At 40.2% G+C, this 119,428-nt stretch overlaps 1 protein-coding gene and 1 non-coding gene across 4 annotated transcripts; one reads left to right on the forward strand and one right to left on the reverse strand.

Moving 5' to 3' along the window:
• Positions 1 to 762: 762 nt before the first annotated feature.
• Positions 763 to 64,988, forward strand: ZDHHC21 (zinc finger DHHC-type palmitoyltransferase 21). 3 transcript variants are annotated; one of them, XM_029055597.2, is made up of 9 exons: positions 763 to 859; positions 13,984 to 14,102; positions 17,862 to 18,063; positions 19,847 to 19,945; positions 24,928 to 25,039; positions 27,731 to 27,869; positions 43,554 to 43,670; positions 62,719 to 62,762; positions 63,305 to 64,988. In XM_029055597.2, the coding sequence occupies exons 3-9, from the start codon at positions 17,910 to 17,912 to the stop codon at positions 63,435 to 63,437; spliced, it is 798 nt and encodes a 265-aa protein (XP_028911430.1). In that variant the 5' UTR covers positions 763 to 859; positions 13,984 to 14,102; positions 17,862 to 17,909; the 3' UTR covers positions 63,438 to 64,988. The 3 variants fall into 3 exon arrangements, with proteins under 3 accessions (XP_028911430.1, XP_028911431.1, XP_028911436.1); XM_029055598.1 differs by lacking the exons at positions 763 to 859; positions 13,984 to 14,102 and adding an exon at positions 14,807 to 14,863; XM_029055603.1 differs by lacking the exons at positions 763 to 859; positions 13,984 to 14,102; positions 19,847 to 19,945 and having other exon boundaries at positions 17,978 to 18,063.
• Positions 64,989 to 108,428: 43,440 nt separating this feature from the next.
• On the reverse strand, positions 108,429 to 108,566 carry LOC114808341. The gene has a single exon (XR_003756187.1). It is a non-coding gene; the product is annotated as a small nucleolar RNA SNORA7 (small nucleolar RNA).
• Between the last annotated feature and the right edge of the window lie 10,862 nt (positions 108,567 to 119,428).

Consider the following 119,428-nt stretch of genomic DNA (forward strand, 5'->3'; position numbering starts at 1 on the left):
TCCCACGTGGGGCTCAGGGCCTTAATCCCCATTTTACAGATGAGGTCACTGAGGCCCAGAGAAGTGAAGTGACTCGCCCAAAGTCACACAGCTGACAAGTGGCAGAGTCGGGATGAGAACCCACGACCTCTGACTCCCGAGCCCGGGTTCTTTCCACTAAGTCACGCTGCTTCTGGAAGGTGGGACCGCAAGGACCCGGGTTCTAACCCCAGCTCTGCCACTTGTTGCTGTGTGACTTCGGGCAAGTCACTTCATTTCTCTGGACCTCGGTGACCCCTTCTGTAAAAAGGAGGGCTAGGATTAGGGATTAGCCCGGGGGCCGGGGACCCAATTTGCTTGTCCCCATCTCAGCGCTTACTACGGGGACTGACATAGAGTCAGCGCTTAAGAAGTAGCACGGTTACTATTCTCATTACTTAGAACGACGCCCTGGACACATTAGAGGCTCCATAAGTGCTCCCGAATGATCGCTGGATCGACTGGATGTCCAAACCGGCCAACGGCAGCGGGGGTAGGGAGGAAGGAGGGTGGTCTCCTTCTGTGGCTGGGGCCGGGGGGGAGGGGAGAGAAGGAGAGGGGGACCAATTGTCCTTGCTCCTGGTGCGCGTTTCCCTCCCGCCGTGTCGGGACGCTTGGCCCTCGGCGGCTCCCGTCTCGGGCTGCTCCGCTCCGAGGACGCGGCGGCGATCGGTGCAGTGTCTTCCCCCTCCCCTCCCTTGCCCTCCCCGCCCCTGCTAGCTTGGCGGGCGTTTTGCCATCAAGGAAGCGGAAGGGGGAGTCTCGGTCCCCGGCGGGGCGAGGGTGGCAGGAGCAGGAGATCGGGGGCGGAGAAGGGGGCCGAGGATCCGACTTCGGGAAGGTGAGTGCCGGCGAATCTGCCGGGGGGCCGGAGACGGAGACTCAGAGAGGGGACTCACCTTTTCCTTCCCTTCCTAAACCGAGGCGGTCCCTCCTCCACCTTCTTCTCCCTCCCCCTCCCCTTCCCTCCTCCTTCTCCCCCCACCCCCTTCCCTCTTCCCCCCTCCTCCTCCCCGCCCCTCCAATCCCTCCACTTAACCTCAGATGACTCTTCCTCCCTCTTCTGTCTCCCCAGCCTTGCCCTCTCCTTTCTCTCAGCCCCGGGGTCGTGTCTCTCCTTCCAGTCGTGGAAATCTCCTCCCCACCCGTTGCCACCGGCTTTCATTCCCGAAAAATCAGCTCCCTTCTCTGGCTTCGATCTCCTGTGGCCGCGGCGGAGATGAACCTGCCTAAATCGACTGGCCTGTTAGGGGGAGAGGGATTGGTTGACCATCCAGCCGATCATTTTGTCTATGATTTTTTGATTCTGATCTAATTCGAATGCGGAACTGTTTCATCCTCTTTTTAGGGAATAAGGGAACGAGCGGATATGGATTCTCTAGACTGTGAGCTCGTCGTGGGCAGGGAATGTGTTGTGATTACTGTACTCTCCAAAAGCTTAGTACAGTGCTCCGCGCACGGTGAGCGCTCAATGAATGCGACTAAACAAATGGATTCGAGGTCTACGTAGGGCAGAGCCCTTACTCTTGCATCAGTGGGCAGAATCCGTGGTTGGTTGTGCAGGAAGAATTAGGTAAATTGATGATCCGGGTGATAGGGTCTACCGGTTGTCATAAAATAGAGGATAAATTGTTCACAGGCGAGACTAGTTGCCCGTTTATTGACAGCCTTGTAAAAGGTTACTAGATTCATATATCGTGCTTTTCATCTGCACTTTGTGGTAGTTGGCCTCGTGAGATCAGAATTGAAATGAGATACATTGGAGAAGCCTCAATCAACCCTTAAACCTCCCATGAGTCTCTCCAGGGTTGACAATCCTGAAATATGAGGGGAAAAGATGCAGAGGAGAAACTAGGTCACTGCAAGAGGCTTACACATTATGGTTCAAAAGGAGAAATGCCATTTGTAACTAGGTGCTTTGGGAAGCAGCTTGGCCTAGTGGTTAAAGCATGGACCTGGGAAACAGGACCTGGGTTCTAATCCCAGCCTTGCCACTTGTCTACTGGATGACCTTGGGCTTAGCTAAGTCACTTAGCTTCTCTGTGCCTTAGTTACCTTGTCTGTATAATGGGGATTGACTCTCAGCCCCACGTGGGACATGGACTGTGTCCAACCTGACAAACTAGTATCTACCCCAGCGCTTAATGCAGTGCCTGGCACCTAGTAAGCACTTCTAGTAAGCGCTTAACAAACACTATAAAACAAAAAACAAGCAAGGTGTTCAAAATGAACTCTGGCACATTTACTATTAGTCTGCTGATTCTACATTTATATCATGTGGTATCTTTGTTAATTTTAAAACAAAGATGATGAAGGGATGTCAACTAGTCATTGGGACGGTAGAACCAAAAGTACTCATAACTCAATCTAACCTTTCTGCCCATGCACTGAGTTGAACAATAAAAAGCAATTCTAGCTTTTCAGTGGTTTTCTCTAAAGCCTTTATCTTTGTAGATAGGGTGTTGTCTTCTTTTTGGTTATCCTGTCTTCACCCAGCTCCATAATCCAAATTCAAATGATTCATTCTCCTTTCCTAGAATCTTCTAAGGTTTCAGCTTTCAACCCACACATCCAGTCGGAATCCTATAGATTCTACCATCACGACATCACTAAAATCTGCCCTTTGCTCTCCATCTGAACTGCTACCCTGTTGATCGAAGTATTTAAACTATCTCACCAGCCTCTTTGCTGATCTCCAAGCCTACTGTCTCTCCGCACTCTAGTCCCTACTTCATCTGCTACCCAGATAATTTTTCTAAAAATATATTCAGGCCACTTCTCCCCACTCCTCAAGATCTTCCAGTGATTGCCTATTCACTTCCACATCACTCAGAAACTCCTTACTAATGGCTTTAAAGCACTCAGTCACCTTGCCTCACCTCACTGATTTTCTGCTACAGCCTAGCACTCTCACTTGGCTCCTCTAATGCTCGTCCATCTCATCACCAACCCCTTTTCCATGTCCTGCCTCTGACCTGGAAATGCCTACCCCTTTACATCCGACAGACCATCACTCTGCCCACTTTCAAAGCTGTACTAAAAACACATCTGCTCCAAGAGGCCTTCCCTGACTAATCCCTCATTTCCCCTACTCCCTCTCCCTTCTGCATCACCCTTGCACTTGGATTTATACCATTTATTCATCCCACCATGAGCCACATAGTTCTTACATACGTATCTGTAATGGATTTAAATGTTTGTAGCCCTCTAGACTGAAAACTCCTCTCGGGCAGGGAACTTGTTTACTAAAGCCATTGCATTGTACTCTCTGAAGCCCTTAGCCCTTAGTGTTTATTGATTGATTGGTTGAAGGTGGGAGAATTGATGAGATCCTTGATATTTCACTCATCACTGTAGGGTAGATGAGTACATCTCTTGAGCTCTGTTCAGATTATTCCTATGATGTGGTAGATGGAGAGTCAAGAGATACCAGGAGAAAAGACTGCATTTAAGGCGGGAGAGAATACATGACTTTGCCTGAGGCCACACAGAATCAGTGGAGGAATGAAGAACAGAACGCAATTTTCTTGACTTCTAAGGCAGTGATCCATCACTATGTGGCTCCAATCTCTTGTATCTATTGAGTGCTTACAGGTGCAGACCACTAAACCACCACCTTTCTCCCTGTTTCACAAGCCCATAACCTTGTCATTCTCCTCAAATCATCTCTCTCATTCAACCCAAATATTCCGGCCCTTACTAAATCCTGTCGGTTCTACCTTCCCAACAGATCTAGAATCTGCCCCTTCCTTTCCATCCAAACTGCTGCCACACTGTTCCAAGCATTTTAATCCTGCCTTGACTACTGCCTCAACCTTCTTACTGACTCCTGTCTCTCCTCTCTCCATATTTCACTCCGCTGCCTGGATCGTTTTTTAAGCACTGTCATTATTGGTATTATTATTACTGTTATGATTCTATTAAGTGCTTACTATGTGCTGAACCCTGTTCTACACTCTAGGATAGGTACAAGTTAATTAGGTAGGACACAGTCCCTGTCCCACACAGGGCTCACAGTCTAAGCTATGCTCCTCTAACACCAGCCTATTCACTGCATCTTTATCTTGTCTCGTCTCACCACTGATCCCTCACCCACATCCTCCCCCGCCCTAGAACTTCCTTCGCCTATCTAATAGATCACCATTCTTCCCAATTTCAAAGTCTTATTAAAATCGCATCTCCACCAAGGGCCCTTCCCTGGCCAAGCCCTCATCCCCTCTGTTCACCCTCCCTTCTGCGTGGCCTGTGCACTTGGATCTGTACTCCTTAAGCACTTGATACTTGCCACCGCCATGCCCCATAGCACCTGTGTACATATCTTTATATTCTCCCATTTCACCTCTCTGCAATTTATCTGCAATGTTTGCCTCCCCACATTAGACTGTAAGCTCCCTGTGGCAGGGGATCGGATCGTGTCTACTAACTCATGGTGCTCTCTCCCAAGCGTTGAGTATGGTGCTGTGCACACAGTAAGCACTCGATGAATACCGTTGATTGACTGGATGAGTGCTGATTCTAGGTAGCATTAGGCATAGATGGGTATTAAGATAAGCATAGATGGATGGATATTCTCATCAAGAATATCTATCACATTTCTTAGATACTAAAAAATAACTTTAGGATTTCTTAAATCCAGCCACCCAATTGCCTCACCTTCTGATAGGTTTGAAGTGTTTAAAATGTTAGTCCTGTTTGAGCTTGAGAGTTGTTGATAAGGTAGGAAATATATACAGTTCATTACCAGAGTAAATTTCCCAGGGGAAAATCTGAGTCGTTCCATAATTGGTTATTAGTAGAAAAGATAGAAATGTTAGAAGGTATAACCTTAACCATGAGGATGGATGAAGGATCATACATTGAGTCTCCAAGCGTCCTTGGATCCATTATCGGAGACAGAACGTGAGTTGAATAAGCAATTGGTTCAACTCAGTATGGCATTTCATTAAGAGGTATGAAACAATGAGAGTAGTAGAAGTTTTATAGCCTACGTGTCATTGATTTTGTTTGACAGAATTAAATGAACTATTTTACTGTCAGGAAAGTAATGTGTTGAAATCGCTATTGAAAATGGGTTCTGAAAGAAAATGATTAGTCTGTACTATCTATTGAGGACCTACTGCGTACAGAGCACTGTACTGTGTGCCTGGGAGAGTACAGTGGAATTATTAAACTTGATCTCTACCCTCAAGGATCTTCCGGTCCAGCAGGTGAGACAGACACTAAGCTCAATTACAGCTAGAAGGAACTAATAGAGTATAATGCTGTGGGGATGCAGGTAGAGAGGTTGGGGTATGTGAATATCCACAGTTACATGGATGGTATGGAAGTGCTGAAGTAGTAGTAGGAGAGATATACTGGGGGGAGATTAGTAATTAATCTCCTTGAGATGATGTGATTTTTGGAAGGGCTTTGAAGATGGGGAGAGCAGTAGTCTGCAAGACCTGAAAGGTAAGGGAGTGCCAGGCAAGGTGGGGAGGGTTTGAAAGGAGAGATGAGAATCTGGGAGAGTAGAGTAGTTTTACTTGAGAGGAACGAAGTGTGGGAGCTGGGGTGTAATGAGAGAAGAGACTGGACTAGAGAGAGAGCAAGAGCACTCTGCCTTTAGACCAAATGGCAGGACTTTTTGCTTGATGTGGAGAGGATCGGTCAAGCCTTGGAAGATTTTGAAGAGTGGGGAGAGGTGTGCAGAATGTCACTTTATAAAAATGATCCCGGCAACAGAGTGAAGTATGTACAGGAAGATTAGCAAGAAGGCTGATGCAGAAATTGCAAAAATTCTCATTTCCCCTTGCCATTCTTTACCCTTCTCAGAAGTGATGATAAATTGGATGAAAATGGATTTCAATAATCTGAATAATAGGAATACTGTGGTTCATATTGCTAAATTGAACCCAATTTTTTACTTGCCTTACAGCCTGGTTTCTTTTAGAGTTGGCCTAAAACCTGACAGTCCCTGGTTCTGTGACTCTCTGTTCCTCTGCATGGCTAATTTCCAGTGGCAGTGGTATTTGAAATATTTTATGGCTCTTAGTGTAGAAGCAGCAGCCTGGCAACAAATTAGAGACCTTGTTCCCTCTAGAGTTTTAGTGTAAACATAGGCCCATGGAAACAGAAATATTTTTCAGTCCCGAGGTGTACGTGGTCTGAATTCCTGGTGGATTTAACAGAGAAAGCAAAGCAAAAGCCATTGCTATATTGCCCATAACAGGATCGCTCTAGAAATCAAGGGATGGACCTTCATTTGTTCTTTTCAGGGAAGCAAAAATAGCATTCTCAGCACCACTGGATGTAAAACACCTAATTTTTAGAGCATAATATTAAGGGTGCATTGATGCCATGCATTAAATTATATTTATAATAAAACCTGGAAGAAAATATAGGAAAATATTAAAAACATAGAGAAACCCATAGGAGTAAAGGGAGGAATTTCAAGAAGGAGTCTCAACTCTCCCCAGAATAATCACAGAGCAAAAGAAAAGTAGAGCAGATTTGGATTCCCAACTGCCATGGAAAAAGTGGATGGAACTTAGGGGGCCAAGGTGTAGCCTATGTTTACTCTTGCCTGGGCGTAGGAATTTCAAGACTGCATATGTTTAGGGTTTCCTGGAACAGTAGTACACTAGGCAAAATACATTCGATTCATTCCCGCCTTGTGCCCCGCCCAGCTTTCCACACATACACATTTTTTTTCTTCCTTCTGACCCCAAAGAGAGTATACAGTGGAAGAATCAGAATTTTTCTTGTACTCCTAGACCACCTTCCCCTGCCAGAAAACAAAAATGCCCCCTCTCTTTTACCAGATCACTTTTGAATCTTGCTCTCCTGACCCCTCCTTCCTTCCTTCCCTTCAATAGCCCAGTGGCTCTGCTGCTTACTAGCCTCCTTCCTCCATTTCTTGTGGGTGGAAATTACTGGAGGTGGAGTTGTCCTGGAGGTTGGGGTAAATTCATTCTCTGCTTCTCCAGTTTCATTTCCAGAACTGAAAGTGCCCTGCAAAAGTACAGGGTATAATGACTTTTTCTGTAAGATCCCTTTGCCCTATTTATGAAATGTTGTTTCAAATTTGATCTGCCCCTTTCTGTGTACGCCAAATTCACTTTTAAGTTCACTCTACCGTTCTATTACAGTGGAAAAAAAATTAAAAAAAAAATGGAACCTTGTCTTTCAAATGCTGCTTATACAGTCCTGGCTTCCTTGGGCCACCCTCTTAGCTTTCACTTCCCTTTCCCACCATTTCTCTTTCTGTGCTTCTGCTTATTTGCTTTATATCAGCCACTCCCTTTCCTCACTTTACAGACCTAAAAAGACTAACATCCTCCCTGTACCAGAAGTCTGGAACCTCAGGGGCACCCTTTGACTCTTCACGGCAGAATGCAGCGTGGGCCAGTAGAAAGGGCATAGGAATCAGGAGACCTGGGTTCTAGTCCCAGCTCTACCATTTAATAATAAGAATAATTATTTGTTATGCGCTTGCTATGTGTCAGGCGCTGTTCTGAGTCTGGGGTAGATGCACGTTTACCCGGTGTCACAGTCCCTGGCCCACGTGGGGCTCACAGTCTAAGTAGGATGGAGAATATATATAATCAATCAGTTGTATAAAATTGGTATTTTACAGTTGAGGGAACAGGCACAGTGAAATTAAGTGATTTGCCCAAGGCCACACAGCAGGCAGGTGGCAGAACTGGAATTAAAACCTAGGTCATCGACTCCCAAACCCATGCTGTTTCCACTAGGCCACTTGCCTGCTCTGTGACCTTTGACAAGTCACTTCCCTACCTGACTTTACTCACCTATAAAATGGGAATTAAATACCTGCTCTCCTACCTAATTAGTCTGTGAGCCCCAAGTGGAGCAGGGACCGTGACTGATCTGATCATCTTGGATCGACCCCAAATTTTAATAGTGTGCTAGGTACATTATATCCATAATTTATTCATTTATATTAATGTCTGTCTCTCCCTCTAGACTGTGAGCAGGGAATGTATCTACCCACTCTGTTATATTGTACTCTCCCAAGTGCTTAGTACAGTGCTCTGCACACAGTAAGCCCTCAATCAATATGATTGAGAATGAGGGTTTAACAAATGCTATCATTATTATTATTATTATTGTTCAGTGTTAGTCAGTTCTCACATTCAGTGTACTGCCAAATCTGCCAATTCTTCCTGCATGGCATATCTCCTGGAGCCACCCCTTCCTCTCCACCCAAATTGATACCCAAGCTTTGGTCTTCCCAAATAATCGTTTGGCCCACTCCCCTTCTCTCCTCAAAATCCTCCACTGGATTTCTCTGTCTCTTTGCATAGGACAAAAACTCCAGACGCTTAGCTGACTGAGCTTCTTCCAGGCTCTCCGCCATCTGGCCCCACCTTACTTGTGTGGTCTCTTCACCCACTACTCCCCAACTCGTTGTCTTTTCCTCTGTTACCCACAGAGGACTGTGCGGTGACCTGGGTAAATAGGTTCAGGATATGGCCGGTAAGAGGAGCACAAAGTTCAGACCAGTCACTTGTTTAAACAACCGTGATTCATTATAGCGACAAAATAAAGAATAAATGACATCCTCCAACAAGTATGCTCAGGCCCATACTCTATCTTAATCGATTCCCAAATCACTGCGCTCTTCAAATCACTACCCAACTTGGAAGTCAAGTCACGTCACTTCACTTCTCTGTGCCTCAGTTACCTCATCTGTAAAATGGGGATTAATACTGTGAGCCTCATGTGGGACAACTTGATTACCCTGTATCTACCCCAGCACTTAGAACAGTGCTCTGCACATAGTAAGCGCTTAACAAATACCAACATTATTATTATTATTACTACACCAGAACTGATCTGGGATGAGTACGATGCTGCGTTGCTGCCCACGGAGCCCCACCAGGCGTGTCGCCCTGGTGTTCAGAAATCATTCCAGATCAGTCCATGTATCGTCTGATGGGCTGGAACATGACAACCCCGCCCCTTTGAGTGGGGGGTCTTATACCTACTAGTAAACAAGGGCAGCTGCCGATTGGTGGCTGTTCTCCAATCCCATTCCACCATGGCCAGATTGCAGCAGGTGTTGGTTCTGCGCACCCTCTCCCCCCGCCCCCCGCTGTTACATGCATTATTCAAATGTGTGAATCGGTAGGCCCACAGACAAAGGACCATGGGTGTGGCGTGAACAGAGACTCCCCAGTTTATCGAACCTCTTCCGCATTTTCCCTGACTTGCCCTGAAATAATGGTTCAGCCAAAATGGAGTCTCTTGGGTCTTGTGTGACACCCTCCCAAGCCAGCCTTCTAGTTGCACTTCGCTCTTTACCCTTCCCACTCTGTCCCTTATTCACACTTTTCCTGGCTTGGAATTTTCTCTCTCTCCATATCAGACAAACCATAGCCTCTTCCCCGACTGCGGTCCTTCTAAAAATCCCATCTCCTCCAGCAAATTTTCTCTGATTCATTTCCCAGCATTCTGAGCCATATCATCCTTTGAGTCATTTGTGGCATATATGACTGTATTTATACCCTCCTTAGCACTCCCATATAAGTTCCATACCAGCTTTCCTTTTTCCAAATGAATTACTTCTTTAGACACTACTTTCAAAATAACCAATTTCTACCAAACCAACCGCACCTATATTTCCATGTAAAACTCAAACAAAACGAATATAAAACATTCTAACGTTTTAAAGGAAGAACGTTGTAAAAAATTGCATTAAGGCAAAAGGTAAATCAATCAATGGCATTTATTAAATGATTACTGTGTATTAAGGACCTGGGAGTTGGGGACCTGGGAGTGGACTGTATACAGAGTTGATACAACTTCAGTGCTCAGATTAGAGTGAATGAAAATTAGAGTGAATAAAGTTAGCAGTGAGGAGAAACGTCTGTACAGATGGCTCTTTAGTCTATTAGTGTTCATTCACCCACAGTGGCTGAGATGGAAAAGAGTGGCTAGGTGGATGGGCCGGAGTGGGTGAAGAACAGAAGAATGTGGAGGTGAAGGTGGATGGGTTTAAGCGAGAATGGTTGGGAGAGAGCATGGGTATGCTAACAGTGACGAGTTCACAATATGCTCATACTGTATAAACCTGAATTATTTTGGAATTATGGCCTTAGCAATATTCACGTGTTTGGCTATATAGTAACAATAATAATAATAATAATGTTGATATTTGTTAAGCGCTTACTATGTGCCAAGCACTGTTCTAAGCGCTGGGGTAGATACAAGGTAATCAGGTTGTCCCACAGAGGGCTCACAGTCTTCATCCCCATTTTACAGATGAGGTGACTGAGGCACAGAGAAGTGAAGTGACTTGCCCAAGGTCACACAGCTGACAACCGGCAGAGCCGGGATTAGAACCCATGACCTAATAACAAATACCAACATTATTATTATGACCTCTGACTCCCAAGCCCGGGCTCAACATTTTGCCATGTAAAATGTAATTGTATTGGCATTCTTTCTGGAGGAAGGTAGAGAGCTAGTTGGATTACTGTAGAGAAGAGTTCCTTATGGCATTATAGTTTGCTAAACCAGATTTTCCACAACCTGAAGGCAGTGGTATGGCCACAAAGCAACAAGTAAGACTTAAAATTAAGTTTAAAAGTTGGATTTATTTCAAAATGCAGTGTGTATAGCAGGAATTTATGACTGTAAACAAATGATGTTGGAGAGGAAAAACCTTAAGCGGTAACCATTTTACTTGTCAGGGAAGAACTATTTACTGAGCACAATACTGTTTTAAGTCCTTGGAAGAGTACAGTATAACAGAGTTGGTAGACATGTTCTTGATCCACAGCGAGCTTACAGTCTAGAGGGGGAGACACATTAATATAAATAAATTTATGGGTATACACCTAAAGTGCTATGGGGTTGAGGGTGGGGTGAATCCCAAGTGCCCAAAGAGTACAGATCCAAGTGCATAGCCAATACAAGAGGGAGAAAGAGTCGGTCAAAGGAGTGCTTAATCAGGGAAGGCCTCTTGGAGGATGTGTGACCTTAATATGGCTTTGAAAAGGGGGAGAGTGGTGGTCTGGCATATATGGAGGGGGAGAGAGTTCCAGGCCAGAGGGAGGACACGGGCAAGGGGTCGTTGATGAGATAGATGAGGTCGGGGCATAGTTAACAAGCTGGTGCCAAAGGGACGAAGTGTGTGGGCTGGGCTGTAGTTGAAGGTTAGGTAAGAGGGAGCAATGTGACTGAGTGCTTTAAAGCCTGTGGTAAGGAATTTCTGTTTGATGTGGAGGTGGTTGGCCAGCCACTGGAGGTTCTTGAAGAGAGGGGAGATGTGGACTGAACAGTTTTTATAGAAAAATGGTTCTGGTAGCAGAGTGAAGTATGGCCTGGAGTGGGGAGAGACTGAAGGCAGGGAGGTCAACAAAGAGCTGATGCAGGAGTCTAAGTTGGTTAATAAATCCTTGGATTGTTGTGATCCTTGGAGTTTAGTAGTAGTTTGGATGGAGAGGAAAAGGTGGATTTTAGTGATGTGAAGGTAGAACCGACAGGATCTGGTGACCAATTGAGTAGGTGGCTTATGTGAAAGCCGATGACAGGGCCAAGGTTATGGGCCTGTGAAATAGGGAGGATAATGATATTGTGTACTATGATGGGAAAAAAGGGAGGACAGGGTTTTGGTAGGAAATAGCCACTGCTGTGTATGCATTCTTGATATTAGCTAAGTTTTTGTTTTACTCAGTGGATTAACCTTATCCAAAACCTTTGTTTTGCCCTTACTCTTTTAAGAAGGACGTAGATTCATAAGGACAGGGACATTTATTTTTCTTAAAGATTCAAATTTTAAACTAGGATAAAATCTAAAATCTTGCTCCGTTTATAGTGACCTCCTGCTGCTTGTTTCTGTGCTTTCATAATCCAGTGTTTATCACCTCACAATTCATCATCATAGCTGCTTTGATAATGCACACTGTGGATTTATTGCCTTGCTAATTGAAATGCCAAGAAGAGGCTGATTTTTAAAGCTAGAGAGTCTATGTAAACTTAGCAAGCAAATCATTTAGAAAAAACAAGGACCATTTCTTTATTCACGTAGGAGAGAGGCTGCATCCTCTCCCCTCCTCTCCCTTCTCCCCATCACTGGGACACCCATTAGTCCCTCCGTCTCCAGCCAGGAGGGTCAGGAGGAAACGACAGCAAGCCACAACTAGTCCCCTTCCTCTGGACTGCACGAACCTGCCCACATGAGGGAGAGGCCACCCCCATCCCACCCCTCAGTGAGACTCCCACAGTGTCATAGTGGATAGTGGATAGTGCTTTATCCATATAGTGACATAGTGGGAGTCAGTGGGTCATGGGTTCTAATCCTGGATCTGCCTCTTGCCTGCTGTGTACCTTGGGCAATTCACTCAACTTCTCTGTGCCCACCACTCTCCCCATTTTCAAAGCCATATTAAGGTCACACATCCTCCAAGAGGCCTTCCCTGATTAAGCACTCCTTTGACCAACTCTGTCTGTAAAATGGGGATTAAGACTGTGAGCTCCATGTGATACAGGAACAGTGTTAAACCCCATTTACTTGTATCCACCCTAGTGCTTATTACAGTGCCTTAACAAACCCGCTTAACAAATACCACGATTATTATTCCCTCCTCCAGCCGGGAGGGTGAACAAGCATGGCAACATCAGGCCACCTCAACATTCAGAACCTTGGGCAGACTGTGACTATTGTTGCTGTAACCGTGGCCGTGGCTGTGATTTGGACTCTGAGCCATGAAGAACCATTCATTCATTCATTAAATCGTATTTATTGAGTGCTTACTGTGTGCAGAACACTGTACTAAGCTCTTGGGAGTGTACAATATAACAATAAACAGATATATTCCCTGCCCACAGAAACTCTGCTCATCACGAGGTCTATGCTTCTTGTCATATTCCTCCTCGACTACTGCATCGGTTACTTCCTGTTTCTCTCCCCCCACTCCACACTCTGCTTTTTGGATCATTTATCTAAAAAAATCATTCTGCATACATCTCCCCACTCCTCTAAAACCTACAGTGGTTGCCCATTCACCTTCACATCAGACAGAAACTCCTTACCATCGGCTTTAAATAACTCATTCAGCTCGCCTCCTCACAGCTTATCTTGCTGATTTCCTACTACAATCCAGCCCACATGTTTCACTCTTCCAACACCAACCTACTTACTGTGTTTCAATCTCATCTCTCTTGCTGTAGACCCCTTGCTCACATCTTCCATCTTGCCTGGAACTGTCTCCCTTTCATGTCTAACAGACCACCACTCTTCTCCTCTTCAAAACCCTACTAAACTCATATCTCAACCAAGAAGCCTTCCCTAACAGCTCATTTTCCCACCTTATTCACCCTCCCTTCTGTGTTACCCATGCATTTGGGCCTGTACCATTATACACTTTGATACTCATCCGACTTCAAGTTGAACAGGGCTGGACCTAGTATATAACCCTATATGGTCCCTCTAGTCTATAAATTCCCTTTCTTTTTATGGTATTTATTAAGCCCTCACTATGTGCTAGGGACCAAACTCAGGGCTTCCTTGTGGGCAGGGGTCACGTCACCCTTCTGTATTGTATTGTATGCTCCCAAGTGCTTAGCATAGTGCTCTGCCCACAGTAAGCGCTCAGTAATTGCTAATGATTGATTGTATATATCATTGTCTCTTCTTTATGTACCTGGTACCCCTTCCCTTTTACCTCCCTTACTCTCAGATTGTGAGCCCCTTCGGCGACTGGGACCATGTCTAATTTTCACGAGTGTATTTTTTTTTCCCAGCACTTGTACTTGGCACGATGTAAGTATTTAATATGCACAGGTACTACTGCGAGAACTACTACTTTTATCTTGTGAAAGCAGTGAGTCCAGTGAAATTTAGTGCCAATCTTACCATTCCCGCAAATATAGTTTTGGGGTTGTCCTTTCATAGTTTTTAATTTTGCGCAAGTATTTTGTGAATGTAAGACCACTGTTAATCCTTTACATTAATAGATCTTCGTGGAGAAATATTACTGAAGACAAAAACATTTAGTAGTCTGTAAATAAAGAATGAAGCAAGAGAAGTACCTGGAGCAGTAGTGTCAAAAGTGGACTTTGCAGTTGATAAATTTGTAAGTAAGATGCATATCCTTTTTAATGAATTGCTTTTCTACTCTGTTCAGAATAGTCTTTTATTATTTCACTGTTTGGATAGTCTGTTTTTTTTTTTTTTTTTACCTTAAGCAGTAAATTGAAGTGCTTATTTCAGGGGAACTCTGTGGAACAGAACGCACATTTTTATTTTAACTGATGGGCAGAGACACCTATCTATACCAGAAGAATCCACAAAAAAAAAATTATTAACTTGCCTAAATATCTATTTGAGCTTTAAATACGATTAGATTCACGTAAGAGACAATACCACCTAGGACTTTGCATATGAAGCTTTTGTCATGTATTTCCAGAGAATTTTTCATCATAGCTCAAAACTCCTTAAAGACAAAGAGTCATCACAAACAGAGCATGCTGTGTAGATGAAAAATTGTACAGATAAATCCATCCAGGAGATGAGCCCGAAATACAGAATGGATGGGCCTGAACTCACCATTTTGAGTCTCAGGTTATGAAGTATTTCAGGTTTCGAAGCTTTGCTTCCATTTTACAATTGAGGATACAGAGAATAAGGCCACAAAGTAATTGGTAAGGTGATACTTCAGTGGACCATCTCTTCACTTTTTTTTTTTTTTTTGAGATTTCTGCCAAAGGAGATTAAAAGTTCGAAATGATGAAAGCAAGATCTGTGGTGTACTTACAGTAGGATAGAGTTCATACTACCATATCCCACTTCGCTTGTCTCCACCCATTACCAGATCTCTCCTCTTTCTTCCTTCAGGTAAATTTGCTTGAAGCTCCCATTTGAGCATGATACTGCCACTTTCTAGCCTTCTCATAGGCAACTATAAGCCCCTAATGCCAGTCTTCCAACACCCAGCTTGCCAAACCTTCTTTCAAGAAGTTCACAAAATCCATCTCTTTCACCAGGCTTTCATTGACTAAATAGGAAATTTCGCCTGACTTCATTTGCAGAGATTTATATCTTGTATTTAAATGCGAATCATTTTCCCTTTCCCTCACCACTCTGCATCATGAGTACATCATTCATTCTTTCTTTCTCTCATGCATTCATTTGATTTATGTTTTTGTTAAATATTTGCCCACATCTCTGGATGTTTGTTCTTAGAAACATTACTGTCCATTAAAGATTGTATATTTGTAGAGAACAGGGATGTCGGTTTCTAATACAGAGCCCTATGAAAATAGGCATTTTTTTCCTGGTATTTGTTATCTGTGGTATTGTTTGTTATGTGTCAAACACTGTTCCAAGCACTAGGGTAGATATAAGTGAATTAGTTGGGGCATAGTCCCTGTCCTGCATGGGGCTCACAATCTAAGCATGATCAGATATTTAATACATACTTTTAATGCTGCCTTTATCTTCTTTATGACCCAAATCTAGGTGTCATTTTCTGTTGTTTTAGGTTGATTTGGTGAAATTCCAACTAATTTATTTGGGATTTTTTGTTGCAGAATTTTTGCCCAACTTTCCATAAGATATTGGCTTCTGTATTCTCTTTGAAAAGAGAGTATCTTTTCATAGTAGTTTGATCCTTTTTCTTATGGCGTCCACTGTGACAAAATGTTCTATTAAATAAAAAAAGGAAAGGATTTAGACCTTTAAAGAATTGAAGTTGACATTTATATTTACTCTGCAAAATCCTACTGTATAAATTAGGCAGACTGAGCTATATTTTTTTTCTCATTCTATGCTGTAGTAATTTGTATCTTTGCAAAGTGAGTCATTGTGCTGAAGTATACTTATGCTCCCCGATAGCAATCCTCAGAAATGTTGAAATGCCAGTATGTCCACCAGTTAAATCAAAGTTGTGAGCTCACCTGTTAATTTACAGATTAGCATGTTGCAATTTACAACAGCCAATGAAAGTATTTTACAAATGCTACTGTTGCCTTGGTTGTGCAATCCCAAAGAGCAGCATTGTGTTAAATTCTGGATGTGTAATAGTTTCTATTTAGGCCACACCTAGTAGATATTAACCGAGTGGCGAGACCTTGCCTTCTGCTTGTTATGAATTTCCTACTCTGATCGGATTTGGAGCTGTTGGAAGATAGCTCTTTCCTCTCAAACTCTTTCAAATGCTCTAGTGAGGATTGTGCTGTTCTAGCTACGCCTAATCAGGTACATCTTTGGTCTTTTATATGACTGTCCAAAATCGATTGATTTGTCTTTTCAGATATCTTCCTGTCCTTTCTCTGTCTCAATTTTCTTATTTCTGTTTTGTGTAAATCCAGGAAAAATTGGTCATATTATTCATCTAGAGGCCATTCATCTTAATGAGAAGGAACAGTGTTGCTCTTCTGTTAGTAGTACAAGAGACTCAAAGTGGATTCTGTACCGATAAATACTCTTGATCATTTTGTTACCTGAAGATTGTGTTTACCTGAAAATGAATATAACATTGGCAATTAGCTTGCTTGTCCTTATCTCTGTTTTGCTGTTTGAATCTTGTTGTTGTATATTTGAGTTTTGAGTGGAACATAGCATTTGAAGAAAAGAGTTATGCCATGAGTGATTCAGTAAGCCATGAATGATTCAACTGGCATTTACTTAATATGAAATTATTTGGAAGGAAACATAAAAATTAAACTAATATGATTTTAAAAGCATTTTTTGGTGATTTTTAGACATGAATGTAATTTTAAATCATACTTTATATTAAAAGACTTTTCCAAGTATTCCTAATATTTACCAATATTGACGAGGTCAGCATACTTTTAAACTTTCCTGATTGAATGCTAATGGAATAACTCTGAGCTTCAACTCTTGATTTTGGGATGAAAAGCATTGCCTCCATTTTTAGTAATTTTATCAAATTTTAACACAGATAACCTGAAAAGAGTTTAAAATATGAAAATTTGGTTTGTCATTTTGAATCACATGTAAATGTTTGGATTTATCAATAGCTCTGTGTTACAGAGGTAATTATTTGGAGAGAAAATTGTTGCAGAAGGGTGATATTTTAGTGTTCTGTCATCCTAATAATCCTATTTTTGGAATCTTTGTGGCATAAAGAAAAAGGGAAACATAACGTTGAGACATTTCAAAGTACTATTGGTAATCTGTGGAAGAGGTGTTTGTACTCAATTAATACAATTGAGTGCAAATCATTCTTTGGAATGTTTGGGATGGCAGGTATTTAAGGTGCTTGGAGTGTAACAATTACCTATTTTCTCCATAAAGCAATCTGAATGAAACTCTTCGACCAACTCATTAGTTCATATACAAAAAATGTCATGTTAGAAGTGATTTCCAAGTGCACATACATTTTTGTGACACCCGTTTTTAAGGGTTTGTTTTAAGGGTATTTGTTAAGTGCTTACTATGTGCCAGGCACTGTACTAACCACTGGAATACATACCACTAGAAGCACTTTTCTATCTCTAGATTAATTAGTGCTTTGTTGGCATACTACTAAGATGGTATTAGAAATACTTCGGGAAATATTTATAATTGGCAAGATTATAAATATACTCACATACACTTACACACACACACATATAAAAATATATAAAGGGTACTGAGGCTGGCCAGACTTAATTGGCTCTTTCTGTCTCCCATCTATGTTCCCAGTGTACTTGATGATTCATGACTCTTTTTTACCTGAAAACAAGTTTGCTGATGGAACTCTTCTCGTAATGAAATTTTTCAAATAGATGAAACAGTTGATGAATGTTATTTTGTAATTGCTTTTTTGGCATTTATCAAAGGCCATTATTCAGTCAAATTGATTTTTTTCCTCCTTTTCTTCCCTTAGGTTCATCATTTCTCACTGTGTTGGAAAACGAACATAAGATTATGCACAATGGGTCTACGAATTCACTTTGTTGTTGACCCACATGGTTGGTGCTGCATGGGTTTGATTGTCTTTGTCTGGTTATTCAACTCTATCCTAATTCCTCAAATTGTCCTTTATCCTCACTATGAAGAAGGACATATCTCTGCTTCAGCAATACTGTGTAAGTTTCTCATTTAACTCAAACTGCCTCACTCCGTTGTGTGACTCTTTCTGAATAACAGGACTCGCTGTGGTAGCCCTTCTCATGATATCTGTCAGGTACCTGCTTTCTTCAGCATCATTATCATTACCTTTTTTTTTTTAATGTCCTTTGTAGAATATAACAATAAACAGGCACGTTCCCTTCCCGCAACGAGCTTACAGTCATTAATATTGAACTGGATCATGTAACAATTAGCTTTCACTTTGAGAGTCATGTAACATATGGACAGGGAATGTGTCTGTTTATTGTTATACTGTACTCTCCCAAGCGCTTAGTACAGTGCTCTGCTCACGGTAAAGTTCTCAATAAATACAATTGAATGAATGAATGAACTGTTCAAAAGGGATCTTTTTTTTGATTGATGGATGGGGTCTTGAATTGTAGTTGTGATGAACAGGTCTGTTTATATTGTCACATGTAATGTTATTCTTCTGGCTTTATGTCAAAATGGTTTCCTGGTTGAGTGTTTAAACTCTCAAGTCTCAGACTCTCAATTGAGTTAATTGTAAACTCATATAGAACTTCTTGGGGAAGTAGAATCTTGTTTTGCGTGGGTGGAGAATGATTTTTTTTCAGGACCCAGGGTACTGTAAGGGGTTTAGCATGAGGAAAGTTGCTAAATAGAATTAAAATAAAACCATGCTGCAAATGGATACAATAGACCCAGGTGACACATTTTATCATTAGAGAAAAAGTTAATGAAAACATTCCTATCCTTTTTTCCAAAACATGTGGTAATCTAATAGGCACTAATGCACAGTGATTACAGTGAAGATGTTCCTGTGCATCTGTTTGTCAGTTACATCTAATCAGTTTCTCTAGTCAGTTATTCAGTTATTTGCTTTCATTTCAGGTTGTCTGAAAATATGTCACCTTAAATTACAAATTCAGATCCCTGGAGTTTTTCCTAAGCTTTCATCTTTCAGAAGAATATTTTCTAATAAATGGTTATTTGTCTATTCTTATTCCTAATGACCAAAAAAAATCCAAAATTCCATTCCTACCTATTTTTCTCCATATATTTTAATTCAAATGCGTAAACATTCTGAAAGTGTTCATATTTACCAACAAGTGACCCTGGGGAGGGGGCTATTCAGGACCTAGGTTTCAAAATTTTGAGGCCGAAGTCAGCAAAATGGGACTGACGAATCCCAGCTGAACATGCATGTACCAGTACTGGCCGGTGACTCATTTGAGCTGCAATTGGTTGCATTGCTAGGAGCAGTGGATCAGAATATGCTGTCACTATTTTCAGAATAGGTAGGGGGAAGCAGGGCTGGTGGGAAAAGGGTTCTAATCAGGTTCATCCCTCCTGCCTTGTTGCTGTTGACTGAAGGCTGGTTCCCCAGAACACAAACCTTTTTTTGGCTATAGCCTTCCTAGGGAGGTGAGTGATCTATAGGCTAAGACCCACGATACCATGTATTAGACAAGGATTCCTCATTGCTATCAATAGATTCTGAACTTTACTCATCATCAAACCTGAAGGCCAGGAGGCATATTTTGTAGAGTGAAGCGTATCTTTTATGCTTTTTGGCTAAGGTTTCTCGGACCATGTGAAACTCGAGAGTATGGTTATCCCTTTGCTTCACCTGGGTGTGTTTTAATCACCAAATAAAACATACATTTATTAATCCTTCCTCTCCTGTCTTAACGATGCTAATTAGAGATTTCACAATTTAAATGTGGTTAGCTGTGAAGATTTTAAAGGGTAATCGTCTGTGTGGTGTTTTTTTTTTAGTATTTTATGGCATTGCTGTGTTTTGTCTGGTCGCCTTGGTGAGAGCTTCAATATCTGATCCAGGAAGGCTCCCTGAAAACCCAAAGATTCCCCATGGAGGTATATTTCCAGAAATATATTTATTTTCTTTTAATTAATAGCCAGGGATGAAAGTTAAAAAATCCTTTTTCTGGAATGGCAAGAGAGGAGCCTTCTGGGGGAGGTAACTATTGCCATGTGTGTAAGCTCCCCATTTCCCTTCCCTTGAGCTGTTGCTACTCTTACAGCTGCTGGGAAGTCCTGGGTTCTGTTCTCTCTCCCATTCCCCATAGCAACCACTGCTGGAGTGAGTTTAGGAATTTAGCTCTAGATGGTGATACAGAAGGTTGGGGGTGGGGGCGGAAGTGGGCGGGGAAGCTGAAGAGGAGAAGGTGGGTTTGTACCGCAAAGCGAAAGGAAGGTGTTTACTGGCCTCATGCCATAGGAGCTGCAGTTCCTACTCTCCCACTTTTTCCCTCTCCTCACCACCTCTCTCCCTTCTTCCCTTGTTATATCCAGCCTAGAATAGGTGAGGCCTTGCTCCACTCTGCCCGCCCCCACCCCCGAGTGTGCACTAACTACAGCAGCATCTCCTCCAGCTGGGCAGGAATCACCCTAAGTGAGGAGCAGGGGGAGGAGAGAAAACTGAAGAGCTGGATCTGGGCTGAATGAATTTCCCCTACCCCCCCACTTCACAGTGGCCCCCGTGCTAATACCTGAGATACTGTATAATGTATATGGGTATAATGTGTAATGGGTGATATTTTCCTAATTTATGTTGGTTTCTGGATTCCAATCCAATAATTCTGATATTTTGATTTTGCCTAAAAATGGAAAAAAAAGTCAGGATTGAGATGTCATGTCAAATTTAGTAGGAAACAAAGACTTAGCTATTTCAGGCTTTAGAGAGGAAAAACTTTCTTTATGTTTCTGAAAGATTTTAATATTAGTTCTAGAGAATTGTTGAAAAGTGAAGGAAGCTTCTTATATTTCAAGTGGTGGTGTAAATGATATTTTTAAGTTATTTTAATTCCAAATTTCAAATTCCAAAAATGACAAATGAATGCATTGCTTATTTTTATCCATATCCCCAAATACTTATTCTTCCAGTTCAAGTGACCTCATTTTTGCTCAATGGCACAGCCATGAGAGTGTCAGAACCCAATTTTAAAAACCTCCATGAGAAGTGACAGAAGGAAAATGAAGAATACAATGATAATAATAATAATAATAATGATGGTATTTGTTAAGCACTTACTATGTGCCAAGCACTGTGCTAAGCGCTGGGGTAGATACAAGGTAATCAGGTTGTCCCACATGGGGCTCACAGTACTAATCCCCATTACGTTCCTCTCCACACCAGAAATCCCATCAATAGCAGCACCACAGCAAGCTATCCAACTGCTTGGCAATAGGAAGGGGCACTCTGGCCATGTCTCCCCCTCTCTCCCCCTCTCTCTCCCTCCTTCCCCCTCTGTCCCCCCCTCCCTCCACCCTTCTTTGTCCGAGGAGACATTCATCTGCCTCTCCATGACTCTATCTCATCTGTCTCAGTTTCTCTTTCTCTTTTCTGCCTTCCTCTCCCACTTATCAGTAAGTAGTATCTTTTGAGTGCCTACCAGGTGCAGATCACTGTTCTAAGCACTTGGGAGAGTAACATAGAATAATAGACATAATCCCTGCCCTCAAGGAGTTTACAATTCATGGAATACTCTCCCTGCCTCTGGGGCAGCTGCTAACCCGGAACCCGCAAGAAAAAGTGAGGTGGTTCTGTTCACCAACTTCATTTTCTTTTATGTTATTTAATAATAATGTGTTAACCTGCTGATAATTTTCCACATAATTTATTAGTAATGTGCAGCTTTTTAAAGGGATGGCCTACATTAACTTGTATAACCACAAATGTGGTCCACCCAGGAATGAGTTTAGTATGTCTGCCATATGCTATTGCTACATATACTATGTGTCTACCAACTCTGTTGTGTGGTACACCCCCAAATGCTCAGTACATTGGTCTGCACATAGTAAGCATTCAGTAAATTCCATCCATGGAAATATTATGTACGTATGCTACTGTTTTGCCATTAGGCTTTATATTCCACCCTAACTCCTCTAGAAACCAACCTTTTTACCACTTTTCTTTTTTTTTTTTGTGCCTCCAAAATATCCTGGAGATGTCACTTGCCAGATTAGAGTTGTGTGACAGGGGGATGAGTTCTCAATTTCTCAGGATACCAGAATGTCTTAGGGACATCAAACAGGTAGCAGGGGCAGGTGGACTCTTCAAAACTCCCTATGATAATTATTTAGCTTCTTGCAGTTTATCGGGCTAGTTACTGAGCATTTTCCTGTGAGTTTTCACCTTCCCCTCATGTCATTGCATCTATCAGCTGTGTACACATAGTAAAAACAATTCTTAATTAAGCCTTTTCACAACAATTGCCCATCATGATGATTATTTTTATGTAAATATAGGTATGCTTCTCTTCTGACAGCTTCTAAACCTATCAAATACCCAAAAAGTCTATGAAATGGAAAAAAAAAGTGGGCGGTAGGAAGTCTGAACAGAGGGCTAATATTAGGTTTTGGATAGCATTCAAGGCTTTGTTCTATTCTGAGTTTATTTCTCCAACTTTAATGTTCTACAAGATTTTAAATGAAATGAACGGTTCATAAAGTGTGATTCTCCAAAATTCAGGCAAAAGTAGCAGCTCCATTCAGAAAAGTGGTAGCAGCAGTAGTAGTTAGTAGTAGAAGTGAGAATAAAAATAATGATATTAGTAATTGTGGTACTTAAGTGCTTACTGTGTGCCAAACACTGTACTAAGTCATGGGATAAATATAAGATAATCAAGTCCCTGCCCCACATGGAGCTCACAGTCTAAGCAGGAGAGAGGACAGGTTTTTAATCCCCATTTTACAGAAGGGGAAACGGGCGATGTTAAGAGATTCACCCAAGGTCACACAGCAGACAAGTGGTGGCTCTGGGATTAGAATCCAACTCCCAGACCTGCCCTATTTGACTAGGCCACTCTGTTTCTCTAGTAGTAGTGGAAATAGTAGTAGTATTTATTAAACTCTCCTAAGCTCTGGGAAAGAATACACAGGTAATTAGATACCTGACCCTTCAAGGGATCACAAACTAAGAATATAAGTGGGGACAGATGAACCACTAAAACAACAGTAAACAAAACAGACAAGGACAAATACACAAAATAAAAACAAAAATCAGCAGGGTGCTGTGGCTAGAGGAGCAGAATTTCAGGCTCCTCGTGGCTCAGAGTCCACAGACGCAACCACAGCCACAGTGAGTCCAGCAAGTCTTCTAGAGGTTTTGTAGAGGCCTCATGCTGCAGCTGCTTTTCTCTTTCACCCCAGGGGCTTTAGCCCCATTATATCTATGCTGCAGACCAATAGGAGTGCAAACTTGTTCTGAATATAGAATAGAGATATTTTTGTCTGTTTTGTATTTCCTAAGCACTTAGTACAGCACACAGTGCTCAACAAACATTATCTGCTACTGGAGGGAAGGAATCATTTTTAGTTGCAGAATGGAGAATCAGCCTTGGGAATGTGTTTTGTACTGATCTCCAAAAATCAGGCAGAGTTTCTTCATGATGCCTCTGTGATCATTCATTAATTCATTCAATCGTATTTAATGAGCACTTACTGTTTGCAGAGCACCATACTAACCACTTGGGAAGTACAATTCAACTGCAAATAGAGACAATCCCTGCCCACAACAGGCTCACAGTCTAGAAGGGGCTCACCGTCTAGAAGGACTTTATATATATATATATATATATATATATGCATATATGCATATATATATATGACTTTAGGCCATATATTAAGGAAATAAAGGTTTTATATTGCTTTAAAAGAGTTTTGATATTTTAAAAAGTTGCACCTGGGAAAAAAATGTAGCCTCCTAAGGCTTCACATCTTTAGGTGCACTTTTTGAATGGGATGAATTTTGAAGTTCAGTGTTTGAGGCATTTTAGCTCATCCCATTAAGTTGCAAAATGTGGCATTTTTGTGACACCAGTTTTCTGCTGACAGATTGAAAATCCATTTCCATCTGGTATTACTACCGGTTTAACTGTCTCTCACATGGAGGTTTTGTACTACTGCAGTGTCACATGATGACGCTTTTTTAGCTACATAGGAAACTCCTAACAGGAGGCTTGAATTGCAAGTCTTGTCCAGAAGCAAATTTCAACAGTAACTTCTATAAGGTAAAGAGTTTCTCAGTTGTTGTAATACAGTGAGTAAAAGGAGTGTAGCTTTTGGATTTAACACCTTTGGCAGGTCAAATTCATATGAACTATATATATATCCCCTTTAATTTTAGGGAATCACATTACTGTACCAATATGTTATGAACTGTTAATTTGATTGCATTGCATTTATAGTAAACATTGATGTCACATCACTGAAAAATGTGTCTCATTTTACTTTGCTTCTCTGGGCAGTTATTGTTTTTCTCTTCATTCTGAAAAGAGGGATTGCAAGTGTTGAGATGAATGTTCAATTGTTTTCATTGCCGGATACTTGAATGACACATACCTTGAATTTGCTAGTGTACATGGCACTGGTCACCAGTAGATATCGAAGGCCATCACTCCCACTAATTCATAATTATAATATCCTTTTGAGGGGGGTCACTTTCATTAACTCTGCAGAGGAGTAAAGTGAGACGTTGAGAGGTGAAGCGGCATGTATGAACATATGACAGATCAGTAGGACAGCCTGAACTAAGAGAGTGGTAGTCCTTATTCCTGGCTATCTGCTCCTACCTTTGGATGGGAGTTGCATTTTGTATTTTTGACTCAATCCTATTTGCAGAAGGTAGCACTAAATGTAGTAGTGGGGATATGGATTATCAAAAAAAACTGCCAACCCACTAAGTTGAGGGTCATATTCATTTATAACTGGAAGGAAAAGTAATCTTTGAAAGATAACAGGTATTTTTTTGTTCTATGAAATCTTGAGAATAAATGGCATTTTATTTCAGTGAGAATTGACATTTAAATTAAATTCATTTTAATTTCTCTTGATAGAAAGGGAGCTCTGGGAATTGTGTAACAAGTGTAATTTGATGAGACCAAAGCGTTCCCATCACTGCAGTCGCTGTGGCCACTGTGTTAGGAGAATGGACCACCATTGCCCATGGTAAGAAAAGAACCTTTTTAATCTTAAAATAAATTCTTAATACTTGGGAGATTTATTTATTGACTTTTCGTGAAAGATCCTGGGTGACTGTTCAGGATCTGTTTAGTGCACTACATTTTTATTAGATCATTTTTCTTCTCCAGGTCCTTTAATAGATTTAGTGTCAAGATAATAATTAATATTAGAGGCTTATAGGCCAAAACCCCCAAAAAGTACCGAGTCCTATTTTTGTCCTTATCAGTGAATGGTAGCCTTTGACCTTTTGCTTACCTAAGAATTATTATTCTGGTTATCTCATAATAACATTCTCAAAACTATACCATTGCTTGATAAAAATGAAAGCTTTTTCACTTTTTGACTATTGGAGTATGAAACTAGATTGTGTAAGTATAGGCTTTTTTGGGAGGGCTAGTGTAGCTTTTGCAGTGTGGTGTCACTTTTGAGCAATAGGGGGCTCTCTTGTAACATTTGGAAGTATTTTGAGTAGGGAAATGTCTAGTTCAGAAATACAATTTTCCATAATTTGAAGCAAAGAGTGTATATCTAGTTTTATATGATTTCTGTGTTGTACTTGATTCAAAGCTTTGCAGTGTTGGTGAAAAGCTAGAAAGCCAGTGTCTGTTTTTGAAATATTTTTTCTAAAACACATATGCATGGAACATACTTATTTGTATGTTTGTATTTACATATATTTATGTGTATATTTATAATACATATTCAAAAATGGAATATTAGGAAGTTAGAAGACTAAAAAATTAATTTGGAACCGGTCTTTATGCAGACTAAAACATGGTATTTAAAATTTCTCAGTATTGCTAATTAAAACTATTTCTTTTGCCAGTTTATTTTTTCAATTAACTTCATCAATTATTTTGAGGGTATTCCTTTGACTAGCTGATGTAATTTTTAATAGAGAAGGTGCCCTTAAACAATAAACAATATAAAAAATATGAAAACTTCAAAAGAACAAATTTGGTGCAATATAAAAGGGAGAATCAAAATGGTTTGCCTCTCTATAGTCCAGTTAATATTTCTGATTTCTTTTCTCATAGTAAAATGGATTTGATGAAACAAAGCTCCCATACTTTGGAGGCTTAAATTTAATAATGTTTCAGATATCGTCAATGTTATTTTTTTAGTGCTTACTGTATGCCATGTACAATCCAAATTACCCACTCCTAAAATGCATTATTTTTCCTATCTGAGTGTAGAAGTGAATATACCTATGCCACGTTCTTCTCTGTCAAATTCTTCCAAATTCTTTAATGGGGACAAAATTCAAACCTCTTGAAAATGAGAGACCCATTCAGAAACTTCCAGGGTAACAGAAAAGAATGAAGGATATTATATATATGAAATGTATTCTAGAAACCATCTTATGGGCTCACGGCTCAGGTGCAGTTTTGCTTTCATTTCCTATTTCAGATATTTAATTCAAAGTGCAAAAGACACTTGTTTTCAAAGGGAGTTGTGCAGGTTACAAGTTGTAAGGGCTTTCTGATTGAGGGTACAAGTTAGATTTGCTGTTATACTGTATTTCCTTCAGGAGGTGACAGTATAATGCTACTCTGCTACTCTGAGATATTTTAACCCCCTGAAATGCTTGAATATATGTGATTTATATAGTTTTAGACTCCTGTTATTTGATTAAAATTTAAAACAAATTGAGCTAGTAGCATTACAACTTTAACTTTGTGGATATGTTTTTATTAGATTTGAGGGAAAAAAAACATTTTGAATTGAAAAATATTGCATAGTATTTTTCCTACATGCAAATGACTACAATTTAAACTTAATTCTTATTCAGTAGACATCTTTTTCCAGTATACATTACCCTCTTTTTGAAATGTTATTTTTATTTTGGAGTTCAATGTGGGTTTTTTTTGTTTTGTTTTGAATAACTTTAGATAGATTGAAGCAGGAAAAAATGAGTCTAAGCTAACCACTTATATTAGTATGGTGTAAGTTCTTTGAGTTAATTTCATTGAAACTATTATAATGAGAGCCAATTACTGGTGTACACCATATATAATTGGATTTGAGATTGGTAGAGGAAAGATATTTAATACTACAAAAGCTCTGAAAGATGTAATCTGTATAGAATATATGAATTTGGACAAAATCCCTTTTCAGTTTTTTAAATACAATATTCACTCTCCTAAATATTTTGTCAAAGAGAAAAAGTGATAGTATATTTATGAAGTTGGTGTAAAGGTGAAATCTGTTTATGAAGTTTCATTTTAAAACTGGTTAGAAAGGAATGTTGGCAACAAATGTCTCTTCAGGAAAATGTGATGCTTTTCTAGAAGAAATAATTGAAACCATCCTTTCAAGGAAGAGAAAATTTGTCCAGATTGACAGTATGTTGGCCAGGGTTCAGTTTGATGTAAACAAAGTTGCCAAGGTAGAAAAATCCTAAATAACAGATTTAGAAATACGAAAAGCTCTTTTCTAGAGAGAAGTAGCCTCTCATGCTGGAGTTAAGAAACTGTATGCTATTATATTGATTGCTTTTGTCTTGCGTTACTTTTTTTAAAAGTATGGCCTTAACCACCACATCTTTTTATATACTTCAGTAAGTGAAGTTGTATTGACTTTTCCTGCTGTTCCCTTATCTTAAAATTTCAGAAATTGTCCTAGTAAGGATTTTTTTGTTGTTGTTGTCTGTTTCATTTTTTTTTTTCTCTGCAGGATTAACAACTGTGTTGGGGAAGATAATCATTGGCTGTTTCTGCAGTTGTGTTTCTACACAGAGCTACTTACGAGCTATTCACTGATGATTTCTTTCTGCCACTATTATTACTTACTACCACTAAAAAGGCGTAATTGGGTAAGAAACTCTTTATATTTGCTGACAGTGGGGAAACCATAGCTATCACATCAACTGTGGATAGGAGCCCGCTACTAGTTGTTGGAGGCAAATACACTTAGTGGAGCTTTGTGCCTGGAGAGGCAGAAGGTGGGAGAAGCAACCTATGCCTCTTTGTCTTTTGAAATGCATGATCTTTTTCAGATACATAAAACCGGCCTCATTTTGTTCCTATTGCATAGTTGCATGGTCCAGTGGGGTCTTTGGTGATTTATTGCCACCAGCAGAGTTTTTATTCCATCCAAGGGATTTAATTAAGGGTAGACATTGACACCCTAAAAAGCATTAAAGAGCCAAATTGAGGCCCACTCAACTGAATATCCATTCTATCCTCAGTATTTGGAGCATTCTTGTCCTGAAGTTGTTGAAATTTTTCAACCTATGGGTCACCTTCAAATCTAATATGGACTTAATTTGTCATGGTTAATAGGTAGGCAGACAACTCCAAAAAGGTTCTTAGAATTTAAAAGTAGCTGAGAGAAATGAGAAGAGGTATATAAAAACAAGTGAATAACTAATACAGTTTAGTGAGAATATATAGAAGAAAGAAGCCACGTGTGTGGTTGGTATTTGATGAAGAAAATCTAGAAAATAAAATTGCCATCTTGGAAAATAACAAAAATCAAAAAAGGTAAAGTGGGATATAGAGGTTATGATGTAGTGCTCCTGTTCACAGGTCTCTGAATTAGTGTCAGCTGATTTCCTTTTCAAGTGAAAGGTGAATTATTTGCTATTCAAAGGAACAAAAATTCTCACTAAGGTGGAACATGTAGATTAGAGTTGCATGTTAAAATAATGATTACTGGTGAATAAAGGAAGGTTACAACCACCAGGAAGAATAAGTAACCAGGAAAGGATGCTAAGAGGTGAGAATGGAAAAAAATGTGTATAGAAGGTACTAGAGAAGCATACCAATTCCCATCAGTAATAGTAGTAATCAGTTTAGGCATTCTGCACCATTTAATGTTTTTTGAACACCCATTGTATTGTACATTGTGAAAGTAAGAAAGCACAATCTCCATTTATAGGATTTTATAATCTAATGTGTGTGTTCAGGAAAAACATGAATTCTAATGAATACAAGTCCTAGCAACTTCAGAATATATATTATTATACTACACACACACACACACACACACACACACATATATATATATGTGTGTATATATATATATATATGTATATATATAAAACCAAGAATATATATTAGATTTATAAAAGACTAAAGAAAGACTTATGTCTTTTATACTTGAAGAAGGTGCTATTGGTGGTGAAATCCACCTATAGGTCCATATATGGCTGAAAAAGCCAATGTGAGATTTACTGTCTCACAGTGCATACAAAGACTGTTCTTTGCTGTGTACCTCAGTTTTTGCAGGACCTGACATTGTTTTCACTTTCACCACCCTGTCCTTCCTTAAAAAAAACTTTTTGCTCAGAAAGCACTGCTACTTTCTTGAGGGCAGTGAACCATGCCAGTCTATGACAGTTGGTTCCTAGTCTTTGGCTAAGGTACAACATTGTCTGAGCCTTTATTTTAATATATTCTTAGAATGGTATCTTTCCTTTCCTTGTTTTTTGTCCCCTATTTTCAGCTCACCATACAGTAGCTGTTTGGGTATCCTACCATCATACATTCTCTTCAGGTGTTCCACCCAATGAAGATGTGTTGAGATGAATGTAATCAATAATAGAATAGTGACTCTGTTCGAGGACTTTAATGTTTTTGATTTTATCTTGCCATCTGATGTTGAATATAGTCTGTTCATTTTTGTCGTTGGAATTGGTGAATGAATTGAATGTGGCTCCACTTGGGGAGTACAAGTCTCACAGCCCTAGATAAGATTTGTCAGCACTACAGCTCTGTAGACCTCTAATTTGGTCTGGGTTTTTTTGTGTAGAGCTTCCCAGGTGCAGGCTGGTAAATAAACTTTGACTTCTTCAGAGGAATTGCCAATCCATAGTGCTCTGGTGGTTCTGGGAAGTCTGTATGTCTTCTTGTCTGTGGGGCTTCCAAAGGCATAATATCGACATTTAGTACCTTCTCTATGAGTGATTGAAGGACTTTGGTGCTGCTCTGAACCCACTGAGTCAAAAGGTTCCTAGTGGATTGGAACCATATTCTGACAACACCAGCTTCCGGATCCCTTGTCACATCTTTAAACATGTCTGCAGAGAATAGGTTGAAGAGGACTGGATCCAGTGTATAGCTCTATATTATCCCTTGGGTCTGTAAGCTCCTTGTGGACAGGGATCATGTCTACCTCCTGTATTGTAGTGTATGTACTCTTCCAAGCACTTAGTACAGTGCTCTGCACAAGTAAGTGCTCAAAATCTACCACTGATTGAGTGATTGATTCCACTGGTGATGCTGAAAGGCTCCGACAGGGCTCCCCAATTCTATAATGGCAAGCCACTAGGAACTTGATAAATATTTGAGGGCAGCCAAACCTTTTCAGTAGTTGACAAGGACTACCAAATGCCAAATGCATTTTGTGAAGGCTGTTAGAGACACTGTGTAGAGGGCTTGATGTGGTTCTCCACATTTCTCCTATACCTGATATGAGGCAGAGATCGTGCATACTGTCTCTGCTGTGATGTGAAGCTGCACTGCAATTCTGGTTCACAATGTTCTTCCAAAAGTCTGTTCAGAAAGACTACAGCTCAAAGTTTGTCAGAATTCAGAGCAGTGAGATACCACAGTAGTTTCCAGTCAGCTCTCACCCCTTTCTTTGCAAAGAGAGTGATGATGCTGGACTCCCTGAAATCCAGTGGCATTTCCTTGGTGTCCCTTATGTTGAAGAGGAGGCTGCAAAGGTGACTGAACAGTAGATTTCCTCCTTGCTTGTAGATCTCAGTTGGTCTTCCATCATATCCAGGAACTTTGACTGTCTTCCTGGTCTCACTGCGGTGGAGACTTCATCAAATGTTGGAGTGAGAACCATTGCCTAGACATGTTTTGAGGCAAGCTCTTCTTTGTAGAATATCATCCTCAGTGGTGATAGCAATGTTACAGAGCTCACTGAAGTGTTCTTATCATCGCCTACAAATTCCTTCTTTTTCTGTTTTTGTGGTGCAGGCATATCTACTTATAAGTGGGGCAATGGTGGGATGTATGCAGGGGTCCATATATACTCTTTAGGGATGAGTAGAAGTACTTGAAGGGTGGGTAGTTCCATATATATTTTTCAAGAATGCCTAGAAAGCCTTTTTTACGTTTCAGCCTGAAGTCTTGATAATCCACCAAGCTTTATTTTTAAATGGCATTAGTTAAGCACTTACTAAGTCCCAGGCACTGTACCAAGTGCTGGGGTAGATACAAGCTAATCGGGTTGGACACAGTCCATATCTCAAGTAGGGCTCACAGTCTTAATTCTCATTTTACAGATCAGGTAATTGAGACACAGAGAAATTAAGTGAGCGTGGTCATGTGGTGGAGTCAGGATTAGAACCCAGAATTCTCCGACTCATAGGCCCATGCTCTTTCCAATAGGCCACGCTGCTTGTCACTTATACGTGCTTCTCACTTATATCTCTTCACGTGATTTGTATTCCATATTGTAAGTTTTGATGCATCCCTTTTGTCAAGCACTAAGCCCTCAGTAAATGCCATTGATTATCAGACAGTCAACCAATCAGTAGTATTGTATTAAGTGTTGTACTATTGTACTACGTGCTTGGGGGAGAGTACAGTGCAACAGAGTTTGTGATACCTGCCCACAGGGGTAGTCTGGAGGGGAGTGTGACATCAAAATAGATTAGGAATAGGAAAAATAGTACAGTATAAGGATATTTATGTAAGTACTGTGAGGCTGGGGTGAGTATCCAAGTGCTTAAGGGGTACACAACCAAGTTCATAGGAGACATACAGGGGAGGGCGGATAGGAAAGATAATGGGCTTAGTCTGGGAAGCCTCTTTGATCATGTGATTTTAGGAGGGTAATGGAGGTGGGGAGAGGAGTGGACTGACAGATATAAAGGGGGAGAGATTTTGAGTTCCAAGGGAGAACTGGGAAAAGGGGTGAGTGACAGGATAGACAAGATCAAAGAATAGAGAATAGGTTGGTGTTAGAGGAGCGGAGTGTGCGGGTTGAGTAAGTATTGGGGTTTTTTGTTTGTTTTTTATGACATTTGTTAAGCACTCACTTTTGCCAGTCACTGTACTAAACTCTGGGGTAGATATAAGATAATCAGATTGGACACAGTCCATGTCCCACATGAGACTCACAGTATTAACTCCCATTTTAAAGATGAGGTAACTGAGGCACAGAGAAGTTGTGATTTGCCCTAGGTCACACAGCAGATCAGTGGCAGATCTGGGATTAGAACCCATGTCCTTTGACTCTCAGGCCCTTGCTCTTTTCACTAGACTATGCTTATTCTTGCTCCTTGCATGCTGTGTGACTTTGGGCAAGGCACTTAACTTCTCTATGCCTCAGTTTTTTCATCCATAAAAAGGGTATAAGCTATCTCACATTAGGTTAGGTAGGAGGGAGTGACCTGATTGTGTGCCTTGAAACCTTTGGTGAGAAGTTTCTGTTTAATGTGCAGGTGGATGGGCAACCATTGGAGGATTTTGAGGAGTGGGGAGATATGAAGAAAAGAATTTTTCAGAAAAATGATCTGGATAGCAGAGCAAAGCATGGACTGGAGAGGGGAGAGATAGGAAGCAGTGAGGTCAGTAAGGAAGCTGATGCAGTAGTCAAGGTGGGAAATGATGAGTGTTTGGGTTAGCGTTGTAACAGTTTGGATAGAGAGGAAAAGGTGGGTTCTAGAGATGGTGTGAAGATAGAACCCACAGGATTTCTTGACAGATTGAATGTGTGGATTGAATTAGAGAGAGGAATTGAGGATAATGCCAAGATTATGGGTGCTTGTGAGACAGGGAGGATGGGGTGCTGTCTGCAGTGAGAGGAAAGGTTTAGATGGGAGAATAGGAAAAGTTCTGTTTAGACATTTTAAGTTTGAGGTGTTGGCAGGACATCCCAGCAGAGGTGCCCTGAAATCAGAAGAGTGGTCAGGACTAGAGAGGTAGATTTGGGAATCATCCACATAGAGATGGTAGTTGAAGCTATGGGAGTGAATGAGTTCTCCTAGGGAGTGGGTGTAGGTGAAGAATAGAAGGGGACCCAGTACTGAGCCTTAAAGGATCGCCACAGTTACGGTGTTGAAGGTAGAAGAGGAGCTTGTAAAAGATACTGAGAAGGAGAGGTCAGAGAGCTGGGAGAAAAACCACGAGAAGACAGTCCCTCTCCTGAAGCCTAGGTTAGAGAATGTTTCCAGGAGAAGGGGGTGGTACCCAGTCTCGAAGGCAGCAGAAAGGTTGAGAAAAGATTAGGATGGAATAGTGGCTGTTGGATTTATCAAGAAGGAGATCATTGGTGATCTTAAAGAGGGTCATTTCTGTGGATAGGGTGGAAGCCAGATTGCAAAAAGGGTCAAGGAGAGAGTTAGGGGAGAGGAAATGGAGGCTATGAGTGTAGACAGCTCATTCAAGGAGCTTGGTTAGGAATGGTAGGAGGGAAATAGGGTGATAACTGGAGGATGCTGTGGGGTCATGGCAGGATTTTTTTTTATGATAGATGGTACATGAGCATGCTTGAAAACAGAGAGGAAGTAGCCATTGGAAAGTGAATGTTTGAAGATGGCAGTCAGGGAGGGAAGAAGGAAGGGGGCAATTGCTTTGAGGTGAGAAGGGTTGGGGTCAGAAGCACAAGTGGAGGGGTTAGAATTTAAGATAAGGTGGGATAGCTCCTCTTGAAATACTGTTGGGAAGGATGGGTGAAGAACGAAGGGACTGTAGAGGAGCAGAGGAGATTTTAGGGACACCACACCTAAAGGTTTCAATTTTATTGACAAAGAACTAGGCCAAGTCATTAGGGACAAGAGAGGAGGGGTACAGGGGGATAAGGCATTTGAGGAGAGAGTTAAACATCTGAAACAGCTGGAGCGGGCAATTGGCACAAGAGTCAATAAGGATGGAGAGGTAATGTTGCTTGGTGGAGGAGAGGGCAGAGTTAAAGTAGGTGGGGATGAATTGAGGTGGATGAGGTTGACTTCATCATCGTCAATGGTATTTATTGAGCGCTTACCCTTGATAGAGCACAGTACAATAGAGTAAGTAGACACTATCCCTACCCACAAAGACCTTATAGAATAGAGGGGAAGAGATGGTCATTAAAATAAATTGCAGACAGGGAAGAGGAAGAATGTAAGGCAATGTAAGCTCATTGAGGGCAAGGAATATGTCTACCAACTCTATTGTTTCGTACTCTCCTAAGCACTTAGTCCAGTGCTCTGTACATAGGAAGCACTTAATAAATACCATTGTTAATATGTACATAAGTTCTGTGCATAAGTTCTGTGGGGCTGAGGGTGGGGTGAATTTCAAGAGCCTAAGGGCTACAGACCCAAGTGTATAGGTTAGCAGAAGAGCAAAGGTGACTCAAAACATTTAAACAGGGAAGTGGGGCTTAGTTAGGAAACATCTCTTGGAGGCCTTTTGGATACCATCTAGTGTGCAGTGCAGTGGTAGAAAAATAAGATTTTTGAGTTTCCAAATATGATAGTGAATTGTATTCTATGGTTTCCATTTGTTGACTTAAGCTTAAATCATGAGATCAAAAAGTGGTGAAATCAAAACACATTTCATTAGCTGATGGCTACAAGAAGAGGAAGGGTTTCAAAAGCAAAATACAGTGTTGTAGCAAAAGTAATTATTGATCCCATTTACTGCTAATACAGAGTAAGGAGAGAAGATAGCCAAGCAAATTAGTAGAGGCCCAACACTTAAAATAAGTTGCAGTTTAACACAGCCCCTGTCCCAATCCCCAGGTGGTCAGAAAATTTTATTAGGATATAATATAGAAGTGTTTTAAGAAAAATAAATAAATGAAGTAGGATATATTGTTATATTATACACTATCACATGCTCTGTCTCTGTCCAGCTATACCACATCATGAGGTGTTTTTTCAATGGATCATGTGACTAGCCACAGTGATACAAATTTGGAGATTCTGGACAGTTCTGCATTACTGATTTCCTTATAGAAACTCAGATGCTTCAACATTATCATAGACCTAAAATCCAATGCCCACACTGTCTTGCGCTCTGCCAAAAGTCATACGGATCTGATTTATTCAGTTACTTATTCCTTTGTTTATCCATGCATTGGTAGTGTACCACGTAGGTAGCCGAACTCAGTTATAATTTGAAGTTCTGTGTTGCTGATGAAAATCTTTAGGTATATAGGGTTTTCCTGTTTTTGACTGGTACACGTTTTTTTGGTTTTGAACTGTTGGGAGATCACTATTGCAGAAAGGCCATTCTGCTGGATAGCAATCAGGGAAAGGGCTGTTCTCCTTAAGTACTGACTTGGTGAAACTCTGGATACCAGGAGGCAAGCTAGAAAACAGAGACAGTCCCTGTATGGATTAACAATATTACAATATTACTCTTTTTGTCCCCTTGGCACATGTAAAGTGCTTAACAAACACCACTGTTATTACCTACAGCCCAGCATTAAAAAACACCCTCTAAACTAGAATGCAAATAAGAGAATACATTATGATTCACTTAATCAAGACATATGTTAAAATCAAGATAATAAAAAAGTTGCAGGGTCCCCAATCTCACCTACTAAGTGTACCTCATTTTCGACTCTCCCAACTCTGACCCTTTTCTCAAATCTTGCTTCATTTAGGAAACTTCCTCCCTGTCAAATCTACCACACCATGTCCCTTCCCACCTTCAAAGCCTTCTTACCAACTAATCAATCACTCAGTGGTATCTACTATGAGCAGGGCACTGTGCTAATCACTTGAGATGGTGCACCAGAAGTAAGTCACAGACCCTGCTCTGAGAAGGTTTATAATTTAATGGGAGAGGCAGGCCGACATGCATTATTTACAAACAGACAAAGCAGAAAGAAGAACAAGAGTGTATAAAAGAGTGTAAAGAGTGTATAAATATTAACATAACAATATTAGTCTGTTAAAGATCTATCTTTGTCATGGTCCTAGAGCTTTGGTAATGTATCAATAATAGTCAGTGTTGTCATCTTCGAAAATGAAAGACAACATGCGCTTCATTCTTTGCATGACTCTCTCTGTGTGTATGTGTGTGTGTATGCCATGTATATATGTGGTAGCAATCAATAATGGTACTTATTGAGTGCTTACTGTGTGCAGACGACTGTACTAAGTGCTTGGGAGATTACAGTACAACAGAATTATTAGACACGTTCCTTTCTCATAATAATCCATATGTATGTATGTCCAGATATATGCATGCATGTACACATGCACAATTTTCCATCTGATAGGTGACCACATTATAACAGAACCCCAGTGTATATTTGAGATCCACTGAAATTACGAAGATTAATTTACAGGGATATGAAATAATTTGCCATCATTTGCATTTCTTGCCATGCCAAGAATATTATTGAAGTGGAATTTAATTTCTCTCCACAAAACCCCAGTTCAATTTAATTTCTTCCTCAGAGGGCCAGTTGAGGTTGGGAGTAATGGCCATATCCCAAACCCCCATGAAGAGTGAGGATTGTTTTGGACAATAAATCTTTTGCCAAGTTAATGAGTAGCAGTGACAAATATTAAAGGGGATCAATCCAGTGTTTGAGTAACAAATTCTGCTGTTTAAGCACTATTTCTCTGAATAGATGTTCTAAAATTTTGCATGTGAATGACCCTAGTTTCATAACTTGCTTAGTTTGTGTTTCCTTGAACTCTAACTCTGTTTATATTACAGATATTTTGGGTTTATCTCAGACTTGTGGTTTACCAAAGTACAAATTATTACATTTTTCTCAAACAGACCTACACATGACAAATTTACTTTTTCAGGTTTAAAATCCTTGAGAATATCAAATATTTTATTAGCGGTTTCATCATTATCAATATTTAGTGAACGCCCACTGTGTATAGAGCACTATGCAATCTATGTGTGTATATATGTACATATTTTTTTAATCTGTCCTTCGTTTTCAAAGATGACATTTACTCAAAGGACTGTACAAGTCACTTGTTGACAGGCAAGTGAAGTAAAAAAGACCTTGCCCTTTTGGAACTTAGAATATAATGCAGGAAACAAGCAGAGAGAAATTACAAACATACATTAGGAGTAAGTAAATGTAGATAAAAAACTAGACCAAAAGTAAGCACATTGCTAAACAAATAAAATAAACAGATATACACTGAATGACTGATGAGGTTAAATGTCAAGGAGTGGTTGGAATCAGTGGAAAAAATGCCTTCTAAAGGAGGTAGCATTTTAGTGACTTCCAGCACATCAACCTCAGCATGTCTAGGATTGAACTTCTCATCTTCTCTCGTAGCCCTAAACCTATCCCTCAGTTTCTCATCTCTGTCGATAACATTACCATCCCCCCCAGTCCAAGAAGCCTGCAACCTTGGTGTCATCCTCAACTGTCGTTCATCATTCTCATTCAGTCAACGGCTAAATCCTGCTGTTTCATTCTCCACAGCATTTCCCAGAACCCCTATATTCCTCTAGCTTTCTTCATGTCACAATTAGACTACTGTATCAGTCTCTGTACTGGTCTTCCAGATCCCATCCTCTTCCCCCATCCATTCAGCTTCCACACTGCTGCCTAAAATGTCTGTTGATGCAGGCCTCTCTAACCCTCAAAAACCTCCAGTGGCTACCTATTTCCTTCTGCTTCAATCACAGTGTCCTTACCATTGGATTCAAGGGTGTCCACCAGTTCTCCCTGTCCTGCATATCAACTTCCTTCAACCACAGTGCCCCAGTTCACACTCTTTACTCATCTGCCAAAGCTGTTGTACTCTCCCAAATGCTTAGTACAGGGCTCTGCATACAGTAAGTGCTCAATAAGTACAGGGCTCTGCAAACAGTAAGTGCTCAATAGATGTGATTGAATGATTGATTCTTTACACCTTGTTAACTATGTATCACCCAACTCCGATCTCTTGCTCATCCTGCTTTCCCTTCCTGGGGCTATTTTCCCCTTCAAATCTGCGAGACCATATCCTTCCCCATCTTCAAAGTCCTTCTAGCCTTCTAAAATCCTACTTCCTCCACCAAGAGGTCTTTCTCGATTAATTCCCAACACTTCAAATCACATCAACCCAACAGCCTCCTTTGGCATTCAAGTCGTCACATCCATCCTCAGAACTTACATGTCTTTGTGTAATCATTTGTATATTCAGTTGTTTATTCAGCCATTTCATCCTGACAAACTCATGCTACTACCTGTTGTACTCTTGTTCTTCTTTCTGCTTTGTCTGTTTGTAAATAATGCATGTCGGCCTGCCTCTCCCATTAAATTATAAACCTTCTCAGGGCAGGGTCTGTGACTTACTTCTGGTGCACCGTCTCAAGCGATTAGCACAGTGCTCTGCTCATAGTAGATACCACTGAGTGATTGATTAGTTGATAAGAAGGCTTTGAAGGTGGGAAGGGACATGGTGTGGTAGATTTGACAGGGAGGAAGTTTCCTAAATGAAGCAAGATTTGAGAAAAGGGTCAGAGTTGGGAGAGTCGACAACGAGGTACACTTAGTAGGTGAGATTAGGGACCTTGCAACTTTTTTATTATCTTGATTTTAACATATGTCTTAAGTGAATCATAATGTATTCTCTTATTTGCATTCTAGTTTAGAGGGTGTTTTTTAATGCTGGGCTGTAGATAATAACAGTGGTGTTTGTTAAGCACTTTACATGTGCCAAGTACTGTACCAAGTACCAGCGGTAGATATAAAATAGTCAAGTTGAACACAGTCCTTGGGCTCCATCCAGTCTAAATGGGCAGGAGAACAGGTATTGAATCCCCATTTTACAGATGAGTAAACTGAGGTCCAGAGAAGTTAAGTGACTTGCCCAAGGTCACCCAGCAAGCAAGTGGCAAAGGAGGGATTAGAACCCAGGTCCTTTGACTCCCAAGCCCATGATATTTCCACTAGGCCACACTGCATCTCAATTATGTTTTCTTTAGCCAAGAAAACAAATTTTAAGCCAAAGGTTTAGAAACCAATTTCAGTCCCCTTAAAATATTCTTGATTTGTGTTTCCAAAATATTACATCTACTTCATTTTACGCAGCTCTTTCTTGAATACCATTATTCAGTTCTTACAAAATAGATTTTGGCAACCTCTGGCCTATATTGACTCCAAATTGCAATTCCTAATTATACATTTACTCAAATCTTATAGAGCTATTATTTTTATTAGGGAGGAAATTTCATGCTTCACATTAAAAATACTCAGGTTAGAATGTCTATTACAGAAAATCAATTCTATTGTATTTTACTCTTCAAGCACTTAGTACAGTGTTCTGTGCACAGTAAGTACTCAATATCATTAATTGATTGATGTATTTTAATCATTTTATGCTAAAGCTTACATTTTCTGAATAGCTTTTTTTAATGGGGAAGAAATTTAAGGCAACTACTAATTGGTCGTTTCCAAGTGGTTTATTTTTGTATCTAGGGCAGCTAGCTACAAGACTGAATTTAGATTTTATTATTTTTTTGAGTAAAGGACATGCTGCTGAGATTCAGGAAAGGAAAAATAACCATTACTTGGGAATCCAGCCAACTCTTTTGCTTGGTAGATATTGACATTATTGTCCCGATTGGCTGATTGTCTAATAGTGTTGCTAGGGATTTTCAGTCATAAATAACTGACACAAAATCATTCACCCAGTCTTTTGGATCACAAAGAACAAAAACAGCAAGATGGGTTGGTTATAATTAGTCTTGAATTTAGGCAACCCTGAAAAATTAATTTAATCTACCAAAACATAGATTTGTCATGAAATACCCTACAGCATTTCATTAACTTTTATTATGCCTACCTTTTACATTTAGTAACATTTATGGAGAAAGTTAAGTCTTTCAATCAGTAGCTTTTGGTTTTTGTTTTTTTTTCTGATCTAAAAGCTTTATATTTGCCATGAACACGAAAACTGGATGAAATTACTAAAATAGGGGTTGGCCATCTGGAATTTTAGCGTTAGGCTGGCACATTAAGAACACTTTGAAATTTTGGCTACTTGCCATTAGAGTTATTTTTATTTTTTAGCATGCATAGTGGATAGAACAGGAGATCAGGATGAAGTTTCCCTTATTTCTGACATGGGTGATTTGTACATTTGGTTAGTGAAATATGTATTTTGATTAATTATAATCAGAAGGCTTCATTTTGGATTGACAGCAATATTTTATTGCTTGTTTCAGCCCTAAAAATCACTTTGAGATATATTTTTGAAATATATGCCTCAATTGAATATAACTTAGTGCTTTGAAATTATCAACAACTTTAAGAATCAATTTTAAATACCTATGTGGATTTGTTGAATTTCATCCATTTTGGACAACCAAAATTTCTATTTTTGCTTTACTGTCACAAAAGCTGCAATATGTGCTTTGTAAAGCCCGTATGAAAGTTGCTTAAATTTAACTAAACATTTTATTTCATTAAAATAACACAACACATGTCAACTTTAAAACTAAAATTAATCTTTCTCTTTTGTTTTACTGGTCATGCATATTTTTTAATTATGTTTATTTCTGAAAATCATTTTGTTTGAGTAAATCAGTGCAACATATGGGCGGGATTACCTTGTGGTTGCCCAAAGAAAGTTTATATATTGCAGTAAAACTCAGAAGAGGAAGGACTGCTTGACCTGAACCTGTTGCCTTGTAAAAGGCTAGTCACTTTTCTTCCCATTGAGCCTAGATAGAATTAGTTTGATCACCCAGTATTATTTGATTTTACTAAAATCTGGGCTTGAGGCCTTTCTTTTTTGGATTGTTGACATTGACAAGGAAGAGGATGGGGGTTGGTTTTGGTGGCATTTTTTTCAGTTCTTTAGTGGAGGGGTAAAGCAGTCCCCTAATTTGGATGGTGTATTTATCTTAGAACCATTACAGGGAGGTGGAGGCAGGAGATACAAAGTACTGGAATTTTCTTACTTAGGAACGTCTCAGCTTAAACTTGAAGGACTCTTGGAAACAAGCAACCCTGAGCAAGCCTACCATAAATTTCCGGCCAGCAACTGGGCTAAACAAAATGGCCTAGTCACTGAAGCTGGACCTGAGACAGTTCACTTTTCCCTGAATGTCTACTTACCGTCTACCATTCTAAAGAGCACTGGGGAGATACCCGACAGCGCAGCGAATTTCGCTGCGCTGTCAGGAGAAGCACACTGCGCACGACGTGCTTCCTTTTAAGGTAAGTAAGTCTCCCTCCCCCCCGTCCTACTCTGACCCCTCCACCCCCTTTGCCCCCCTCACCCTCCCCTCCCCACTCTCTAATTGCTGTCCATGCAGATTTCCTGACTCCCACTTCCTGTCCCCCAAACTTGCCCCTTCTATCCCCCATTCCCACAGTCCTCCCACACCACCCATCGCCCACCACCAGTCTGGCCTAACACTTGTAACCAACGCTGGGTTTTAAAAAAAATAACAACAAAAAACAACTTTTTTTAACTAGCAGCCACTGAGTTTTGGTTTTTTTAAAAAAATATTTAAAAAAGTAAAAAAAAAAAAAAAGCCACGCTGGTTTCTAGTGTTTGACTGGCCCCGGGGGTGGGGTATATCAAGGGGACTGTAGGGATAGTGTGTGGGGGTGTGTGTGTGCAAATTTGGGGTGCAGGGAAATGAGGTGAGAAAACCAGGTTTTGCAGCAATTTAAAGAGCGGAGCGGGGAGGGTAGTGCAAGGGCAGGGGCGGGGACGGGGAGGGCTTACATAGCCAGTCAGAGGTGAATCACTTGTCACTTCTTCAAGAAGCAAATTTTGCCGGCTTTTGTAGCACCTGCTGATTTTGCTCTAACCTGCTAAGTAAACATCATAAGCCCAATACAGCGGGAAAAGAGTTACCACTGCTATGTTAGTTCTCCTGGTGTTAGCAGCACTACTCTTCCTAGACTGCAAATCTCATTTGATGTGGTTGGGAGTCCCAGGAGGTATTTGAGAAGGTACTATGGCTCAGACTTGGGGTTCGGCACAATTGAACTAAAGACTGGGAAGCCCATTATACTTGTAAAACTAAGAAAAAATGTGCTTTTAAAGAAATGCTACATCACTGCACAGTTAACAAGACTGAATGCCCACAGGATGCATAGCACTACAGGTGCTGATGATAATCGCTAAAAAATAGATGTGATTTCTGTTCTCAAACGGACAAGTCAGATTAGCATTCAGTCAGCACAAATAGGCATGCAGGAACACCAACAATCAAAGAGTGAGCAGAGGGCAAGCAGTGGCTCATACTATTTTGGGGGGTTGGACAGTGGTTAGGGCTATTTACAGAAAACTCCTCAGAAGGGATATGACCTTGAATGCAGTTTAAAAGAGGGAGAGGATGAAAATATGGTTTTTGAGAAGGAAGAGAATTCATTCTATGGTAAAAGGACATGATAGGCCAAGACTTGGCAATGAAAGAGGGAGGGAAGTGTAAGGCCCTGAAAAAAGACAGAATAGGGACTAGAGTTTGAAAGGAAGTAAAAGTAGGTAGATAGGATAGGCTAGCTGGTGACTGATATTTTGGCAAAATCTTTACATGGAATAGGCCTGGTCCTGATCCTGCCGTAAGCTGGTGGTACAAGAGTTGAATCCAGCAAGGCCAGACAAGCCCTGGGCCTGCCTCACCTTCCTGATTTGTGTCTATTTTGGGATAGGGCATGGGCTTGAATGTGCTGGGTCAGCAGGGCCACTACCATGCTTCTTGCTGCTGTGTTGGCTGTTTAGTAGAGTCTTAACAGCTGGGGTATTCTTTCCCAGTCCAGTGGGTAGATACCAACGTCCCTATACCTACTTCTTCTAGGTATCCGCCCATTTGAAAAGATTCTCCCTCCTCCCAGTGCAGATGTTGTAAAGCTGCTGTGGTGGCTACTGGAAGAACAGAGGCTCCCATTGCTGAATTTTGTGTGTCTGACTTGAGAGAGTTGTTTTCTCTTCAGCCCACTCAATGGGAGTAGCCTTGTAATCCCCCCACAAATATCACAGGTCTATTTCCACAACCAAATAGTTGAACAAATGATTCAGGGGCCAGGCAAGTGCTCCTGGGAAATTTCCAGTATAGTGTGTATATAAAAGAGTGTGTGTGTGTTCATGTGTATACATATATACAGATATATATATATCTGTATCTGTATATTTATACACATGCACTCATTTTACTCCTTCACTGAGGAATGTATGGTCACTAAATGTTCAGGTAACTTTGCATATGGTTTAAATATAATGCGTATCACTTGGTTTGTGAAGCCAAGATGCAGATGTTTTAAAGCGGAGAGACTGTTTAATAGATTGTTTCCTTATGTGAATAGAAGATTGCAAGGCATCTGGTACTCTTTGTGGAGAATAGACCCCCAAAATAAATGAACATGGCTAACTCCCAACCTTTAGTTTTGGATTGAGTCCTTGGCAAAGTAGCGTAGGAAAATCCTCAATTTTGTCTGCCTGCATGTTTAAATTGGGAACATTTGTGTTCAAATCAGTCTTTACTTGTATACTGACCAAGTGGAGCCTAGTGTATAAAATGAAAATATTGTATGAGAAAATATGCCATGATCCAGTGATTTAACATTTGATAACTCAGATTTCATTTTTTTAACCCTCCCCCCGCCCTCTCCACAGGATCTCTTTCTGGTGAGACATGAACTGGCCATAATGAGAATAGCTGCCTTTATGGGCTTAACTATGCTAGGTGGAATTAGTGGACTCTTTTACACTCAGCTGATTGGCATCATCACTGTAAGTATTTTACTATTTATGATTCAAATATTTTTCCATGCGAAATAACTTGCTTGTGTACATGAATGAGTGCAAGGACCATTTTATATAATGGGCTTATATTTTAAAGCCTGTCAAGCACCTTTATTAATGAATTTGTAAAACTACTTAAATCATATGTGAGCTAGAATACAAAGAATACAAAGGAAATTAGTTACCAGGAAAAGTGGCCTACTGATGTAAATGTATTTTGCAATAATTTATGATTTCCTGAAACAATTAGATATTTTTATTGGTCAGCCAAGTTAGCTGCACTTTTTCTTTACAACTTGATTTCAACCAAACCCCACAGAAGTTAAATAAGAGTGGATGATTATATTTGACAGTGGTAGTGGTAGCCGCAACATTCTGATTATTTCCAATAAGAAACCTTCATTTCCTTTGTGATTCTTCCTCTTTACTAAATGTGTGAGTTTTCACTTTGAAATAAATTTAATTCTAGAATGATAGAATCTCAAGGATATAATCTTTTGATGAAATGGAATATTTCCCAAGTTGTCAAGGCAATGAAATGATGAGTTGAAGCTATTACCTTTATTAGAAGAGACCAATCCTTTTTATAGTGCTTCCTGTTATGTCTGGAAAAAGTCTCCTGGAATAAGTGAAAGAAGAGAGATACTCTGTCATTTGTGGTGATTTTGTATGGAGAAATTCTGAAGTATCATATTTATTTTCATCAATTTGTATACTGGGAAAGGTTAGCTGTAGCAATTAACGCAAGTATTTTGGGATTTTTTGCCTTATTTTTCTTCTCCTTTGAAGACTAATCTAGAAATACCCATTGATGCTTATCTGTCAACCAAGGGCAACCTAAATAATCTTTTTTTCACTTCTTAGCAGTGACAACAGCACCCATCTTCTATAGGTATGGTGCAAGCTGTATGGAGACTCTTAAAGATGAACCCAATGCATGTGATAATCAATAGAACATGCTATTGATACAGTAATTTTCCTTTTTAATAAGCCAAAAGATTTCTAATGGAAATATTGTGTGGAGATGGAAATCAGATCATAATCATGAAGGTCATAAAAACACTTTGTATTCTTCCAGTATTGCCATTTTTCTGCCTTCTTCTCAGATGAATAATTGTAATTTGTAAATCCTTTTTATCTTTTAATTTTGACACTTTGCTCTGCATCCTTTCCAATCAGTCAGTCGGTCAATCATATTTATTGAGCGCTTACTGTTTGCAGAGCCCTGTACTGAGTGCTTGGGAGAGTACAGTATAACAGAGTTGGTAGACATGTTCCCTACCCACAGTGAACTTACAGTCTAGAGGAGCTCCAAGTCTGTCTACACTTCAGTTTTTCTCCCTCATCCTTCCTAAAATGAAAAGCCTGAAACAGATTAATCAATCAATCAATGCATGATCAATTCTGAATATAGTTTTTTGTTCTTTCCCCGTTTATAAAATTCTCCTTTTAGCACTTTCTCCACTCTTCTACCACTCTTTAGCACTAGTACTATTGAATTTTAATGCATGTAGTATTTATAGCACTCTTTCATTTGAGGAACTCCAAAGTTTAAGCACTTCCTTTCTCTTCCTTGAAATATTTTGAATGACTTGAATAGCCCATTTTCCATTTAGTATTAGAAAATGTTATCTATTTAGCATAGATGATGGTAGATCTATTTAGCATAGATAATGTTATTTTTGCACAATAGCCTGTGAAAGTTAATTCTTTGAAAATTCGGTAGTGCATTTACATTCTTTTGGAAAAATATCTGAATCAAAATATTTTTAATATTTACATTTTTTATTTTAATGGTGCAAATGTGTCTTACTTCATTTTCACTGATATCAAAATGTGTTTGGACTAGAGCTCATTTTATCAAAATAATTTGGGTGTGCTCTGTGTGGATGTGGATTTTTGACTTTGGGACTGTATTCTCTTGAATGCTTCATGATTGACTGAGAGAATTTCTTTTGGGTACAGACTATGGGTGTGAACTACCTAAACTACTTCTCATTAGATTATGGCTATTCCAGGTGCCCCTATCTGAATTTACTTCACTCAGTTGAAGGGATTAATATATGGCACAGTTATGGGTCTCCTCTTCTGATTGGCTCCTGCCAACATGAGCCGTGATTTTTTTATTGGTTCCTGCTGACAGAATCAATCAGTGGTATTTATTGAGCACTGTGTGTAGATCACTGTACAAAGTTCTTGGGAGTGTAAAATACAGCAGAGTTGGTAGATATTTTCCAAGCCCACAGCTTGATTAATACTTTATTAGAGACAGAGAGAATGTTTCTGAAAAATCAAAATCAGTTTTCTTCCTCATCCCCAGTTCCATTGCTCCTGCTGTGGGAGAGGTTTGGACCTGGGAACTTCCTGCTGACAGGATCTGGAACTTGGTTAAAACTTTTATTAGAGACAGAGAGACAGAGAGACAGGGAGATGTTTCTGGAAAACCAAAATCAGTTTCCTTCCCTGTCCCTGGACCCATTGCCCCTGCTATGGGAGGGGTCTGGATCTGGGGCTGCTACACCTCAGCAGATGGTGGGGGTATGCTGGAGATTTATTAGAATTCCTCCATTCCCAGGTAATAGTGAGATGGTAGTGGGACACAGAGACTGAGACACAGAGAGAATGTTTCTGATAATCAAAATCAGAATCCTTCCTCATCTACAGACCCTACTCTCCAGATCGGGAGACCTAGTAATGCAAACGATTAGACAGTTAGGCCAGAGACATTTAAGAGCACCATTGGATGAAGCAACTTGGCTTAGTGGAAAGAGCACGGCTTGGGAGTCAGAGGTCGTGGGTTCTAATCCCGGCTCCTCCGCTTGTCATCTGTGTGGCTTTGGGCAAGTCACTTAACTTCTCTGTGCCTCAGTTGCCTCATCTGTAAAATGGGGATTAAGACTGTAAACCCCTTGTGGCACAACCGGATTACTTTGTATGTACTCCAGCACTTAGAACAGTGCTTGGCATGTAGTAAGTGCTTAACAAATACCATTATTATTATTATTATTATTATTATTATTTGATATATCATCTTGAAGGATTTCACCTGAATAGCGTGCTGTAGCCAAAAATGTGTGACCTTGTTGTTGAACCTCTCCCTTTCCTTTTTGGAAATGTGAAGGGGACATGGCATAAAAGGCTGGGCAACGAAACTAGCCACAAGTGCAGTAAGTGCAGTCTGTCAGTCAGGTAATTCCCACCTCATAATTGCTGGGTCAGTCTTGGGGTCACACTAGTTGTATGTGGCTCTTAAAAGGCACACCTTGTCTGTTCCATTATGTCGCCAGAAACTTTGGAGTGGTACTACTGGCCCTCGGGAGATACAGACCATAAAAGAAGTATTGCTGTTTTAAAATTAACAATGTAACACATCCTCGCTTCATGTGTTATGCTGCATTTAAAAAGAGGCATGATGCTGGCTTACTCACTGAGAGGGGTGCGTGTGCCACAGAATATATATTGCAGAATGGCAGTGTTGTGGACCAATAATGACCCTGAAGAAAAGTAAGATTGTATACCGGCCTAGATTTAATAAGTCAGTAATGTTTATTGAGCACTTACTCTATGCAGAACACTGTTCTAAGCACTTCACTCAACCAGCTCTCTCATTTCTCTTCCACTACAACCCAGCATAAACACTTCACATCTCTAATTCTACACCTCAGTCTTGTCTCTATCACTATTCACCCCTCGCGTTTGCTCTTCATCCTTCCTGGACCTCTCTCTCCCTTCATATCCAACAGACCACCACCCCCCATCTTCAAAGCTGTACTAAATCATATCTCCCCTAGGAATCCTTCCTCACCCTATTCTCTCTCCCATGAGTCACCTATGCCCATGGGTTTATACCCCCTAAGTACTTTGATACTCACCCTATCCAAACTCTTATATACTTATCTTTATACTCTGTTGCTGCCCCTGTCGCTAATTTCTTTTAATGTCTGTCTCACCACTAGATTGTAAAATCCTTGAGGGCAGAGATTGTGTCTACCCACTCTATTGTAGTCTCCCAAGAGATGAGTACAATGCTCTGCACATGATAAATGCTCAGTAATTGCAAAGATTTGGATCACTGACTGGGAGAGTACAGTAAAGTTAGTAACCATTATCTTTACCATCAAGGAGTTTATATTCTAGCAAGGCATACATGTAATCAAAGCACTGAACCTAATGTTGGGCCAAACTTAGTGCATCTGCTGACCCCAGCTCTGTGGGCTGCACATTGCTCCAAAGACTGCTGGCCCCGACAAGGAAGCAAGGCCACAGCGAGGGTTGTTGCTCCTTCTGCTGTTGCTCTCCAGGATTCCAGTATACCATAGTTCTAAGGGCAGCACCACTGTATGTCCCCAGTACTGTGCCAGACACCCAGGTGACTGACAGTAGTTGCAGGAGGAAACTCCTCCAACCCCAAGTGCCTGGCTTCTTAGCAGAAGTCGAGGCTGGGCACTGTGTTGCATCTCCTGAACCATATCCTGCTCCTGTCTGAAGGGGAACTCATCTGAGTTAACTGATATATATCTGTGTGTGAGAAGAGGATGGCTCTTTCTGTCTCTCCTCTACATCTGCGCCTCACTTGAAGCAGCGTGGCTCAGTGGAAAGAGCATGGGCTTTGGAGTCAGGGCTCATGAGTTCGAATCCCAGCTCTGCCACTTGTCGGCTGTGTGACTGTGGGCAAGTCACTTAACTTCTCTGGGCCTCAGTTCCCTCATCTGTAAAATGGGGATTAAGACTGTGAGCCCCACGTGGGACAACCTGATTCCCCTATGTCTGCCCCAGCGCTTAGAACAGTGCTCGGCACATAGTAAGCGCTTAACAAATACCAACATTATTATTATTATTATTTACATGTGTCTCGCTCTCTCTCTTTCTCACTCTGCTTTTTCTGCCCTTTTTGCCCCCATGAAAACACTACCCACTGCAAAAAGTAAGAGATAGTGCTCTTCCCCAATTTCATTTCTTTTTTTTAAAAAATATTTGTTAAGCACTTACTATGTGCCGGGCTGTGTACTAAGCACTTGGATAGATACAAGCTAATCAGCTTGAACGCATCAGACTATGATGTCTCATATGGGGCTCACAGTCTTAATCCCCATTTTACAGAAGAGGAAACTGAGGTACAGAGAACTTCAGTGATTTGCCCAAGATCACATGGCAGGCAGATAAATGGCTTAGCTAGGATTAGAACTCATTGTGGGTGGGGAATGTGTCTGTTTATTGTTATATTGTACTCTTCCAATCGTTTAGTACGGGTGCTTTACACAGTAAGTGCTCAGTAAGTGTGATTGAATGGATTAATGAATGAATGAATGAAGGACTCAGGTCCTCTGACTCCCAAACCTGTGCTCTTTCCACTAGACCACGCTGCTTCTATATAGCCTAGTTGATATTAACGTATTAAGTTGCTAATCATTTTATATACAAAATGGATTATTGGTGATATGTCAGTCTTTTCAATACCACCCCCACTCTTGGCTACTGATGCTGAAAGTCTATTCTTGCACACAAGTGGTTTGGCCATAGGCCTATTAAGGGCTTCCGAGATCGTGTAATTAAGGAGTAGGACCATCATCATCCCTACCTCTTCATCAAAAAACATTTATTGACTACGCATTCTAGTAAAATGCCGTGTTGACTGTTACACCAAAGCCAGTTACACGTTTTCCTGTCTCTCGTGACTCTTTCAACCTAAGTGGATAATGTTGTTATGGACAGATGTCTCGAAAAGATGTAGTTCTCAGAGGGTGAAAATTCCTCATTTATAAGTGTACATGATCAACCTAATTTTTTTTAATGCTATTTGTTAAGCTCAGACTGTGTACTGGGCACTATACTGAGCGCTGGTGTAGATACAAGATAATCAGTGAGCTGTGATAAAGCTCCCAGTATTAATCCCCATTTTACAGATGAGGGAACTGAGGCACAGAGAAGTTAAGTGACTTGCCCATGGTCACACAGCAGACAAGTGGCAGAGCTGGGATTAGAACCAGGTCCTCTGACTCCCAAGCCAGTACTCCTTCCAATAGACCACACTGCTAAACTCGTGCAGACTATACCTGTACAAGGAGACCTCATTGATTAGAATTGTGTAAAAACAAAGATACAGTGCCAACCACACATGTACTCCTTCTTTACTATCATAATTTAGTTACCCACCCCTAGGTCAATTATTATGATATTGTATGAATAGGAGACAGTGTTTATGAAATAATTATAAAAACCAACATCTCCAAGAGAGAGGCTGAAGTAAAAACACAGGTTGTCAAATAAACTGAAATGTGCTGTACTGCTATTTATTTGCCTAGTCCCAACCATAACTTTTTCCTCATAATACTGCATTGTCATGAAACTATGCTGCTTTCTCTGTATTTTTACTTCTGGGTTGGGAGTTTGAAGCCATGCTTTCAACAAAAAATGTGTACAGGGCCCACGAACACAAATAATCTGAAAACCCACTAACTGTATGGGGCCACTCTTAGCTTTTTTTTTTTTTTTTGATTGCCATAAATTTTGTTCCCAAACAAAATGGGTTGTCCTAGAATCAATGTTTATGGAAATGGCCGTGAACATAACTGTTCAGAGCAATGCAGCCTGCCTCCCACCTCCTCTGCTGCTATCTTTTACCCTGACCTCCACTGTCTATGTAGCTCCAAGCCACTGAGACTTCAAAGGCTGCCATGGGGCCTTTTTGTCAGCATAGTTGCCTATTGCATCAGAGTTCAAAGCCTATCGACCTTTACTTTTCCTGACCTTTTCAACCAGGCTGCTGATTCTAGAGGAAGAGGGGCTAGAGACAGAGGTACAAAGTGAGAGTGGCGGCGAGTGAGAATATGTGGGTGTGAGAAAATGTGTGTGGGTATGTGAGAGCATTTTGCTTTGTAAAATTATTTTTCCATTCTGAAGAATTAAATTTGATGGGGGAGGAGGAAGGGAGGATTGTCTGATATTCAGCTGGTTTAAGAGCACTTCAATACTTTAAGACTTTCCTCTTCCCCAACTATTCTACTTTTAACCTACAGAGTTTGTCACATTATCTCTATTCTCATGAGAACCTGGACCTTTCAAGTCAATTAGAGATGCAAGACTAAAAAATTCACTGGATAGGTAAAGCATGAATTATATGTGTCAGGATTGAACTGGCAAGCAGTCACAACCCATAAAAATGTCTTACACATGTTGAAATCATAGTACCATTGATCCACTCCTCACAGCCTCATTCCACATAGTTCTTTCTATTCAAAGGCGACATTTCTATTAAAATTCTAATTTATTTTAATTTAACCTTTAAATGAATTATTTCTTTTGTCATTCTCCACTTGGCTTCTTGGGTTTAAAAGAAAATAGCATCTCTTGTCAGTGTAAAAAGGCAGCACACAAAGCAAATTTTTTTCAAATTCATTTTGAGTCTATTAATTTTTAAATTATAAACATAGTAGTGTTCTTGGAATTTATGAATATAAAGAACAGCACCTGTCACCATTTCAGTTAATTGATTTTGTCCAGTAAGTACCTTGCACTTCAGGATTATCGTTTTGTTTTTAAGGAACATCAGTAAAAGAACAGTCAATATCTTTTGATGTTCAAGAACATCTAGATTATATTTTTAATTAGTCCGGTGTTTTTGTTTATGAGACAGTTCCAATCGAGGTAAATTCATATATGATTTAAACTTTACAAAACATGTTCTATCAACTTCAGTTTGAAGGACTCCTTAAGCCTTCCATTTAAGTTTCTTTAAGAAACTTGGTTCTGTATTCAGGTAATTGCTTTAAATCTAACCTTAAATTTACTTGAATGATTTGGAGAAAAGGGCTGTGTTCATGATAGAAATTGGAATTACAGTAATATAAAATTTGAAACCATATCAAATTAAATTCACAAATATGAAATTTTTTTTACTATTGGCATTCCTTTTTTAAATGAGGAATTGGAGCATTTTCAATGGAGAATAGAAAAGTTTTAAAGTGTTCCCATATTTTTGATTTATGATTAAATCTAAGTGCTTCTTTGAAATAAATCTCAGAGCTGATTAATACTAATTTATTTTAAAATTGGATCACTATTACTGCTTTTTCATTGGGTAAAATAATTGATCTTAAAATATTATTTTACACTAGAGTTTGAAAATATTTTCTTTTCCTCACAAGAAAAATCCACTTTTTTCATAGCCCAGAAAGTTGTATTTCAGGGTTTTGCCAGAATGTTTGCTCTGAAATAACATGAATAGTAGTTTAACCATCCATTAAAATGCAAGATGTAAAGTTTACGTTATCTATGAGTAAATCCCATCTTTAAAGTTCTCTCTTCTTCAGTGGTGTGCTAGAGTTGTTAGAGTAAGCATCTTTTTACCAATTTTGGTGGGCTTTTGTTATTGGTTATCACTTGGAAAGAAATAGCTACTCTGTGCATGAAAGGGAAAAATCCAATCTTCTCAGGGATAGTGGAAGGTAACAAGATAATCACTTTTGAAGTGATCCTCTGATGTCATTGTATGAGGCTGGCAAAAGAGGATTATCTGTGACCCAGATAAAATAATTAGAAATTACTTGGACCTTACAAATAATAGATCTACTAATCTCATTTCTAAAGTAAAAAAGGTCTGCCTCAACATAAGACTACCAGATGTTTCAATTGCATAGACTAATCTGAAACCTAATTTTCAAGGATTACTTTATTTTATGTTTAAAACGTGGAATTTTTTTTATAAACCTAGATTTAAAGTTAACATTTGACTATTTTAATATTCTTTTAATTTGTATTGTTTTACGTGTCATATATTTTATTCTATAAGTTCTTAAATATGCAGTGTTTTTGTTTACAGCAATTTTTTTTTACATTTGGTGTTTTCTTGCATTTTTTGACACTGCAATTAATTTCTATATTATTTGATGTTACTGATTATTTGCCTGTTATTGATCTCACCATAAATGGAGTGGACAGGAATGTTAGAAATGTGATTAATGCTACTAGGGTTTCTTATTAATTAGTTCTTTAAAATGCATACAGTGATCAGGTGAATACTGTTGAACATCAGTACTGGAAAATGCAGTGTCAGTTTAGTTTCTTCAATTATGATTTGTGGGTGAGAGTTAAAAAAGAACAGTTTAACAGCTGGTGTGACACAACCGTTTGATACTCTGACAGTTATCTATTGTGCACAGCAATGCTGCTCTAACACTGTAACTTCTAGAAAGCCACTTTTTATGTGCATGATGGAGTGTGTGAAAATCATGTAGTTCATTTCTGGATTTTTTTTAGCCATTAAATAGTACCTTTGCCTAAAATAATCCAGGCTTTGTCAAAGCTTTGTACAGTCAAAAAGAAAGGTAGAATTGATAATTTTTATTTGATCTCCTTTGGATATTTTGTTTTAGAAAGTTGGATTATTAAGGAAAGTTTGGTTTTCCTTTAAACAAAATTAAATGAGGGGAATATTATTTTCTTTAAATGATGTGTGATATGCTTTGTCTCTTTATTCTTAGGGTGATTTGTATTTTTAATTGAAATACATATTGAGACACTGATTTCAATTTAAAATGCACAGCAAATATATTTTTCAAACAAATGTATTCATGCAGAGATAATGAGTGTTTTTAGTTGGAAGGTCTATTTTATCAAAATATTTTAATCAAATGTTCAACCAGATAATAGATTAAATTATCTTTTCATTAGTCAAACAAATGAATGGCTTTATCTCCCTTTTCTTATACACCACAGAATGGTAATCAACAGAATTAATAAATCCTCGTAAGTAAATTTAGCCATAGAATCTGGGTGGCAAATTAGCAGCATTAGATTCAATCTCAGTACAAATTATAAATGGGTATGTTGAACCCCAAACCACATTGCAAATATAATATCTTTGCTAATTATGTTCAACACAATACACATCACCTTCAATAAAGGGGCTTTTATGCAGTTCTTTAAAACCTTTTAATTTTTTTTCATCAATAGTGAATGGGGATGTTTTACTTTCTGAATACTATTTGTCTTCCCAGTGAAAATAAACTTCAGTTTATACCACAGTACCCTCAAGAGAAATTTAACCATTCAGTAAACTTTAGATGAAGGATTAAGACCATTTAAATGTGTGAAAGATATTTTTTGCACGTGTCTTGATTCACTTTTTTCTTTTTTTATCAGTAGTAGTTTTTGAAAACCACACCAAACCTGATCTCTGAGACTACTTTTGTTCAAATAAATCGAGTGCTCTATTGCTACTTGAAATATGAAAAGAATACCTGTTGAAAAGTTTTAGATTTTAGTTTAAAATTTTGTTATTAAAACCTGTTTTCTTTGTAAAACAACTACCATCCAAAATGCTTTAAAATTTGGAACGGGTTTGGGTAAAATTAATTCTAACTAAAGATGACACCTTTATAAAAGCAGCTGGGTAGAAAGAAGCTTTGGTTGGGGTGAAATATAGAGTGGTAGCTAACTAGAAGTTTAAATAGGAATCAACATATTAGAGAAATTGAGAAAGTAATACTTAATCCAGAAATTTTCTAACCAATTTTTATGAAAATGTCTTTTCCAAGAGCTTGTTTTTTACTGTTGATCACTTGATGGGTGAATTGGATAGCACATAGGAAAGCAACACATTTGGGAGTTTTCTCTTTTCCTTTCAGCTTGACACTAGATGTTCTATCTTATAATAGACCTCAAATCATTAGATACATTTAATCTAGCTTTAAAATATCCTGAGATTGAAGATAGGGATTCTGAATCATCTTCCTTTCCCCAGTCTTTGTTGATATATTTCTCAAATGATTCATTTTGTAGAACAGAGTAGAAAGTATATCTGTCAAAAGTTTGTTTTAACTGGTAATAAGGGCACATTAGAATCTGTTTCTAATATATAGATTCTATATATTCTATATCTATATTCTATATAGATATATATGGATATAGTATATAGAATAATATAGCATTCCGTATCATAAATAAATCTTTAATAAAGGCCCAGATTCTTAAGGAAGTGAAATTAATGAAACCAAATTCTGATGAGCATATATACCCCAAAAGTTTTAAGTAACTATATATGCTTAATATTCCATCTGCTGAATCAAAATTTGGGACTAAGAAAATAGAAAAAAAATGTAACAGGCCTCAAAATTAGCAGGCCTGAATTGCATAAGAACTCAGTGTCATCATCCTTATCTCTGGGACAAAAAATAGGTAGTGTGCATATTATAATATAGTGAAGCATTTTTGAATAACATGGAATTTTGATAATTAATTCCCCCACAGGTTTCACCTGCTTTTTCCATATGTATAGCATGATAGGTTGGATAGAAGAAAGAAATGTGTTCTATCACAGAATACTGGAGTACAGTTCTAAAACCTTCTTTTATTCTGTAGTAAAAGCTTTTCCTGTAGGTTTAGAGGTTAACTTTTCTTTACTGTTTCTTCTGTTTTTTTGATTCATTGAAGAGCTACAAATACTCCATCTATAATCAATGCCAGTACTGTTTGAGTGCTTACTGTGTGCAGAGCACTGTACACAGTAGATTTGGTAGACATGATCCCTGCCTGCAAGTAGCTTACATTGTTACACACAGTTCTAATGCATGGATTATGTTATTGATCAAGCCTGCATTAAGAAATACTTTGATTTTAATCAATCGATCTATCAATTGTATTCATTGAGGGCTTACTGTGTGCAGGGCACTGTACCAAGCACTTGGGAGAGTACAGCCTAACAGAGTTGGGAGACTCCTACCCTGCCCACAGCAAGCTTACTTACGCTTTGAGTAACGTTCCCTGTGTGTACACAACCATTTTTTTCAACACCTCTGAATGTGCAGAACTGTTTCTTCGCATCACATTCTATCTAGATAGAAATTTGTCAGAAAAATGTTCTCTAATTCCCTAATAACTCTGATCTATTCAAAATGCATATTGAAAACATATGTTATATGAGAACTGTGTCTGTAATATAAGAACTGTGCCTGTGCTGGTACTGTAGATTTGCTCTTCAGAGTAAAAATAACTTCACTGAAAATTCTTCCCATATATCTCATGGAAAAAAATACTTTTTCTTTCCCTTAAGCAACTAAATAGCACTCAATTGCTCAATCAATCAATTAATCAATCTATCCAATTACTGAATTAACGGACACGATCCCAGCCCATAAGGAGTTTACAGTCTAGTACCCAATCTGATTATCTCGATATATCCCAGTGTTTAGCACAGTGCTTGGCAGTAGCTGAGTGCTCAATGAAAGCCATCATCATTATTATCATTGTTCAATTTCCAGATGTAGTATAGGATCTTTTAATAGTTTAATTGAAAATAAGTATTCTTAAGAAAATCTAGTCCTCTTAAAAGGCGTAATTTACCAGGATTGTTTTGACAGATTCACAAAGCCTTCCAGGAAATAACTGCATCTCTCTTCTAACCCCTCCTGTGTGTTCAAAGACAATGTTGACTGTGAAATTCACCCAACGTGCCTGTGTGACTGAAAAGGCCAATGCAGGATCCACAGTCATGACCAAATTGTACACACAGTGTCCCTTGTTGTGTTGTCATGCTTAATGTTTTCAGGGTGTGGCATTTGTTTTCTTTTTTGCCACCTTAGCTCTTATTTCTTACAAAGCTTTTACTCGAGCAGAGTGCCTCCTTTCTTGGTAGCAATATGTCAAGCAGGTCTACATCAGCAATTGACTCCCCATTTTCAGCTGGGGTGCAAGATTGCTTGAGGCTTTGTTTTACCACTCTATTGAGTTTGACCCTTAAAAGACATTGATCAATCATGTCAAGATTGATCAATCTTCAAAGATCTTCAAACCTAAAAAAACCAACCCAGCAACAACACCTTAGTTTTCTTGAAGAAAAGTTGTTTCAGGTAAAGTACACTAGAAATAAAGTGGTCCAACTGCTGCCTTAGCTGGCAGTTCTTGATCCATAGTAATTAAAAATCAAGAGCCAGTAATTCCAAGATCTTCCTCCCTAAGCCTTATCCCACAGGTGCTAGCATGACAAAAGTGACCCATTTGCACTTAACCCTGTTGCCCTTGCCCTCTTCCCCCCTCTCAGTTCTTTGAGTAAAGGTACTAATGAGGCAGAAGTTAGGAAAAAGAAATGATTTAAACTCATTGTCCTGGAAACATGCTTCCAAGCTTCTGGAAATGATTCTGATTGTCTTTTAGTTGCATTTCATAAATTCTTCTAATTGCAAAACCAATTTTCCCTGTGCTTAGCTTTATAGGTTTGTATTAAGTTGGCACTTGGGGACGATTGCTAAGTCTTTCAGATCATTAGATGACCTTTTAATGCATGGCATCAGGGTAACCTACAGTGAGTAGGTTGGCATTAGAGGACCGAAGTGTGGACTGTATCTTAGTAGGAAAGCAGCAATGTAAGGTAGGAAGGGACAGTGTGCTTTAAAACCCATAGTAAGGAGTTTCTGTTTGATGTGCAGATGAATAGGCAACCACTGGAGCTTCTTGAGGAGTGGGGAAACACGGACTGAAAGTTTTTGTAGAAAAATGATCTGAGCAGCAGAGTGAAGTATGGCCTGGAGTGGGGAGAGACAGTAAGACAGGGAGATCAGCAAGGAGGCTGATGCAGTAATCAAGGCTGGCTAGGATAAGTGCTTGGATTAACCCGATAACAGTTTGAATGGAGAGGATTTTTCCAGTGATGAGAAAATCAAAGGGAGGACAGGGTTTGGGTGGGAAGATAGGAGTTCTGTTTTGGACTCTCTGAGTTTGAGGTATTGGCAGGACATCCAAGTAGAGATGTCTTGGAGGTGGGAGGAAATGTGAAACTGTAGAGAAGGAGAGAGATCAGGGTTGGAGATGTAGATTTGGGAATTATTCCCAAATGGTAGCTAAAGTCATAAGAGAATGAGTTCTCCAAGAGAGGGGGTGTAGTTGGAGAATAGAAGGCATCCACAAACAGAACCTGAGGATCTCGGGCTTGGGAGTCAGAGGTCATGGGTTCGAATCCCGGCTCTGCCACTTGTCAGCTGTGTGACTGTGGGCAAGTCACTTAACTTCTCTGTGCCTCAGTTACCTCATCTGGAAAATGAGGATCAACTGTGAGCCTCACTTGGGACAAACTGATTACCCTGAATCTACCCCAGCACTTAGAACAGTGCTCTGCACATAGTAAGCGCTTAACAAATACCAACATTATTATTATCTCTCACAGTTAGGGGATATGAGGCAGAGGAGGAGCCCACAAGAGAGACTGAGAATGAGTGGCCAGAGAGGAGGAAAAAAATAAGAGGACAGTGTTAGTGAAGCCAAGGTTGGATAATATTTCCAGTAGACAGAGGTGGTTGACAGTGTCAAAGGCAGCTGAAAAGGGCAGATCTGGAAACTACTGTAGAGGAAAAAGGGACAGGATTTGTAGATAGACTAAGAGATAAATGACAGAATCAGAGATGAAGCTGAGGTTCTGAACTTCTGGGTTAGGTAAGGGAGTGGTGTTGTCGAGTTTGATGGCAAAGTTAGTAGGAAGGATAGGTTTAGGATGGAGGGTAAGGAATTCAGTTGTATAAATACAGATTTCCATTGCCAACTATGGGGTTTAGGTTCCTGAAAGTATAATTCTTGAAAGTATAATTGCTTGGCATACCTAAGGCTTATAGAGTTAATGGGATTAACTACTTCTCCCTAGTTTCCATCACATTGGTGACATTCAGAACGGTTTGTGGAAAACAAACAAAAAAAAAACCCCATTCAGGCCAGTTTCACAGTAGCTGAGCACTGAGGACTAATACTGCACTTCAGTAGTTCATTAATATTACTCAGGGAACTTAATTGTAAAGATTAAAATTCACTGTCATTAAATTTGGTGATAAAGATTTCAAGGCAGCCAAAAGTCTAGGAGGATTTTGACAGAGTAAAGCTCACTAGCCGAAAGAATGCCAATGGAGACCTTGGTGAGTGCTGTTTCGGCCAAGTGAAAGGGGTCAAACTAGTCAAGAAGGGAGTTGATGAAGGGGAAGTGAGGATAGCACGTGTCTACAATTGGCTCAAGGAGTTTGGACAGAAACAGGAGCAGAGAGTTGGTTTTATAGCTGAGAGAGCCAGGGCTAAAGATATGACTGCTTGAGTATGGGAAAGATGAATTTGTTTGTGTTATTGTCTGGGATAATGGATGAGAGGAATAGAATGGAAGTCTTAGCTGGAGGTAGAGAGTTGGGCCAGAGGAGAAGAGGTGTGGATTAATCTGACAGGCTGGAAGATTGCTCTCTGAGAGCTGTAGATCAGAGAGAACATTATTAGGATTAGCATCTGGAGATAATGACCTCCATGGTTTGTGTGGTGTTTATATGTGATCGTCCCTTGATTTTTGAAGATTTTACTGATGGTAAGATCCTATCCATGTGTGCCTGAGAGGCTGAAAAGACCAATGTGTAACCCTGTGACATTGTTGTGACCTATGTGATGTGATCAGTGTAGAATGGAGTTGGAGATAGGTCGAGTCATCATCACCACTGCCATTGACAATTTTTATTGAGTGTCTACAATGTAGAGAACATTACTGGATCCTCAGAGACATAAAAAGAGGCACTGTGGCCTAGTGTAAAGCATGATTCTGGGAGTCAGGCCCAGATTCTGGTTCCAACTCTGCTTCTAGCCTCCTTTATGATCCTGCCAAATCAGTTAATCTCTCTGTGCCTTAGTTTCTTAATCTGTAAAATGAGAATAAGATATCTGTCTTCTCTCCCTACTTCCTAGGTTGGGAACCCCATATGGGACAGGGGCAGTATCCAATCCAATTATGTCATGTCTATCTCAGTGTGTAGCACAGTGCTTTGGCAGCTAGTGCCAGAACCATAATTATTGTACAGGCATTATCTTCAAGAGCCTTAACCTGTAATGGGATAGGCAAACAGACAATAAATTGAGTTTTAAAAGTTAAGACAGTGAAAGAATAAATAATTAACACAAGTGGATCATTAAATCAATAACAAATAAACATGATATCCATGAGAGTGTGAGAGGATTGCATGACAGAAAGGGGGGGATGTTAATTGGAAAATGTCTTTTGGAAGAAGTAACCTTTTAGAAAATCTTTCAGGGAAGGGAGAGATTTAATTTGGTGAAACTGAGGTGGAAGAGCAAGGATATAGGTGTGAGCAATGTGTTGGAGGCTGGAGAATCAAGAGTGAGGGACACTTAGGAGATCTTGGGAAGAGCAGAGAGTGCAAGATAGGGTGTAGAGACAGAAGAGAGCAGGTAAATAAGAGGGAGCCAGCTAATGGGGAGTAATTAAGTCTGTGGTCAGAATGTCAAGTTGAAATGCTGGGGATTCCTGTTGATCATCTGAGTGGATCACAGGCTCTTCAAAGATCAAAATGGAAGCTGGGGTGGAGAAGAAAAATATGAAGAATGTATAAAAGTGATTCAAAAATGGAATCAAGAGGGCAGTAGATGACAGTGACTTGGACTTATTGCAAGTAAAATAGTAGTCATACTGTTTACAATAGAAAGTATAACACAAATACAAGATATTTGTACCTGCCCTACCTGCAAAGGAGCTTAAAAATTTAGCAGAGGAAACAGATTTTACAAATCCTGGAATCAGAATAAATAAGTATGCACACACATAAGCAACTGAGGATGGGGATAAATAAATAAGTGTTAAAAGTAGTTGTTGAATTAATAAGACTTGGGGTTTTGGGAATCAATTTAAGTGGATTCTAGAAAAAATAGTGAGCCCTTAGTTAGGTCTAGCAGATTTGGGTGAGGATCGGGGAAGGAGGGTGGGGGATCTCTGTGAGTTAGAGGTCAGTCAATCATTCAATCATTGGTATTTATTGAACGCTTACTGAGTGCAGAGCACTGTCCTAAGTGCTTGGGAGAGTACAGTACACCAGAGTTGGTAGACACTTTCCCTGCCCACAAGGAACTTACAGTCTAGAGGTCAGAAGTGGGAGTGAGGGAAAGTTAGCAAGTGATCTTAACAGGAGTGAGGAGAGCTGAACAGCATTTTTGCTTGATGTAGAGGGAACCTGGAAAATGATTGCAAACCACTGAAAGAGCTGAGGTGTGAAATTCTGTACTGTAATTCTACTTCAGATCATGAAATTCAAAAAGAGATCTCCTTTTCATAGGTGATATGTTAATATGTGATATGCTAGTATATGGGGATCATTTTTGCTATAACTTCCTAGGTTAGTGAGAAAAATTGATGTATCTTCTGCTTTTAGAAAATCCATTTCTCAGTTCAGTCAATAACATTCATTTGCCCATAATGTAAAAAGCTTCTGATTAGACATTCATTCATTCATTCAGTAGTATTTATTGAGCACTTACTATGTGCAGAGCACCGTACTAAGCGCTTGGAATGTACAATTCGGCAACAGATAGAGACAGTCCCTGCCCAGTAACGGGCTCACAGTCTAAACGGGGGAGACAGACAGCAAAGCAAAACAGAACAAAACAAGATATCAATATAAATAGAATCATAGATCTATACACATTATTAACAAAATAAATGGAATAATAAATAATATATACAAGTATGCACGGTGCTGAGGGGAGGGGAAGGGGGAAGAGCAGAGGGCGGGAGAAGGGGGAATGGGGAGGGGAGAAGGAGCAGAGGGAAAGGGAGGGCTCAGTCTGGGAAGGCCTCCTGGAGGAGGTGAGCTCTCAGTAGGGCTTTGAAGAGGGGAAGAGAGTTAGTTTGGCGGATGTGAGGAGGAAGGGCATTCCAGGACAGCAGTAGGACATGGGCATTCACATGATGATTGTTAAAAAATTGTGGTAATGCTTAATTTGTGATACTAATATTATTTGTCTATTTTGAATAAAACATTAATCCCCCTCTAGACTATAAGGTCCTTGTGGGCAGGGAGCGTATCTAGCAACTCTGTTGTATTGTACTCTCCCAAGCACTTAGTACAGGGCTCCACATAAAGGAATTGTTGATGACAGAGAAATCCTTTCTGTTCTTGAGGGAGTAGGTGTTAGAAGGAACACTGCCGTGATTTATCCAGAGATTACAACTTGCCACTGTTTATTAAAGGAAAAAATGTAAATATATTTGCATGAAAAGTAAATTATAATATAATAATGTTGGTATTTGTAAAGCGCTTACTATGTGCACAGCACTGTTCTAAGCGCTGGGGTAGACACAGGGAAATCAGGTTGTCCCACGTGGGGCTCACAGTCTTAATCCCCATTTTACAGATGAGGTAATTGAGACACAGAGAAGTTAAGTGACTTGCCCACAGTCACACAGCTGACAAGTGGCAGAGCTGGGATTTCATTAATATTTCATTAAATAATGAATTAAATATTTCATTAAATAACATAAAATTGCCTATTCAATGAATTATTTTTAAAAAACTTAATAGTACCTCGCGGTTTATGTGAATAACCTGCTATTTATATTTAGAAATAGGGGATGGATGTATATTGTGAAATTGATTTTTAATATCCTCCTTTATGTGAATTAGTAACACAATAAATGACTCAAAGCATTATGAAGGTAAGGAATTTGTACAAAAATTCTGGGAGGTACTTGAAACCCAACTCACCACTCCAAATATGAGCGGTAAATTTTGATTTTTGAGTTTAAAAAAATGTTTTCAGAAGTTTGTAAATCAAAGGGATCTTTATGTTATCATTATTTTCTGAATATTAATTAAATTCACTTAATACCCATGTAGTTGCCTAAATTAGTTTTATGACAATCTCAGTAAGTGTTGTAATAGAATTATTTGCATTTTAAATGCACATAAATGATACTTATTGCAGTATTAAATGTGTAACTCAAAGCAGTGACAATAGCCTTATTGAATTATATTGCAATCATGATCTGTTATGATCTCCCATAGTTTAAAATAATTTCATGTAGCTTAAAAAAAGGAAAAGGTTATGCACTTTAATAAGCATTATCTTGTTTTAAAAGATGCCCCAAATGTAATTTTAGTATTAATGATAAGCTGTTTTAGTCTATTTGACTTTCAGAATGAAAGAAAAAATATTTAATACTACTTGGAGAGAATAAAAAAAACAACCTGTGCCATTTGTACAAGGAATTGAATTATATATATTTTTTTTATTTTAATAGGATACAACATCTATTGAAAAGATGTCAAATTGTTGTGAAGAAATGTAAGTATCAAATTTATGCACAGTGTGCTTGAAAGATTTAAATCAGTAGCAGAATGTGAATGAGTGCATGTAGAGGAAAAGTGAAGGCACAGTTAGGTTTTTTTTGCTGTCCTGCCTAAAAACCAAGCAAGAGAAGCAGATCCCCCAGCCTTATGTTAATAGGCGAGGTGTTTTTAATAGAGGTAGTATTTCAGTTTTGGATTCATTTTGTCTTTTGATGAACCTAAGCAAGCAAAATTATTTTTGCCTTAAAGTCCATCAAGAGACACTTGCTACTCAGTTGTTGACATATATTCTGTTAATCTGGAGAAACTCCTCTGCTTCAGAAGTGGCCCTAGGTTGATTGACCACACCGATACGATATCTGCTATCCAGAGTTAAGTCTCAGCTGCATGCCATAATGAAAGGAAAGCTGTATTTGTGATTCTGGGACACAATTCATCAGAGTCCAGTAATGGATCCCCAGCCAACCTGTATTGTTTCAGCTGACTGAAGTGCACCATGGGAGTGCTGTCTTTCACTAATAATGCTGTCTTCTGTAGATCCAGGCCGCGAAAGCCATGGCAGCAGACCTTCTCAGAAGTTTTTGGCACTCGTTGGAAGATCCTGTGGTTCATTCCTTTCAGGCAAAGGCAACCACTGCGGGTTCCCTACCACTTTGCCAATCACGTCTAAACAGATGGATGGTGGGCACAGATGGGTCCTCCATGCTGGAAGTGTGTTACAGGTTTTATGATAATAGAACTATGACAGTCTTCAAGTCAATTAAAATCCACCTACCAATCTTAGGCATCATAATGTGCCCCAGGCTTTATTTTAATAGTGATCTTGATCCTGTTGTGGGACTAATTCAAGATCTATATTTAAGTTTTAAAGTGTGTTTACTTTCAAATTAGCTATCCACTGGGATTTCTGAAAGTCTTTTGTTGTTGAGTTCAAAAGGCAGTGACTGGGATGAAATAATTGGATATAATTTTCTTTAGTGCAGACAGAGTATGTTGATGATTTTATTTTGAGTGAAATGTGACGTTTACTTAAAATCTTCAGTTTCAAGCACAATAGTCACCAAATCTGAATTTAATTGTTTTTAGATTTTTTTATGTAGAAATGCTATTATATGAGCATCTTTGCTGCTAATCTAATGATAAAATCTTTAATGCCTTTTATTTATACTTCAAGAGATTAGCATTACAGCATATCACTGAAAAAAGGCATAATGTTTTATTAGAAAACAGATTTCTTTCTAGTGGCTTTTCTCCATTAAGCACCTCTCTTTTACAATCAATCCTTAGCCAAATTTACGGCTTCATAAAAATATTCTTACTTCTAAAGTTATCACTGCTCTGTTGATAAAAGCTGTTAGAGCAAAGACAGAAAGGGAAAAATGTAACTAAAAAGCATGTTTCCATATTTTCCCTTGAAATTTTCCTTATAATTTGTAATCATTCCATATATACCTTTTATGGTTCAATATATTAAGATGAAACATTTTTAAAATGCTAGTTTGGGCCATTAATATGTAATGTAAACTGTAGAGAAGAATTCTGTACTCTCTAAGGAAGTAAACTTTTTATTTTGTGTTTGCTCATTCTAATAGAATTAGAGGCTCGTTTTGGATATTTATATTTAATGGATATTAGGTGCAAAAATACTTTGAAAGTATTATTCATGTATAACTTCTGTATATCTGCAGTTAATCTATAAAATTCAGTTTTAATTGGTTAATTAAATAATCGCTTTGGGGTGTGAAGATCATTTGGTAGTTCATGGGGTCCCCTATTAATAGCAGTGCTTAAAGTGAGATGACAGCTTTAGGATCCTTAGAGCTTATTGATCACCAAATAGCATTAACCTGTCTGCTTTTATTAGCTAAAATATATTTGTAGTGATGGCCTCTAGGAAGTCAAAGTACATTTGTGAGAAAAGAATGTCTAAAAAGTAGTTCTGTTTTAAACAATCATTTAACATTTAATTGGAAAGGATCACAATATTTCACTTAAGAAGAGGTTTGATGGGATCATGTGTTCCTGACCTGCTCATCTTGAAGTGTGTTAGTATTTTGCCTTCAGTCTTAGAGTTCTGTCCTCTTGGAGAAAATACTTGAGAAATCAAGAAACACAGAAGTTTGCTGCAGTCTAAATACCTGAATGTAGTCAGTGTTTTTAGATATTGTGAGTTTTTAAAATATACTGAAACAGTAAAGTTGCTATTGAAATATTGAAACTATTTCTTCATGGTCTCTGAGTTTAATACTTTTTTCTTACGTATACTTTAGAAAGCACGGGGGACTATTTAGTGAGTTTTTATAAGGTGCATATCTAGAGTAATTTAAAATACGAAAGAACAATCACTGTTTTCCCAGCCTGATGCCAAGATATCTCTAATTAGGGCCTGATCAGGCACAGAATCAGTATACCACAGCTATGGCGATTAACTAGACATCTGTACATGCCGAGCATCGAAAAATTTCAGCCTGATTCCCAGGCAGGGGAGGGGCCGTGTATCCTACTGATAAGGATTGGCCAAAGGAGAAATATTTCAAGGGGTCAAGTCCCTGAGAATATATCTCGGGATCCAACTGGAAATTGGACCTTTAGGGAAAACAGTTCCTTCCATTCTGAGATTCCACAAGGAGAAAACAGAAAATAACACGATGGTTATATTTCTCCTAAATAGTGCTGGAACCTCCCATATTGAAAAGTAGGTCCAGTATGGGCCTCCGGCCCAGAAATGGAAACAGAAGATGCCACTTCCTACACTCGAGCCTGTGCACAGTGGTCTGCTGTCTTGGACCTGCCATTTCTGTGGGAAAAAGACAAAGCAACACTGTGGTTTAGGACTGAGGACTCAGTCTTGGTGAGTTTGGCATTCTTTCTTGACAAGTAGCAATCCTGGATCCTTGTGTTCCAGATTACGTTTAACCTTCTCCCTCCTCTAGTGGATGGAGTTAGGGAAACACAGACGCCCATTCAACACGTACCTTTAACTTTCCCTCTCTCTTGAGTAGCTCCAAGTTCCCTTGGTCATTCTTACAGCCTGTGCTTGGCTCACTCTCTTACTTGCTAAGGTACAGAGAAGCGAGCTAGACTTTTATTAATGTGGCTGGGGTACTGTATGTGCATATATGTATATTTACATATGTAAACTATAGGTAAGAATGCTTTAATTTTTGGTGTTTCCCAGTGAGCTGATTATCTGCGTGTCTTTTTTTGGTGATTTTGGTGGTGGGCTAATAGAGAATCTGATATGTACAATCTCCAAGGAAAACAAAGTCTGATGTTCCATATGCGCCCTCTTTTGGCTAATTGACGTAGCGATGTAGTCTCTAAAGAGATTAACTCTCTTGTCTTAGACAGGTAGCCAAAGAATTGAGCTTCGCATATATGAACCTCTAAGTGATGTGAATTTAAAAGAAGTACATGCAAAATTTTCAACCGTGAACATGTATTTGTGTGTGCAGTGTCAATTCCCAGTTCATTAGCCTGACCTGTTTACTTGTTGCACCACATGCAAATATATATCATCTTGTAAAATTTTTATTACTATTAAATTTATATCTGTTGAGGGAAAACAAATGGACACAATCACAATTTTTCTTTGGACTGAATATTGGGAATTTTTTAATTCCCTAAGATTAGAAAAACTTTTTAAAAAAATAATTAAATTTAATGAATAATCCATTCCCTTATTTTATGAGAAGTCTGTTTTTCTTTAAAAATAAATGTTATCACTATACTTGACCCTACTGTTGTTTTGCACATTTACAGGACTATGTATTTTCATATATAGTTAAAAAACACTGGAGTTATTTAATAGAGGTTTAGTAGTTAAGAGGTAGAGGTCAATTTTCTATTTTCGGCTAATTGTTTTGCATTTTATTGAGTCTTTGAATCCATTTCTAATTCCCTCTACTCTGGTCTTCAATAATTTATGGCAGGCTTTCTGTACATGAAGATAGCGAAACCATTGAGTCCTAGAAAAGAGTTATAGCTCTATTGGCAGTGGAACAGATGTTATGTGAGTGACTACTATATGTTGGGTCAAAGGCGTCTTTGGAAACGTTCAATTTTTCTCACAGTAAAATGTGTGTTAAAAGAGAAGTGGGTTTATATCATAAACATTATTGGGCTTTCGGGAAGAAAATTCTCTCCTTTGCAGTAAAGTAGAGATTGCAAGTCACACTTCCTAAATTTCATTATATTAGATTTTGCAAACTAAACATGAAATGAAAAAAAGAAATGAAAAGATACAGAGTTTACCTACCTTGGAACCACAACTCCTCATTTGGACAGGGCACTCCACTGAAGAATTCTGAAAAAGAACTTTGTAGTCGTTGCTTATTTTTAAAAAATAAGAATGATCTGGTATACTGTTTTAGAAAGAATGTTTTTCTGCTTAAGACATAAGTAGGAATAAAATATTTGTTGCATTTGGCCAATAGATTTAAGAAATTTAGGACTGCAATATAAAATCTACTTACCTGCAGAAAAGAGTTTACCATAAATAGTAACAGAGTAATAAGTATAGTGTGATAGATCAAGAAGCAGGAAATGGGATTTAGGAGAAGTGGATTCTGTTCCTGCCTATACCAAAGGCTCTTTGTGTGGACTTGGCCATTTCATCTCCATCTGGAAAGAAGTTGTAATATTTTCTATCTGACTCCCAGAGAAGTCAGGATTAGAATTCTAGAGAATATAAAACAGTTTGGATCCCCCAGATGGATAGATGGTAAATATCCAGTGCAGTTTGTCCATTAATAGCTTGCCTTTCTTTCTGACAATTAAATCTGACACTTATATGAACTTGGGTCTACCCCAGTGCTTAGAACAGTGCTTGACACATAGTGAGCATTTAACAAATACCAAAAAAAGTGCCTTGAGTGGCATGTTAATTATTACTTTTAACCAGCTTTTCCGAGATGCCTAATAAAATTCCTTTGAAAAAAGGATTTTTGTAGCAGAACCTCTCAGCCCATTCCTTGCTATGTTGAGTTATCCACAGTCTAACTACCCAAATCAATCAAACAGTAGTATTTATTGCGGGCTTACTATGTGCAGAGCACCGTATTAAGTGCTTAGGAGAATACAATACCATAGAGTTGGTAGACACATTCCCTGTCCATAAGGAGTTTACACCCCAACACTCTGAATTTGTTGGGCATTAGTTGTTGATCTTTTTGCAGTGCTCAGGCATTTTTCATTGTCCTTAATCCTGACTTATAAGGAAAAAAGCAAGCGAACAATTGGTGCAGAAGGAGAAAAGTCATTTTCTTGGGTTAGGAAGTGTAGTTGTTGGATTTTCTGGCACATGAAGAGAGCGAAGTGCCTGTGGGGAGGCAATTTGATGTTGAGCCAAACGTGAGAACCTTTAAGAAAATTGAGGCTACCCAGTATGACTGAAGTTGCAGAGGCTTCCCTAACTCCATTCATTCCCCAAACCTTTGGTTTTTCCAACTAGTTGCCCTTGCCATGGGAGCTTTCAAGAATCTCACCCCACCATTTAGTGAAGGAAAGCTAATTAACTTTGGGTGCTAATAATGAACATTTACCGAATGACTATGTTGTGGTGTCTTTGGGGGTTTCTTAGCTCTTTGCTGTGCCAAACCTATTTGCTGTCTAAATCAGCAAGGACTTTACCCAAAGAAAATGGGTGGTTGTGGTCATCCTGGGGTTCTCAACATTCAGTGCTCTCTTGGGGAATATTTCCCAGCTAGAACACCACAAGATTACCCAACTAAATCACCACCACCATCTCATGATTTAAATTTTTACAACTTTAGCCAGCACAGGAGTTATGTTCTGTTATCTAGCCCTGTGCATTGGTTTAAGAAGACAACAGTTCTCAGAGGAAGTTTTCTGAATCCTCACTCCTCCCTCAGTCTGGATATGGATATGGATGATTAGAACACAGGATACCTGAGTTTTCATTTTATATATAAAAGAGATTTTGAATTAAAGAGACATTTAAGTACTAAACAAAATCATAAGCAGCTTGTTTAACAAGCTTACATGAGATTACAAGATTGCACTAGAATAGTACAAGTCACAGTCAGAAAAGCATAAAATACAATCTGTTCACAAAACACAAATAGGCATACATTTGATCCCTTAATTGAACTGTATATCCTCTGAGTTTGATTTATTCATTGGGAATTAAGATCAAGTCTTATAATTAGAAATTTTCAAATCAGCCCAGAAGTGTATCACACAGTCGTTCCTGAGAAAAGAACACAATTGACTTGTTCAAAATAGTGCAGATGAAAACGTTTATTAATTTATTTTACTCAGAATCCCAATCAGTCTAACTTTTCTGATTCCAATGAAATGATCAATATAACTTTGAAAAGTATCAGCCTTTTCATCAGCATTTGAACACTAATGAAAAGTGACATTTACAGTTTTCCTTCTTTTCAGAACCTGTAGTGCAGCCAACTCTTAATTAACAATGCAGTGATAAAAAGAGTAAATAAAATAAAATTCACTCCTTTTGAGCATTAATTGCACTCCTACTTGAATAAACCTGAACTAAAGCTTCTAACAAGTAGCAGAATGGTTTCACCTTCTCTTCTATTCCATCCCCTCTCTGGTGGAGACAATAGTGAATGGACACGATACAGTGCAGCCATACTCCAGGTTTTGAGCACCTCACAATATGTGAGTCCCAGGATAGGAGCTAACCCTTTTGATGTTGTACACAGAATACATAAATTCCGTTCCCAAGTGGGCAGGTACGTCACTTCCCTCCCTCCCCTCACTCCGGTTCTCTTTCCACTCTTCCTGTTCCCACAGGCTTTTCTGCCCCTATCTTACACTCCAGACTCAGCTGCCCTTTCCCTCTCCCCCCAACACCCTGGAGGCTGGGGAGACAGGAAAGGAGGCAGTCAAGTTTGGAATGAAGTGCGGAGGGGCCAGCAGGAAAGCTTCTAGGAACAAACAAGTGAAGAAGAAGCAATGTAATGGCAGGGGGATTTAAAGTGTAGTTTTACTTGCCTGTAGGGTTCAGGCCTCATGTCAGGGCAGATTCTGGACCAGAACCTAAAAACATGTCCCATAATGCAGCCACCTTTTCAAGGAACAGAATCCAGCAGAATCTTGGGTATGCCTGTATAAGAGGGTTGCCAAGAGGTATCAGTCATGGATGATCTACAAAATGGATCTTTAGGTCCAGATAATAGAGAGTAGATTATACGATGGTTTCTGTAGCACCAGAAAGCAACATGGTCTAGTGAGTGGAAGGAGCACAGACTGGGACTCAGGGCAGCTGGGTTCTAATCCTGGCTCTGCCACTTGCCTGCTGCGGTACCTTGGGCAAGTCACTTAATTTCTTTGTAGCTGAGTTTCCTTATCTTTAAAATATGGATTCAGTACCTATTCTCCCTTAGACTGTGAGCCCCAAGTGGTATATGTCCAATCCGATGATCATATATCTACCCCAGTGCTCAGTGCATTTGGCACATAGTGAGCCTGTAATTATTATCATCATCCATTAGAGCTAGCATGAAATCCATTCCACCCTGACCAGAAAACTTTAAACAGCATCTTGCAACTGAGAATTTGTAAGCTAAAAAAGCTGCATTTTACTGTCCAGTAATATATTCAAAAAAGATCATCTGACATGCTTTCGTTTTCTCAGATGAATCAAATCATTATTCTGACAGCAACTTGAGTATCAGAGTTGTTTGAGGCAGGTGAATGTTCACTCTTGAGCCAAGGTGTTTAACTTATTTATTTTGCTTTTTCTCTTTTGGATTAGATGTCCAAAATTAGGAATTGTTTTTAAATTTGAAACCATTTACTATAGTGATGTATTTGCTGGCCTGTTGGAGGAGGGATAAGGACATTTCCCTAAATGCACATATTTTACATGGAATTGAAAGGATTAAGTGGCCCAGGGTTCGAGAGGCAAATAACTTTATTATGCATTATACCTGGAATCAAATTAGGCTGGGTCCTTACTAGGAAGCATTTCACTTGGTCCTGACTCCTGGTTATTTCAAAAGAATTACTCATGAAGGAGCCATGTCACATCTCAGCACTGTTCTCAGTCAGTTATTCAGTCAATCGTATTTAATGAGTGCTTACTGTGTGCAGAGCACTGTACTAAGTGCTTGGATGACTACAATATAACAATGTTCTGGTAGAGAATGAGTCATTGGTCTGGAAATGAAGGGTGATTTTCATTTTTCTTCCTCTGGTGCTTAATACCTCAGGATTTCTATTTCCTTTAGCATGTTGCAGTTCAACTGTAAAATTTTTATAAGGTGGTTGTGAGAGTGGCTTGATATTCATAGAAGGCATTTATAATATATCTGTAGCACATTGTGAGTAAAGGTGCACATTGGCAAGTGTTATGTTCTGGGGATTTCATTTTTCCTCAGAAAAAGTGGAGCTTTTCTTTTGGTGGAGTGTGTGTGTCTGTGGGTGGGGAGAGAGAGAGAGAGAGATAGTAACTACCACTGGAATGTACCTTCATATTTTAAGCACTGTTTACCTACCAATATTTTTGCATGCTGGCTTAACCTCATCAGATGCCTGAATTCGGCATTTCTTGACCTGAACCATTAATGCAGATCCTTAGTACTAGCAACTACCACTGAACATCTGGTGGATCTGACCTCTGCACCAAAGGGTTATTTATTTATTTATTTTTGGGGGGTATGCAGTAAGGTTTATTAGTCACATATTCATGAACTTTGTAAAACTGGATTTTATGTCAGACAGATATGCATCTATTAATGGATATCGATTTTTACAAATGATTAGAATAGTAGTTTTAAGTGTATCTTTGGGGCAATTGCCTTTCTTATGAGGTAGTTGAGTAAATCGGGATAGTTGAAGCACTTTTCTTAAGATTCTTAATGATCTGCTTTTATAGTTAATGAAAATACTATATAACCTAATAGAGTGAGTGGTAGAATCCCCAAATGTCTATCATTCATAATTGAGGGGCAGTTTTGTTGCAAAATAAGAAGCCTAGACTTCTGCAAAATCAGTTAATAGTATTTATTGAGTACCTGTTGTAAGCCGAGCACTGAACTAAGCACTTTGAAGAATACAGCAGCATGAGTAGGCATGATTCTTGCCCTAAAAGAGCTTACAGTCTATGAGGGGAGAGACAGGCACTCCAATTACAGCTAGGAATAAGATGGAAAAGGGGATGTGTACATAAATGCTGAATAGCATTAAGGAATGTTCTCATAAATTAGTTTAGCAAATAAGTACAAAAATGTCATCTTTTTTTTTTCCACCAGCCTACCATTTCCCCAGGGGTTACACAGTATTCTTTCTTCTTTATTTGCCCAGTATAATTATCAATCACCCTAGATGGTAACAAAGCCACTCTGGTGTTCTGTTCACCCCCTTCTTCCTTCAAAACTCAGTGTACACTTAATTGGTCTGTAGAAGTGCAGCAGAAATACTAAACCTATAGAGAAGGCTATGACGTATTCAGTGATTAATGCAAGGAATACATACAGTACACTTCCAACAAGAAGTGAGTATGTGGGTGCCTGAACATGTGTGGGTACGTATACAAAGCAGACAAAGAAATTTTAAGATTTTGTTTCACAATGTTTCACAATGGCAATCAGTTAAAATTCAACCCTTTGAGTGTTTGTGCCATATTGGGTTTTTCAAAATTTCTCAAGGCTAGGAAACAATATAATTTTAATTCTAGAAATCAAAAAGATTTAAAATCAGGGCTAATCCACTATGCTTAAAAGATATTTGAAAACAAAATTAGAACTAGCATTTGTACTGCATTTCCCAAATCACATTGATTATACTGATTTTATATCCAGCAGCTTGTGTCAATATTGTTTGAATTGCCCTGGTGTAGTTAGTTGAGTTAAAGTTGGACAAGGTGACGTGGAATGCCACTGAAAGTTTGACCTTAACTTTAAGAAAGTAGTTGATTTCTCTTGATATTTTAAACCCATAACATGGCAAAAATGAAACCAAATCGCCAAACTCAGAGTTTGGCTTTATAGGGTGAAAAGCCGGAGTTCAAAATCAAATTAAGGACAGAAGACAGAACATGGCTTGTCATTCTATTTGGGCATTCAGAATGCATTTTGAAGTTGTACTTTCTTCAGTGTTGCATGCCAGTGCACCTGGCTAGAGATTCTTTATGGGAAAACTCCATGTTTGCTTTGAGCCTCATTCAAACTTTTTTTAAATTTAATATTAGTTAAGCGCTTACTATGTGTGCTACACTGTACTAAGCACTGGAGTAGATACAAGCTAATGGCGTTGGACACAGTCCCTGTCCCGCATAGGGCTCACAGTCTTAATCCCCATTTTACAGATGAGGTAACTGAGGCAAAGGGAAGTGAGGTGACTTGCCCAGGTTCATACAGCAGACAAGTGGCGGGGTCTGGATTAGAACCCAGGTCCTTCTGACTTCCAGGCCCATGTCTATCCTCTAGGCCACGCCTGCTTCAGTAGTCCTTATCATGCTTGTATACCCAGTTCTCATATAATGCAGGCGTTGAATTCTTGCATTAAGGACAATTTGTATAATACTCCACATTTGATGCTGCAAGCACGGGTACAACCGTTTCTTCTGACACTGCATTGGGCTGTATCCAGGCAGTCACATGTTGTCAGAAGAATGTTCTGTGATTCTGCTGTTGTATTTTAGCCAAAATGCATAGTGAAAATGTGTGTTATGTCTGAATTGAGTGTATGTATTTGAGATCACTCATACTCTGTGTGTTTACGGGGTTTTTTCCCTTTATTATGGTATTAGTAGTGATGTTCTCTGTAAATTTTTAACCTTAAGTGCCACTTAATCGCTATCACAATTTTGTAATCCATGTAATCCAAACCCTGTGTACTGTTTTGCTGCTTTGTTGTCTGATACTGTATCTTGGCAGTCCCCTTGGACATTTTAATGTGATCTAGTGCTGATGATTAACAAGGAAAGTATAGAATCAGTGAGTGAGAAGTAATGATAAGGATGAAAAAGGAAGAAAACAGGTGGAAGTTTAGACAGGGGAAGGTATGGGGTACACTTATTTAAATAAAAATTCTGCACTGGTTCTTTAAATGAAAAAGCAAAATATGTATCTACTTTATGAACAATGCTTTTTGTATTTATTTTGATTTTATTTCACTTGTGTAATATTTCTATTTTTTCTTTACAGATTGTTTTTAATTTAAATGGTGAAATTTTTACTTCTACTGGAATGTATTATGTACTGTATTTTTAGAAATCTTATTTTTAAATAAATATTTTTAAAAACAAAATTTGAAATTGTTCCTTCCCTCCTAGGCCATTATTTATTTAGTCATTTCTGCAATATAAATTGCTGTGTTTCCTGGGAATGTTTTTTAACTGTTTTTATAATGATTGTGCTTTCTCTTTATCCATTATCACTGACCACTAATTTTCAGCTCTTTATTATTACATAATCACATCTTTTAAAATGTCCTGTAAAGTATAATGCTTCAACTTAATGTAAGGAGAGAGAGAAAAACTGGAGGTTTTATTCACAATTTTGATAACAGTGAATTGCGTGATTGACTCAGTAACTGACTGGACGCTAACTAAGGGCCTGTTGCTTCATTAAATTTTGCTTTTGTTTACAGCTAATAATTTTTAGCCTTGTAGAAAAAGAAGATAGGGAAATGTTATTTTGCATATGAAGAGTGAGAATTAAACATTTGAAGAAAAAAATGCCCATTTTTAACAAAAAGTTTCATTGGTTTCTAAAATTTCATTACAAAGAATTTATATGGGGATATGACGACCAAAATTGTAACTTAATTTTTTCATTTAATTTAATTGAAATTACCATCAAAGTTGAACAGTGATTTTCACAACTACAAAATCGATGTCTTGCATATGTTTATCCCCATTCCAAAGAAATCTCTAGATTTTAGCATTCTAGCTATGCTGTAAAGTTGACTCATCCAGAGATGGCTTTAGTCTAACTGCTATTTAGGGTATCTTTTTATCAGGATTCATAGTGACATTGACAGTAATTATGACTTCTTGACTAGAGGCTAGATGTGAAAATAGTCCTGGCAAAGGAATGAGAGAGGGAGGGAGGAGGAGAAGCGGGTGGGGGGGGGGGAGGAGAGAGAGAGAATGTGAAAGCAAGACAATAAAGTAAAAAAAAATGCAAGAGGGAAAATTAAAAATGAAAATAGTTGGGTAATGACATTTTCCAAAGAGAAACTTACTGGTTGAATTGCTTATGGCTTAAGATTTGCTCTAAAATACAAAAGATCACACCATCCCCCAAATGTTCTTATGAAACATAATGTGTAAAATAAACATGAAATTCCTTTCTGTGTTTTTTTGCTCCTTAGGAAAGAATTGGTTAGAACATCTTTTGTTTTCTTGTCTCGAGTTTTATCACATATGTTTTCCAGACATCACAAAATAATTTCAGTTCAATAGAATTTCTTTTGGTTTTGTTGGCATTTAGGACAACTATCTTCTCCCCACCCATTTTTTGATAAATCAGAACAAGGGTCTCTCTTTTTTAAAAAGCTTCCATATTTTTGAAAGTTTAAAAAAGCTTCTTTAAAAATTTATTTAGCTGTTTAGGCTTTATATGGGAAAAAAGGAACTGAAAACACAAGATAGTGGTAGGAGTCTGCAAATTCATTTGAGAAACTGCCAAATACTGCAGATGAACAAATGCATACAAACGCTGCTGTAGGCTGACCAATTACCCATATGAGCAGCAATTATATTAGCGTGCAAGGGCAATTGGAGGGAAAATTGGACCCTGTGGACATCCAGCTGAGTAAACAGGACTGAGGAAGGATAGAGGATGTGTGTTAGTTTGAATAAAATACATCTAAGCTAATTAAAAAAAACAGAGCAGAATTTGTATCAGTCCCAGCACATTCTTTGTGTGCCTTCTAGTTTCACAATATTTTTCTCATTAGGCTCCTCTCCCAAGCAAAAAACCTCCTTGCTTAAAGCTGAGACACAAACTGGTAATGCACTTTGAATGAAAAAAAAAATGTTTCAGAAATTCTGCTTGTGTCCAGTGACCAAATGCATCAGACAGGTGCTGCTGAAAATGACACAACAGTTTTGACGTCCAATACCTATTTAACATAATGTGCAATGTGCAATAAGACCCCAGTGAGAACCCATTGCTCTCATTAGCGGAACAAGCTCCATTTTGGAACCAAGTAAGATTGCTTCCTTAATGAAATTTGATAAAAGATTTAATGTTATTGTTTCATGTAGTAGCACCTGTCTTTCCTGGGTCTTGATTGATACTATGCTTGGGTAATCTTTGATGGATTAGTGATGACCATTTGGAAAGATGAGGTCTGGAGAAAAGAAAAGTATTTGGGCAGTGTTAACTGGATAGGTGGGAGTTCAGAAAGGTTTTGAAGATGAGGAGACCAGTCAAGGTCCTCTGATGAACTTTGGGTGAGGCAGATAGTTTTTAGGGAACCTTTTACTGTCCTCCTAAACAATTAGGATGAATAGTGCATTCCTAGATAAGGTTGTCCAGACACCCATGATGCTAATGAACACTATTGAATGATGCAACTGAGCAGCCAGTGTCAGATGGTTCCCTTCTCTGATCTGACCTGGAGCACAAAACAATCGACACCCTCTCCTACTTCTACACCCCTCCCAACAGAACTAGTTTGTCTCATTGGTCCTTAAGATTTCTATACCACCTTAAGAACATAAATCATAAAAAAAACCACCTCAGGAACAGAAACTCAGATCCTCCTTGGGACAAAGCCACTCCAAGTGAGAGGTGCCATCAGCACTGTATTTATTTATTACTGTATTTATTATGTATTTACAGCATCAATCAACTGTATTTATTCAGCACTTACTGTGTGCAGAGCACTGTACTAAGCACTTGGGAGAGTACAATATAACATTATAACAGAGTTGGGAAATATGGGTCAACTCAAGTAAATAGACCTTCCTTGAAAGTAATGGGAGGGGTATGAATGGATATTAGCAGTTGTGGATCAAGTACAGATGCACAATGCAGTATTTGTGTAGCTTCTCTCTACACCTGCTTTTGTTAGAATGAGTGGGAGGCAGGAGGAATTGGGGGTTTCAGGACTCAGAACGTGGACCTGGCTCAGACATAAGAAACAGATAGTCTGTGTTGGATTCTGAACTCTAGCATATCTCCAGTAACAATTCCGAACCACAGAATCACAGCCAGATTAATGAAGAGGATCTCAGGGCTGGAGCCATAGGTCTCAGACTAAGGCAAGGAGCTCCCTAAATATCCCACTGTGATTGCCCCCTCCCCATCCTCTGTTTTGGGACAGGTCTCCCCAGAGGGGTTGTGAGGGTCATGTTAACATGTCCAAAACTAGCTTTGACCCTCCTCAAGGCCCTATTTGCCCTCCCCTCTGCATTGCCTAGGCACTCAATTCTGTACCTCTTAAGCACTCAATCTTCACCCCATCCTCAGCCCCACAGATTTTGTGTATATAGCTTTACCCTCTATTTCTCCAACCTGTAAGTTATTTTAATATCTATCTCTCCCTGTAGACTGTAAACTCTTTGTGGGAAGGAAATATGTCTACCAAGTCTGTTATATGTAGGGAAGCAGCATGGCTCAGTGGAAAGAGCCCGGGCTTGGGAGTCAGAGGTCATGGGTTCGAATCCCAGATCTGCCCCTTGTCAGCTGGGTGACTGTGGGCAAGTCACTTAACTTCTCTGTGCCTCAGTTCCTTCATCTGTAAAATGGGGATTAAGACTGTGAGCCTCACGTGGGACAACCTGATTACCCTGTAACTACCCCAGTGCTTAGAACAGTGCTCTGCACATAGTAAGCACTTAACAAATACCAACATTATTACTATTATTATTATTATTACTTTCCCAAGCAGTACAAGTGCTCTGCACACAGTAAGCATTAACTGAAGGTGGGGAAAGCTGATCTTGGACAGCCCATCCACCTTCCCCAGACTGACCATGCAACTCCAGAACAGGAAGAGCCAATCCTAGACCCCATACCCAGTAAAGTGACGCTCTGCCCCCCGCCCCCACCTGTGAATCAAGGGACTCCCTGCTGCCCCTGAGGCCTAGAGAAGTAGGAGAAGAGGGAGGGTTCTCTGCCCCTCAAATAAATCTGTGAAACCTTTGAAAAAGATCCTTTTGAGGGTGGAAAGGTGGAGGATATGAGTAAAAAATAATACTAAAGATGGAAGCAGTCTATGTGGCAAAGATGGAGTCCATGTAGGTCAGCCATGTTGATGAGGTTTGTGGTATGGGGACCATCTTGAATTAACCAAACTGTGGTGATTTTTTACAATTCAGGAGGCACATGTCTACTCCTGGCTTACCCTGCCTTGAGACAGCTGCTTACTATGCTTACTGTCTTAATCCAACCCTAGCCTAAAATTGCAAATAATAATAATAATGATGGTATTTGTTAAGCACTTACCATGTACCAAGCACTGTTCTAAGCGCTGAAACCCTGTTCTAAGTTCCATGACAGGGACTGAAGGTTCTGGTCCAATGCAATTTGGATCCTGAGGGAAGAAGTTGAGGTTGGGAAAGGGGGCTTAAGAGTGATATGTCCATTGGGTCAGGGATGCATTCTCTTTGGGTGTTGGATCCAGGAACAGCGTGGCCTAATGAAAAAAGCACATGCCTGGGAGTCAGAGGACCTGGGTCTAATCCCTGCTCTGCCACTTGCCTGCTGTGTGACCATGGGCAAGTCACTTAACTTCTCTGTGCCTCAGTTTCCGCTTCTGTAATATGGGGATTAAATACCCCTTCTCTGTTCTACTTGGATTTTGAGCTCCATGTGGGACAGGGTCTTTGTCCAACCTGATTACCTTGAATCTACCCTAATTCTTAGTACAGGGCTTGGCACATAGAAAGCACTAACAAAGCCCATCATTTTTAGTCTAACCGTGATATGACAGGAGATTGAGCCAGAGTGGTGATAGTGTGGATAGGGAGCAAGGGGTGGATCCAGGAAATATGGAAGTAGAACTGTCAGATTTAGCAGTTTATTGAATATGAAGGCTGTTAGCTTCTTCGGGGTAGGGTCCAAGTCTTCTATTCAGTTGTACTCTCCCAAGCACTTAGTATAATAATTTACAAATAGGTGCACTCAATAAATATGATTGATTGAATACATTAAAAAGAAACAGAAACTGGTGGGGAAAAAAGAGTATATAGCTTGGATCTTAAGACCCTGCCACACACATTTGCATGACTGGTAAATTCCCTACCTAAACTTTGGTTTCCTGTAGTGTTGTCATAGACACAGTCTCTGCCCTGGATGGCCCATGGAGCAACACAAACAGGGAGAGAGAAACAGTACTGTTGTGAATGAATACCTCTAAACACATGTGAGGAAAAACACATGAACTATAAGCAACCACTTGCAACTGTTCAAAGAACTAAGTAATTGTGGGGTGGGGGAGGCCTCAGATTTTATTGTTCATGACCAGGTGTCTATTACCATGCAGGGACATGGGAGGCAGCCCACTACAATACTCAGTGGACACCGGGTGGTGATGATTTTGATGATGATAAGAGATGGCGGAAGGAGTGACTGGGGCATAAAGGACAATGATAAAAAGAGATTTGAAGGAGGTATGAGACTTGGTTTGGCAGAGTGAGAGAAGTCATTCCAGGAAGAGGGAAATAGTGTGAGAAAGGGCAAATGAGGTGAAAGACAGGAAGTGTGTTTTCTGGACTGAAGCAGATATGTAAATCAAAGATTAGCTGGAGAAGAAAGCCATTAAGGCTAATTGGTTGGCCTTAGAGTTCAAGCTCAATTTCAATTTGATGAGAGAAGCAATTGGGATCCATTGCAAGGTTTATCAAAATGATTGAGAAAGATAATACTTGCAATTATGTGTAGGCTAGATTGGAAAAGAAGGAGATTGTCAAACTGATCCAGGTGCAAACCAGGTTTCATTAGAGCAGGGGAATTGAGAGACATGTTATGGAGAAAGAATTAGCAGGACTTGGTGATCCCCTGGAGGAACAGCATAGCCTAGTGGAAGGAGCATGGCCAGCATCATTATTCTAAAAAAACTGTTCTGTCCACATCGCCCCACCCCTCAAGGACCTCCAGCAGCTGCCCACCCACCTCCGTATCAAACAGAAACTCCTTACTGTCGCTTTAGAGAACTCAATCACCTTGCCCCCTCTTATCTTACCTTGTTGATTTCCTACTACAACCCAGACCCAATGCTCTGCTCCTCTAATGCCAACTTGCTCACAGTACCTCGATCTCGTCCATCTCACCTCCTACTCCCTTACCCATGTTCCCCCTCTGGCCTGGAATACCCTCCCCCTTTGTAACCAGTCTTCCCACCTTCAAAGCCTTATTGAAGTCACATCTCCTCCAAGAGGCCTTCTCCGACTAAGCCCTCATTTCCCCTACTCCCTCTCCCTTCTGCATTGCCTGTGCATTTGATAGTCATCCCTTCTTTATCCCCACAGTACTTATGTACATATTCATTATTTATTTTAATACCTGTCTCCCCATCTTGACGATAAGCTCCTGGTGGGCAGGAATGTGTCTATCAACTCTGTTGTGTTTGGAGTGCTTAGTGCTTAGTACAGTCCTCTAAGCACAGTAAGAACTCAATGTAATTGATTGGGAAGCAAAATGGTCTGGTGAAAAGAGCCCCAGGGCTGAGAGTCAGAGGACCTGGCTTCTAATTCTTGCTCTGCCACTTGTCTGCTGCATGACCTTGGACAAGTCACTTCACTTCTCTGTGCCTCAGTTCCCTCATCTGCAAAATGGGGATTCAAATACTGTTAATAATAACAATTGTGGCATTTGTGCCACTATTTGTGCACTATTTGTGCCGCTTACTATGTACCAAGCACTCTTCTACATATTGAGGTAGATACAAGGTAATTAGGTTGGACACAGTCCCTGTCCCACATGGAGCTCACGGTTCTCCCTCCTACTTAGACTGTGAGCCCCATGTGGGATCTGATTATCATATATCTACCCCAGAGCTTAGTACAGTGCTTGGCATATAGTAAGTGCTTAACAAATTCCAGAGTTATTATCATTATTATTATCATTATTAACTGAGTAAAGCATGGTGTAAGTAGATTGATTTTACATAAGTGCTTCAACAGGGTGGAAATACATACATTCTGAGGTAGCTGTTAGCATGACAAAACTTGAGAACATGGTAATTAATCAATGAATGCTTCCTGGAGGAGGTGGACTTTCAGAAGGCTTTGAAGATGGGGAAAGATGAGGCCTGGAGGGTTTGGTGGGGAAGGGAGTACCAGGCTGGGAGAAGTGTTTGAACAGGAGGCTGGAGACAGGAGAGGTGAGAGCAAAAGATGGTTAGAAGGTGTATAACATGAAATACGGGACTAAAAAGAGACCTAAGTGCTACAAAAGGGTGGAAATTCGTAAATTCTGAGGTGGCTGTTAGTATGACACAACATGAGAAGATGGTAATTAATCAAGAATGCTTCCTGGAGGAGGTGGACTTTCAGGAGGCTTTGAAGATGGGGAAAGATGAAGCTTGGAAAGTTTGGTTGGGGAGGGACTACCAGGCTGGGAGAAGTGTTTGAACAGGGGGCTGGAGGCAGGAGAACAAGGGATGGTTAGAAGGTGTATAACATGAAATACAGGACTAAAAAGAGGTTCTATTGTGTTGGATTTGGGAACTAGTGCCATGACTTAAAGGGATGGCCACTGAATTCTCTGGCCAAATAATTGGCATATTTAATGCAGTGCGTGCCTCTAAGATACAGTCATCAGCATATAGTAACTATTTCAAGGTTGTCCCTAGTACTTTGGGTGATGCTTAAAGCCTGTTGAAGGTTGAAAAGTTTCCTGAAGGACCTGAAGTGTATCCTACCACCTGCATCCTTGTCCCTTGTTGTAACCTACTGCTTGGCTGGGTAGAACAAATTGAACAGGATTAGGCCCGCTATACCTCACTACTCAACTCCCCTGGCGAAAGGTACTGTCTCAGACAGGAAACCTTCCAGCTGTAACATGACCAGCCTTGCCATCGTGACCCAATCTCAGAATCTTAATGAACTTCTCATAGACAAATTACTAAGCAATTTCCAGAATCCTGATCTACTGACTGGATCAAACATAAATGATAGCCCAAAGTGAGTAAATAAATAAATAATATACAAATATATACAAGATTGTTAAGGTGATTGATGGAAATGCATGACGAATAATGCTAATGGTATTTGTTAAGCATGGTCTATGTGCCAGTTGCTGTACTGAGCACTGGGGATTGGTATCAGGTAGTCAGGTCAGCCACCATCCCTGTCCATCAGCAGGCTCACAGTCTACATAGGAGGAAGAACAGGTTAAAGAGGAGGAAACTAGGGTACCAAGAAGTTATGTGACCTGTCTAAGGTCACACACACAGCAGGTAAGTGTCAGAGTCAGGATTAAAACCCAAGTCTTTGCTCTTTCCATTACACCATGATGCTTCTCTGATTAGGGTGAGGTGGGGATTTATCAGAAAGTGCTTCCTGGATGAGGTGGTTTTAAAGGAGGGTTTTGAAGAAGGCATGTGAGCTGCAAGGGAGGGATAGTTAATTTTACTTGGGAGAAGTGAAGAACTGGGTACAAAGTTTTTCTCTGAAGACTGATGAGAGCTAATAAATGTCTCCATATATTGGACTTCCAACACTTTATTCCTAACAAAAGAGGAGAAGATGCACTTTTGGCAAAGATATTTTTCAGTCCTAAAAATGAGAAGCAGATCCTTGGTCTTGCCTGCTCTGTGACCTTGAGCAAGTTTCCTCATCTGTAGAATAGGGATTAAATACCACCATGTCAGATCTGATTATGCTGTATCTATCCCAGCTTTTAGTACTGCGCTTGGTAACTAGTAAGCACTGAGTGAATGCCATGATTATTGACATTATCATCATTATTATTATTATTATTAAAGGAACAAATTGGCGCTGATGAGTGGTGTATTCTCTGATTTTTCATGACAGGCACAGAACCCCTTTCCTTCCTATTTAAGAGTCACAGGCAGGTTTTAAAAGAAAGAATATTCCCAGACAGCTGACCACTAGTTGACCCCATGTCTGAATTTTAAAAAATAGATAGTCTCAGATTGAGTCAAACACACAACTCCTGAAACTGAGCTTTCACACAACTCCTGAAACTGAGCTTTCCTTTTCTCCCCTCTTCTCTTCCTCCTCCCCCTCCTCAGAGTTCCTTCCCAGTGCTGCTGGCCATTTTCTGACAACAATAGGAAAGGTACTATCTTTTTATATCTTATTTCCTATTTTTACATATACATGTATTCTTTGACTTTGGGTAAGGACAAAGTGTGTGTTTCTTTTTCAGAAACACCTGACTCAATGATAAAGACTAAAAGAGCTTGCTTACTTATTGGGTGGCCTTTGGAAAAATTCTTAACCACCAGGTCTGGCTTTCTCCATTTGTAAAATAGAATGAATGGTACTGCATTCAAAACATTTCAAGAATAATTTGTTTGTATTGCTCCTCATTTCAAATGGGAGGTTAGAGATATGGAAATATTTAATACACTTGTTTCACTATTGCAGATGGTGGGAGACTATGTGTCTCTTGTCTTATGCTGTCAAGTCGTCTCCAACCCATAGCAATTCCATGGACACATCTCTCCCAGAAGGCCCCATCTCCAACTGCAATCTTTCTGGTAGTGGTTACATAAAATTTTCTTGGTAAAAATCCAGAAGTAGTTTACCATTGCCTTCTTCCGTGTAGTAAACTTGAGTCTCCACCCTCGACTCTCTTCCATGCTACTGCTGCCCAGCACAGGTGAGTTTTGACTAACGTTCCCAGAAGCAACGTGGCTCAGTGGAAAGAGCCCGGGCTTGGGAGTCACAGGTCAGGGGTTCGAATCCCGGCTCCGCCACTTGTCAGCTGTGTGACTGTGGGCAAGTCACTTCACTTCTCAGTGCCTCAATGACCTCCTCTGTAAAAGGGGGGGTGAAGACTGTGAGCCTCACGTGGGACAACCTGATGATCTGCACATAGTAAGCGCTTAACAAATACCAACTTTATTATTATTATTATTACCCATAACAAACTTACAATTTAGAGGATGACTCTAAATGACTTTGGCATTTATTAATTAGTTCTGCTACCAGACAGGCCACAAGAAGCAGGGTGGCCAAGTGAATGGAGCCCATGTCCAGTAGTCAGAAGGACCTGGGTTCTCATCCCGGCTCCTCCACTTGTCTGCTGTGAGTCCTTGGGGAGGTTGCTTCACTTCTCTGTGTCTCAGTTGCCTCATTTGTAAAATGTGTATTAAAACTATGAGCCCTATGTTAGAACATGAACTGTGGCCAACTTGATTGGCTTGTATCTATCCCTGTGCTTATTACAGTGCCTGGCACATAGTAAATTCTTAACGAATGTCATAAAAAAAATCTATGGTGTTCGTTAAATGTTTACTACGTGCTAAGTGTCGGGGTAGATCTAAGATGAATCTATTGGACACAGTTCAGGGTTCATACTCTTAAGAAAAGCAGCATGCCCTAGTGGCAAGAGCATGAGCGTGGGAGTTGGAGGATTTGGGTTCTAATCCCAGCTCTGCCACCTGTCTACTCTGTGACCTTGGGCCAGTCACTGAACCTCTCTGTGCCTCAGCTTTCTCATCTGTAAAATGGATTATTCCTACTTCCTCCTACTTAGACTATAAACCCTGTGTGGAACAGGGACTGTGTTCAACCTGATGAGCTTGTATCTACTCCAGTGCTTAGAACAGTGCTCGGCACATAGTAAGCACTTGTCTTGTCTTTTGCTGTCGAGTCATCTCTGACCCATAGTGATGCCATGAACACATCTCTTCCAGAATGAACCACCCCAATCTGCAATCATTCTGGTAGTGTATCCATAGAGTTTTCTTGGTAAAAATACGGAAGTGGTTTACCATTCCCTCCTTCCTTGCAGTAAACCTGAGTCTCCACCCTCGACTCTCTCCCATGCTGCTGCTGCCCAGCACAGAGAAGATTTAACTTGTAGGAGATTGTGTTGCACTCGCTAGCCATGGCCCAAGCTAAGCATGGAATGGGTATTCTTCTGCTTGACTCTCCTTTCCATAGTCAAGACTGGCAGAGCATTCATTCATTCGTATTTATTGAGCTCTTACTGTGTGCAGAGCACTGTACTAAGCGCTCGGGAAAGTACACAATAAAGAGAGACAATCCCTGCCCAAAATGAGCTCTCCAGGTGTGACCTTGAGAAGGGAGTGAGCGCTTAACAAGCACCAAAATCATTGTGACCCAAATGGAGAGATCCCTGAAACCAAATGAACAGAACCAAAAACCCAGCCAAAGTTACAATGATCATGTGGTCTGCACTGGGCAGAATGATCATCCTTTTGGGAGTTCCATCCTGTCAGCAACCAGGCCTTGGGTCCCACTTTGGCCTGGTGTGGTGGGGCAAAACCCTTAGCTGAGGTGGCAGTGGCAGTGCCAGCCGTAAAGAATCTGCTGTTGCTGCAGTTGGCAAAAAAAAGGAATCTCCTGTCACCCCAAGCATCATCACTACATGGGATCTATCTCGGCCAGAAGGGCCAGTCTGAGTAAGTCCAACCACTTGCAGCCGTTCTCCATCTGCTGCCAACGTGACCTACCGCTGCTGTCACCACCATTGCTTGTCATTGCCTAGCTTAGGTGGCGGTGGTGTATAGCGGGAGGTGGCAAAGGATGGAAAGCAGCAGTCACAAGAAAGAGTAGCAGTAAAAAAGAGAAGCCGGAGGAGAAGGTAGCCCTTCCCTCCAACCCCATCTCTCCTCCGTTCCATATTTTCTTTCTCTCCCTCTTCCCCCCACTTCCCATTTCCCTTTCTTCTCCCTTGTCCTTGTCCTTGTCCTTGTGATTTCTCCATCATCTCCCACAAGAAAGGCACAAGACAGCCTGCAGTGGAAGGCCCAAAGAGCTGCTGGATTCCAAGCGAGCTTCCTCTTACCCTTGTTTATTTTGCTCTGAAACTCAGGGGAAATAGACTGTGTGCAAAGTATCGTTTTGTGGATCAAAGTTAGTTCATTTTCTGTGGAGCAATTAAGACACTGTCATAGATTTATTGCAGTTCTTTTCTTAGTAACCTTTGAAGAATTTCACTTGGAATGCCTGTGCTAATTCTCATAACCTCTAAAACAACATATCCCACTCTTCCATCTGCATACATCATTCTCTAATTTGGTAAAGATGCAGGACTGAGCCTTGTCCATCGTTTCCAATGGGAGATGCCATCATCATCAAATGACAGTATAGTATACAAAAAATAGCAAAGGAGAGGCTAAGTGACCGTTAAATCCAAAGTTAAACTAGAAGTTAATGTCAGATCCACATTTCCTTTCCACTTCTAAATTCCAATTTCCTTAGAACTGCATTTTACTACTCGAATGTTTATGGCTCTAAGCTCTTGGCTCCTGGCCCCATCACTTAGGTAATGCTTGGAAAGTACGCTGAAGGAAATGTGCCATAGAAGTGTTAAGTAGAATTATGTGTTTCTGGTTTTACAGCCTATGCACAGAGTCATATTAAGAGATAAAATCTTCAGTCTGGACTGCATATAATTTTCTCTGGTAAATTTTATAGAATTCATCTGTATTGCACTGGAAATGGGGTGGGAAATAAAATTTTTGAGTAATATTTATGTTGAGTGTCAAAAAGTAAAACAATATTAATGGAATGGAAGATTTCACTCAGTTGGGCATTATAATAAAAGCAGTGTGCTAAAAATTACAGATCTGCTGCTGTGTACGATGGATTAGTTTTAATAAACAAATGAATTTGGGGGGTGGGGCAGATATGGAAGAGAACAGGTGAGATTTGCTGTCAATGTGTGACTTGCAAAGGTGATTTTGGAGAACTTGCAAGTATATTCATGAAAATATTCCAGAGCAACATGATTTAAGATGCTGGTGTTGGCCTCCTCACTTATCACCCAATGTGTTGCCTCTCTGGCCTTTTGAAGACAGTCTGCAACTTTCCCAGATTTCACTACAACACAGTTCCTCTTCACTCTTTTCTCAGGGGGAGGAGAGGGGTGTTCCTAGGCTGTGGTTTTTAATAAACAGTAAAAGGTTTATCTAGAAATGAACCAACTGGAAAGCACTAGAAACTGACATCTCTGAGGCTCCTTTCCTCCTAACCAATCCCTTCCACACCCCAATCAGGCATACCATCAATCTAATAACTGAACTCAGTGCTGAGGTTACTCCAGCCCTTAGCATTTCTAAGGGCACTGGGACTGTACTTAAGTTAGCCAAGAAGAACTCTGCTGTTCTTCATATTTGTTACCACCATTTTTATTGTTCTGAATATTATTCCATGTTCTCTCATGGGTTTTTCATAAAATGTCAATGTCATCTTATCATAGTGCATTTTACTGAGCTAGAGGCATTTGTCAGTGGATGACTTTGTGTTTTAAAATTCATCATCCATCATTCAATCAATAGGACTTATTTAACATCTACTCTGTGAAAAGGACAGAGTCACTAAGTGTTTGGCAGAGAACAGTAGAGTTAGAAGACACAATCTCTGCCCTCTTGGAATTTACCATCTTAGACACAAAACAATTAAAAAATGAAAGGAAAGGAAAAGTGGATATGTCAATGAGTAAGTGCTTAAAGAGCAAGGGATGTAAGTCGACATGCACTGAAGTTTTATGGGAAGGAAGGATCAGAGGTGGGCCCAGTGCACAGCAGGGAACAGAGGGAAGAAGAGGAGAGGGGTAGGCTGTGGGCTGCAGTTAGAGATCTGGGTCTGAGTAGAGGAGAGTGGCAAGGGAAGAGAAAGAGAAGCAGTGTGGCTCAGTGGAAAGAGCACGGGCTTAGGAGTCAGGGGTCATGGGTTCTAATCCTGGCTCTGCCACCTGTGAGCTATGTGGCTTTGGGCAAGTCACTTAACTTCTCAGTGCTTCAGTTACCTCATCTGTAAAATGGGGATTAAGACTGTGAGCCTCATGTGGGACAACCTGATTATTCTATATCTACCCCAGCACTTAGAACAGTGCTCTGCACATAGTAAGCACTTAACAAATACCAACATTATTATTAAGGGAATAGTGTAGACCCAGGAGTGATAGGGCTAGAAGTGGGAGCCCCTGCTCTTGAAGGAACCCAGAAAACTCAGCCACAAGTGGCTGTTGCTGTCCAAGGTGGGTGGCAGGTGCTGTTGATTCTCCAGAGATGGGGCAGACCCCACCTACAGTGCCACTTGTTCACCAAGGCAGGCAGAAACAGCGCTGCTGGCAGACTCCATGGCCCAAGATGGTTCTGGCTCTGCTGCCCAAGGCGACGACAGGGCTAGAGTTAGTGGGACTGAGTATGTCTGCAAACTGCTGTTTCACCACGCAATGAAACAGTGTAATTTGATGATGTCACATGACCACCACACCATACTCTACAGGCATCATAATGTGTTCCGTCAGGTGTCACGTGAGGTTTGACACTTTGAACTCTCACCTCAGGGCACATGACTAGATGAAGAGACATGGGCTGCTGGTTTAAGCAGAATAAAAGCAGATCAACTGTTCTTGTGTGTGCTGAGGATACAGGCTCATTAAGCATGAAACTTAAGGTAATTGTAAAATAATCATTCTAGAGTGTTCAAAAGTGTCAAACATTGACTTGATGTTTACAAAGCATAAGGACTTTATTGGGTAGCCAAAGACTTTTTATGACTGGTTTCATCATGTTTTTGTACTTACAGCAAAAGAACATCTGGGAAACAGACTTGCATGAAGATAGCAAAGCGATTCCACTGTGACCAACTGTAGACTCTTTATACAATAGCATTAATGTCTGGTAATATTTTTACCACCTTCCTGCCTGCCAATGCAACTTCACTGTTTTAACCAATGGATGACCACATGCCCCAAATATGAAATATTATTACAGAAAAGATTTCCTGAGAAAGTTGATCTATCATAAAGGCTCTGCGCATGGCTCTCCATCTCAATATAACATGAAGGAGGTAATGTGTAATGCTGTCTGTGCCTATAATGTGGTTAAAGGTAACACTGAAGAGGGCTTGGAAGAAATTCTGGCCCAGCGTTATATTTGCAGAAGTGATTCTGATGAAGATGAATTTGAAATGTTTAAAGGAAGAGGTCGAACAATGTACTTAATTCTTGAAATGGTGAAGAATATTTCTTCTTCACACCTAATCACATAGAAAAGCCAGAAGACAATGAAAAAGGCCGATTTCCGAAATGTATTTACAAAAACTTCCAGAGTGTCATATAATTACAACAAATTTGGCCCAATCACTTCAACTTCTACATTGACTATTGAAACTGCAACTAGTCGATGTCAGTGACTCAGGAGTATTGGCAGATTCTCAAAAGAAAGATTGACTCCTCTCTGTCATTCAACCCACATATGCAGTCTATCACTAAATCCTGTCAGTTCAACCCACGTAACCACTAAAATCCACCCTTTCCTCACCATCCAAACTGCTACCTTAATCCAAGGACCTATCCCACCTTGATTATTTTGATGCTAATGATGCCTATTTGTTTTGTTTTGTTGTCTGTCTCCCCCATCTAGGCTGTGAGCCCATTGTTGGCTAGGGATTGTCTCTATCTGTTGCTGAACTGTACTTTCCAAGTGCTTAGTACACTGCTCTGTACACAGTAATTGCTCAATAAATACGAATGAATGAATGAATGAGTGATTACTGTATCAGCTTCCTTGCTAACCTCCTGCCTCCTGTCTCTCCCCACTCCAGTCCGTATTTCACTCTGCTGCCTGGGTCATTTTTCTACAAAAATGTTCAGACCTTATATCCCCACACCTCAAGAGCCTCCAGTAGTTGCCCAACCACCTCCATATAAAACAAAAACTCCTTTCCATAGGCTTTAAAGCACTCAATCACCTTTCCCCGTCTTACCTCCCCTCACTACTCTTCTACTACAACCCAACCAAGCATGCGCATGCTTGGTTCCTCTAATGTCAACTACTCACTGCCCGTCCATCTCATCTATCTCACCTCCGGCCTCTCACCCATGTCCTGTCTCTGGCCTGGAACACCCTCCCTTTCCATATCGGACAGGCAATTACTCTTCCCACCTTGAAAGCCTTATTGAAGGCACATCTCCTCCAAGAGGCCTTTCTTTAGCCCTCATTTCCTCTTTTTCCACTCCCTCATGCCCCCTTAATTCATCATCTGTTCCCCCAGCCCCACAGCACTTATGTAAATATCTGTAATTCATTTATTTATATTAATATATGTGTCACTTTCTAGACTGGAAGCTCGTTGTGGAAAGGAAATGTGTCAGTTACATTGTTATGGTGTACTCGCCCAAGCACTTAGTACAGTGCTCTGCACAGAGTATGTGTTTAATAAATGTAATTGATTGATTGATTAGAAAAAAAAGGGTTGTTTTAGTTTGCTTTACCCACCTAAGATTGTGGTCCAGGCCACAAATATCACATTCAACTGGCAACTCTAGACTGTGAGCTCTTTGTGGGCAGGGACTACGTCTAACAACTCTACTGTATTGTTCTCTCCCTTGCACGTAGTATAGTGCTGGGCACACAGTAAGTGCTCAGTAAATACCTTTGATTGATTGATTGATTGATTAATTGATTGGTTTTGATAGTAGTGTGATGTGACTGTGTTATATCCAAGCATACTGCCATCAAGTAATTGTTACTTCCTGTGTTTTGATGAGAGATATCTTGATCACAAAGCCAACAACAGACTGTCACTGCTTTCAAAGCAGTTTGCTGATCCAGCTTAAAATATATCCAGGCCCAACTGCCTCCAAGCTAGATTCATCAGGCAGCCATGACTCATTCAGTGCCACTTTGGATGTCATGTCTGGCCAATTCTCTGACAGTGATTGCTCTTTGCTGCTCAAGGCAGTTGTCATCATGTGACAGTGTCCGAGCATTCCAAGAAGCAAGAATCATACTATTCTTCATTGATTTCTTACCACAGAGATAGACAACTAGTTGGCCTCAGCTGGCCAGCAAGTCTGTGCTGAAGTGAGTGATTTTTAATATTTTCTCCCCCTTTCCCTAGATGGAGAGAGCAGAATTGTCCCTGTAAGAAGGCTACAGCCACTACCATCAATTCTGGTCAACACTGAATGATCATCACCCTTTCACTGCCTGCAGTTAGGTTTGTGATTAAGTGGGCTCCACCCTACCCACAACATCACTTGCCCATCACCAAAGGGCCTTTGAAAAGAAGACTTTAGAACCAATAACCAGCGCAAAGGAATCGACTGTAGTGATGAGGATTTGCACATCACTACCCGCGATCGCTCATCCCTGACTGTCATGTTCCAGTTAGGATGTGGAACACAACAAGCCAATAGGCAGGGCCGGCTTCAGATGTTAAGTGAGATAAGCAGCCTTCTGACCCTCCCAAAATAGTTGCCATTTGGAACACTTAAGATGGTGCCAGACCTCTTTATCAAGATGGTTGTGGTATATGCATAGAGTCACTGCTTTCCCCTCCTCCCCTTGCTACATGGGTGGCAGCCATCTTTAGTTTTTACTTTTTCACAGATCCCCCACTGCCCCACCTTCAAAAATAATAGAGTTTTTTTTAAAAGGCTTGACTACTTTGTTAAATCATTTATAAGCATAAGGGAGCTTCCCCCTCCCTCCACCCCATTTTCCTCCTATATCTTTGGTCCCTGGGGAGCCACTTGATTCAGGGGGGCTCGGAGCTTCCCTTCATACAGGGCTGGGCCAATGGATGTCTCTGGGTGGAGCCCCCACCAATATAAAGGCAGCCAAGCTACAGTTGAGAAAAGGGAGTGACAGATAAGCCATTCAGAGCTGGGGACCCAGGGCTGTCAGAGGAAGGTTGCTGACAGTGAGGGTGACTCAAGCAGGTCAGATTGGGGACACTGAGACCAGGATGAGAGTAGGGCCATGTGCACAGTCGGAGGCCGATTCTGCTCACTCAGGAAGGTAGCTGGGTGGACTGGGTTTGACCGTTTCCTCCCAAGTTTGGCAGACTGTGAAATCCCACCTTCTGCACACATGGGGCAACCGAATGTGGGGTAGAGGGAAAAAGGAGAGGATGGCATTTACAAGCTGCAGAGGCAGCTGTGCAGAGAAGAGGAGTGAGTGAGGGTAGAGGGAGGGCAGATCGAGGAGTAACAAGGCCTGAGGCACAACTGCTGCCCCTGAAGGGACCTGATGGCCTTTGCTGTAAGTGTGACTTGCTCCTTGGCCTGAGGTGGGACAGTTGGAAAGCTCTTTTGCCCGGGATGGAACTAAGGAAGCATTAGTAGGGCTGAATTAAGAAAGAGTTAGTGGGGGCGACTAAAGTCTGGATATCACCATCATGCCACATGGGAAAAAAAGCATGATTTGAGGATGACATATGGCACTCCCTGTGACATCATCATTCCACATCATGCATGTGTTGTGATGTGATACATCCTGTGTCACTTGGAACTCCTATCTCAGGGCATACGAGTGGCAGAAGCCAGCCCTGCCGGTAGATGGGCAGGGGTGTGGCACATTGTGAAATGAATGCACCATTTAAGCCAATAATAATAATGTTGGTATTTGTTAAGCGTTTACTATGTGCCGAGCACTGTTCTAAGTGCTGGGGTAGACATAGGGGAATCAGGTTGTCCCACGTGGGGCTCACAGTCTTAATCCCCATTTTACAGATGAGGGAACTGAGGCACAGAGAAGTTAAGTGACTTGCCCACAGTCACACAGCCGACAAGTGGCAGAGCCGGGATTCGAACTCATGAGCCCTGACTCCAAAGCCCGTGCTCTTTCCACTGAGCCACGCTGCTTCTCCAAAGTGACCACAGCATAATGTGATGAAGCAGCAGCTGCTGTAATGTTTGTTGCCCATGTTTTCCAACTATTTTCAGGATTCCTGTTGAGTCTGTCCATCTCACAAAATGCCCTAGTGGTTCTCTGGTTGAAAAAGTTCACCACTGATGGCATCATCCCAGCAGGTATTCCCCTACTTCCAGTCCTTGCATCACCATGCCGCTCTGGACATGTCTACTGTGTGACGTTGGGCAAGTCAATTCACTTATCTGGGCCTCAGTTACCTCATCTGTAAAATGGGGATTAAGGTGGTGAACCCTATGTGGGACAGGGACTGTGTCCAACCTGATTAACTTGTATCTCCTCCAGCACTTAGAGCAGCGATTGGCACATAATAATAATGATAATAATAATGATGTTGGTATCTGTTAAGTGCTTACTATGTGCCAAGCACTGTTCTAAGTGCTGGGGTAGATAATCAGGTTGTCTGATGTAGGGCTCACAGTCTTTATCCCCATTTTACAGATGAGGTAGCTGAGGCACAGAGAAGTTAAGTGACTTGCCCAACGTCACACAGCTGACAGGCGGCAGAGCAGGGATTCGAACCCATGACCTCTGACTCCCAAACCCAGGCTCTTGCCACTAAGCCACACTACTTCTAGTAAGCACTGAACAAATACCATCAGTATTATTAAATACCACTTCTACCACAGGTGGGACTTAGGGGGAGTACTGAATGAAGTACTCATTTCTTAATTGAAGAGAGGGTGTATACAGGCAATCAATCAGTGATATTTAGTGAGTGCTTTCTCTAGTTCAAATCTAGATTTAATTTAAACCATAGACGGTAGATTGTAGCTAAAGCTGAAAATATCATTGTTGCAATGCTGGGAAATAGCATTTTCATGGCTGGAAGAAATTTTCATCAGCATGAAAGCTTGGCACAGTCCAGAAATTTAAAGAAATCAAGCCTTGTTAAATTTCCCATTACTTAGCCAGAAATAGGAAGCAACACTTAATCTGGATTCGAGTAAAAGCAGTGATTGTTGTGAAATGAAGAGTTATTATTCAGGATTCCAGTATTCTGGTTTTAACTCTCAGGTTAACTTAGTCATTGTCTGACTGGTCTTGGAAAAATTGCTTATCTGTCCTGTACCTTAGCTGACTTGATGGTGAAATGAGGGTGACACTTATTTCCGAGAAAAATGCTTTAGTTGGCATAGAGGATTAAGGTGGCATATTAGGTACAAGTTCACATGCCTTACATTAGAAGTATATCATGGTTAAGGGCTCCTTTGTATATCTTTGAAACAACAGCATTTGCTGGTTCTCCCAGGGTACTTCAGTCTTACATAACCTTAGGCTAGTCGAAGAAAAGGAAAAGTGACCCTAAGCATGTGTCAGTAAATATATCCTGATTAAGTTTATGACTGTTCTGTCAGATTTGAGATGTATGGCTCTAAACACAAAGCTGCATTTTGAATCAAAGGCACATATTTTTCTGAACCCCTTGAAAAGAGGGGCTGGTGAGATGGCTGTAGTTTGTAATGTGTGAACATTGGCATCTACTGTTCTCTGGATGACCATGCATATCAGCCTATCTTACATTCTCTTCCAGTTCCACCGAATTCCTTTCAGGACTGGCAGCCATTCATTCATTCAATAGTATTTATTGAGCGCTTACTATGTGCAGAACACTGTACTAAGCGCTTGGGATGAACAAGTCGGCAACAGATAGAGACAGTCCCTGCCGTTTGACGGGCTTACAGCCCTTTTACTAATTGCACGGTCAAATTATCAGGTGCCTTTATCATGCCTCTACACACAAAGGACAGTCCTACGCTAAGTCTAGAAAATATCTAACCTTGAATGAACCATTTTGTATCCATACAAATGATCCATTTTGTATCAAGCAAATTTCTGTGGGGTTATCATTTTTCGGAGACAATTTGCTAACCATTCTTCAAACTATTTTCAGGAAGTAAACACTGAATAAACAGGGAGTGGACTCAAAAAGCAACTCCAGAAGTTGAAAGTGCAGCAACTCCAGAAAGTTGAAAGTACCTTTGTTTTAGGCATTTTTATAAGATTGCAGTTTTGTTTCTATAGCTGATAAATGACTATAAACTTGAAAGAGAAAGAAAGAAGGGGAAAATAGGAGCTTGCAAAGGAAAAGCTTTTATCTAAAGCAGGTACATTGTGCTTCTCCAAGGACCAAAACAATGGGGGCCTTATGTGCTTCCCTCCGCTGGCATCCCTAATACTGAAGCAAGAGTAAAAGGAGTCAGGGAGATATCTTTGTGCCCAGGAAAAGAAAGGACAATTCATAAGAGTGACAAACAGGAGGTTTTGCTCACAAGCCTGCCTCAAGGCCTGGATGATAGGTATTCATGTTTCACTTAGGGAAAGGCAACCTGTTGGAAATGGTGCCCAGAGGGAGGCTAAAGTTCAAATTGATGTGCAGCAACCAACGCCAGTAAGGAACTGAGTCTCTCACTGAAAGCATAAACAAGCTGGTCTCCATCAGGCACCTGCCCAGGAGCAGTTAGGCTAAGGGTAAAGGAATGCAGGTGGTGAGAGACTGTTCTCTGCTGAACAATGCACTACCCTGCTCTGCCTCTGTGAGCTTGGAAACAAACAAACAGAAAGGCTTTTCAATGCTGTTCTTGCTTTGCCTGGCAAAGGGAGGACACTTTCCTCCCTTAGTCAGCTATGGGATGAAGATGCAAGTGGAAGCCTCTTTGTGTGTGCCTTAGTTTCATGGAATGCTATTCATTTTTCTCCACGTCCTATCCTTCCTCCCCAGGCTGGGTCCCAGGCTCTGGCCCCGTGAACTGCCACTTCTGGGGCGGAAGAGAACCCAAACACAGAGCCCACTTTCGGTTTCTCACCTCCAGCCCGATTATGGCTTTCTCTAGATTCAGATTTAGAGAAAAAAGGTTACTACTGAAGACTTTTATTTTGAACCTTAAAGCTTATTCTTCAATTTTTTGGAGCTCTGATGAATGGAAGATTCCAATATAATAAATGTAACACAATAGCTATAGTAGGAATCAGAGCTTTTTTTGCAACTACTTCTGAGAAAAATAAAGGTGAACTCAATAAGTTGACAAGGATCAGCACATGAGCACACTTATCAAATAGTAATTGAGAGAAATTTGCTGAGTACAGGTGTGAAAACGCTATGTCTCCTTTTATCATACTGGCCATCCAATCCAACTGCTTGTTGGCTAAGGAAGATTCTTTGACTGACTACATTTTCCTTCAGTAAATCAACAGGTTGAGATTTGGGAAAGGTAGCTTCCTAAGGTACATTCAGTTTAACTTAAAATTGTTCCTATGGCTTTACTTATGCCTTAAAAAAATTCAGATTCCCCAAAAGGGGCTCTTTGTGACTAGTTTGAGAAACTCTATATTGAGAGCTCTGCTCTAACCTGACATAGACTTCTTGGAACCACTGGATATAGGGAAATATCTTGGAATACTGAAGAAGGAACATAATCACTCTTGGGAAATGGGTTTTATTATCTTCCTTTTTCATACATGCACACAGATACACACACACACACACACACACACACACAAATATACATGCTTGTTTGTGAGTATGGGTACATGTACAAAGATTCTAAATTAGCTGGTCCCCCAACTGTCACATCAACATTTCCACAGCACCTAAACACTTTACTATTCACACCCGCTCCCTGGTATCACCTATGCATATATGCTATATGCTCTATTACTTCCTCCTATCAGCAATTCATTTTAGTGCCCATCTCCCCTGCTAGATTATAAGCTCTTTTGAGAGCGTAGATGATGTCTACTAATTCTTTTGTGCTCTCCCAAGTGTTAAGTACAATGCTCTGCACACAGTAGGTACTTAATAAATACTATCGATTGACTAATTGATTACACTCCAAAAGTTCCTTTTGATTCTATAATTCTATAATGTTACGATTCTCCATTTTTCTAAGGCAATAGGTGTGTGTGTGTGTGTTATGGATAAATTGTTAGCTGACTGATAAGACAGAGGAGATCTCCTGTTCAAACACTTATTGTCTTTAAAGACTTCTTTTCTAAGAGAAATGTCCATTCTAATCTGATGATTGCTGTAACATGTTACTGAGAAAACAATTGGCAAAAGAACAATGCTGGAAAACAAAATAATTTTGTGCTTTCTGTATTATCTGTTAAAAGAGATGAGATTAGTGCTTTGAAGTACAGCACTTAATAACCTAATGCTCAAAGCCGTTTTGTGGGAACAAAACACACTGAGCCCCTCTGTTTATCTACAAGACTTTCAGAATTACCCAGAGGTAACTGGTGTTGGGAAGAAATGAGCAGAGGTAGAAAAACCCAGTCAGATATCCATCCCTCAGCCATACACGCATGTGTGTACAGGGAGTTAAACATGCATATAAACTGTGTTTTCCTGTAACTTGGTTGCAGCACTGATTCGTGATAACTTAAGGAAAACCCACCCTATAGGTAGTGCACCTTGACTAACTGCACATACCTATGCACAACTCTTCTGTCATTATGGTGTGTTCTATCCAGAGAGGTATGCTTTGTTAAAAGAACATTCCCTAAATCCCTACGTGTCCTATCCAATGTACATAATAAAAAATGTTGCAATATGGAAGAGCTGAGTGTACATTGGCTCACTGCACACATACGCACACGTACAAGTTCACTAAAATGAAACCTCTCTGCATTTTTCTTTAAATGGCCATGCGACTCCAACAGACATTGAGCTAGATAGGCAGGGAATGGAAGGGCTTCCTTCCAATGTGGTTTTGCACATTTGATTGGACCCAGGATGATGGGAGGACTGAAGCCGATGCCACAGAGTCTGGACCATGAGCCCATGTGAGACCTGTTTATCTTGTATCTACCCCAGAACTTTAGTACAGTGCTTAGCACATAGTAAGTACTTAACAACTACCACACTTTTTAGAAGCAGTGTGGTCTAGTGGATAGAGCTGGGCCTGGGAGTTAGAAGGACCTGAGTTCTAATCCAGTCTCCACCACTTGGCTGTTGTGTGACTTTGGGCAAGTCACTTCATTTCTTTATGCCTCAGTTAACTCATCTGCAAAATGAGGATTAAGACTGTAAACCCCATGTAGGACATAATAATAATGTTGGTATTTGTTAAGCACTTACTATGTGCCGAGCACTGTTCTAAGCACTGGGGTAGACACAGGGGAATCAGGTTGTCCCACGTGAGGCTCACATTCTTAATCCCCATTTTACAGATGAGGTAACTGAGGCACCGAGAAGTTAAGTGACTTGCCCAAAGTCACACAGCTGACAAATGGCCGAGCCGGGATTTGAACCCATGACCTCTGACTCCAAAGCCCGTGCTCTTTCCACTGAGCCACGCTGCTTCTCATAGTCCATAGGACATGGACTATGTCCAACCTGATTAGCTACCCAAATGCTTAGTACAGTGCCTGGTACATAGTAAGCACTTAAAAATATCATAAAAAGGTTATTATTATTAGAGCTGTCTCAAGATTGGAGCTCAGAGAACTGGGGCTATCCAAGGATTGGGGCAGTCCCTTCCTCTCCAATGCCAGCTCCACCATCTCTTACTCCCTAAGGCATATCTCCTACCCTGACATGTATCAGTCATTTCCCCTACATATTTCCTCCCCACCTCTGCATGTGTCCTGCTTCCAACCCCATAGAAGTGAGGGTGGGCAGAAAGTTATCTGCACAATAGAGAAAGAGGGAGGGAGAGAACGTTAGTGAATGTAATAAGTTAATGTGAGGTCAAGCATATGTTTCCATGGCCTTTGTAACTAGAGAATTTTTCATTCCAGAGTCTCTAATTACTCCTATTATTACTGGAATGCTCTAAGAAAACAATGAGAAAGTGATCTTTTCTTATATAGTCACACTTGTTTCCAACAAGTTTGCTCCAGTAGTAAAACATTGTTAGCATTATTCTCCACAAATATCGTGTTCTTTTGAGTCATATTTTTCACAGAACTTGGCCTAGTAAACAGAGCATGGGAGTGGGCATCAGCAGATTTGGGTTCTAGTCCAAGCGCTGTCACCAGTATCCCATGTGACCATGGTCAAATCACTTGACTTTTCTGGGTCTCAATTTCCTCCTCTGTAACATGGTGATAAGATACTTGGCCTCCCTCCCACTTAGGTTGGGAGTACTACTGTGGGACAGGAACTGTGTCCAATCTGATTATTTTGTGTGTACTCCAGTGCTTGTCATAAGTGCTTAATAAATACCATACTCATTATTACTACAGTTAATTTTCCCCACCTTTGCCTCATAATTTATCTTCTTAAAAATGTTTTGCAGAGCTTTATGGTTTCATATGTTATCCTACCTATTAGTTTGTAAGTTCCTGGGGGGCAGAACCCCAAGACACAGCGTGGCCTAGGGGATGGAGCACGGGTTTGGGAGTCAGAAGGACCCGGGTTCCAATCCAGACTCCACCACTTGTCTGCTGTGTGACCTTGGACAAGTCACTTCAGTTCTCTGTAGCTGAGTTACTTCATCTGTAAAGTGGAGATTAAGACTAAACCCTATATAGGACAGGGACTGTGTCCAACCTGATTATCTTGTATCTACAACATTGCTTAGTTCAGTGCCTGGCACAGAATGAACACTTAACAAATACCATAAAAAAACCTCATATTCCTAGCACAGTGCTAAACCCTCCATTGGTGTGCCATAAATACTTGTTTTTGATTGATTTTTGTTTCCACAAAATCAATAACACCTAGTGGATTTTGGTCTCCAAATATCTCATTGCCTTGCATATCTGCCTCTACTGCTTAGCTGCTCCACCTCTATTTTTGAGGTGGAAATAAAATATTATTTTTGTACCACATAAGTATAAGCAGTTATCGTGTCTTGGGGATTGGTGTCAGATGGGGAGGGTGAAGAGCAGTAGAAGGGTAATAATGAGGGACAAAGCAGGTGGGAGTAGTTAATTAATTAAAACCCCTGAGCACTAGGATTGAAAGAGCTGAAACACAGGGGAGGATAACAATTCAGCAAATGCCTGCCTATTGTATGTAGCACTTCGGAGAGTGCCATAAAAGTAAATGAAGCAATGTCAGGTATCCTCTGTACCTGCCTCTTCCTTCTCCCTTTCTTTTTTTTCCTGCTATGTTTCTCCTGCTCCCTTTATTGCTAGACTTCATTCTTATATGACCAGTTTAATAGCCCCACTCATGTTTTATACCCTAAAGTGAGGCAATTACTAAGGGTGGGAGATGGGAAATACTCTTTTTCTGTTTTGATTTTTCTCATGCAGGTTTTCCAATGCTTGTCAGGTCTGGCCTGATCAACTGTATACTTGTTTATCAGTTGTAGACTGCTTATTGGGCTACTTTAGGGAGAGAAGGGTCTTGGTAATCATTATGTTAAGAGTGAAAGGCCATGATGTTGATGTACATACTGAATATTTTCTTTGGTTTTTCCATTTTCTTTTTCATTTGAGCTGCTACAAATAGCAAGAGATTCTCAGAATATGTGAAACTTCAGAATGGAATGCTTGTAAGTGGGATGCCAACCTGCACTTGAGTTCCCAGAATTAAGACTGATTTTCAGCAGGTGCTGAATCAAACCAGAGCAAACTGACATCATGTGGTCCTGCTAATCTCATACGGTCTTCCGTTGCAGCTTTTGATTATTGTTGAGTTTTGTTTTCTTTTAATTGAATTACTGCTGTAGCCCCACTCTAAAGTTGGGTCTAACCGTGAAACCTTTCCTCTTCAGTTTTAATCCTTTCTAATCATTTGGACCCACAAGGATAAAAAGAGCCACAAAAACCATCCAAAATCATGATGGATGTGCTCTCAACTGCTTTGAAGAAAAGATTTGCTCTAAAGTGGCTAAATAATTAGACTAATGATATTTTAAAACATCTGCAAATGTGTACTGCTGTGTTGTATCCAAACTTAGTCTCTTATGCCTTGGTGAGTGAGGGCAAAGAAACCTGGGTGTCATTTAGTAAATGACCTCTTTCAGCTCATTAAGCGTTATCCTGGTGCCCTAGAAGAGTGTGCATCTCATGGGGGTGAGTGGTTTATTCCCTGTTAGAACAACCATGCAATTAGCAGATGCTCACCGCCTCAGGGTATAAAAGAAAGCAGGCAGCATGCCGAAAAGAAACCAGGCAACAAGCCAATAAGAATTTAATATGCTCTGCTTCTACACCACATGTTTCGCCTCCCCACCACCACCCTCCTGTTTGCTTCTTCCTTTCAACCCATCCTTTTTTGTACCTTCACTTGTCCCTTACCACTTTATTTACTTCTCACTGGCCTCCTACTGTCTGCCTCCTTCTTCTCTTCCCTCCCCCTGATGTTTCTACAGCAAACTATAATATATTATTTTGATTTTTCACCTTTTCCCTAAGAATCTTGGCCTAGTGGAAAGTGCCCAGAACTGGGTGGCATTAGACCTGGGTTCCTATCCAGGCTCTGCCAGTTGCCTGCTGTATGACTTTTGGGAAAATCACTTAGCTTCTCTTTGCCTCAGTTTCCTCCTCTGTAAAAATGGTGATGAAATACCTGTTCTCCCTCCACTTAAACTGTGACTAGTCTTTCTCTGTATACCAAAATCTTCAGTCTCCTTGCCTCCACAATCTTTCCTAATGACTAGAAATCCATCTGCTCCTAACCATGTCCAGTCAATCAATCAGTTGTATTTGTTGAACACTAATGGAATGCAGAACACTTTACTAAATACTTGGGAGGGCACAGTACAACAGAGATGGTAGGCACATTCCCTGCCTACAAGGAGTTCAAAGTTTAGAGGGGGAACAGGCATTATAAATAAATTACAGATATGTACAAAAGTTCTGTGGGGCCAATGGTGGTGTGAATGAAGAGAAGCAGCATGGTTTAGTGGAAAGAGCGTGGGCCTGGGAGTCAGAGGACCTGAGTTCTAATGCTGGCTTTGCCAAATGCTTGCTGTGTGGCCTTGGGCAAATCACTTAACTTCTCTGTGCCTCAGTTCTCCTGTTCTCCCTACTACTTAGACTGTAAGCCCCATGTGGGTCAGGGACTGCGTCCAACATAATTCACTTGTATCTACCCCAGTGCTTCGAACACTGTTTGACATATATTAAGCACTTAATAAATACCATAAAAAAAGTGCCAGGGTGATGCAGAAGAGAGTGGGAGATGAGAAAATGAGGCTTATTTGGGGAAGGCGTGTTGGGGGCAATATGCTTTTAATAAGGCTTTAAAGGTGGGGACAGTGATTGCCTGTAGATATGAAGAGGGAGGGAGTTCCAGAACTGAGGCAGGATGTGGGCAAGGGGTCAGTGGAGAGATAGATGAGATCGAGGTACAGTGAGTAAGGTAGCATTATAGGAGCAAAGTGTGTGGACTGGGTTGTTATAGGAAATCTGAGAGGTAAGGTAGTAGGGGGTAAGGTGATTGCATGCTTTAAAGCCAAATGCTTTTGTCATCGGGTCTTCTCTGTATGCTCACAAAGGAGGAAAATGTCAACATATCATTCAATTAAATAAGCTTTCCACTAGAAAATAGTAATGTGATCCCATTATTTTGAAAGTAAAGTTCCACTTTTTAACCTTTTTTATGGTATCTTTTTTCTGAAACTTTTGTTGAAGCATCAAACAATACCATCACTTGGATTGCAAGCTTCAGGAAAGCTTTTCCTCTGGAAGATTGGTTCAGCAGAGTATTTATCACTAATACATACAAATTAGTAGAGGTTTGAAACTGTTAAGTCTGCTTAGTGGTTGATAATCCTGCTTTAGTAGTTACTAGTAGTACAGAGTATACACAACATATAGAAACTGGTAAAATGCTAGATGGTATAAAATTTCAATAATAATTGAAATATCATTTGTCCTGAAAAGGAGTTTATCTGTTGAATGTTAAGTTCCTAATATTATTCTGAATGTACACTAATAATCATCTCAAAATATATAGTCAGACTAAAGCAGTTTGTCTCTATAACTTATGTGTAGCTCTAAATCCTCTGAATAGTAGAATGTTGTAATAGCCTAATGTGATTTATATTTTTGCAGGATAATAATTTTTTTTCCTTTTATCTAAAACTAAATATTCACAAAGCTGGAAAGATATGTGGTGGCACAGGAGAACAACTCGTTTTAAATTAAGAACCATATTGTTAAGGTTCATGCTGAAGCTATTGGAAATGATGGGCTGTAATAATAGTTATGACATTTATTAAGCACTTCCTGTGTACTAAACACTGGGGTAGATACAAGGATATTAGATCAGATGTAGTCCCTCTCCAACTCAGGACTCACAATCTATCTTATCCCCATTTTACAATTGAGAAAACAGAGGCCCAGAGAAGGTAAGTGATTTGTCCAAGGTCACCCAGAAAGCTAATGGCAGAACTGGGACTAGAACTTAGGTCTCCTGACTCTCAGTTCCATCCTCTTTCCACTTAGACCATCCTGCCTCTTATGGATTATTGTGCTAAGTACTTCCTTTGTTGCAGGGAGTGTCTTTTGCTGTTTAGAATGAAGAAGGGTTTGAAGCTTTTAGTGGTTGGAAGAACCTTGGACTCAAATTGAGGGAATGGAAGGGAGAAAAGATTCACTCAGCAATTTAGTAAAGAGAGAGGGTCACAATATCAAAGACATTCTAAAAGGGGTAGGACAAAAGTAAGAAAAGGGATTCATTAAAAGCCTGTAGTTCCCGAATCAATGAAAAGCTGGCTTTCTCTTAGGCATAGTCAAACTATCTCCTGGGTGTATTTTGTCTGAACAACAAATATATATATTTTTTCTATTTCAGAGAAACGTTTTCTTGAGTTACCATGTTTTCTGGCATTTCATGGAAATGGCATTTCCATTGGTAATGAAGCAGAGTTACTTCTCTTTTTCTCCAAATTCTGTCTATGATGGTTGAGTTGGAGAAATTAGAGGAGGAGGTGGAGGAGGAATAATGATGGAATGCAGAACAGAGGCTGGGTCAGAGAAAAGGCTCATTTGTTTTGCATTCTGGGTGCTTAAAAGCCTCTACAGAATTGGTCTGTTGTCTTCAGAGTACTTAAAACGAACTTCAACAAAGCAGTATTGAGTCTTCTTTCTCTCCCAGCATCTCTTTTGGGGAAGAGAAGGGGGAGGATGAGGAGAGGAGAAGGAAATGAATCCATTCTGAAATTTTGCACTGAACAATGAATGGGGGTGCAGTGCTTTTGGAATTCCCTGGATCAGACTCACATATAGACCTCAATGGAATATCAAATCTCGAGGGGATTTCAGATTTGGGGTCTCTTAAAAATTGCCAACAGATTGTTCTTGTGATAGGTGAGAAAGTAATGCTTCCCCAGCTTCCTTCCTTTATCTCCTGTCAAAAATTTGAGGATCTATTTTGTTCTGTTTTTGTTGCCTGACATCTTCTCATGAGCTGTCATTTATTGTCAATAAAAATTGAAAACAAAGAATTTTTGCTGAGGAAGATTTAGTGCTAATTCAAGGCATCCCACACTTGATCTGATTTTGGTAGGGGGGCTATTAATAATAATGTTGGTATTTGTTAAGCGCTTACTATGTGCTGAGCACTGTTCGAAGCGCTGGGGTAGAGAAGCAGCGTGGCTCAGTGGAAAGAGCCTGGGCTTCGGAGTCAGAGATCATGGGTTCGACTCCCGGCTCTGCCCCTTGTCAGCTGTGTGACTGTGGGCAAGTCACTTAACTTCTCTGTGCCTCAGTTACCTCATCTGTAAAATGGGGATTAACTGTGAGCCTCACGTGGGGCAACCTCATTACCCTGTATCTACCCAGCACTTAGAACAGTGCTCTGCACATAGTAAGTGCTTAATAAATACCAACATTATTATTATTATAATTATTGTATAGGGTATTCAGGTTGTCCCACGGGAGGCTCAAAATCTTAATCCCCATTTTACAGATGAGGTAACTGAGGCACCGAGAAGTTAAATGACGAGCCCAAAGTCACACAGCTGACAGGTGGCGGGGCCAGGATTAGAACCCATGACCTCTGACTCCTAAGCCCGTGCTTTTTCTCGGTTAAGCCTGGTTATCAATGGATTCAGCAGGGCAAAGCAAGGTTCCCTACATTTCTCCCACCAATGCGCCTTAGCACTTAAGACTCTCTTTGTTCTCAAAAGGACCTGGGTACAGTAGCTTCAGTATTAATTTCTTGTTGAGATGACCAACGAAGGATCTTATTGTAACATTTCAGTTGCATGCTGTGCTGTAGAGACTGCTGATTCAGTACACAAACAGAATCTGTTATTTCTAATTTAAAACTGGGCTTTGTAACTCTCCCCTTGTTAAGTTTGGATATCTAGCAGAAGATCTATTTGAGAATGAAAAGGGAAGGGGGAAAGAAAAGGGGAATGCTCATTTAAGGAAAAAAAAATCCCATACTGACACTTGGTAATCTAACACCAGTTTTGGTATTTCTTGAGTGTCTACTGTGTGTAGAGCACTACTAAGTGCTTGGAAAGGTACAACAGTAGAATAGGTAGACACGATTCCCACATTAAACATTAAAATAAATTACAGATAGGGGAAGCAGCGGAGTGTATATACATACAAGGATTTGTACATAAGTGCTGTGGAACTGTGGGTAGAGTTAGTATTAAAATGCTTAGCGGGGACAGATTTGAATGCACAAGTGACACAGGAGGGAGGGGAATCATTTTCACACAGGAGACTGACAACCAGTTCTTGGTCTATTCTTTCCAGATTGGTTGAAATTCATGTGTCTAGTCTGTGCAGAGTAGGATATTTGTGGTGTGGAATTGGATCATCGTTGGATCATCCTTAGTAGACCAGGCAGTTGTCAGCTGCTGCCCAGGAGTTTGTTCATTAGTAAGAAGCAGACTGTGGCTTAGTGGAAATAATAATTATGGTACTTGTTAAGCACTTACTATGTGTCAAGCACTGTTCTAAGCGCTAGGGTAGATACAAGGTAATCAGTTTTCCCACATGAGGCTCACACTCTTGATCCCCATTTTACAGATGAGGTAACTGAGGCCTAGAGAAGTCAAGTGACTTGCCCAAGGTTACACAGTAGACAAGTGGCAGAGCCAAGATTAGAACCCAGTTCCCTCTGGCTTCCAGGCCCATGCTGTATATACTAGGCCACATTGAAGTCAGAGGACCTAAATTTTAATCCCAGTTCCACCACTGGCCTGCTGTGTGAGCTTGGCAAGTCACTTAACTTCTCTGGACCTCAGTCTCTTCATCTGCAAAATAGGATTAATTCCTGTTCCCTCCTACCTAGACTGTGAGCCCCATATGGGATAGGGACTGTGTCCAACCTGATTATCTTGAATTTACCCCAGTGCTTAGAAAAGTGTTTACTATGTGCCAAGCATTGAACAAATACCATAATTATTATTATAGTAATACCGAATCAATTCCCAGAGTAAATAATTTCCATTTTCATCCCTGCCAAAACAAAACTCTTTTAATGCAAGACCAGAGAGTTGACTTAAGAAAGACAACTATATGTTAGTTTCCCCATTTGTAAAATGTGACTGGTGACACTTTTCCTCCACCAGTGTTATAATGGATTTTGTGAATTAATGTCTGTATATCTTAGTCTCTTTTGTGAAATGACATTATATAACCACAAAATCTTACTCCAGCAAAACCTCAATTATGACAGCTCCCATTATATGTTTCCTTGCACTGAATATTCAGAAAGCTCCGTAGAAAAAATGTAAAATAATTTAGATATATTACTCTTGAGAAAACTTAGCCATGTATTTTATTATGAAATTATCCCTATGCCAACTTTTCTCCAAATTCCCTGGTTCCTAAAGGGTTTAAATACATCTTTGGAAGCTATCTTTCAGCAAATCATGTCTATGGTAGGTCATGCACAACAAATAAAACTATGAAGTCCAGCAAAAAAATAAAAAGCTCTTAAAGGAAGATGCTGATTTGATTACAGCTCCAGGCTTGTGACTCAGCTGGTTGGAAATTTAAAGTTTAGGAAGAAAGGGAGAGGGAGAAGGGAAGCGTTTTTATTTCATGAAAACTGCTCCATTCTTTTGCACTACAAAAGGTCAATATTTCAGTCTGGTGAATCTTTCTCAGTGTTCTCTCTTCAGCTTTTGAAACTGGATCAGTTTCAAAGGCATATAAACTTGAGTTAAATTTCTAAATTGTATTGTTTATGACTAGAAACACTGTTGTTACAAGGTTATAAAACCTTTCTTTCCCAGATTCTCATGTTCACCAATTCCCCCCAAACCTTTCTAGGCATGAAATATATCCTAGTTAAGCTCAACTCTGAGATGAAGTTTTTTTCAGAAAATTGCAGAAATCAGCATTAGCAGTGTTTGAGGCCTGCAGGAAATGGTGCAGGAGTATTAATCACAACAGGTTTTGTGGATCACTAGCAATTTCAACCTCCCATTATAGATTCACCTCTAGATTTTGCTAGATTGTAAGATGCTTGTGGGCAAGGGATTGTTTTTCCTTCCAGCACAGAGCTCTGCACACATCAGGCATTTAATAAATACTATTGACTCATCGATTGATTCCTAAGGAAAATGAATTATATACAATGTTATGTATTTTTAAACTCAGTGTTAAATTTCAGAGAAATTGTGTTCCCTAGAAAACTGAAAGAAAGCCATTTGCAATCAAAAGAAATTTTAAGGTAGAGCATTATCAGTGCAGGGGAAGCAGCATAGCCCCGTGGAAAGATCCTAGGCCTGGAAGTCAGAGGCCCTGGGTTTTAATTCTAGCTCTGCCACATGCCTGCTGTGTGACCTAGGGCAAGTCACGAAAGTCTCTGGGCCTCAGTTCCCTCATCTGCAAAATGGGAATTCGATACCTGTTCTCCCTGCTACTAAAACTGTGAGCCCCATGTGGAACCTGAATATCTTGTCTCTACCCCAGCCCTTAGTACAGTGTTTGGCACATAGTAAGTGCTTAATATCTTTGAGATCAATGCTGAGCTGATTTTTTGAGAAGCAGCATGGCTCAGTAGAAAGAGCCTGGGCTTGGGAGTCAGAGGTCATGGGTTCGAATCCTGGCTCTGCCACTTGTCAGCTGTGTGACTGTGGGCAAGTCACTTAACTTCTCGGTGCCTCAGTTACCTCATCTGTAAAATGGGGATTAACAGTGAGCCTCACGTGGGACAACCTGATTACCCTGTGTCTACCCCAGCGCTTAGAACAGTGCTCTGCACATAGTAAGCGCTTAACAAATACCATTATTGTTATTATTATTATTATTATCATTTGTGGTTCCAAGTGAATCTGGTGAAATTGTGATATCACTCCAGCCTCTTGTGGCCTCTCAGACCAACCTATCCCCTATGCCTACTTCTCGCCTCTCTTACATCTGACTTAGGGCTCCTGCCCTTCCTCCTGCCTGGAACTCCCTCCCCCTTCACATCCACAGACCACTAAGTCCTTCTGAAATCACATCTCATCCAGGAGGCCTTCTCTGATTAATCTCTCATCTCCCTGTCTTATATTCCCCACTACTGCCACTTCAACACTTCTACATCACCTAAACACTTGAGTACTCCCCCTCACATTTTGTATATAGCTTTATTCATTGAATTGTATTTATTGAGCACTTACTGTGTGCAGAGCACTGTACTAAGTGCTTGGGAAGTACAATTTATACTATAATACCTCCTCCTATCTGTAATTTATTTCAGTGTCTATCTCCCCCACTTTAAGTTCCTTGAAGGCAGGGATCCTACCTACTAATTCAATTGCACTCTTCCAAGCATTTAAAACAGTCTTGTTTTGTCTTATGCTGTTGAGTCATTTCCGACCCATAATGACACCACGGACACATTTCTCCCAAAACACCCTGCTCTCCATCTGCAATTGTTCTGGTAGTGTATCCACAGAGTTTTCTTGGTAAAAATACAGAAGTGCTTTACCATTGCCCCCTTCCACGGAGTAAACTCGAGTCTCCGCCCTCGACTCTCTCCCATGCCACTGCTGCCCAGCATGGGTGAGTTTTGACTTGTAGTGGATTGCCTTCCACTCGCTAGCCACTGCCCAAGCTAGGAATGGAATGGGTAGGCCTCTGCTTGACTCTCCCTCCCGAAGCCGAGACTGGTAGAGTACTGGAAACTCTTCAGGTGCGACCCTAAGAGGGAAGAACAGACAGTAGGAGCTCAATAAATAATATTGGCCGATTGATCACTTAGCATGACAGAACTACAGAAGTCTCTGCACTGATGGAAAGCTCCCATTTACTGACAGCAATATTAAAAATGGCTTTTTCACCATGGTTCTAAAATATTGTTAATATAGTATTTGGCACCTTGTTACTCTGAAAGGGAGTAGATCAATCGATCATATTTATTGAGTGCTTGTTTTGTGCACAGCATTATACCAAGCACTTGGGAGAATACAGTGGAACAGAGTTGGTAGACATGTTCCCTGCCCACAGTGAGCTTACAGTCTAGAGAAGGTTGCAGCTGTTTGATCTTCTCGGTCACTGAACATTCAGATCCAAATGGATCCCAATGTCTGGGAACTGTTTCATCTACACTGCTTAGAAATGATCTTTTAAGTTGATAAGGAGGAGAAAGCCTCCTGATTTGTAAATGTCCAAAGTCCCATGATATTGCTAAGGCCCATGCCTTTTGGGTGAGGAAATTTCAGATGTCTCCCGGACCTTTATGTCAGCATTTCCAAAGAAGAAGTTGAAGTGTTGCATGATCAGTAATGATCATATGTTATTTTTGCTGGCCCAGTTACAAGATTTTATGATAAACTTAGGTAGAATTCATTTGTTCTGCATATGAAGTTCAGTTAGCATTTCTTTGACCTTTGATGGATTTCTAGTGTGAGTAAGTAGTACTGCTATATGAAGAGGCCATTATACTAAGGACTCATGGGAAGAGACAGTGAAAGCAAGCAAATGCTCCCGAGTCTTCTGTGACTCCCCCTGTTGAATGAAGATCAATCAGTCAGTCAATCAATTGTATTTATTGAGCATTTACTGCGGGCAGAGCAGTTTACTAAGTACTTGGGAGAGTAAAATACAAGAGAGTTGGGAGATATGTTCCCTGCCAACACAAGTTTACAATCTAGAGGAACTTAGGCAAACTAGACAAGGCAGGACACTGAAGTCCAACCTCCAATCAATCAACCTTTCTCCTCAGTGACTTTTCCTGACCAGTTTCCCTTCTAACCAAGTACAACTAGAAGCTATGGAGTAGGATTAACTAATACAGTAAAGAACCCACTGTCCCTTCCTAGCCTCATCCCATCACCTCATGAAAATGGCATTGGTGGTATCAGAGAATCATCTGAAAAATAGGGGTACTTTGGTAGATTTAAGGAATGATTTCTATAGGTAGGATTTATAGTATTTACCCTTTCTATAGGTACCAATCAATTGTATTTATTGAGCTTTTACTGTACTAAGTGTCTGGGAGACTAGAATAGATTTAGTAGACATGATCCCAACCTTCAAAGGAGTTTACAATCTAGGGGATCTGTACTGAAAACATCCATGGATGCTTCTGCAAAATCTCCAACACCTGAAAGTCACTTTCCAAAGACCAATAGGAGCTTTTGGTGTCATTCTTGGGGACAACTAGTGGCGATAATGAAAGTACAGTACTACTGTTATTACTATCCACTTTGAACAACTGAAAAAACCAAGCATATAGCAATTAAAATCACACAATTCATATAATCACATTATTATGCTTAAAAATCACATGATGAACTGAGGTAGAATTTGTTTCAAAACCAAGTATCATGAGTCCCCATCAGGTGCTTTAGCCACCATGAGACCATGTATCTTCCTTCCTTATACCTACTTGGAGCCCAGGAACTCTAAGTGTATCTTTATTTTCCAAGGTACTTTCACATCAATGATCTTATTTCAAATTTTTAGAAAATATTTAGTAGACTGTAAAGTCTTTTTGGGCAGGGAACTCTTTTATATTGCACTCTACCAAATGCCTAGCACAGTGCTTTACACATATTAAATGCTTGATAAATAACATTGATTATATACTCACAACATCCCACTGAGGTGATGAGGTCTCCTTTCAGGAATGGCCTCCCTTGCCCCTTCAGTGGCCTAAGCCAACGTTTGGCAGGAGCTACATGCCTTTGAATAATAAACGCAGATCACCTTTTAAATTTGGTGTTTTACCAAATTTAGCAAGATTGAGTTCTAATCCAAAATGTGATCTAAATGACCCATGAGGCATTCTGGAAAAGGAAATCAGCCATTAAAAATGAAAGAAAGATCATGGAAGAGTATTGTATTTATTGAGCACTTACTGTTTGCAGAGCACTGTACTAAGCACTTAGGAGCATACAATATAATAGACACATTCCCTGCCCCCAGTGAACTGGCCCACTAGTCATTTGAAAGCATCCCTTCCTTCCCCAGTAGCTCGCACACCTGTTGGGGGAGTGAATATTTTGTGCCACCTGGTTAATTTTGTTGACCTACAACAACTCCTGCTCCAACCCTTGCTCATGTATACTTCCTCTCAGTTGACTCTTCTGCACTCAAAAAAGGCATTAAAGAGAAGATTTGAAAGTAAAAGGGGTGAGGGAGAAAGTCTTGTCCTATACCTGCATCCCAGATGTGCACATTACTTGAATGACTTGGGTCTTCACAAAAGTTAGAGTGACATCAGCTCTTGATTTCCATTAGCCTTGTCGTGATTGTGCTGCAGCTGCCAAACACTGTTCCAAAGACTGTTGGCAATTAAGCTTGGGTCCAGATTTCTTTCCCAGCGAGTCCTTCTGCATTTTAACATCCTATTCTCTCCACTCTTCTCAATAATAATCTGAAATCACTTTCGAAATTTGGTGTTTTTCTAAATTTAATAGAGTTTTGCACCAAAATATGATCTAAGAGATCCATAGGATGTGTTGGGAAAAGAAGTCGGCCATGAAAGGAGGACCACCAGGCTGTTCAAGGTATCTAATCATCACCATCATCAAACAATCAAGGAATCATATTTATTGAACACTTACTCTGGGCAGAGTACTATACTAAATGTTTGGGAGCGTGCAATATAACAAGACACATTGACAACAGCATTTACTACTTTATGCAGTGGACTGTACCAGTTGCTTTGGGAACATACACTAAAAGTAGTAAACATGATCCCAGCCCGCAAGGAGGTTACAGTTTTAGTCCTTGCCTTGTCTTTCCCATCAATGTAGACAACATCACTATCTTCCCTGTCTTACAAACCCATAACCCTGGCATTATCCTCAACTCATTTCTCTCATTCAACCCACATATTTGATTCTCAATCAAATCATGTTGGTTCTACCTTCACAATATGTTTGGAATCATATCCTTGCACTCCATCCAGATTGCTATTCTCTGATCCAAGCACTTAGTATATCCCACCCTGAATACTGCATCAGCCTCCTCACTGACCTCCCTGCCTCCTTTCTCTCCCCATTCCAGTCCATACTTCACTTTGCCACCCTGATCATTTTTCTAAAAAATCATTCAGTCTACACCTCGCCACTCCTCAAGAACCTCTAATGCTTGTCCATCCACCTCCACACCAAACAGAAACTCTTTACCATTGACTTTAAAGCACTCAGTCAGCTCTATTTTACTTCACTGATTTCCTACTACAACCCTGCCTGCACACTTTGTTCCTCTAATGTAAACCTACTCACTATACTGCTATCTCATCTGTCCCATGGCTGATCCCTTGCCCACATCCTCCCCCTGGCCTGGAACTCCTTCTCCCTTCATATGAGACAGACCACCCCTCTTCCCTCCTTTAAAGCCTTATTAAAATCACATCTCCTCCAAAAGGCTTTCCCTGACTAGACCCTTATTTCCCCTAATCCCTCTCCCTTCTGTATCTCCTGTGTCCTTGGAACTGTACCATTTATGTACTTGCTATTCACTCTACCCTTAGCCTCACATATGTATTTATGTATATATCCTTATACTCTCCCATTTCCCCTATAGACAATTTATTTTAATATCTGTCTCCCCACTTTAGACTGTAACCTTCTTGTGGGCAGGGATTGTATCTATCAACTCTATTTTACTCACCTAAGTACAGTGCTCCACACACAGTAAGCACTCATTGAATAATTAAGTGCCTGGTATGTGCAAAGCTCTGTACTGAGTGCTGGGAAAGAAATACATGGATGACATATGGACAGTCACTATTGCCCAAGGGACTCACAATCAAAGAAGAGGGGGGAAGGGTAAAAGGGTTGGCTGAGATACATAAGGAAAAGCAAACAAAAGTATAAAGATAAGGACAGCAATATAAACAAAAGGAGGGGCAGGAATTCAGGCTCCTCTCAGCTCAGACTAACAATCACAGAAGTCACAGTTGTGTCCATGGCAGAAACCATCTCAACATTCTAAAATAATAATAATTGTGGGTATTTGTTAAGCATTTACTATTTGCCAAGCACTGTGATAGATGTAATAGATCAGAAACAGTGCACATTTTACAGGTAAGGAAACTGAGGCACAGAGAAGGCAAGTGACTTGTCCAAGTGATGGAGCTGGAATTAGAATCCAGATCTCCTGACACTCGGTCGCATGCTTTTTCCACGAGGTCATGCTACTTCTCCATTAATGGAGGAGAAGCTATAATAATCCGGTTGTGATCCACTAGTCAACAGTGGGGGTGTCAAAGGTGGCTAAGTTTAAAGAGGATTAGTAGATAAATATTGAATAGAGCCAGCCCCAAGACCAGTATCTCGCAGACCCAGCTTGAAAAATGTACCTAGATTAATAGATACAAAAGACATATTAAATTGCTTCTCAACCTCCTTTTCAGGCTTAATAATCTGATTCCTGTACATTTTCCTCACCAGTCTCATTTAACCACCCTTTAATTAACTTTTTGGCTCTCTGATTATCTCTAATTTTTCTACATCTCCCACCACTAACCCCTACACACTTTACCATTCCTTTTAAATTTTCCTCTTTAATCTGCACTAGTTTCTTTCATTTTTTCATTTCTGTTTGCTTTAGTCCCTTGTACAGTTCATTCATTCATCCATTCATTCAATCATATTTATTAAGCACTTCCTGTGTGCACAGCACTGTACTAAGCACTGGGAAAGTACAATACAACAATAAAAGAGTGATAGTCCCTGCCAACAACGAGCTCACAGTCTGTTTAGCCACCTTCTTGTGCCTGAAGATGGTCTTTTCCCGTCTCCTGAAAGAACAGCCAATTTACTTGCCTCTTTTACACCTTATTCCTCCTTTGCAAGGAGACTATTCAATTTATTTCCTAATCTATTGCATTTTTTTAAACAAAAATCAATTGGCTTTATTCAATTTCCTTCAATGTTTTCTTCCTCCGTTTGCAGTCACTCTCTATAAGGTGAAATAGACACCTTTAGATCCTCAGGTAACTCCTTCCTGTGTCCAGGTATTGAATCAAGAAGAGCACTAGCCCTAATTGGTTACTCTACTTTCTGCACAAGAAAATTGTCCCTGATGTACTTAGAGAACTTGTTAGATATTAGATAACCTGCTGTATTGGTTTTCCAGCAGTTGTTTGAATAATATCCCCATCATCGTTAAGTTATGTGCCTTGACTCTCTCAGATAGGGACATGGCAGTCTTTCCTTATAGTTATGAATTAGCCCTATCAAATGTCTCTTTGGTTCATTTTCATGTTTCCCTTAGCCTTAGTGACTCTTTACTCTGGCCTTCTTCCATTTTATGATCCTACGAGCATGTATAAACATCCTTAAAGTCCAAGCTATCCTTCATTTTTCTCATGTCTAGGGGAAAGCAGTGCAGTGTGGACTAGTGGAAGGATTATGGGCCTGGTAGTGGGGGGACCTGGGTTCTAATCTTGGCTCCATCACTTTTAATGGTATTTGTTAAGCACCTACTATATGCTAGGCACTGTATGAAGCACTGGGATAGATATAAAACAATCAGTTTGGAAACAGTCTGTGCCCCACTTGGGCCTCATAGCTTTAATTCCCATTTTACAGATGAGGTAACTGAGGCACAGAGAAGTTAAGTGACTTATCCAAGATCATACAGTGGACAAGTGGCGGGGCTGGGATTAGAACCCAGGTCCTCTGAATCCTGGGCCCAAGCTCTTTCAACTAGACCACGCTGCTTCCTTAAATTATGGTATTTGTTATGTGCTTACCATGTGTCAAGCACTATTCTAAATAGTGGGATAGATGCAAGTTAAGCAGGTTGGACACAGTTCCTGTCCCACGTGGGGCTCACAAGAGAATAAGTACTTAATCTCTATTTTGCAGATGATGAAACTAAGGCACAGAGAAAATCAATGACTTGCCCCAGGTCACACAGTTGGAAATAGGCTAAGCCAGGAGTAGAACCCAGGTTATCTGACTCCCAGACCCATGCTCTTTTCATTAGGCCATGCTGCTTCACTTGTCTGCTGTGTAAAATTGGGCAAGTCATTTAACTTATCTGTGCCTTAGTTTCCTCATCAGTAAAATGAGGATTATTATTATTATTATGGTATTTAAGAGCTTACTATGTGCCAAGCACTGTTCCTCCATCTGATTTAGACTGTGAGCCCCATGCAATTATGGGGCTAATACATACCATAATTATCATTATTATTATTATTCTTGAGCTGAGCCCCTGGAACTAGACTGGGAGCTGTACACTAAGCCCTGAGTCCAGGGCTAGGGGATTGATACAGAGTTCTAGCAGCTCTGGTCCACAGAGCTATTTCTGGTTTGGAACAGGTCAATTAATCAGTCAGTGGTATTTATTGAAAACTAGGTGTGGAGCACTGTACTAAGCGTTGGGAACAGTACAGTGCAGTAGAGTTGGCAGAAATAATTCCTGCCCACAAGGAGCTTATGTTCTAAAGGGGGAGACAGACATTTAAAAATGTCTAAGATACGGGAAATGGGAGAGAATAAGGATGTGAACATAAGCAGGGTATGGGTGAATATCAAGTGCTCAAGAGGTACCAATCCAAGTGCGTAGGTGACAGAAGGTGGGGCAAATAGGTGGGGAAATAAGGAGTTAATCAGAGAAGGCCTTTTGAAGGAAATGTGATTTTAGGAGAGCTTTAAAGGTGGGAAAAATAGTGCTCTGTTGGAAATTAAGGGGGAGGGAGTTCCAGGCCAGAGGAAAGAGGTGAGCAAGGGGTTGGAGATAAGCGAGATGAGAATGAGGTACAGAGTTGGCTTTAGGGGAGCAATATGTGTGGGTTGGATTGTAGTGGTAGAAACGTGAGGTAAGGTAGGAGGAGGGGAGCTAACTGAGTGCCTTAAAGCCTACTGTGAGAAGTTTCTGTTTGATATAGTGATGAAAAGGTAACCAGTGGTGTTTTTTTGAGGAGCAGGGAGACATGGGCTGAACCTTTTTTAGGAAAATGATCTGGTCAGCAGAGTGAAACATGGAGTGGAGTGGGGAGAAACAGGAGGCTGATGCAGTAGTCAAGGCAGAATATGATTTAAGTGCTTGGATCAGGGAAACAGCATGGCCTAGTGGAAAGTGTTATGGGCCCGGGAGTCAGAGGACCTAGGTTCTTATCTCAGGTCAATCACTTGTCTGCTGTAATAATAATAATAATGTTAATAATAATAATAATGTTGGTATTTGTTAAGCGCTTACTATGTGCCGAGCACTGTTCTAAGCACTGGGGTAGACACAGGGGAATCAGGTTGTCCCACGTGGGGCTCACAGTCTTAATCCCCATTTTACAGATGAGGTAACTGAGGCACCGAGAAGTTAAGTGACTTGCCCAAAGTCACACAGCTGACATGTGGCCGAGCAGGGATTCGAACCCATGACCTCTGACTCCAAAGCCCGTGCTCTTTCCACTGAGCCACGCTGCTTCTCTATAATAATAATAATGATAATTATTTGTTTTGATAATTATAATTATTTGGCATTTGTTAAGCGCTTACTATGTGCCAAGCACTGTTCTAACTGCTGGGGGGGGGATACAAGGTAATCAGGTTGTCCCACATGGGGCTCAGAGTCTTAATCCCCATTCTCCAGGTGAGGTTACAGGCACAGAGAAGTTAAGTGACTTAAAGTCACACAGACAAGAAGCGGAGCCGGATTAGAACCCATGTCCTCTGACTCCCAAACCCGTGCTCTTTCCACTGAGCCACGTGACCTAGGGCAAGTCACTTAACTTCTCTGTGCCTCAGTTTCCTTATCAGTAAAATGGGGATTAAATTCTACTCCCTCCTATTTAGATTGTGAGCTCCATATAGGACAGGGACTGTGTCCAACCTGGTTATCTTGGATCTAACCCAGCATGAATATAGTGCATGGCAGACAGTAAGCACTTAAGCACCATCGTTATTATCAGCATGGTAGTAGATGGGTGGAGAGGAAAAGATGGGTCTAGAGAGAAGAAGTGAAGATCTGTGATGTCTTTCCAAGTCCCCACTATTTCTCTATCCTTCTCTGCTGGGCAACCAGAGCACACTGGAGAGCCCAGAGTGGAAACAACAGACTACTAGGGCAGCAGTTTCAGTCATTCAATCCAAAAAAGTAGCATTTGCTGCATGGGTTCGTAGCTTCCTTGGAGCCAAGTTCGTAGCTTTCTCTTCGACTGCCTTCGGTAATTGCCATGACATGGCAATCTCTGGTCTAAATATAAATGAATGTACACGCCTATGTGTAATGTATACATCCGTATTTGAAGAAAGCACCACTGAGGATGAAATTCACCTATGAATGTGTGCATAGCTGGAAAAGGCCAATGTAGGACCCACAGTCCCAGCTACATTGTGCATATAAAGGCTGTCTATAAAAAGTCTTGTGCCAAGATCTGCCGAGATCTCCTGGTCCATACCCTTCTAGGCTCCATTCCAAGTATGAGAGTGATCACACCATGACTTAGTTGTTTAATCAAGTCTTTGCTATTATTATGAAGCAAGACTTCCAATCCTCCTGATTTACCTGGATTCACACCACATTTGAATAAAAAAATCATGCTATCTTCAACTTATTCCTTTTCCCTCCCCTCCCTCTTGTTTGCTCTGAACCTTTCATGATTTCCTATGCATTAGCTCTACTAACCAAACAACACCAGTGGTCACCTGTCTATTGTAATTTTTCATTCCCGTGTACACATATAAAGAAGTGAATTTAAGATTTGTGAAATTTTTACAAAATGATTCCAAATGTCCCAACACAAAGCCTAGAGATAGGAAGCCCTGTTCTTTTGCAGATATGAAGGACACCACACGGCACCCTTTTAGAGCTGGAATGAGGAAAGGAAAGATAAGGGGGCAGGGCAAACAGATGACAAATCCTCCAGCTCTAGTCTCCCCTCAAAGCAGATCTAAGATCACCATCCACGAGTTAGCGGACTCCCAGATGCCTCAAATCAGCTTTCTTATGGGTCGCTAGATATGTATAAAGAAGTTCTTATAAGGTGAGGAGAGTAGCTGATGGGATCATCTGACTCTCCCACCCTGGTCCATCATCCCCAAAGCATCTGCTCTACGGGTAGGTATTACAGTCTCCACTCATTTTTAGGGTTATCTAATAATGTACTTGGGCTCAACATCAGGGAAGGAGACATTCTTCATCCCTATTTAACTAGTAATCAGGATCACTATAAAATACATTCAGCTCTGTCAGAAGACATATCTTCACTACGCATTTTGGCTAGAACATGATGGCAGACTTAGGAAAAGCTCTTCTGACAACATAAGTCTGTCTGGATATAGCATGATGGAGTGTTGGATGAAATGATGGGTGCACATATGCCTGAGATCAAACACGGGGTAAGTACTTCAATGTGATTTTTCCTTAATGCGAGTTTGTGCAAGAATGCAACTCTTGAATTATAGGAGTGTATCCAGTTGTCCTATTTAGCCTAAGAAATGGTATTAAAATTCCTTAATTACATTGGTAAAAGTAAAACGAACCATTCTGCACCTTTTTTTCCAACTAATATTGAAAAACAACTCTTCTCTAATCCAACATGGAGCATTTCTCGATTTTCACCTCTTGAAAGATTTTGCATCACTAACTACATTGGGAATGAAAATTCATGCTGTGAGTTGTCTGAACTCATAAGCATATAGCAAATGAACTGAGAAGTTGGAGCAGTTTTACAAAGAGTAGCTGCCTGGTTTTGGAACATTTTTGATGTGTGATCAAGTATTAATATAAAAATCCCCAATTATGAGATATTTTACAAACCCTAGAGAAAAGATAGATCTGAGAAAAATCTTTCAAGTCCTTTTGTATTAGAACATGTGAAAGGTGACAAGTTCATATAGCATACTCCGCCTGAGTATCAGGGGAATCCAAGTTCCTTCATGCAGCTTCAAAACAGCATTCCGCTCTTTAGCCAAAAAGCTGTGAGAACGCTGAACTGTGATCACAGTTACTTGTTTGTGCTTCTCTCTTTCTCTCTCCCCCCCCCGCCTTCTTTCCTTTTTTCACCCAATCTGGGGAAAAAAAGACACCATCCTGAAAAATGGTCTTTCTAGAAGAATAAACAAAACCCAATACATGAGAGGAAATGTAAAATGAAACCATCACCCAGAAAATGGGTTATTTCTGATAATGCTGATGCTTACATTGCCTGTCCCAGGCTAGGGCACCTCTGGAACTCACCCTGCCTGATAGTATGACTGACATACATCCCACAGTGAATATAAAATACCCTCAGGAGTATTCTTCAGTTGCAGTTTCATTTCAACTGTGAAATTTGCAGACTAAAATATGATATGTATACATCACTCAGATGCACAATATGTGATATAAGCACAATTTCATAATTCTAGGAAAACAGAAAAAATCATCGATTGCTTTTTTCTTTGGCTCTTCTGCATCCAATGGGAGATTCAGGGCATTTTTGAAAACTTGAAACAGATATAGGCTATTTTTTTACATAAAATAATAAACAGGAAAGGTACAGTAAGAAGATGACAATGATAGGAACAATATTCAGTGTTTCATGATATCCACTCAGGAAAAAAAATATGCAATATTCAGGGTTTTGCTAGGCCCCCTTGGGAAGCTTTTGACCTATAGTGATCT

This window comes from Ornithorhynchus anatinus, chromosome X5 (genome assembly GCF_004115215.2).
Source record: "Ornithorhynchus anatinus isolate Pmale09 chromosome X5, mOrnAna1.pri.v4, whole genome shotgun sequence".
Classification (NCBI taxonomy): Eukaryota; Metazoa; Chordata; class Mammalia; order Monotremata; family Ornithorhynchidae; genus Ornithorhynchus; species Ornithorhynchus anatinus.

Bases quoted from the DNA above. Each gene is read 5' to 3' on its own strand.
- ZDHHC21 (XM_029055597.2), top strand. From the start codon at position 17,910: ATGGGTCTACGAATTCACTTTGTTGTTGACCCACATGGTTGGTGCTGC. The intron at 18,064-19,846 runs GTAAGTTTCTCA...TTTTTTTTTTAG, and splicing joins CTCTGCTTCAGCAATACTGT to TATTTTATGGCATTGCTGTG. The intron at 43,671-62,718 runs GTAAGTATTTTA...TTATTTTAATAG, and splicing joins AGCTGATTGGCATCATCACT to GATACAACATCTATTGAAAA.